General features: G+C 41.5%; 1 protein-coding gene across 6 annotated transcripts; it reads right to left on the bottom strand.

The window, feature by feature from the left end:
* Positions 1–75,739: 75,739 nt before the first annotated feature.
* ckap5 (cytoskeleton associated protein 5) lies at positions 75,740–141,076 on the bottom strand. Of its 6 annotated transcripts, none has more exons than XM_030730790.1 (44): positions 140,921–141,076; positions 133,795–133,891; positions 129,399–129,592; positions 126,674–126,880; positions 125,680–125,851; positions 125,464–125,596; positions 125,261–125,364; positions 123,138–123,251; positions 122,926–123,030; positions 122,386–122,475; positions 121,986–122,150; positions 118,696–118,824; positions 118,303–118,461; positions 115,428–115,529; positions 112,987–113,097; positions 112,409–112,501; positions 110,371–110,556; positions 110,150–110,244; positions 109,291–109,474; positions 109,011–109,162; positions 108,270–108,444; positions 107,792–107,905; positions 107,245–107,373; positions 106,396–106,590; positions 106,186–106,312; positions 102,324–102,409; positions 102,034–102,144; positions 101,385–101,507; positions 100,376–100,525; positions 100,103–100,306; positions 99,895–100,030; positions 96,659–96,852; positions 96,410–96,582; positions 87,695–87,868; positions 87,471–87,591; positions 86,757–86,936; positions 86,476–86,663; positions 80,933–81,008; positions 80,654–80,842; positions 78,595–78,732; positions 78,187–78,270; positions 77,885–78,044; positions 77,683–77,804; positions 75,740–77,186 (listed from the first exon to the last, which is right to left on the bottom strand). In XM_030730790.1, the coding sequence occupies exons 2-44, from the start codon at positions 133,849–133,851 to the stop codon at positions 76,926–76,928; spliced, it is 6,162 nt and encodes a 2,053-aa protein (XP_030586650.1). In that variant the 5' UTR covers positions 133,852–133,891; positions 140,921–141,076; the 3' UTR covers positions 75,740–76,925. The 6 variants fall into 6 exon arrangements, with proteins under 6 accessions (XP_030586650.1, XP_030586651.1, XP_030586648.1 ...); XM_030730791.1 differs by having other exon boundaries at positions 133,795–133,888; positions 140,921–141,067; XM_030730788.1 differs by lacking the exon at positions 140,921–141,076 and adding an exon at positions 140,716–140,813 and having other exon boundaries at positions 78,247–78,270.
* Positions 141,077–144,179: the final 3,103 nt, after the last annotated feature.

The raw sequence follows: 144,179 nt of genomic DNA, 5'->3' as shown, positions 1-144,179 counted from the left end.
GGTTGTGCAATATTTACAGTGGATAGGACATGATACCTGGGCATTTCATGGCTTTTATTCATGCATGGATGTTCAGCTATAATTGTGCATTTGTGAGGTGTGGTGCTTTAATCTGACTGGTTTGCTCACCATTCCTGTGGTGACAGCGTCTTGTTGTTTTCACACTGTGGTCAGTTCCAAGTTGCATTTTGAAGCCTTGAGTTTATGTTTTAGGTATTGCCTTCTTGGGTTTTAAAATTGGATGCACCAAGCAACAGGCAGCTGAGAAACTAGTGACATTATAGACTTATATGGGAGCAACTTGACCTAAAGTATACCTTATTTAATATTTTATTGTAAATGGGTCCAAAATGTATAAAATTAACATTGTAATGTTTTAAATGTTTTTGAGGCCCTAAAATATGTGAGAAATATGTTAATTTATTTAAAATTTTTTATATAGTTGCACTGGACTTGATTGGTAAATACCAACACTAATGTAAAACAAAAAAAGAATTAAAAACAGACACTTTTCATTCAAGCAGTAACCAATTTGTTCTGGAGCCTCTGATGAGAAAATATTCCCAGTGCAAACTTTTAATGGGATTCTCAGATTTTTGTACACTTGAACAGTAAATTAAGCCAAAATGTTTGGGAATGTTGAAATGTGACACTATGTTGACAGTAGTTCCTTAATTGATTGTGGGACTGCTGTGCAAATCTAAAAACAAATATAACACCTACAAAATATAACACCTATAAAAAACACCTAATAGCTGTGCTTTAAAAACATTAAACCCTGATTTATTAATTTTGATTTAGTTAACATCTAAATAAATAATGAACATTTTGGCAATTTCATGAAATTTCAATCATAAGAACTGCTTTAATAGTAGTCTGACCCAAATTTATGTATATTTAAATGCATTGGTATAATTTGGTGAAGTTTTCATTTTGAAGGCAGTATGATCAAATGATCCAGTCTTCAACAAAAGGAACTAATCATTAAATCTGCAGTAGATTTGCTGACCAGCAACCCTGCCAGGAAATTCGACACTTAGCTAAAAACCTCTCTCAAAGAGAATGAGAGAAACTGTTCCATTCAAAGAATTTTATTCCTTCAGAAAATCCCTCTATTGTGTTGAAGTGGAGCAGATGGTTCTCTGGGAGGGAATATGAGCATCAGCTGAGCTCATTTCTTCTCCTGGTCCAACAGACAGACTGGCCTGTTGCTTGATCTTAACCAGCACAACAGCTGTTGGTGAATTAAACATCAGTTAAGACTCATTTTAAAGCTATTAGTTTCCTGAAGCCTTACAACACGAACCCTCCCCACATAATTCCCTGAATTGAATACACATGCATAAGAGGGAAAACAATTCAGAATGTGTCTCTTGTGGAATAATAAATGGTGAATGGCCTCCTTCTCATATAGCACTTTTCTATTCTACTTGAGCACTCAAAGCTTTTTCTATAACATGCCTCAGTCACCCAGGCACTTTTTTCTAAGTGCTTTCTATCTAACATTCACACATATTCACACTCCAGTGAACACATTGGAGAGCAACTTGGAGATCAGTATTTTGCCCAAGGATACAATGGCACGCAGACTGAAGCAGCCAAGGATTAAACCACCAATTTTCTGGTAAACTGACGACCTACGCTACCTCCTGAGCTACAGCCATCCTGTAAATATTAATTAATTAAGACTCATGTCAAAGAAATAATTTGAACTGAAGGCACAGAACAGGTCTAAGTGGGACCCATTAAATAAATTTGATTTTACAAGGTCTCCTGTGTTCATTTGACATTTCTTGAATACAGTGAACCCTCTCTATATTGTGGTTCACTTATTGCGGCTTCACTGCATCGTGGATTTAAAAAATATTACTTATTCTGTTTCACAGAGTTTTCACTATATTGTGGGATTTTGCGCAATATAGGTATTTCTCTAACTCCCCATAACTCTATTCATCACTCTGACGAAGAGATAAGTTACACCTACGCCTTTAGTGGAAATAGGGCCGAGGGCGAAGATGCTGCACCACTTTCATCACCATTAGTACTGCATCATCTTCATCATTCAGGTTGTAGTAGGGGTGTGGGAAAGGTTTATAATGCCTTAAAATATATATAAATAATACAATTAATATATAATAAATATAACACTGCTACTTCACAGATTTTCACCTATCGTGGGGGTCTCTGGAACGTAACCACAGTGAGGGATCACTGTACATGCCTATATTTAGAATTTGGGTAACTGACATGAAAGTAGTCTGAAAACTGATATTTCGAATAATATTAGTGGACATAAACTTAATCATTTCCATATTTTTTTCCATATTTTCAAACTGTGGGTTTTATTGTACACCAACAAGCAGTGATGGTATAGTTACCTTGAAAAAGTAATCTGATTACTGATTACACCTTTAAAAAGTAACTTAGTTACTTTACTGATTACTTAATTTTAGAAGTAACTAAGTTAGATTACAAGTTACTTTATTAGTTACTTTTAACAGCTGCCAGTGTTGTCCCAAAAAAGTGATCGTCTACCATAAAGTGATTCCGATGTTTCTATGTCCTTTTATGTGTAATGTCTTTGCTTATATTGGTAAACTGAGTGCAGTCAACATGATTTATGAAGGGCTTATATATAAAATGAAGAAATAACTTGTTTTTCAACAATCTTTAGGAGTCTGTGTTATTGTACCAATATTATAATCAATCCAGTGCTTTTTGGTCACTTAAAATATCTTTATAGAACTGTGATGTTATATTTGTTGCAATTTCTGCAGCCTTCTGAGCCAGATTTCTGTTTAAAAAGACATTTTTAATGCCAATGACAGTTTTTACCTTGATTAAAAAAAAAAAAACATATATAAAGTCACATTGCCAAAAACTGTTTGCAACTTCTACCTTCTACAGAAATGTTGTTTCTGGGCATCTGGGTGGCTTAGTGGGTAAAGCTGGTGACCGTATACATATGCCGCGTTGCGGTGTGGGCAATACAGGTTCGAGTCCTGGCCTGTCGCCAGTTTGCCTGTGTCTTCCCCTGTAGCTTTTCCCTAATTTTCTGTCTCTCCTCTACTGCTAATAAAGCTGCTGTGGCCAAAAAAGAAATGCTGTTTCTCACTCAAAAGGACTTGATATCACTCATGAGAGATATGTTTGACACATGGTTCACAGATTATAGGTCAACAAGTCATTTACAACAGTTTTTGGCGCAACACCGGCAGCTGTTGAATGAAACTAATAATGTAACTTGTAATAAAGTAACTTGTAATCTAATGTAGTTAAATAATCAGTAAAGTAACTAAGTTACTTTTTAAAGGAGTAATCAGATTACTTTTTCAAGGTAACTATTCCATCACTGGAAATGGGCCACATGCAGGCCAGGCCAGGCCAACACACCTGAGTCAAATATAGAAGTCATCAGCAGGACTCTGGAGAACTTGACTGCAGAAGGACTTCTTTCAGGTGAGTTGGATCAGGGACTCTCGAGGCTCTCGAGGCCTGGATGTGAGGATCCCTGATTTAAGGGAACAAATCATTTATGTATAAGAGTCTGTGTGCTACCCAAGTCAATGAGTGCATTCAGTGTATTGCCATTAATTTCAACTGGAGTCATTTTTAATCCTCTGTCCAATTTTATCTAAGAGTCAAAACAGCTTTGAGGCACAAAGCACATTTGAGTTACCTTTGCTGAGTTTTCAGGACACATAGGTTTTGTATGGTCTTCCATATATGGAAGGTTTTGTGTGGCCTTTCATGGCAAACCCTTAGTGTTTTATCACACACTAAGGTTTTGCCAGAGGGCTTTGAAGACTCATTAGCTGGACGGCTGTGAGGAGTCTTACTCACACTCCCAGCTGGTCTTTGAGGTACTGGTCTTTGACTGTCCTTTGCTTTCCATGCCATGAAACTCCAAGGCTGTCCCTTTTTCTGTACTGCCACAAACACATCAGCCAGCTTTGCAGCCTCTGCAGCCAAAGGTGGATTGTGCTCTTTTAAATTACATTTAATATTTTGAAATTTAAAGCACATTTTTGGTTATTTCATGCATTTTATGCATGAAATGACAAATGATAATTATCATATTTAAAAAGACAGAATATGTGAAGTATTTAAACTTTGATTAAAAAATACTTTTTATGTTATCAATAACAGAAACCATGTGAAACATTTTTCAAGATGAAACAAAGCCATTTTTGCATATTTCTGACTGTTGCTTCACTAGTTTTGCATTTGGCTGGGGTCATTGTCAATACTGGTAGCATGAGGTGATGCCTGGAGCCTACAGATGTTGCACAGGTAGTCCACATCAGTATGTATCAAAAGTATGGAGGATATTCCAGGAGACAGGCAGTTACTCTGCGTGGGTGCTAAGGGACTGTGCAGACCAACTCTCTGGGGTGTTGACTGACATTTTCAACTCTTCCCTCATACAGGCAGCTGTCCCCACCTGCTTAAAGACTGCCACCATCATCCCAGTCCCCAAGAGCTCCACAGTGACAGGTCTGAATGACTATCGGCCAGTAGCTTTCACCCCAATAGTCATGAAGTTCTTTGAGAGACTGAGAGACCCACATCAAGAATACCATTGATGTCACTGTGGACCCACATCAATAATGCATACCAGAAGAACCGGTGCACGAAGGACGCCATCTCCTCTGTGGTTCACACCGCCCTCACCCACCTGCAGTGTAAGGACTCCTATGTCGGATGCTCTTTGTGGACTTCACATCAGCCTTCAACACCATCATTCCACAGAACCTGGTGCACAAACTGTTCACACTTGGACTGAGCTCCTCCCTCTGCAACTGGGTTCTGGACTTCCTGACAAACAGGCCGCAATCGGTGAAGATCCACGATGTTTCCTCCTCCCCCATCATCCTCAGCACTGGCTCCCCCCACGGCTGTGTGCTGAGCCCTCTTCTGTTCACCCTGCTCACATATGACTGCTCAGAAAAACATCCAGGCTGTCATATTGTGAAGTCTGCGGATGACACAGCAGTGGTTGGATGCGTCACTAACAACGATGAGTACAGGAGGTGGAACAGCTGGAGGGTTGGGGCAGAGAGAACAATCTCTGAATCAATGCAGTAAAAACAAAGGAGATGATGATGGATTTCGGAAGAGTCAGATACCCCAGCATCCCCCTGCACACTGGAGGATCTGCGGTGAAAGTGGTACCCAGGTGCAGGTACTTGGGCGTACATCTACAGTAAGTAATGGGGCAACAACACATCCATTCTGGTCAGGAAGGCTCACCAATGACTCTACTTGCACAGGAGGCTGAGGCATGCTGGACTCGGAAGCTCAGTCCTCTCCTCATTCTACAGATGTGTGGTGGAGAGCGTCCTGTGCTCTTGCATCACTGTGTGGCACAGATGCTGCACTGCAGCAGAGAAGAAAGCTCTGCAGAGGGTAGTAAAGACTGCACAGAGGACTGTTGGAGTCAGCTTCTCCACCACCATGGACATTTACACCTCCAGATGCAGGAAAAGGGACACCTGCATCATGAAGGACCCCACACACCCAGCACACACACTTTTTGTTCCACTCCCCCCAGGCAGGAGGATGCTGAGGAGCATCGAGAGCAGGAATACCAGACATATACCAGACACACACACACACACACACACACACACACACACACACACACACACACACACACACGTGTGTGTGTAGATATAATGGTATGCATACATGTATATGTATATGTGTATATATTTTTTATATCATTGTTACGTATATTTATATGTATTTTTTAAGTACTTGAATGTCATAACTACCACATGGGCAACACTGGGACGTGAGAACAGAATTTCGTTCCACTGCATGCAAACGCAATGTGAATGACAATAAAGAGTTCTTGAAGACAGCATGTTACTGATGTGTAGCACAGATCACTGTTTATCAAAAACAGTGAACAGTAATTTTACTAATAACCACATATCTAAGTACCTACCAGAAACTGTGCTTTAAAATTGTTCTTGCTAGTCTCGTTATAAACACTATTAAGATTTGTAAATAAACAAATATATAAACATAATAAACAAAAACAAAGTACAAAAAAATTAATTAAAAAAAATAAAAAATCAAAGTGAAATAATTATGGAGGGGGCTAGTTCATTTTGACAAAATTTCATTGCAGCATCTCAAAATGGTACACAGTAGATTAAATGGCCCCCACATGCTTGTATGCATGCCTGACAACACTGGGGCATGCTCATAATGAGACAATGGATGGTGTGCTGGGGGATCTCCTCCCAGATCTGGACCAGAGCTACACTGAGCTCCTGGACACTCTGAGGTACAACCTGACAGCATCATATGGACTGAAACATAATTTCCCAGAGATGTTCTATTGGATTTAGGTCAGACAAGCATGGGGAGTTAGTTACTGGTATCAATTCCTTCATCCTCCAAGAACTGCCTGCATACTATATTCACATGAGGCTGAGCATTGGAGGATCCTAGGACCCATTGCACCAGAATAGGGTCTGGCAGGGGGTCCAAGGATTTCATCCCAATACCCAGTGGGAGTCAGGGTTTGTGCATCACTGCATGGTTATGCCTCCCCAGTCCTACTCCTCTCACAGAGTAACTGCCTGTCTCCTGGAATATCCTCCATACTCTTGATACAGCAAACCTTCTGGTAATGGCACATATTTATGTGTGGACTAACTGTGCAACCTCTGTAGGCTCTAGGCATCACCTCTTGCTACCAGTATTGACACTGACCCCAGCCAAATGCAAAACTAGTGAAACAACCGTCAGAAAAGGTGAGGAGGTCAGTGGCCTCCACCTGTAAAACCATTCCTGTTTTGGGGGTTGACTCATTGTTGCCCCTTTAGTGCACTTCTTGTTAATTTCATTAACATCAATGTAGCTGGAACTGATTAACAGCTACCTGTGCTACTTAACTAACCAGATCAATATCACAGAAGTTTAACTGATATACTGTAATACTATACTCTAATTAAAAAGTGCTCCTTTAATTTTTTGAGCAGTATATAAATAAAAATAAACTTTCTTCATCTTCTCCCTGACTCCCTCCCTCCCCTCCATCTCTTTCCCCCCTCCCTCTGTTTCCAGGCACTGTGGAACAGAGTGGATTAGTGGGGCCTTTGGAGTCATAGTACAGCAACAAGCATTAAAGCCATATTAAGTTTCCATTAAACATCACCTCACTCTGTTGAAGGAGAGAGAGACCCAAGCCCCAGGGTGACACTCTCTTTTTAGAGAGAGTGTCACCCTGAATGCAGCAGTTCCCTCAAAGTGCCTTTGTATGTTTGAAAGGTAAACACTGAACATTATGTGCTGAATAACTTGCTGTAAAATTTACTTTTAGACTCACTGTAGCTCTGTCATGTTTCATATAGCATATATTTGTGAGGCATATGTACCAGATTTACAGACTAAATTGATCTTCCAGACACACTATCACAAAATTATTTTATGAATGACAAAATTCTGAGCGTACTTTTAATACAGCTAAATCAGCATCAGCTGCCAAAACCGATTCAGACTGCCCAAGCTCACCAGAAAAAAATGCTGATCATTTTCTAAGGGGTTTAAATCACAGCTACTTAAACTGGCCACTTTATAAAGACAGCATGTTGTCACTATGTCACAATGTGGAATCCAAGAGAAAGAAGAGAGCCATGTTGAATATGAAAGCAGTTTACTTTCTAACATTTGGTTATTACTGTGAAAAGGTCTGTAAACTTCTCCTAAACCTCTCCAAGAGCAAGTAATGAAGTCACCTTTACGTTAAGTCTTTACAAACCACTTCACCCTTCGCTTTCTCTGTGTCTGGATTTTGTCTGGGTTTACATTGCCTCAAGCATAAAATTTCTGGTTTGTCTGGCAATCGAGATAACCTTTAGTTTAGGTGTGAAATTGTGGTGAGAACTGACAATTAATCCCATGTACATAAGCCCACTGAAAAACAATGTATTTTAAAACTATGTCATGTCCATGACATTGAGGAGGGTGGGACAAGTATGAATGCATGCCAAATCCAGTCTGCTTTTGGAAATGTTGGGCATGCTCTTTTCATCCTAAAGATATATATTTTTGCAAAACTATACAAATGCACGTAAAATAAGCCACTAGTAAATAAGCCATTTGTAATATATAAATAATTATTATTTAGCATAAAGATTTGCTGAGCAATGTCGTTCTACAATTTATGACATTCATCTTAGTAAAAGGCAATACAATACAATCATCCATCTATCCATTTTCTTATGCTTATCCAAGGCCGGGTCGCAGCCTGAGTGAAACTCAGACCTCCCTCTCCCCCCAGCCACCTCCTCCAGCTTATTCTTGATTCAGACTGCAGCGCTGGGTCTTTGTAAAGTTACGACATAACCTACATAAGTGGCCAGTTTTGCCAGCATTTATACTTGTGCAAGGTGTATTGCATGTGTTAATTACCTTTTATTCGTGTCCCTGTGTTTTACATGCAGTGCTGGCCAACTGAAACATAAAATGTTGAAACTTTTTCCCTCCTGGGTGCTACTCTTTGCTGTGGTCATTTGTCCCTTTAGTCTTTTCTTTTCTTTGTACAAACTTGAGGGAAGTAGCCAGAAACGCACGGAAGGAAATGACGGAGTTTCTTGGGCGGTATGCTTCATGTTAATTTAGAAAATAACTAACAATATTAGACCTAGTAAAAATATCAGGCCAATATTAACAGAGTTATGGTATTTTTCTATAGTGTCAGGGCTGCTGCTCTATCTGGTGGCAGATGGATCCATAATGTCTCTAATGCAAAGAAAATGGGGAAGATTTTTCATTATTGGTACAGAAGATTTAGGAGAAGCATAAATTGCCAAAGCAATACTTCTCAAGTGTAGCAGTAATCTCCATTCAATTTGGTCAAAGGCCAGGCGCCTGGGTGGCTTGGTGGTGAAGCCGGCAACCACAGACATATGCTACGTTGTGGTGCGGGCAGTGTGGGTTTGAGTCCTGGCCTGTCGCCAATCTGACCGCATGTCTTCCCCTCTCTCTTTCCCCCATTTCCTGTCTCTCTCCACTGCTGAGAAAAGCCACTGTGGCCAAAAAATAATAATAAAGGTTGAGAAGGTGTCTCTGGGATAAAGATCAGGATGTATCAGTGAAGTGACATGCTTATGCAGCCAATTAGATAGAATTTTGGCTATTATCTTTTGGTTGCTAGGCTCAGAGGAAAATACAAAGCAGTTGGCTGGCAGGATGGCAACCCCTCCCAAAAAACAAAACAAAACAAAAATAAAAGTCTGCACCCATAAAGATAAACACATAGCCCCAAAATACCACAAATGCAACAAAGGAAGTGTCATGGTCCGGGGCCCGTTGGACCCTGTGTGTTTTTGGTTTGGTTTTAATTTGTCTGTTCTGGGGTTTTTCTTTTGTTGTGGGGTTTTGTTATATTTGATTTTCTAGTTCTGTGTGTTTCCCGGTGTTCAGTGTCAGGTCTGTTCCCTTGTGTCACTTCCTGTTGTATTTTGACAGTCTCGTGTTCTCTTTGCTTTGTGTTTAATTTTGCTTCCCCTTTGTCATTAGGTTCATTTGGTTCACCTGTCGTCCCCTGTTGTTTTTACTTGCCCTAATCCCCTTAGTTTTCCTCTGTTCTTTGTTGCGTCATTGTCCTTGCCCCCCCCTGTGTTTCCCTTTTTGCAGTGTGTTTTTCTAGTTTAGAGTTTTGGTTTTTCACTTATCTCTCTTTATTTATGCCCTGGTTGAGATTCCAAGTTTTTTGTGTTTTGTATTTTTCGAGTATCTGAAATAAAGCAGTTTTAGTTGAAGTCTGCGTACGTCCTGCATTTGGGTCCACCCCTTCCCGCACACAGCTCCCACCGTGGCAGGAAGAGGCTGCACACTCTAAACTCTAACTAGAAGGCTGCTGAGCAAATTGAAATGTACTGCTTGTAGAACAGAATAAACCTGAGCACAAGTGCCCCTCCAAATACAGGAAAACTATTTAACTGCACCCAAACTAGAGATAGTGGTACCATGGTAAAAATGAGAAAAAGCCGAGAACAGTGCAAAGGGCAGAGAAGGAACAAAATTAGTGAAAAGTGTGGGGTGATGCTAGATGAAAACTATTGAAACCAAGTGAGGATTACAAAACTAAAATTGAGTCCTTACATTAAAATTCGAGAACCATAAGGACGATAAAACTTGAGCAAGTAATAGGATACCCCACAATTGATTAACTGATGAATGAAGCGGACTAGCCACTCTGCAGCATTATGTATAATGTTAAGAAAAGTTTTGGTGAGGAAAAAAGTTGCTCATTTTGCACCACAAACCGTTCAATATTGGCAGGTGAGTTGAAGAGTTTGACAGAGTTGTTGTGGACAACCAGGAGAGCTGGGAGCCTGTTCCTAATGATGTTGAATGCCCGCTGTTGCGTTGAGACCTCGGAAGTATAACCTGGAAATATTGAGATCATGGTATTGCAAGGGTGCATGTTCTCGGCTGGGTCAGAGAATGTTGCCCACATCGCAGTTGTTGTGCAACGACTATGTAGTCCTGCGAATACTTGAAAATGTTTGCCAATTGCCAAGACTTCTTTCTAGAAGGACGGTGCCTTTAACACTGCTGAAGATATGACCGTCACTATACTCAGCAGTTTCATTATTTAATCCATGCCCAAGCTGTTGAAGACTCTGCAACTGACATGGCAACAGTTTTGATAACTGATTTATGAGTCTGGCAAAAACTGGGGAAAAATGAAAACACTTAATAAATTTGATTTCATTATTAAAATTAATTATTTTTAGATTACACACAAAGCCCATTGTAGTTAATAGTATAAACAAAATCATACACAGTTGTGATTAAGTAAATGATGTGTGTGTGTGTGTGTGTGTGTGTGTGTGTGTGTGTGGAGGTGTGCATATTTGTGTCTGTTTGTGGTGTGGGTGGTGAGTGCTGGCCTTGGGCAGGGCGGTGCCCTGGGGGTGTGGCCACTTCAGGCCCTGGACCTGCCTTCCCTGCCCTGTGGTTGGGTGTAGGAAACTTGGGTGTTTAGTGAGCCAGTAGTTAGCTGGCTCTCTTCCTCTGGGGGTAGTCTTCTACTTCCCGGTCATATGTATCCTGACCCTTCCCCTCCTCCTACTCAGTCAAACAACACAACACACACGTAGGGTCTTTGGGGGGGGCACAGGTGCCGCAGCGAGTGGGGCCACTTCCCTGACTCTGCTCGCTGCGCTGCATGATGTCCCACCCCTCCTTTTTAATTACACCATACAGCTCACAACACGTCATAGTACACATAGGGCCTTGGGGGGCAGGTGTGTCACACAGTGGCTAGTGGGTGGAGCGGCCGAGGTGGCTCCACTTATTTGTTCACTGCTGCCTGCTCCTCAATTTTATTTACATCTTAGATATTGAGGGCCTTGGGGGGGGTGGTGTGGATGGGCGATGCTGTTCAGTGCGCATGTTACATCTGTCCCTCCCAATTTTAATAGCACTATAGCTTTCATACAGTCATACACATTTCTCCCACTACATACACCCACATACACCTAACACATCACCCCAACCATTTTGAGTGGGAGGAGGGGGTTGGCGGGTCTTCCCACACCCGGGTTTTGTGCACCCTGCCGGGGGTAGGGACTGGCTAGTAGTTCGGGGCTGGGTTGGCTGCTTCTCTGGGGCGCCGCTGGCTCGGTGATGGTACCCGCTTGCCCACACTTAATGTCCATGTATGGTCCGTCTTCTTCTTTCCCTGCCTGTCAGATCTGGCAAGAATAAATAAAATAAAAATACAATTAACAAGAATAGCCTATAGAAAATTTATAGAGCACTTCTTGTAAAAGCAAATATGTTTGGTACAATAATGCCTTCGGATTATCATTCCAACTGCGAAAACTGCCAGACATGACAGGTCAAAAAAAAAAAAATTAAATGATGGGCTTTTAGGAGCCTCATCAGATTTGATGCCCCTTCCCAAAGCTTCCCACTTTAACCAGCTTCAGACAGTAGGTGTTGATGCTATTGACCATGGATCTTTTGCTCATGCTAAAAGTACATTAATTTTTTTTTTTGGGGGGGGGGGGGGGGGGGGGGGTAAAATAAAACAAGTTCTTCAGTTTATTTTAGACTTTTTATCTTAATTTATTTTATTTTATTATTTCATTTTTTATTTTTTAAAAATATGAGAAATCGCTTGTCACAAGTGTCCCCATCACAGCCTTGGGACACTTGTGACACAGAGCACACTCATTGAATGCTCATTAGTTGTAGATTCGTCATGGGAGCTCAGAGCAGCACATCGCTGTGCTAACAGTCTTTCACATTATAAGAGCTTTCATTCTTCTATTCAGAGTCCATTTTACACTAATCGTATTGGAGTCTCATAACATTCTGCAGCCCTTCAGCAGGAGGCTTAAAGCACCTGGTAGATTGTTTAGAGGGGTGCTTGTAAATGCCTGTGGTTAAAATGGCCCAAACACAAGCCAAGCACTGCTGGGGAAATGGGGAGGGGGATCGATTTGGTTGTCAAATCTAGTTTAGATTTTGGTTTTGTCAATGGAACGAGGAAACAGAAAGTGACCCAGTACCTACTGAACCTGTTTCTTCACTGCACTGGAAGGAGCATTGCCTCAGAACCAAAGGAAACCAGGCTGGATTAGGGCTGCTCAATTATGGAAAAAAAAAAATCATAATCATGATTTTGGTCAATATTAAAATCATGATTATTTAACACAATCATTCAGTGACTTTGTAAACACACTGCATTTATTGCACTTAAAGAACAGTGAATACTGAATATTATTAGGGACATCTCCCTACCATTCCTGCCTAATTCCTCACAGTCAGGCTGGTCCATTATAGCCCAGAGCAAACAGAAAACATGATCAGCTTCAGACTAAATCATAATTATTCACGCTGACACAGCAAATACTGGTTATACTGGTACCAATTACTGGTTATACTGGTTATATTGGCAGTGTTTGAACTTCAGCTGCTTTAACAGATTGGTCCGTATTGTGGATGGTGCAGATCCCAGGAAATCTGTGTTAATTACCGTGCGGTTGTGTCCCAGTCATAAACCCAGGACCATGGCAATAAGATCCAAGCAAAATGTCTGTAAATAGAAACACACTGAGGACAGTGACACAGACTGACAGGTTGCGCTTTTTGATAGAGATCTAGCAACATGATAAAGACCATAACTAGCCAGCAAGCTAACTACACAACCATTTGGGATTGGTTACTAAGTAAACGTATTGTAACTGGTCACGGAAACATACCTTTCTCATCTTCCTCTAATCTTCTCGTTTTCCTCTTCTCTGCCCCAGAGTGACAGGTCCTTTCTGTGACATTTCTATTTTGCAGCCTCATCAAACGACCGTAACTGAACTCAGCCAGGAAATATAGCCTCAAGCAGTGATAATGGGCCCTTGCAGGCTGCTGCCCCGGTGCTGGTGTCAAATTTAACCCATCTTTACCAAAGTTTCCAATTTTAGCCCTTTAAATAGCTGCCACATGTGAAATACTGCAATGGATGTATAGGCTACCCATAGCAAAAAAATGGAACATTTTTGTCATCACCATGGCAACAGTGTGCAAAATATGAAATCGGTGTAATTGAGTTTTTTGATCAGGTTGAAAGAGAATGTTTGTACCAAATTTCATGTACTTCAACTTGAGATGCAGACAGGCCAGACTGGTTCCCAAGAGTTTGTGCCTTGGGTCCACAATCAAAGGACATACAGCTGAAGAAATCCTATGGAGAGCATAGACCCACCTTTTGAGTGAAAGGATAAGACAGGTCCACCATAGATGCTCTCCAAAACAAAATCCACCAGACCTGGCAGAAACTCTCATCACTCTTACCTCCCATCATCGTAGAAAAGGTTTCTACAGTTTGTGGACAAAGCTCAGCTGGCACAACATATCAAAGGCAAGGAAAGGCAACTCGATAAATTTCAAAGACTGCAAACAAAACCTACTATTCAGTGTCAGTACACACACTATTTGGAAACAAACAGGAAGGCACCAGCTAAAGGGTTCAATTTTGCCATATCCCCACAACAGCTGCCCATAGTTGACCTCATCAAGGCCACAGAAACGCCAAGGTACACACCTGTTGGTGGTTATCAATCAAGGCCAGGAGTATTTAGCTGAGACGCAGACTCATCGCCAGATTGTTCAAACTCCATGCTGGTAACCAAGCTGACTAGTTTTTCGTATACTGATCTTGTTTGCCTGCCTGTAATCCTGTCCTCTCCTGCTTCACCAGTCTACTCTATTTTGCTGCATCATATTCTTGGATTTACAAACCAGTTCAGCCTCGCCTCTGAGTCAGCCTTCTCGGCGATCTATTTTCCCACCCCTATTCTCCTGCCAGCACCACGGATCACACCAGCCCGCACTCTCTCCTGCCTCCCGACCCTGGAAACTCTTCGCCAGCCACGACCCCACCAGTTTGACCCCCAAGCCTCTCTGCGTAAGTCCATTCATGTCCGTTTAACTCACCACCACCATACTGTTATTTTACTCCTGCCTGACGCTGTTTCTTCTTCTCCCCAGATCCTCTGTATTTGCCAGACAGACATTTCGCACTCCTCCAGTATCAGCATCCCACCTGTTTTCATTGAACCTCTTTCTTCAATAAACTCTGTTTATGAGAACTGTCACCTCTGCGTTTGGGTCCAATCCGCCTGGCCGACATGACAGAATACTTCGGAAGTTCCACCTATTCTGCCAGCAGAGGATAATGCTGTCTGTTTAGGATTGAAGTTGACTGACTAAAAAAGAAAAGAAAACAATGTGGATTGTTAAATGTTGCTAACAGCGACAAGGCTGCACCATGTTACAGTAAAATATCATGGTGTTAATGTAAATAGTTCCTGTAGGCCACCAGGAAGCTACTCTGGCCACTCTGGAGAGTGAATATCTGTTCCTGTGATCATTTTATGTTGTATTGTAGGTGTGAAACCTTTGATCTGTCACCAGGAAGCTCCCCATCTCCTGGAGAGTGACCTCTCATTCCCGTGACCATTCACTCTCTTTACCTCATCTTTATTGCTGTTGTTGTAGCCTGGTATCCCCATGACTCTTTGACGTCTTACCTTTTGTTCATTGTATGTAATCAGCAACCCTTCTACCAATTTATGTTACCCCAGTCTCCTTGTAGTCTCCTGTATAAATATAATTCTTGTAGATGGCTCACTTGGTTTACCTACTCAGACCCCACCCTCTGTGTCTGTAAACCCACTGCATACCAGTATATGCACCGAAAGGGACAGGAGCAGGATTGACAAACTGGTGCAGAGGTTGAGCTCTGTGCTGGGATGTCCTCTGGAGTCTGTGATGGTGGTGGGTGAGAGGAGGATGTTAGCAAAGCTGACATCCATTATGGACAACCCCCATCACCTCCTGCACGAGACCGTGGGTGCACTGAGCAGCTCCTTCAGTCAGGGACTGAAACATCTTCGCTGCAGGAAGGAGCTCTTTCATTCATCCCAACAGCAGTTAGACTGTACAACACATCATGATGTCATGAGTCACTCGGACACTTTACTCTATTTCCATCACTTATGCACGCAGTGTACCTTCACATATAGTGCATACACATTTTATTTATCTGCATATTTATCTATTGCAAATTTCAGCTGCAAATGTATATAGTGTTTTGATGTATATGTGTATAGGTGTATTGATATATTTTTATGTATATAGTGTTTATCTGTTTTATTTATTTTATTTTATTTCACCCTTCTCTGTACTTGAGCTGCTGTAAAATGCAAATTTCCCCATCGTGGGATCATTAAAGTTTATCTTATCTTATATTTTTCTATTAAATAGTTCGTGTGCATAATTGCTTTTGGTCTTATATGCAAAATATTGAGGAGCCTGGGCCAAAGAATTTCATGTGCCATTGCTACCTGTATATGACAATAAACTAAACTATGGTGCAGTACTAAATTATCAGCAGTTTTTAATCACCTCAGAGCCCAAACCAGATTCCCTGGTGAGCAAAATAGGCCCACTGATTCAACAGAAAGCCAGAATTTCTCCACATTTAAATTTACAGTTCCTGTCTTAGTGCTGTGTGCTTATTAATGTGTAGCTATTAACTTCTACAGCTGGCTTGGGGCCTTTGGGCAGTTCACAGCAGATTTTGTTTTAGCCTGGTAGATTTAAAGAGTCTAGGGAAGCACCTTGTCGAATGGCCTGTACTAAGCTGGGCTGATGGGTTGAGCATAGAGTTAAGGCCAAAGAGCTAGCTGAAGAGAAGAGACCAAGATTAGTGCTAGGCTTGACGATGAATACAGCTAGTCTTATTTCTGAGGCAGTCTGAATACAAAGACGCCAGTGCAGCACTGCTTGGCTAGCAGGTATTCAGCCAGGCCACGCCACATAATTGGATTGAATGCTGGCCATGGTATTTATGTCACTTCTTGTCTTGTCAATCCCATAACAGGCATGGCAACGGCGTGGGGATCTCCCATGGTGATGGGACTTTGCCTGATTCAGATAGAATGGACAGAAAAGAGCAAAGCCTCATTTAATTCACATTTAATTCTCACTCAAACCGTTTTAAAAGCTGATGTTATTTGCATAACAGGGGAAAATGGACTCTGCCTTTTCAGTGTGTGTGTGTGTGTGTGTGTGTGTGTGTGTGTGTGTGTGTGTGTGCGCGCCCATGAGAGAGAACAGGAACAGTGTTGTAATTGAAAGTGTATAGTAGGCTAATATATGCATATGCTGAGGGACAAGTATTCTCACACGGATAAGCACGTAGAGAGATTATGCTGCAGTATACTCCTGTGTACTGCTGTTTATCTACAGATTGAAATAATTTACATGATGGCCTTTTTTAAAAGTGTGACACAATTACATCGCCACATTGTTGTATTTCCACACTGAACGAACACAAAACTATTTTGCTGTCATGTCCTGGGCCGTTGGCCCAGCGTTTTGTGTTAGTTTATTTCCTAGTGTTGTGATATGTCTGCGTCTCTGTCCTGAGTCTGTGCCTGTTCCCCGTGTTTAGTCAGTATGTTCCTTGGTTTGTCACTTCCTGTTTATTTTGACAGTCTGGTTTTCCTGTGCTTTGTGTTCAGCTTTGCTTCCCCTGTGTAATTAGTTTCATTTGCCTCACCTGTTGTTCCCTGCTGTTTCCTCTTGCCCTGATTACCCAGTGTGTACTTAAGCCCTCAGTTTTGTTTTGTTCTCTGTTGCGTCGTTGATGTTGTGTGCCCGTGTGTTCCCTGTGTTTGCCCGTCGTCTCCCTTCCAAGATTTTTGTATTTGTTTTTCCCCTGCTTAAATAAATCCCTTTTAAGTTACGCTGACTTCTGGAGTCCTTCGTGTCAGCCATTCCTCGCCTGTTTCCTCCCCGGCCATGACAGAACGACGCAACCAGACTATGGACCCCGCGGATACCAGGAGCCCCTCCGAGCAAGAGGAAGTGATTTTGGAGCTCATAGATCTCTCCAGGAACATCATTCATGCCACTGATGAACCCCGTCAGATTATTCAGGCAATTTTCTGCTGCAGACTTTTTTCTTCCTCCACTTGGCTCCTCACCCATCCTGACACTGCCTCCCTTGCCCATTCCATAATCATGCTCCGGAAAAACTTACAAGCTAAACTGTATAATATTGGTCGCCCTGTCCAGGGCAAAGACACAACCTTTTTCCTCCAAGCCATCACTAATTCACCTCTCCTGCAGCCGGTCATCTCACCTCCGTCGTCTCCTCCGCACCACTGCAGCTCAGCACCACAGGCGCTGCCTCGCTTTCCGGATCCGCCGTCATCCCTTCAACTCACCTCTCCCACCTCGTCATTTTCATCCTTTCACCCACAGCCCACCGCCTCCCCAGACCTCTCTTGGCTGCCAGATGATGTGGAGATTATTGATTCACCTCTGCTGGTGGACATCCTGGATGCTGAGAATCGTGCTTCCCACTCCAACAGAACGCGAAGGAAGCAGCGCTCCCGGCGTCGCCGTGCTCCTCCCCAGCCACTCTCGCCTCAGTCAGCTGTAGCGCCCGCTCAGTCGCAGTCTTCCCAGTCAGCTGTAGCTCCAGCTCCCCCTCAGTCGCAGTCTTCCCAGTCAGCTGTAGCTCCAGCTCCCCCTCAGTCGCAGTCTTCCCAGTCAGCTGTAGCTCCAGCTCCCCCTCAGTCGCAGTGTTCCAAGTCAGCTGTAGCTCCAGCTCCCCCTCAGTCGCAGTGTTCCAAGTCAGCTGTAGCTCCAGCTCCCCCTCAGTCGCAGTGTTCCAAGTCAGCTGTAGCTCCAGCTCCCCCTCAGTCGCAGTGTTCCAAGTCAGCTGTAGCTCCAGCTCCCCCTCAGTCGCAGTGTTCCAAGTCAGCTGTAGCTCCAGCTCCCCCTCAGTCGCAGTGTTCCAAGTCAGCTGTAGCTCCAGCTCCCCCTCAGTCGCAGTGTTCCAAGTCAGCTGTAGCTCCAGCTCCCCCTCAGTCGCAGTGTTCCAAGTCAGCTGTAGCTCCAGCTCCCCCTCAGTCGCAGTGTTCCAAGTCAGCTGTAGCTCCAGCTCCTCCTCAGTCGCAGTCCCAGACCCCTCAGTTAGCTCCAGCTCCCTCTGTTCACCCTGCTCCAGCTCCCTTAGCTCCAGCTTCCCCTGCACTCGCACCTGTTCCGCGGGTGGGGGCGGCCACGGATGGGCTGACCTCGGCACTCGCACCTGTTCCGCGGGTGGGGGCGGCCACGGACGGGCTGACCTCGGCACTCGCACCTGTTCCGCGGGTGGGGGCGGCCACGGACGGGCTGACCTCGGCACTCGCACCTGTTCCGCGGGTGGGGGCGGCCACGGACGGGCTGACCTCGGCACTCGCACCTGTTCCGCGGGTGGGGGCGGCCACGGACGGGCTGACCTCGGCACTCGCACCTGTTCCGCGGGTGGGGGCGGCCACGGACGGGCTGACCTCGGCACTCGCACCTGTTCCGCGGGTGGGGGCGGCCACGGACGGGCTGACCTCGGCACTCGCACCTGTTCCGCGGGTGGGGGCAGCCAGGTCCAAGCCTTCGCATCGGTTTTCTGTGTTAGCTGCAGCAGCAGGGTCTCAGTCAGCTCTAGCTCCAGTCGCTCTCCCTCGCCTTCAGTCAGCTCCAGTAACTCTTCCTCGGTCCCCAGTGTCAGCTGTTTCAGTGCCCTCTCAGTCAGTTCCCTCAGCCCCTGTCTTAGTTCCTTCGGTTTTGGTCCCAGTTCCCTCAGCTCCTGCTCCTTCTGTAGCTCCAGTAGTGTCAGCTCCCTCTCAGGCCCCAGTGTCAGCTAGCTCTCGGTCTGTTTCCACGCAGCCAGATCTCCCTAGCTCTCGGTTTGTTTCCACGCAGCCAGATCTCCCTAGCTCTCGGTCTGTTTCCACGCAGCCAGATCTCCCTAGCTCTCGGTCTGTTTCCACGCAGCCAGATCTCCCTAGCTCTCGGTCTGTTTCCACGCAGCCAGATCTCCCTAGCTCTCGGTCTGTTTCCACGCAGCCAGATCTCCCTAGCTCTCGGTCTGTTTCCACGCAGCCAGATCTCCCTAGCTCTCGGTCTGTTTCCACGCAGCCAGATCTCCCTAGCTCTCGGTCTGTTTCCACGCAGCCAGATCTCCCTAGCTCTCGGTCTGTTTCCACGCAGCCAGATCTCCCTAGCTCTCGGTCTGTTTCCACGCAGCCAGATCTCCCTAGCTCTCGGTCTGTTTCCACGCAGCCAGATCTCCCTAGCTCCCGGCCTGCTTCCACGCAGCCAGTCGTCTCCCCGGCCTGCTTCCACGCAGCCAGTCGTCTCCCGGCCTGCTTCCACGCAGCCAGTCGTCTCCCGGCCTGCTTCCACGCAGCCAGTCGTCTCCCGGCCTGCTTCCACGCAGCCAGTCGTCTCCCGGCCTGCTTCCACGCAGCCAGTCGTCTCCCGGCCTGCTTCCACGCAGCCAGTCGTCTCCCGGCCTGCTTCCACGCAGTCCCCTGCACCTCGGCTATTCCCCGAGCAGCCCCTGCTGCTCAATAAAGCAGCAGTGTGCCCTGTTCCGCGGTCCCAGCCTACGCATCCGGTGCCTCACTATGTAGGCCCCGTTCAGCCCATGGGCTCAGCTCAGTCCGAGCCGATGGGGGTCTCCGCTCAGTCCGAGCCAGGGGGTCCCGCTCAGTCCGAGCGCTCCGCGCCAGAGGGTCCCGCTCAGTCCGAGCCGATGGGGGTCTCCGCTCAGTCCGCGCCAGGGGGTCCCGCTCAGTCCGAGCGCTCCGCGCCAGGGGGTCCCGCTCAGTCCGAGCGCTCCGCGCCAGAGGGTCCCGCTCAGTCCGAGCCGATGGGGGTCTCCGCTCAGTCCGAGCGCTCCGCGCCAGAGGGTCCCGCTCAGTCCGAGCCGATGGGGTCTCCGCTCAGTCCGAGCGCTCCGCGCCAGAGGGTCCCGCTCAGTCCGAGCCGATGGGGGTCTCCGCTCAGTCCGAGCGCTCCGCGCCAGAGGGTCCCGCTCAGTCCGAGCGCTCCGCGCACGAGGGTCCCGCTCAGTCCGAGCCGATGGGGGTCTCCGCTCAGTCCGAGCGCTCCGAGCCAGGGGGTCCCGCTCAGTCCGAGCCGGTGGGGGTCTCTGCTCAGTCCGAGCGCTCCACGTCACCCGAGGGTTCCCCACCAGAGCCCGGGGTCGCCCTTCTCCGCCGCCGCATGCCCCGCGGTCGGCCTCCAGTGTCTGCTCCCCGTCACCGCCGCCGCATGCCCCGCGGTCGGCCTCCAGTGACCCCTCCTCGTCGCCGCCGCCGCTGGGAGCGCGGTCGGCCTCCAGTGACCCCTCCTCGTCGCCGCCGCCGCTGGGAGCGCGGTCGGCCTCCAGTGACCCCTCCTCGTCGCCGCCGCCGCTGGGAGCGCGGTCGGCCTCCAGTGACTCCTCCTCGTCGTCGCCGCCGCCGCTGGGAGCGCGGTCGGCCTCCAGTGACTCCTCCTCGTCGTCGCCGCCGCCGCTGGGAGCGCGGTCGGCCTCCAGTGACTCCTCCTCGTCGTCGCCGCCGCCGCTGGGAGCGCGGTCGGCCTCCAGTGACTCCTCCTCGTCGTCGCCGCCGCCGCTGGGAGCGCGGTCGGCCTCCAGTGACTCCCCCCCGTCATCGTCGCCGCTGGGAGCGCGGTCGGCCTCCAGTGACTCCCCCTCGTCGTCGTCGCCGCCGCCGCTGGGAGCGCGGTCGGCCTCCAGTGACTCCCCCTCGTCCTCGTCGCCGCCGCCGCTGGGAGCGCGGTCGGCCTCCAGTGATTCCTTCTCGTCCTCGTCGCCGCCGCCGCTGGGAGCGCGGTCGGCCTCCAGTGATTCCTTCTCGTCCTCGTCGCCGCCGCCGCTGGGAGCGCGGTCGGCCTCCCTCGTTGGGATTTTGCTTTGTGGCCCCTTGGCCTCTGCGGCCTCCTGAACTGTGTGTTTTTTGTTTTTGGATTTCCCACTGACTCCCCTGAACTGTGGACTGTTTTTTCCCCTGCTGTTTTTTGTTTTGTCATAGCTCCTGGACTGTTCCTTGTTTCGACCCCCTGTTTTGGACTGTCTCCGGCCTTGTGCCGTCGCCTTTTGTTCTGGTCCTGTGTTTTTGTTTTCTTCCGGTACGGGTTTGATTTGTTTTGTTCACGCCCTGTGATTTCTGTTTTGCTCCCTGTCTTTGTTTTTGTTTCGGGCCCTCCCTCCTGGTCCCCCGCCTCCCGCCCTTGTCTGGTTTTGTTTTCTGGTTTTGGCCGTCGGGAGCCGGCCTTTGAGGGGGGGGTACTGTCATGTCCTGGGCCGTTGGCCCAGCGTTTTGTGTTAGTTTATTTCCTAGTGTTGTGATATGTCTGCGTCTCTGTCCTGAGTCTGTGCCTGTTCCCCGTGTTTAGTCAGTATGTTCCTTGGTTTGTCACTTCCTGTTTATTTTGACAGTCTGGTTTTCCTGTGCTTTGTGTTCAGCTTTGCTTCCCCTGTGTAATTAGTTTCATTTGCCTCACCTGTTGTTCCCTGCTGTTTCCTCTTGCCCTGATTACCCAGTGTGTACTTAAGCCCTCAGTTTTGTTTTGTTCTCTGTTGCGTCGTTGATGTTGTGTGCCCGTGTGTTCCCTGTGTTTGCCCGTCGTCTCCCTTCCAAGATTTTTGTATTTGTTTTTCCCCTGCTTAAATAAATCCCTTTTAAGTTACGCTGACTTCTGGAGTCCTTCGTGTCAGCCATTCCTCGCCTGTTTCCTCCCCGGCCATGACATTTTGCCACATAAACACTGTCTTAATGGGAAAAAAATGATCTTCATGTTCACTAATTGCACAACAACTAGGCAAGATTAAATCATGCGTAACATGAGACTTAAAGTGTTGTTTCAGAACTGGGATTTAATTTATTTTGAACCTTGAAAAATCAATGAACAAAACAATTACACATCTGCACTATGCATTATTACTAATTCAAGAATAGATATAAAACATCCATCTAAAAAACCTGCAGAAATAATTCAGTATGTAAAAAAGGAATACTCTTCAGAGGAAAATTGACCAAGACCCCACTGAGAGGTGGAGGGAGATTAAGATGGGGGGGGGGGGTAAATCCACAACAAAAACAAAATCAAAGGAAAAAAAAAAAAAGACACCTCAGCAATAGAAAATTCACAGTGCCAGCAAAACAATTCAGAAAAGAAAGGCAGGCACTCAGTTAGATTAGGACCAAAAGGCTTTGAGTGAAAAAGTAAAAAAACATTTAAGGAGAATGACCTATATATATATAAGGAGAATTACCTACTGTATATATATATATATATATATATATATATATATATATATATATATATATATATTGTACTTTATATTTAAGACTTCAGACACTTTATTTGGTTTAAGATACAAAAAGTGAACCCATAAAACACTATTTAGTAATCAACATATTAATATTTTCATATACAGAGCACCTGTAGGGTGATATCATTTTTTTTATCTTGCACAGATAAGCTGCTAAAAATAACAATTTGTTAGCAAAAGTAGTCATATGAAGAATCATAAATATTTTAACAAGCTTAATTTTTTTTTCCAATTTCTAGAGGTTTTTTTTGTTCCTTTGCGGTGATATTCAACATTAATGATTCAATTACAAATGTTTGTTTTAGTAAGATTGAACTAAAATCTTCCTACTTTCTAAAATAGTTTTTATTTAAAAGAAATGAAAAACATCTAACATTTCTTTTTTCCATGCATTTAGCTTATACTGTGAATGCTGATGAACAGGATGGAAACAGAGTATAAAATTCTGAAATGTGCATCATTTCCTCTCACACACACACTGTTGTCTTTGTCATTTATATCTGAAGTGTTTTGGGGGTCTGGTAAATATGTGCTTTTATAAGGTTAATCAGCCTCAAAAAAAGAAAAAAGAATAAAGCATTATATACAAAGGTTCAACTAATACCTCATTTCTAAGCATCACAGACAAATCAGACAAGACTTTTTGTTATTATGTCTTTTGGTTTTATAAGAAAACAACATATCATCAATCAGATTTTGGATGATACAGAACTGGAATCTTTTCGGACTTTAAATGTAGCATTTGTGCTTCCTGGGCCAAAAAAAAAATGGTTCACAACATTTTATTCGTATGTTTAATATTAGAATTACCAGTATTCTTTCAAGTATAAATACATGAGGTATACGTAGATGGCTTTTCTATTTTCCCACAGAAATCATACAGACAGGTTTTTTGATCATCAAAAACAAATCAAATAAGAAGTCATATTTGTAATGATGGCTCTACATCTTAGCAACACATTTTCATTTCTAATGTCATCAACTGCATTTTTTTATATCACATTTCTGAAATCATGTTGCTGAGGTGGGTTTACAACCTGACTGAATCAAGGCTTCCTTACCTTAGCAATATAATGTTTACATGCTGTGTTAATGTGTCTGTGTTAGAATATGTCACCCAGTCAGTTATTCCAACAAACAGAATTAACAATTTTCCCTCTAAATAGTAGGCTAGGACTTTCCTAAAAATAACCTGAGATTTATAACTAAATATCAGGTAATTTTTTAGGAAATTATATGAAATCTTTCCAGAAAACAAGCTGAAAAATCACATAAAATAAAGCATTACTTTGTCCTTGGCGCACAGACTACAAAGCAGACAGACAGTCTATTATGAGCACTGAAAATCATCTCCTCAAGCCTCCATGGCTCTCTTTGAAATGTCCCCTACCTACCCCCCACCTCTCTCACTCAGAACTAATCCCATGGTTCAGCCTTTGATTTTAACTTCATCTTTCTCTCTTAATCCAGCCGTCTGCCCAAACCTAGAGAGAGTGAGAGGGGGATAAAGTAACTAGTCAGCTTCATGCTGCTTCTCTCTCCTTGTTCTTTGTTGGCTTTCAGCCCTTTAGCCTGGCTCTTTGCTCCTTGCATGTGCACGTACAAATGCACACATGCACATGTTAGGATATGCACAATCTACACATGTATATCGGTGTGTGTGCCTTGGTCCAGTTTCCCGGTGTACATTATTGTGTCTGGGCAGGGAACAGCTAATCCAGTCAGATCCAGCCCAGTCAGGGATCTGCTCATATAATCTGAGTGGCAGGACCTCTGCTAAGGAAAATAAAAATAAAAAATCTATCACAGTATTAGTCGGTTGTGTATAGATGTGTTCTTTCTTCCCTTAAGCTGAGAAGAAAGAACAAATTGAAGCGTAGAGTAAGAAGACTGGAGCTCAAAATGTTTGTATTTTCCAAAAAAACATTAACAGACTAATGGGTAATCAGTAATCAATAGTTATGTTAAAAAAAATCTCAATTTGTTTTTATTTAAACTTTTGATCCCATTTGAAAAGTCTATTAAAAGTAACATATAACAACAAACAATGTGTCAGCACTTTGTCATCATTTTCATAATTCAAATTAAGAGAAATATATATGTCACACCTCTTTATATCAGCGTTTCAGTTCCATTCATCCATCCATACAAGGATGAACCGAAAGCTGTGCAGAGGCTACTGAGAAGGGAGATAAGGAGGGGAAGTCCAACTATGGGCAGAAAATGGAAAAACAACTCCAGCAGAATAATGTCAGTGGAGTCTGGAAAGGCCTCAAAACCATCACTGGCCACAGGAACTCTAACACCCAGGTGGTAAGAGATCAGAGGTGGGTGAATGAACTCAATCTATTTTGACCACACATCTGACCACTCATCTGCCTCTCCCCATACTCAGATATCTCTGCTAATTACCCTCAATGCAGCACTCTCTACTAGCTGTCCTACCCCCCCTCCCCCTTCAACTTTCAGCTCACAACTAACCCCCACCATTACAGCCACTGATACTCCCACACAAGCGGGCAATAAAATGGTGATGGTATCACTGCCTGACTCCTCAAGTCCTGCGCAGACCAGCTATGTGGGGTAGTTGGACACATGTTCAACTTGAGCTTGAAGCTAGGTAAAGTACCACAACTATGGAAAACATCTTGTGTGGTACCAGTGCCTAAAACTCAGCATCTGAAGGACCTAAACAATTACAGACCAGTGTCACTGACTTCACATCTGATGAAGACACCGGAGAGGTTAGTTCTCAAACATCTTCGCCCTCTGGTGAACTCATCAATGGACCCACTTCAGCTTGCCTATCAGCCTGGAACCGGGGTGGACGATGCTGTTATCCATCTGCTGAACAGAGCTCTATATCACCAGGAGAAGCACTGTAAGAATCACCTTTTTTGATTTCTCCATTCAGCCAAGTCTTCTGAGGGACAAGCTGGAATATGTTGCAGTTGGTTGTCATTTGTCAAACTGGATTCTGGACTACCTAACCAACCGACCACAGCATGTGAAGGCTCGGGACTGTGTGTCCGATACTGTGGTCAGCAGCACAGGAACCCCTCAAGGAACAGTCCTGGCTCCATTCCTTTTCAGCCTGTACACTGCTGACTTTAGATACTGCTCACAGTCATGTTGTCTCCAGAAGTTCTCAGATGACTCTGTGATCGTAGGCCTCATCACAAACGATGAGGACAGCGAGTACAGAGGACTGGTCTTGGACTCCGTGGATTGGTGTTTGAGCAATCACCTCCAGATTAATGCGGGGAAGACCAAAGGACTGGCGGTGGACTTCCGCAGGTGCAGGCATCCCCCTCCATCAGTGAACATCCAGGGAACACATATTGAGAGAGTGGACTTTTACAAATACCTGGGTGTTCACATAAATAACAAAATGGACTGGACTGACAATACTGTGGCACTGTACAAAAAAGGCCAGAGTAGACGTCACCTACTCAGGAAACTGAGGTCATTTGGAGTACAGGGGGAACTCCTAAGAACTTTCTTTGATTCAGTGGCGGCATCAGCCATATTTTTTGGAGTGGTCTGCTGGGGTACCAACATCACAACAGCAGACAGGAAAAGACTGAACAAAATCATAAAGAGGGCTGGTTCTGTCTTGGGATGTCACTTAGACCGTGTGCAGGTGGTGGGAGACAAGAGGATACAATCCAAACTGGCATACATACTGAAGAACGACTCCCACCCCATGCATGCGACTGTGGCAGCGCCGGGCAGTTCCTTCGGTGAGCAACTGCTTCATCCTGAATGTGTAAGAGAGAACTATCGTAGGACCTTCCTTCCTGCTGCTGTCAGACTCTACAACCAGCACTGACTCACAGCAGACTAGTTACCATTTTATTCATTCACCTAAATATAACAACTGCAATAATGTTCATGAGCAATTAACAACATATGCAATAAACATGCAATAATCATTCACTTTTACTAATGTATATAAATGTTTAGAGATTTTTGTTGTAGAGTATTTTAGTGTATTTTAGTGTTTCAGATTTTATATATTATTTATTCTTCTTTTTGTACTGAGTATTCAACTATCCCTTTGCTGTTTGCAACACTGCAAATGTCCTACAATTTGGGACAAATAAAGCATTATCTTATCTTCCATCCATTCATTCATCCTCTTCCACTTATCCTGTTCGGGTTGCGGGGGGGGGGGGGGGGGGGGGGGCTGGAGCCTATCCCAGCTGTCATAGGCAGGATACACCCTGTACAGGTCGCCAGCCTGTTGCAGGGCTAACACAGAGAGACAGACAACCATTCACATTCAATTTAGAATCCCCAATTAACCTGACCCCAGTAACTGCATGACTTTGGTCTGTGGGAGGAAACTGGAGGACCTGTAGCAAACCCACACAGACTTGTGGAGAATATGCAAACTCCACACAGAGAGGCCTGGGCCAAGGTGGATTTGAACCCAGACCTTCTTGCTGTGAGTCACGGGGGCAGCAGCCTAAGCAGATAAGCCCAGACCTCCCTCTCCCCAGCCACTTCCTCCAGCGTATCAGGGGCAGAGAATAATTTCTCCAGCCTGTCCTGGTTCTACCCCAGGGCCTCCTCCCGGTAGGACATGCTGTCAGAACATATCACCCAAGAGGTGACCAGGAGGCATCCTAGTCAGATGCCCAAACCAACTGGCTCCTTTTGATGTGGAGGAGTAACGGCTCTTATCTGAGCCCCTCTTGAATGACTGCACTCTTCACCCTATCACTAAAGATGATGCTAGGTACCATTCAGAGGAAGCTCATTTCTGCCATTTGTATCGACGATCTCATTTTCTGGTTACTGCACAAAGGTCATGATCATAGGTGAGGGTAGGGATGTAGATAGGATGCCAAATTGACAGCTTTGCTTTTACGCTCAGCTCTCTTTTCACCACAACGAATTGGTGCTCACACACAATCTCAAACATCCTTGGGGCAATAAAGAGCTGTTCCAGCATTCCACAACCAGGACGAAAACCTCATTGTTCCTCTTGAATCTGAGGATTGACAAATGGCCCTTTAGTTCCTTTGAATAAAATCAGATATGGGCCACTCTGAAGGTTGAACGGGCACCTATCTACTAAATGGAAGGTCAGGCATTCAATCCCTGGTTCCTCCAGTTGAAGTGTTCCAGGGGAAGACAATTAACCTGTCTTGATCCTGGGTTTTGAAACCAGGTTTTTATTTTGTGGACTCTGAATTCTTATTATTTAATGTTCCTTTTGGTTCTTAGTTTGATCATTATTGTTTATTCTTGATTGTCACATTTCTAAGTATCTTGAGATTTAGCTCTTTGTTTCAGTTTATGGTTAATTGCTTTAATTTCTTTATTTTCCCTGACAGAACCCTCCCTAAGGGATTAATGATGTTTATTTTAATCTAACATAACATAACATAACATAACATAACATAACATAACATAACATAACATAACATAACATAACATAACATAATCAAACATAATCTCAGGAGTATTCTGCTTTAGGTTTATATCATATAGACCAAATGTGTTTTATTTTTTGAAATAGTCTCCCCTGCAGTCCACACATTTCTTCCATCAGTGTTGCAGCCATTAGCTCGGAGACCTGATATAAACTTGCAGCATAAGATCCAAGCAAAATATATATTAACTAGAAACACACTGAGGACGGTGACACAGGCTGACAGGTTGTGGTTTTTTTGATAGAGATCTATCAACATGATAAAGACCATACCTAGCCAGCGAGCAGTAGCTAACTACACAACCATTTGTCATGGAAACATACCTTTGTCTTCTTGCCTTTTTTATTCCTCTGATCTTCTCTTTTTTCTCTTCTTTGCCCTGGAGTAACTGGTCCGTTCTGTGGCATTTCTATTTTGTACCCTCATCCACAAATGACATAACTGATAAGGTCACATGGAGCACTGCCGTTGAGCATGCCTGCCCGAACTACCCGAATGCACGTTGACACACAAACTCAGTCAGCAATTCTACTCATTAAATTAGTATTCCTACAATTGTATAATTCTGGAGTGTTGTAAGAGTTTCTGGGACACTGGCATGTTTAGAAAAATTTCATGTTTCATGAAAAATTTAGGTGAGCTTTGGTGCCCCTTGGTAGGCAGGGGCCTGGAGGAAGATTGTGGATGTGAGGGAATGAACCAAGAAGTGAAAAAAAAATAGAGGGACAAATATGTTTGCACTGGGGCGCTTGGGTGGCTTAGTGGTGAAGCCAGCGACCATGTACACATGCAACGCCACGCTGCGGTGCAGGCGGCACGGGTTTGCGTCCCGGCCTGTCGCCAATTTGCCTGCATGTCTTCCCCTGTATCTTTCCCCATTTCCTGTCTCTCCACTATCAGTAAAAGCTGCTGTGGCCAAAAGTGCAAAAGAAAAAAATTAAAAAATTAAAAATATGTTTGCACTGGAGAAAAAAAGAAAAAGTCCCAGCACTTTATGCCTTGGGCCGGCCCTGGTTGTGTGTTTCCTTACCCTGGTTTCTCTGAGCTTCCTGGTGGTTCTTATTATTTCCTGGGTGTTTGCAGTCCCAGAGTTTACTGTATTCCTAGTGGCTCTGCTTTCTGATTTTTGGACCATGTCTATCTTTCTACCACTCAGCATTAAATGCTTGCTTTATGTTAACGTCTGTGTTCTCCGTTCTGCATTTGGGTCAGCAAAGAAACTATCCTCATTTCACACAGTAAACTGTGATAAAAACCCAGCTCGCCCCTAGACTCTGTACAACATAGCAAGTATAACATATCCAGGATATTGTCTCACTTACCCTCACAGCAATAATCAGGCTGAGCAGTGACAGGCAGGAGGTTATCAATTCAAGAAATCAACCTAGGGTTTCCCAAACCAGCTATGAGGGCATTCACATGCAAAGCACATCTCACCAGTCACAAGCAGGTATAGGTCTACTGGCAGCAGTGACTTAATCTACAAAGGAAGATAAAACAGTAATTTTAGAAAGTTATGAGGAGTTGAAACACATAATACAGGCTGAAAAAAGCACTTCTGTTGCAGCAGTGTGTTAGGAAAAGCCCTGTAATGCAAGCACTCTATGTGTGTACACTTTAAGTGATTCACTTTAATATCACAAGTACAAATAGATGCCGTTTTAACTTCAGCCAACAGAAAAAAGAAAAAGCTAGCTGCCTGACTGCTTTCTGACATTCACGCACATTCATAATCTGATGATTGTATCAGAGGACAACTTGTGGTTCAGTATCTTGCCCAAGGATACTTTGGCACGCAGACTGGAGCAGCCAGGGATCGTATCACCAACCTTCCAATTTATCTCTTAACTAATTTACGCCATGCTTTTTTCTGTATATTGATTGTACTTTTGATTCATGTTTGGTGCAGGAAGAAAAAGTAAAAACTGGACATTCCCTAGCAGAAAAAAAAAAAAATTATGACATTCACTTTCCTATTTGCAAAATTACACAACATCAACCAATAAAAAACAAAAAAATTATATGGCAACGCATGGCGCATGATATGGTGAAAAACAGGTTAAGCTGTTTCCGTGATGTCTGTTCCATAGAGGTCATTGGAATCCCTCTTTGTCTGGTTCCTCACTCAGGACCAGTTTGCTTATATAATAATAATTTCTTAAGTTCAATTTAATTCAATTTTATTTATATAGCACCAAATCACAACAACAGTTGTCTTAAGACTCAAGTTTGAGCAAAGTCTCTATCTATAACTTCCCAGACTAATCCTTTTTTGTCTGTGTCTGCCTTTGTGCATTTGTATGTGCTCTGACTTGTGCATTCCCAATGAATTTTTGAGGTGTACTAATAGTCTTAACATGCCTCGACAACTTAGTTTCAACTCATCTGTAAATCCAGATTTTTGCATTTGTAATCTGGAAAACGTTCCACCCAAACACAGTTGACAAATATCAGTATTTGGGTTTTCACATACATAGAGGCAAGATAATATAGATATGTCAGAAGATAATTCTGAAGTTTAAAAATAAAAAAAAATCATCTAATGTCAGTGTTGTATTTGTTTATTATGGATACAGACTCTTTCCCCTCACTCCACTCTTATTTTGAATGAAATTAATTTACCAAACAGAGCCAAAACACACAGATTACTGATAGCACAACTGCTATTTTTTTCTTTTCATTTCATATCATTAAAGTGAAATTTTTGGCCACAAAAATCATGCAGCAAAAATCAGATATTGTGATAGCCCTAAAAATATGTAAGGTTAGCAGACTGGTTTCTCTGAACATGTTGGCCTTGGATGGAGTCGAATTCTAGCCTGAATGATTGTTTTAATCCACATCTGTGTAAGATGTAGACATAATGCAAAAACATAAAGACACTGATTTTTATTGTGGATATTTAAATATAACACTTTTATATGTAGTCACATATGTAGTTTCAAAGATGATCAAATAAATTTTTTCCAAAAATGCTGAAAAAGCCAATTATTTTTAAGTACCGTATTTTCCGGAGTATAAGTCGCACTTTTTTTCATAGTTTGGCTGGGGGTGCGACCTATACTCCGGAGCGACGTATATGTGACATTTATAACACATGAACCAAAATACTCCAGCCACTTGACATCTCCGTGAACTGCAGCTTTAAGGCAGTCTTGCGTAACCTGTGGGCGCAGTGGATGATGGATGGAGAGCACAGCTTAACGGCAACTGGGAGAATGCGCCACCCAACTTTCCTGGAAGTCATTGGATGGATCAAGAAAACATGGGCTTCAGTGACAAACCATCCTGTTGGGATTCAGAAAGGCTGGAATAATTGGAACTGCAGCTGACGACGAGTCTGACTAACGCGACACAGAAGAGGAAGCGGCGCTTCGTCTACGGAGTGTACGGAGTTGTTTAGAAGTGACACCGAGGATGAAGAATTCAATGGATTGATGGTTTGGTTAACTTGTTAGTATGTTCTTTATGCTATGGTTATCGGAATAACTTAATGTTACGTTAACATACCGAACACGTGTACGTTGTGCGTCATGTAGCTGAATGTGCTACGTTAGCATAACGTAGGCGTAACCGTGTTCGTCCTGTTCTTTAATCCATTATTATTTTAAATTGCCGTTCAAGATGGAATTTCTGCTCTGGGTCTCGGATTCTATCAACGCCCCCCCCTCCCCCAAAAAAAGTGCGACTTATAGTCCAGTGCGACCTATATATGTTTTTTTCTTCTTTATTATGCATTATTTGGCTGGTGCGACCTATACTCCGGAGCGACGTATAGTCCGAAAAATACGGTACTCATTTTTATACAGGGTTTACTTACCCTGTATGCTCATCATGTGTAAAAATTTAACACGAGTGTATGCTTGCAGTATACCTTCACATACTATAAACAATACTAGTCAAAAGTTTGCGCACACCTTCTGATTCAAAGTTTTTTTGTTTTTTTTCCTACATTGAAAATTAAAAGCGAAGTCATCCAGACTATGAAGATACACATATCATGAATCATATAGTAAAACAAAAAGTGTTAAACAAACCAAAATATGTTTTAGATTCTTCAAAGTAGGCACCTTTTTCTTTCATTACAACTTTGCACACTCTTGGCATTCTCTCAATCAGCTTCATGAGGTCATCGCCTGAAATGGTTTTCTAACAGTTGTGGGGTGGCTGTAGCTCAGTAGGTAGAGCAGGTCACCTACTGATTGGAAGGTCAGTGGTTCAATTCCTGGCTACTGCAGGCTGCGTGCTAATAATTAGTTAAGTATCTTGGGCAAGATACTTAACCCCAAGTTGCTCTCCGACCGTTCCGTCGGAGTATGAATGTGAGTGAATGTTAGACGATTAAAGCACTTAGCTTAATTAATTAATCATGGAAGTGCTTGTATGAATGCGTGTGCATGGGGTAAATGTGAACGTGTTGTGTAAGCGCTTTGAGTGCTCATATCTGAGTAGAAAAGCGTTATATAAGAACTAGTCTATTTAACAGTTGTAAAGAAGTTCCCAGAGGTGCTGAGGACTTGTTGGCTGCTTGGCCTTCACTCTGCAGTCCAACACATCCCAAACCACCTCAACTGGGTTTAAATCAGGTGGTTGGGGCCTGCTGAGGAGGGGGTTAAAGGTATTCTCAGATCTGGTGTGATCCATAAGGTGTCCCTTTACGCGGATGACTTGCTTTTATACATCTCTGATCCTCATATGTCGCTCCCAGTGCTTTTTGACATCTTAGAACGCTATGGCAGAATTTCTGGTTATAAGCTCAACTAACAGAAAAGCCAATTATTTCCTATAAACTCTCTGGCCAGAAATCTTCCTAGTTTAGTTTCACCCCTTAAACGGGCAGATGCAGGGTTTCGTTATTTGGGAATCTTTATCTGTCCATCTATGACTAATATGATGGACAAGAACTTTTTACCGTTAGTAGAAAGCATAGAGAAAGATTTTAACTGGTGGTCTTTATTACCATTGTCTTTGTTAGGGTGGGTGAATCCGGTCAAAATGGTTGTTTTTCCCAAATTTTTGTACCTTTTCCAACATATTCCTATACTGATCACAAAGACTTTTTTTGATAAACTGGACAAAAAGATATCTCAGTTCTTATGGCTCAAAAAACCTGCTAGACTTCTTAAATCTGTGCTACATTCCCCAAAATCTGAGGGTGGTCTTGCCCTTCCCAACTTTAGGCAATACTACTGGGCAGCTAATATACAGAAACTCTTATACTGGAGGTGTGATGGCAATGCTTCACCCACTTGGGTGCAAATTGAAAAAGCATCTAGCCGTTATTCGCTGTCCTCACTACTTTGTTCTCAGCTTTCTCTTCCTCTTTCCCTAGTAGAAGATAATCCCATAGTTAAGGGGACACTAGCTATTTGGAGCCAATTTAGGAAGCAGCTTGGCCTGCAAGGACCTTCGATACAAATACCCATAGCTAAAAATTGCAATTTTAAACCCTCGGTTACTGATTTAGTTTTCAGTTTGTGGCATAATAAGGGGATCAGGAGCGTAAAAGACCTCTATACCAACAATATCTTTTCACCCTTCACTGAACTTTCATTTAAATTCCAATTGCCCAATTCTCATCTGTTTCACTTTTTTCAGGCCAGAGATTATGTTAAGAAGGTGTTTCCATACTTCCCGAATCGACCCCCTGAAACACTTTTAGATACTCTCCTAGAAAGAGACCCACAATGGAAAAAATGTATTTCATTTTTACATAAGTCCTTTGATAAGAAGACTTCAAAGTTTGCTGACTTAGTTAAAATGGCATGGGAGGAGGAATTTGGTGCAAAGGTGTTAGAGGAACAATGCGATGCGGCCATGAGTTTAATTCACAAGTCCTCAATCTGTGCCCAACATGCTTTGATTCAGTGCAAAATATTCTATAAAGTGCATTACACAAACGCAAAGTTAGCTCAAATTTATTCAGCTGTTAGAGACGCTTGTAATTGGTGTGGACAGTCGCCGGCTAATCATACCCATATGTTTTGGGCTTGTCCTAAGTTAAGTGGGTTTTGGGGTAACATTTTTAAAACACTTAGTCAAGCATATGATCAGACAATCTGCCCCAATCCTCTGTCAGCTATATTTGGCATCCCTCCAGACCCGGACCTCTCACGTTCTTGAAACACGCTTTAGCTTTCACCACCCTTTTGGCCCGCAGACTTATTTTACTGAAGTGGAAATTATGCATTCCTCCCTCTTATGACCACTGGGTGAGAGAGGTTCTCTATAACCTCAAGCTGGAAAAACTAAGATTTTCTCTTAAGGGTTGTACCAGCAAATTTATGAAGACTTGAAGGTCATTCCAGTCTGTAGTAAGCACCATCATTCTGCTCCCTGATACAGAGGAAAACTAGGCTTTTTTCTTGTTTATCTATTTACTTATTTCTTCTTTCCTTTTTTTTTTTTGTGTAATCTGTGTGGATGTATGGATGTGCGAATTCATGTAGCGTTCCTATGTATAGTTAGAGAGACTGGATCTCTGCTACATGTCAATCTTGTGTTTGGACCTAGAGTGGGAGTGTTCAAGGTGGGGGGTGGGAGAGAGGGGGTTGGGGAGAAAGTAGTTTACATTCTCTTCTTGTTTTTCCTCTTTGTGACTATTGCTGTTTCAGTGTTCTACTGATTAAGATTGTATGTTAAGCTGTTAAAATTCAATAAAGAAAGTTGAAATAAATCAGGTGGTTGGGGAGGCCAGGTCATCTGACACAACACTCCATCACCGTCTTTCTTGGTCAAATAGTCCTTACATAGCCTGGAGGTGTGTTTGGGGTCATTCTCCTGTTGAAAAACAAATGATGGTCCCACTAAGTGCAAACCAGATGAGACTGAAGAATGTGTTATGAGTAAAAGATACAGGTAAAGAAAGCTAAACTGGTGAGATGGTTTGTAATGGTGGAGTCTGTTTACACTTTCAAACGAATGCTTTTTCTCTTCTGGTTTTGGTAGTGAAAGTTTCCTCGTAAAGAAAAAAAAAGCCAACTCCAGGTCTTGTGAGCAGTTAAAGTGTGTTTCACAGTAAAAATAACCAAATGGCTCCAAATGTCCATTCTGAGAAAAACAAATACTTTACATATTACAAGAAGATTGATAGTATGCTTGGCTTGTACCGTTGATGGTACAAGCTGACTGTCTGAGAAAAATCTGAAAATGGCAAAATTAAGAACTGCATAAAGAAGAGGATAAAAAGACATTTCCTGTTTGAAAACTGTGTTGAGTGAGCTTTCTAAGTGAGAGAACATGGAGATTATAGTCACTGTGACCAGCATGAGTGCTATTCATACTACTTCCTATTTCAGCACCAGCTGATAATTTCACATGGACTAAAGTCAGAAGCCCAGCACACACACTGACATGCACATTTTGCAGAATAAAGGAGCAGCCAGGAGAATATCCCCATTTCTTCCAAATCAGGGCTCCTTTTAAGGCTTCAGCTGAGCTGAATGAGAGGTTTCACAGAAGCCATTCTTCTCAATGATCTGTCCTGATCTACTCACAATCTACCCCATCTGTTATACATGGCTACATCTGAGACCCAGGAGAGGAGGGCTGTGGGTAGAAGGAGTAGGAGCAGAAAGGAAAAGAAAATGAGCGAGGCAGGTCTATTTGGAAGATAATAAAGACATGGAAAGCAAATGACAAGAGTCGAGATAAGAAGACCAGGATAAATTTTTAATACTGTAAAAAAAACCAAAAAAAAAAAAATATATATATATATATATATAGACATACACATGAATACACTGAAGTGCAAGACATCAATAAACTGACACAACTTAAAATAAGTCATATAACCCTCAAATAGTTCATAGACCAACAGGAATATTGAAAGGGAAAGAGTCTTGTGGAGGAGGAAGGTTATGGCTGGATCTGTCCAAACTGAGACTCTCAAAACATTTCATCACTACAGAGATGAGCACTATGGAATTTTTGAGAGGTGACAGTAGCTTATTGTAATTATCTTGATGTCATAGCCTGTAAGTAAAAGATGTACATAGCCAATATGATGTCACCCAGTGTTTAGCAAAGTCCTGTTGTGAAGCCTCCACTTGACCTTTTTTGCAAATGCCATCTTAGCTTTTTGAAACTAAACATTTTCACAGTCAGGTACACATAATGTTCTATTCATTAAGACTTGAAACAATTGACACAGACCCTAAACTCACCAGTAATGTGTTTACTGAGGCCACAGATCACAGTAGCTTAGAGTCTCTTTATCATAAACTTCTCTGCAAGCTGAAGCTGCAGACACAAGAGCTGCCTCCTCATGGCCTTTGAAAAGAATGCAGATTAAGGCAAAACTTCACTAGCTTTGCTTTTCAAAAGCTAAGGTCATCTTTAATATAAAGTGTATGGTTAATGTTAAAATTTAGAGTCCTGGACTACACCCCAATCTCTGACCTTGTGATTTGGAGCTATATAAAAATTCACACATGCCCAAGGATATTTTGGCACACAGACTGGAACAACCAGGACCACCAACCTTCCGTAAGTGGCCTGCTCTACCTTCTGAGTTACAGCCACCCTTAACTGTTATTTCTTTTTAATCTTCATTTAACTGTAGTACTTCAGGAAAAAACACAGTTTAAAAAACTGAGAAAAAAACCACAATAAAAACGAACGTTCCTAGGTACTGCTTTTGAGCATAATTTTAATTACTTGTACAAGAAAAAAGTAGTAAGCAAGTTATTACTATTACACTTTATCTACACAGTGAACTGCATTTATTTTACTCTTTCAAGATTTTTATATTTAGCCACTTCAATCACAATACAGGAATTTCATGTAAAAATGTTCATCTTCTGCCTACATAAATTTTTTTACGTAGGAGCAGTCAGAAAATGAACATTACAGTACAATATAGAACTATGGAACGTGACGTACAATTATGTACACAGTGACCGAAGGGGATAAACATTTCTAACAGATTCAAAAATAAGAAGCTTTGTTAAAAAAAAAAAAAAATCAAACATCAGATACAAGCAGATCTAAAACTATTTACATACTCCCTGGACAGAAAAGTTTATAATCTTTTCAGGGATTTTTAATTATTTATTTATTTATTTTGAAAATGTTCCAGTATTATGTTTCTAGCTTCTCAAATGTGAAAAGCTAGAATCAGTCACTCAGAAGATTGATCCAATCCAATCCAAACCTCATCTAACTAGATGTGAAATGATACTGACATGGATGTGTAATGTATAGCAGTAAAAGCAGGGATCTTTTACTGCTATAGTTTACATTCATTACTTTTGCATTTTACATTTTTTGTTCTTATTAAATGCACTCATCTCAAGAGCATGGGACGGCCACGCAATGTAGCCAGCAGAATTTTTCCACATCTCACCCTGGAGCCTGGAGCTCCTCCTTGGCTCGGAAGGGGGCATTTTTACCAGGAAATTTGACCACGGGAAGCAGCCAAATCACTCTCACTGCCCTGGCCTGCATGCATGACCTCCGGGGCAGGGGAGGAGTACTCGCCAGGGGCGGGGCTTCTGGGGGGGCTGGGAGGACGGCACACCCCTGGCCCGGGCCTAGAGGGGAGCCCGGATGGGAGAGAAGATAAGATTTCAGGTAGCCAGGCCTCTATCACGTCCGAGGAGAGTTGGAGAAGGCGGGCCCTCTCCTGATTGTATCCAGATGAGCACGGTGTATGGCCAAAGGCATAGCCTACTTTACATCATCCATCGTTCATGTTTTACATGGGGATTTTAAAGGTTGCCACAGTCAGGACTGAGTTATGGTTGCTAAAAATTTTACAAGACCGACTGACTTTAGTGATGTAGTAGGTGTAAAATATTGAATAAAATGTTGTGCTGCATGACTGGCTTTATTTTCACTCTTACATTTAACGTTATGACACGCAAATTTTCAAGTGGATCACCGATATTTTCTCCAAGTGTATTGTGGGTAAAACTCATCATCAACCGTCCACCAACATCATCATCAGTCACTTGGCAACAGATTGTAAACTAAGTGGAGCAAAAGGAAAAAGAGAGCAAGGAAAAGCCAAGTTACAAAAACTGGACACATATTTTATTCGTCGTCCTGGACTTTTTTGTTGGCAGCAATTCAGGCCTGCCAAAACTGCCAGCACAGTCAGAGAGCCACGTTAATTACAGGTAGCCATTCTAACAATCACTATTCACAATGTGTGAGTTAGTTGTAGACTGTTGGTGACTATAAATTGTAGTAGCCCAGCCGCCTAGCTTATATCCCCTTTTTTCTCTCTTGGCGGTATAGCGTTGATGTCAGGGACTCAGCAGTTGCTAGCTGCTCCAGTGTAGAGCCAGACCTGGTGCCTGGCCAGCAGCCCCCCTCCTCACTCACACTGGACACTGAAAATGAAAGCAGCAACAGGTCTCCTCCTGCTACAGGTGACACGCTGACCGCGGATGACGAAAACCCTCATCTGGAATGTTTTCCAACTGATCGGGCCAATTTTGCTGAAAACATCCAGGACGCCAACATTCAAAGCTATATCTTTAAGATGGGCCTATGCAGACCCAAAGGTCCATTTCCCACTGATTAAGACAACTGGTGTTTTTTTGGAAAGTTATTACACCTCTACCACTAAAGTTGGGATGAAACTTCCCCGCAGCTGGATGTGCTATGCCCCCAAACTAGACTGCTGTTACTGTGAGCCTTGCTGGCTTTTTGCCAACTGAAATGCCACGTATTACAACAATGCATGGGCAAACAGAATAAGAGACTGAAAACATCTTTCTGCCAAAGTTCAGAAGCATGAATCCACACAAATACACCTTGGTGCATGCATAGTCTATGAGCAGTGGAAACTCAATAGCACAATAGACGCTGAAATGGAGAGGAATGTGCGTAATGCAGCCTTGTTTTGGAGACAGGTCCTAGAGCGCATTGTAAATGTCACTCTTACTCTGGCTTCATGCAACCTGGCATTCAGGGGGCACAGGGATGTTCTAGGTCAGGGAAATGCTGGCAACTTTTTGTCAATAATCGAGTTATTAGCTCACTACGACCCTGTTTTGAAAGAGCTAATTAACCGACCAGAAGGGTCAGTGAAATACCTAAGTCACCAGATTCAAGATGAGATTATTTACATCCTGTCTCAACGTGTGAAAACTGCCATAATTAATGAAATAAACCAAGCCCCGTTTATTCCATTATCATGGACACAACGCAAGATGTGTCAAAGATAAAATGTGACTGTTGTTAAGAATGACATGGATATTGCAACAGATATACAGATCAATGAAGTGTTTTGGGGTTTTGAAGCGACTGTGGGCTCATCAGTGTCAGAGCTTGAAAACCAAATCCTGGGCTCTATAGAGAAAAATGGAATAGATCTGTCAAAATGCCGCGGACAGGGCTATGATGGGGCTGCGAATATGAGTGGTGCGTATTTAGGTGTAATACCTAAGGCAAGAATAACAGAGATGGAGCCCCTTGCCTGTTGTGTTCATTGCACTGTTAATAACCTAAAACTTGCTCTCAACGACTCTGTTAAAAATGTCCCTGGAGTGAAGCAGTTCTATGACGCTATAGAGAACCTGTACAACTTTTTTGGTCACAGTATCAAACGATGGGCGCTCCTCAGTGAATTAATGACACCAGAGAGCAGAACTGTCACATTAAAATGCCTCTGTCCCACTCACTGGTCATCTCTACATGATGCGCTTTTTGCGTTAAGGCACAGATATGGAGACATTATAAAAGCCCTCGTCAAAATATCCCTCACCAGTGACAAAAAAGAGGAGCGTAGTGGAGCAAGTGCACTCAAGAATGCCATAAGCAAATTTTCTTTCATATTTTTGGTCAACATGCAAACCAAGATTCTTGAGTGTATAAACGCTGCCTCACTGCAAGCTAGGATGCGGATATTCTGAAAGCATCTACTCTTCTACTAAATGCCATCAGCATTTTGATGGAGTTTAAGGAGCAATTTTCTGAGGCTAAGTCTGCCACTCTAGCTCTAGCTGCAAAATGGGGAAGTCAAACGCAGTTTGAAGCAACCAGGGCCAGAAAAGTTAAGTGTCACTTTGATGAACTTTCTGAAGATAGCCACCTCACTGATGCAGAGAACAACTTTCGGGTGCACATTTTCAATGCCTGTCTTGATATTATCATCCAGAAACTGTCCCAAAGATTCGCCAGCTTAAACAGAACTGTGAAAATGTTTAAGGTAATTCACCCCAACACACTGCTGCAAGCAGGAGATGAGGAGTTACACCAAGCTGCCCGGCAGCTTAGTGAGCACTACAGTCGGGACATCGTCCCCAGCTTCCCTGGCCAGCTGCTTTGTTTTAGAACCTCTTTTCGGGGCCAGGTGACAAAGCAAAAGTCTGTTGCGGATCTGGCAAAAATGCTCCTTGTCAACCACCCTGCAGTAACTTCTACATTCAGTGAGGTTTGCACCGCCCTCCTTTTATTTTTGACTCTTCCCGTCACCGTTGCAACCTCTGAACGCTCATTCTCAAAGTTAAAACTCATTAAAAACCACTTGAGGAGCACAGTGGGACAGTAGAGAATGAGTGGACTTGCCATGTTGTCCATTGCCAACAAAATATGACTGCCAGGTCTGACAGGCTGGAAGTAAAGTGTGAGAAGAAGGAGAGTGAGAGAACAAAGAAAATGGACATACAGAGCATCGTGGATGAGTTCGTGGAGCGCAAGGCTCATCATATGCCCTTCAAATAGTAGTGAGTAGGCCTAAAGTACTTCATATTGAAATTGTGTTTGTGCACATGTGGGCCCCTGCGCCACTTTTACCAAACTTAAAAGCTACTGATACAGGCTCTGAGTTGAAATAGATAAAGTGGGTGTCAAAATGATCCAATCGCTATCCATGGTGCTGAACTGCTTTGAATTTGTGTTGTTTTATTATTAGTTACCATGTAGCCTAATGTTTTTGTTGTTCTCTTGGTGTGCTTTATTTCATGTCCGTTTGATGGACTTCAAAATGACAGTTGTTTTCCGTGGTGCCGAAGCTTGTAAGCCCTGCTGTAGTGGGCATGTGTATGTTGTAAAATTATGCTATGATGAGCTTTATTATTAGGGTATAAAGGGCCCGGTCATTTGCCCCACCCCGACCCGGCTCTGATTTGTTCCATTAGTGGTGCTTGCCTCACAGTGTATCCAGGAATGTTGAGTTGTGTTCGGGCAGAATTTTTCCACATCCCGCCTTGGGAAGGAGGCATTTTTACTGGGAAATGGGGCCCTGGAAAGTGGCCCAGGAAGCAGCCAGGGTGAAAATCTTCACATCCCACCCCAGAGCCCAGAGCTCTTCCAGAGGAGGCAGGAAGGGCCACTCACCACACACTAACCCTGGAAAGATGCACTCTGGCCAGGAAAAAACTCCCAACATCCTGCCAAAGCTCCCAACACCAGCTACTGGTAGATAGAGCCGTCACTCGAAACTACAAGAGCAGCAACCTGTGCACCACGTGGATTGACTACAAGAAAGCCTATAACTTGATGCCACACACGGATCCTGGAATGCTTAGAACTATACAAGATCAACAGGAACCTAAGAGCCTTCATCAAGAACTCAATGGGGCTGTAGAGAACAACACTAGAGGCCAACTTCAAGGAGATGTTCTGTCTCCTCTGCTGTTCTGCACAGGCCTGAATCCCCTCAGTCAGATCATTGACAAGACTTGCTACAGATACCAACTACGAAATGGAGCAAACAGCCACCTACTGTACATGGATGACATCAAGCTGTATGCCAGGAGCGAACAAGATATCAATTCACTGATCCACACCACATGGATCTACAGCAATGACATTGGAATGTCATTCAGACTGGAGAAGTGTAGTCGAATGGTAACAAAGAGAGGGAAAGTGGTCAGAACTGAGGGGATTGCACTACCGGAAGGCAACACTGAATACATAGAAGATGGCTACAAGCACCTTGGGATCCCACAGGCAAATGGGAACCATGAAGAGCCCACTAGGAAAGCTGCAACCTCCAAGTGTCTACAGAGAGTAAGGCAAGCCCTAAAGAGTCAGCTGAATGGAAAGAACAAGATCCAGGCAATCAACACTTACGCCCTGCCAGTTGTCAGATACCCTGCTGGGATAATAAGCTGGCCAAAGGAGGAAATAGAAGCCACTGACATCAAGACAAGAAAGCTCCTCACCATGCATGGAGGGTTTCACCCCAAATCCAGCACCCTGAGACTGTACACTAAGCGGAAGGAAGGTGGCCAAGGACTAGTGAGTGCCAGAACCACTATCCTAGATGAAACGACGAAGATCCATAAATACATCAGGAAGATGGCTACAAAGGACCATGTGCTTAGTGAGTACCTCAGGCAGCAGAAACCCGAAAAAGAAGATGAAGAAGGAGAACAGGAACCATCATGGAAGGACGAACCTCTGCACGGCATGTACCACCGGCAGATAGAAGAAGTGGCTGACATAGAGAAATCCTACCAATGGCTGGACAAAGCTGCACTGACAGACAGCACAGAGGTGCTAATCATGGAAAGGATGTGGAAGATGTGGAGGATGTGGAAGATGAAGGTGCTAATCATGGCAGCACAAGAGCAAGATCGATAGAGGCTGAGGTGTACCACACCAGGCAAGACCCTGAGACAATCCAGCACATAACAGCAGGGTGCAAGATGCTAGCAGGCAGGGCATACATGGAACGCCATAACCAAGTGGCCATGTGTGTGTGTGTGTGTGTGTGTGTGTGTGTGTGTGTGTGTGTGTGTGTGTGTGTGTGTGTGTGTGTATGTATGTATACCTACCTTATTTCTTCTGTTTTCTTCCCTCCTTTTTCTTCTCTCTCTCTCTCTCCTTCTTCTCACACTTTACTTCCAGCCTGTCAGACCTGGCAGTCATATTTTGTTGGCAATAATCAAAATGAATGAATAAATAAAAGAAATGCCAAACATTAACAAGAGTAGCCTATAGAGAACTTAAAGAGCTCTTCCTGTAAAAACAAATATGTTTGGTACAATAATGCATTCGGATCATGATTCCATTTGCGAAAACTGCCAGCTATGAGAGGCTATTAAAAAAAAAAAACTACTGCTATTTAAGTGAGCAGTAGAACGTCGAATGTCGACTTAGCAGTGTGGCAGCATGCATAGATGCAGTAGCTCACAGCTCTCCACTGTGCTCTTTTTACTTTGTGCGTTTGTGGATGTGTGTGTTCCTGCTTGGAAACACAAGCATATGTTGGGCAATTGGATCTACAGTCACTAAAATATCCTTTCCATGGAATTATGCTGTGAAAGGATTTTTACATCCGACTACCACCAATTCCATGACATTCCAAAGGACATAGCTCGGACTCCAGTGTCTCTGTGGATGGTCGTCCCCGGTGGCAGGCTCAAGAGGTAAAGTAAACAAAGGAAGCAAAAGTGAGGCTTTGCATCTATACAAAATGCAAAACGTTAAGACTGTTGACAGCTATTGTTCCCTGTATTTGGATTATTTAAATAGTAAGCACTTAGGCATAGAAAGAAGTGCTTGTGTGTGAACGTGTGAATGAGGCATATTGTGTAAACACCATTGGGTGCTCAACACAGAGTAGAAAAGCACTAAATAAGAACCAGTCTGTTTACCACTTCAGAGATAACAACACTCAACAGATGTGCCAGGGAATCCTGCACCTCACTCACTGTGAGCCTAGCAACACCACGATGGTTGAGAGCAACACTGCTGAATGGACCCGAGGTAGCCAGAGCTCCACCACTGGACTGCAGTACTCAGGTTTCACAGTCTAGGAGCATGAGGTGAGATGCACACTGAGGGCAGTGAACCCCAGGAAGACCCATGGACCAGACAAAGTGACGAGAGAGTGACCACCTTTAATTTCCTGGGGCTGCAGATCGTTGCAGAACTTAAATTAACACCTCAGCAGTGTTGAAGAAAGCCCATCAGCTTCTCTATTTCCGGAGGGTCCTCAGGAGGATCAATGTGAGAAGGAAGCTACTGAGTGGATTCTACAGCTGTGTCATGGTAGTTCCTGTTCTTGCTCCTCTTCTCTATAAAGTTTCTGCTGCCTGGGGTATTCACTAAGTACGTGATCAGTCGTGGCCATCTTCCTGATGACTCTGAGGCTTTCCTGATGATTTCCTGAGGGTCCTCAGGAAAATCAATCTGAGGAAAGAGCTACTGACTGCATTCTACAGCTGCACTGTTGAGAGTGTGCTGACTGACTGCATTTCCATGTGGTTCGACAGTTGCACCACAGCACACAAGAAGGATACACAGAGGGTGATTAACAATGCCCAGAACATCATTGGCCACCCTTTCCCCTCTGTGAAGGACCTCCACAGCACCTGTTGTATCAGGAGGGCATGCAGCATCCTAAGAGACAGCATACACCCAAGATACTAGGTGTTTGAACTGCTGCCCTCCAGTAGGAGATTCAGGGCCCTGAGGGTGCAGCTAATTGACTAAGGGGCAGTTTTTGCAACAAGGCAGGTGTCCTGATCAATGCTAACATCTGACTTAACATGATCAGCTGCTTTTTAAATGAAGCTTAGGTGTAAGTTCAATAAGGAATAGATATGTTTTCATTCCTCTGTCTGCTTTTCTGGGGTTTTGGCTGCTAGTTTATTCTTCACAACACTTCTGCTTTTCCATTCTGTCAGACCCAAAGCCGACATCATTGCTCTTGTTCAATCATCTTTCTGCCTGTGTACTTCAAGCCAATTAGTCTCCACTTTACATACTTTAAATCTCATGGCATACCTGTTGTTCTTCCTTGCAGACTCATTCGTGCAACCCACCTCCTTCCCATCTCCACCTCATCCAAATCACTCAGTGCGCTATCCAAGCCTCCATGTTTATCTTCACCACCACCAACATCTAGGCTCCGGGGGATCCTGCCCTAATCCCCATCATTGCTGGGATTCCATTCTGCTTCACTGGAGTCTAACTACTAAATAGATTATTTGAATTCTGTATATGAATAAATGTACAATTTTGTACATCTTAGGTTCCATAGATGTGGACAGCTCTGCAATTTAATTTGTACTGTATAGTACAATGACAATAAAAGTTTATCTTATCTTATCCTCATTGTCCACAATGTTGCTTTCTGGTAGTGCAGTCCCCTCAGTTCTAACTGGCATTTTACACGTCCTCTACAATTCCTTTCTGGGCCCCACTCTTATTGTGCCTGTTCATCCTAGCTGCTGTGATACCTGACAGGAGCTTCCATGTTGTACTGAGTCTGGTTATTGTCGGTAATTGGATGGGACTGGTCCCTGCCACTGAGAGCACACCTTAGATGGTTCAGTGGAGAACATCTGGTTTAGACTCCTGGCTTCTTTGTTGCTGGTTAGCCAAGGCTATGAGTGCTTGGCAGTCTCTAAGTCCTCAGGTACGGAGAGCCTGTTGTACTTCTTAGGCACTTCTTAGACACTTCTTAGACACTTCTTGTGCTTTATGTTTTCTGTCACTCATTTTCCTCACCGTTCCCACATGTAGCCTCTATGTAAAGTGCAACTTCCTCTGGCTCTTTCCGGTCTCCGAGTGAGTTTTGCAAGAGCCTCTCCCTCTACTGTGTGGTGTGTCTTTGTCCTCCCTCCCGCCCTGTCGCTGCGGGGAAAAAAAAAAATGCTCACAAACAGGAGCCGGCTCCCACGCTGACCAGAAATGCAAACTTTTCTCAGACGTGTTAAACCTAAAGTAACGAGCTTGTTTTGAAAATGTAAGAAGTAGAAAGTACAGATATTTGTGTAAAAATGTAGGGAGTAAAAGTGAAAAGGAGTCAGAAAAATAAATACTCAAGTAACAAACAGATACCTGAAAAATCTACTTAAGTACAGTAATGAAGTATTTGTACTTCATTACTTCTCACCTCTGGTTGTGACCCACTATTGTTCATATGCATAATCACATGTGCCAAGGTGTGAAAGGAAGTGTGGGTCATTACAATTAGTGGTTTCAGGTGAAATTAATTTGGGACTTTGACCCATTCTATCAAGTGACCTATTGATGTCACCTGAACAAAGGTATGAATGGGAGTTGAGGCACCTGGGGATGGAGCTCAGGACATAAACGGGGGAAAGTTGGTGATGTTATCCACCTCCTCTGTTAGTGATGGTTGTTCACAGTGGACATAGATGGCTTCTTTTACTCCTCTTTCAAACTATCTGTCTTCCCGGTCCAAAATGTGAAAGTTGGGATCCTCAAATGAGTGTGCTTTCTCCTTTAGATGCAGATGTACAGCTGAGACTTGTGCTGTCGAGGTGGCTGTTCTATGTTGTTCTATGAGTCTGTTTGGTTTCTCCAATGTAGAGGTCCGAGCACTCGTCACTGCACTGGACAGCTTACACTACATTGCTTATCTTGTGTTGGGGTGGGGTGGGGGTGTCCTTGGGATGGACCAGTTTTTGCCCTAGAGTGTGACTAGGTTTGAAGCATACTGGAGAAAATTCTTCTGAGTTTCTCTGACAAGCCTTCCACATAAGGGATGACAATGTTGTTCTGCTTGTTATTTGTATTCTCCCTAGTTTTTGTTTGGCCTTCTTTCTGTTGCATCTTGGCTGATTTAATGAAAGCCCAGTTTGGGATATCCACATGTTTTAAGGGCTTTATTGAAAATGCATGTGTTCCTTTTGTTTCCCTTTTGCCTTAGATAGAACATTTTCCACCCGGTCTTGCGGGGTCCTAATCAGCCCAAGTTTGTGTTCCAGTGGGTGGTGGGAGTCAAAGAGTAGGTACTGGTCCGTGTGTGTGTGGGCTTCCGGTAAACTTCAATGTTGAGGCTTCCATCTTCCTTAATAAGCACAGCTCAGTCCAGGAATGGTAACCTATTATCCCTGGTATTCTCCCTGGTAAACCTTATGTATTCATCAACCTCATGTGGTGAGTGAAGGCTTCTACTTCTTGGGTTTTGATTTTGACCCAGGTGTCATCCACATATCTGTAGCAATGACTATGTGTAATCCCTTTGAAAGAACCAAGAGCTTTACTCTCCACTTCCTCCATGTAAAGGTTGGCTACAATGGGGGACACTGGGGAGCCCATGGTGCATCCATGCTTTTGTCTGTAGAAACCATTGTTGTGTTTGAAATATGTTATGGTAAGGCAGAGGTTTAAAAGTGCACAAATCTGATCTGGGGTAAAGCTGGTTATATTTTGTAAGGAGTTGTCTTCCTGTAGTCATGTTCTGATGGGCTCCACTGCCTCATTTGTGGGTATGCAAGTTAAAAGTAAAACCACATCAAAAGTCACAATGGTTTCATCTGGATTCAGTGCAAGATTACAGACCTTGTTGGCAAAGTCTGTGGAGCTTTCAATGCATTGGGGTATGTTGCCTACAAGCGGAGCTAAGATGGTGGCAAGATGCTTGGAAATGTTGTAGGTGAGTGAGTTTATACTGCTGATAATGGGACTGGGTGGGACTCCTTCTTTGTGGATCTTTGGAAGTCCATAAATGCACGGAGTAGTTACTCCAGGGTAAAGACGGTAGTAAATAGGACAATGAATGGCTTTTTTGCTTTTAGTTGTTGTAGGCAACAGATGACTTGGCACATGCGATTATGCACATGAACAATAGTGGGTCATAACCACCTCCAGGGGATTACGCCCACTGGGGTTTAAATACCTGGGTCTCTCCACCTTTTGGTTTGAGAACTGACGAAGCCTTTCGGATGAGAGGTGAAACGTCTTCATAAAACAAAAAGAAGTCCAGTCGACCATTTTAAAGCTTCAGAGACCTTTTCTAGTAGAGTGTGGGGATAAAGATATCTCCCGCTCGACCTGATGTTTTTGTTCCCCTTTGTTGCAATGTATCTTGTCAATCTCTATTGCTTTTTGCTGATTATGGAACATTGTGCTACTAATTGTTTTAGTGTTAGTCTAGATGTTGGGTGTCAAAGAACCCATAGGTTCCACATCCTCTTCATGGAGGCAGGGCACTGCTGGACAAGGGGGATGACTTGGCCCTCACTGGGGATGAGGTCACGGAGGTAGTTGAACAACTCCTTGGTGGCAGAGCCCCTGGGGTTGATGAGATTTGCCCTGAGTTCATGAAGGTTATAGGGCTGTCTTGGTTGACGCACCTCTGCAACATTACATGGAGATCTGGGCAGATCAGCTCTTTATTGTCTCAAGGATATTCAAGTGTGCGTGGGAGTTTACCCATTCAGTCTACATGTGTTTTGTAGAATTGTAGAAGGCATTCAACCATATACCTCGGGGTATCCTGTGGGGGGTGGTGCAGGAGTATGGGGTGTCTGGCCCATTGTTATGGGCCATTCAGTCCCAGTACAACTGCAGTGAGAGCTTGTTCTGCGTTGCCAGTAATAAGTCAGACACATTTCCAGTGGGTGTTGGACTCCGCCAGGGCTGCCCTTTGTCACCAATTCTGCTCATAATTTTTTATTTTGCAGCCAAGTGTGAAGTGCTGGGTATGAGAATTAGCACGAGACTAGAGATGAGATCACGGATACGAGGTGGTGGAAATAAGCTTCCTCTGAAGGGTGGCTGGACTCTTTCTTAGATACAAGGTGAAGAGTGCAGTCATTGAAGAGCGGTTCAGAGTACAGCCACTATTCCTCCACATCGAATGAAGCTGGCTGAGGTGGTTTGAACATCTGACTAGGATGCCTCCCGGGCCCCTCTTGGGTGAGGTGTGCCAGGCATGACCCCGGGGTAGGTCTTCTTGACAATAAATCTTTTATTGTTGAAAAGCCTGTTCATTTCCCCTTAAATGGTGCTACATTTGTAGAGAAAATACTTATGTGGGTTGAGCAGCAGAGTTGAGTATGTAGGTTACACCTACATGCTTTCCCTCCTGCTCTCTGACGGGGACGGTCGCATTCTATCTCTCTCCCTACCCTCCCTAGCTCTCCTGCTTGCTGCTTGCTGTAAGAGCCTCTCTTACACACTGTCCAAATAAGAAAAGATTAAGAAGCAACATGGATCTGGCAAACTGGGCCCTAAACACCACTGATCGAATTTTCTCCGCTATGAGATCGGGGAAAGGGGAGCCAGCATGTCCAAGTGGAACAGACCCAGTTGGATATGTCATCGATTCTTGGAGCTCGTGGAGACCTGTGTGCTTCTCAGCTTTGGAGGTCGAGGACGTGGAAGACGTGTACATATTCGGCTATTTGGTAGCAGTATCTCTTCTGTTTGGGCTCGGAGGATACCTGATCTACTGGGAAATTGAGAAAACCTGGGCAGCAGTTCAACATTTGCTGAGGCTGCAGACCCAGGTGGATGGGCTGTGCAGAGCCGTACAAACACAGACTCAAAGCCTGTTGGACCTGAACCGTAAAGCGGACAGGTAGCCAAGCTGAGAACGTGCTCGCAGGCGAGAGGGGTTAGTTCTGGAGATAAGGTTTGGTTCTGCACGGTGAGGACGGTAACAAATGAATTTGGAATATTGATTTACTGAATGGGTTCCCCAGTGAAACTGAAGGCTGTTGGAAAAACAAGCAGCCTGTTCCAAAACAACATCTGCATTATCAGGAATTCAGCTCCCTAGCCGGCCTTGGGCATCTCTCCGGTGATGGTGTGATGGTCGCTCTTCCCCTCAGCCCTCTCTGTGATTTGTGAAGCTGGATCTGGTATACCACGACTGCTGACGAACTTCCATCACTATCAGCGAGCTATTTTGGCTAGGAGCAGGCATCTGGCTCCACAATGCCCTGACCCTCTCGTCTCTGTCTGCATCTCTGTCTGCATCCCCTCCGGACCCCCCCCCCCCCCCCCCCCCCATTCCCCACCATACTGCTATCCCGGCTTTAAATGTGCAAATATGCTTTGCTAAGGTGGGTTTTTTTTGGACCCTGGTATGGTGCTAATCTTGAGCACCGTACCAGATGACTTTTTTTTTTAACCTAACTACCCCACGATGTGTGTTTGTTTCCTTTTCCGGGGACTGATTGTAGCGGCGGCACCAGTGTGGCTGCTCTTCAGTGCCAACACAGTACAGAGCAGCTACCTAAACTCTGCTCCCAGTGAGGTCGATTATCTCATCAATAGTTTTACATCCTCACTGAGTACGACTTTGGATACTGTGGCTCCTCTGAAAAGGAAAGCTTCAAATCAGAAGTGCCTGTCTCCGTGGTATAATTCACAAACGCACAGATAACCCGAAAGCTGGAGAGGGAATGGCGTCTCACTAAATTAGAAGATGCTCATTTAGCCTGGAAAAAGAGTTTGTTGCTCTATAAAAAAAGCCCTCCGTAAAGCTAGGACATCTTACTATTCATCATTAATTGAAGAAAATAAGAACAACCCCAGGTTTGTTTTCAGCACTGTAGCCAGGCTGACAAAGAGTCAGAGCTCTGTAGAGCCGAGTATTCCTTTCACGTTAACTAGTACTGACTTCATGGATTTCTTTACAAATAAAATTTTAGACATTAAAGAAAAAATTATTCATAACCATCTCAAAGATTTATCTTCAGGTTCGGCTGCTTTCAGCACTGCTGGTATTTGTTTAGACTCTTTTGCTCCAGTTGATCTTTCAGAGTTAACTTCAATAGTTACTTCCTCCAAACCAGCAACATTTTTTTTAGATCCCATTCCTACTAGACTGTTCAAAGAAGTCTTTCCAATTATTGATGCTTCAATCTTAAAAATGATCAATCTGTCTTTATTAGTTGGCTATGTACCACAGGCCTTCAAGGTGGCTGTAATTAAACCTCTGCTTAAAAAGCCATCACTGACCCAGCTGTCTTAGCTAATTATAGGCCAATCTCCAACCTTCCTTTTCTCTCAAAGACTCTTGAAAGAGTAGTTGTAAAACAGCTAACTGATCATCTGCAGAGGAACGGTTTATTTCAAGAGTTTCAGTCAGGTTTCAGAATTCATCACAGTACAGAAACAGCATTAGTGAAGGTTACAAATGATCTTCTTACAGCCTCTGACAGTGGACTCATCTCTGTGCTTGTCCTTTTGGACCTCAGTGCAGCTTTGATACTGTTGACCATAACATTTTATTACAGAGATTAGAGCATACTATAGGTATTAAAGGTACTGCACTACAGTGGTTTGAGTCATATTTATCTAATAGACTCCAATTTGTTCATGTAAATGGGGAGTCTTCTTCAGACAGTAAGGTTAATTATGGAGTTCCACAGGGTTCTGTGCTTGGACCAATTCTATTTACATTATACATGCTTCCCTTAGGCAGTATTATTAGAAAGCATTGCATCAATTTTCATTGTTATGCAGATGATACTCAGCTTTACCTATCAATGAAGCCAGATGACACACATCAATTAATTAAACTGCAGGAATGTCTTAAAGATATTAAGGCCTGGATGACCTCTAATTTCCTGCTTCTAAATTCAGATAAAACTGAAATTCTTGTACTCGGCCCCACAAATCTTAGAAACATGGTGTCTAACCAGATACTTACTCTGGATGGCATTACTTTGGCCTCCAGTAACACTGTGAGAAATCTTGGAAATTAGAAACATCCTTTCTCAGAGTGATGCTGAAAAGCTCATTCATGCATTTATTACTTCTAGGGTGGACTACTGTAATTCATTATTATCAGGCTGTCCTAAAAGCTCCCTGAAAAACCTTCAGCTGATCCAAAATGCTGCAGCTAGAGTACTGACAGGGACTAGAAAGAGAGAGCAGATTTCTTCCATATTGGCTTCTCTTCATTGGCTCCCTGTTAAATCTAGAATAGAATTTAAAATTCTTCTCCTCACCTACAAGGTGAGGAGAAGAATTTTCTCCTCACCTTGAGGAGAAAATTCTTCTGAAGGCTCTTCTGAAGGCGCCTCTTCTGAAGGCTTTCAGAAGAGGCGCCTGAAAGCCTTCAGCTTTCAGGCGCCTCTTCTGTGGAACCAGCTCCCAGCTTGGATTCGGGAGACAGACACCCTCTCTATTTTTAAGCTTAGGCTTAAACTTTCCTTTTTGATCAAGTTTACAGTTAGGGCTGGATCAGGTGACCCTGAACCCTCTTTTAGTTATGCTGCTATAGGCCTAGGCTGCTGGGGGGTTCCCATAATGCACTGTTTCTTTTCATTCACCTTATTTACTTTGTTTATACTCCACTCTGCATTTAATCATTAATTGTTATTAATCTCTGGCTCTCTTCCACAGCATGTCTTTTTTTCTCTCCCCTCAGCCCAACCGGTCACAGCAGATGACCCCCCCTCCCTGAGCCTGGTTCTGCTGGAGGTTTCTTCCTGTTAAAAGGGAGTTTTTCCTTCCCGCTGTTGCCAAGTGCTGCTCATAAGGGGTCATTTTGACTGTTGGGTTTTCTCTGTATTATTGTAGGTTCTTTACCCACAATACAAAGCGCCTTGAGGTGACTGTTTGTTGTGATTTGGCGCTGTATAAATAAAATTGAAAAGTTTCTTCACACTGTCACCAAGTGCTTGCTCATAGTGGGTCATCTGATTGTTGGGTATCTAATATGATAGGGTCCTTACTTTAAAATATAAAGCACCTTGAGATGACATTTGTTGTGATTTGGCACTATATAAATGAAATTGAATTTAATTGAAACCTGTATATACCTTTCAGTATTGATGGTTCCTTTGATGGTGCAAGCTGCTAGTTCTGTGGGCACTGATGCACCACTATACCATCAGAGATGCAGGCTTTCGAAATGTAGACTGATAACAAGTCAGATTATCTCACTCCTGTTTAGTCCAGAGGATGTAGTCCATGTTTTCCAAAAAGAATTTCAAGTTTCAGTTCACCTGACAGAATGATAGAGCTTTAATCTGCATTTGTGAATAACATGGCAAACTGTGTTCACAGACAGTGATTTCTGGAAGTGTTCCTGAGAGTATTTTAAGTGCTGTACAGTAGATACTTGAAATAATCATGTTTTGTTCATAAACATAAAATACTGAAGTAGTTACCCTACTTGTGAATTTTTAAACTTGTATGTCTTAGAAAAGCTAACAAGTGTTTCTGAGACTAAAGGAGCTGTCCACAAAAGCATAGGAACTTAATGATGGTGACGTTAAAGTCCTGAGACTGTGGTGATGTTTATAGACTAATTTTATTTATATAGCACCAAATAGCAACAACAGTTGCCTCAAGGTGCTTTATATTATAAGGCAAAGACCCCACAATAATACAGAGAAACTGTATTTCTCTGTTTTATTATATCACAAATGTTGTGCCAATTGCAAAATAATGCATTTTAGTCAACAGTATAAAACCCGCAGTGAAACCTGCGTGACATTTTCATTTTCCCTTCCTGTTCATTTTTCCTCTTTAGTTTGATGAAGTTTTTCATATAAAGTTGTAGAGGCCATGCTAAGCTGAGTTGAGCTGGCTGATAATTCCCCTCAAGTTCTGCCTATGCTGCTGCACTTTGAAGTGCCACATTCATCCTTCTCTTATTCTTCTGTCCTTTTATTGGTGTCTCTGTCATTCACTCATGACTAATACCATAATGATGTAAAGAGGCAGAGGAGGAGGGGATTTAAATTAGAGTGCTGTCTTTCTCTCTCATTGTATTTAATAGCTCTTATTCTGAGAGCAGTCAGGGAGCTCTGAAAGTGGGATAGGGCCACTTCTTCTGCTAGATGAAGGGAAAAGTGGCTCAAGAGAAGGAGTGTGGTCAATGAAAGACGGTTAATAACAAAGCAGAGATGCAGAAAGAGAAAGAAACCAATTCTTGGGTTTTAATTAAAATGGGTGAGAAATTCAAAACAAGCCTCTTCTTTCTTTCTTTCTTTGGCTTCAAGTTTAATGTGTTGGAAAACTTGGGGCAAGAGAAGAGCATACTGAAAGCAAATGAAAGGCTATTTACACATAAATCCATTGCCATTTATCGTTAATCAATTAACTCATTCACTGATGATGAAAAGACTAATTAACTCTTGGTTAAAAAGCCATAAAAGGTTTGTGTCAGAGAGCCAGCTGCAGAGTGGGAAAACTGTTGAGGGGAGAGAGCAAATCAACACCTTAAAATATGCATTTCTTCTGTTATGTTTTTGTTTTTTTTTTCTGTTTTTTTGTTGTTGTTGTTGTTTTTTTTTAGAATGAATGAGATGGTGGTCCAGTGGTTGCCTCGCAGCAACAAGGTCCTGGATTTAAATCCACTATCTGGCTGGGGCCTTTCTATGTGGCGTTTGCATGTTATCCCCATGCCTGTGTGTGTTCTCTCCAGATACTCCAGCTTCCTCCCACAGTCCAAAGACATGCAATTAGTGGGGTTAGGTTAATTGGTAATTCTAAATTGCCCATTGTTGTAACTGTGACTATAAATGATTGTCTGTCTTTCTGTGTTAGCTCTGTGAGAGACTGGCAACTTGTCCAACATGTAACCCGCCTCTCACCCTATGGTAGCTGGGATAGACTCCAGCCCCCCGCAACCCTGCATTGGATAAGCAGAAGAAAATAGATGGATGGATTTAGATTGTAGTGAAGGTTCATATAGATTTTGTATTTAAACATATGAAAAACATACACACTGATATACACAAAAAAGTGATGCAGAGGCAGCACCTTCAAATTATTACCCTACTCCATTCAATAAGAAAAAAAAATAGAATTTCAGTATGGCTACTACCTATGGTTTTGCACACTCTACTGAGGTGTCTGATAATTACTATTGAAACATGTGATTTTGCAAAAAAGTAAAGAAAAAACCCCAAAAAGAACAGCATTCAGTGTACAGCATGTCATGTAGCATCTCTGGCTGAATGATGGTCTCTTAAACTGATGGTTCACAGAAACTTTATTGAAGACTTGATTTGTTGAAACCTTTCAGTGAACACACGGTAAGAACTAGGGACAAAAAAACCCAAAGATTACCATCCTAAACAGAAAATATTAATTTAACATCCATTTTACTTGTGCACAAAATATTATATGCACATTAAGTTTGAGCTTTATCTCAAACTTGATGTGCACTTTGTTTCAGCATTTTTCTTACTTTTCCTACTTTTTAATAGCAAATATAGAGTATAATATAATATAGAGGGTAATATAAAGAGTACATAACACTCATTTTTTGGGTGATCACAAAATACTGAGGGGTCCCTCTTGTGGTACTCTGTGTGATTTGCTTCAGCCATGCCATTGCTGAGTAGTAGCTGTGACCTCTGGTCTGCAAAAATGATAAGGCTTATGTGTCTTTAGATGCAAAGATAGAGGAGAGAATCTAACACATAGTGCTGTTAACAATAGTTTAAGCCCTCATAGAAATGCCACACACATTGATGCAATTACCCTATTTGTGAATTTTGAAGGTTTTATGCTATGAGACTAAAGAAGCTCTCAGCGTTTTTGCTGAGAGCTAAGAACCTAATGATGGTGAAGTGACATTTTATACAGTGTCTCAACTTGTTTGGAAGTGGGATTGTTTACCCCCCACCCCCACCGCACACACCTGAATCGAAGTCATTAGCAGGACTCTGGAGAACTTGACTGCATACTGAGGAGGTAATTCAGCCATTTGATTCAGGTCTGTTGGATCAGGGACACATCTAAAACCTGCAGGACACCGGGCCACAAGGCCTGGATTTAAGAATCACTGCTTTAGACACAGAGCAAACCGTGTCCGAGTCCACCTGCGCAGCAGGAGGATCCAAATAGATCAGGATCAGGGATTCAGACCGGATAAGGTCCAGATCCGGTTCAGGCTCCAGTCATTTTGCAGCTCATCCAGTCTGAATCTATTCATAATGGATTCATTTTCCCGACGCCATCTGCATTCTTTATTTAAAATGTCTCATCCAAACTTTACTGAAATATTTAAAACCTATAAAGCTGAGACATTCATTTTAACATGTTTGCCTTTATTGGTAAAACTTTACATTCAGCACAGACTTGGAAAGCTGCTCTGAATGTTTTCAGCTAAATATGAAACTATGACTGAACTCTGACCTCAGTGAAACATCTCTGCTGTGGCTGTCAGAGAGCCGTCATCTATTATTGAAGCTAATCTTAGATCAGATTAAAACGGTTAAACTGGAAACATTAAAGCAGTTTTTCTGTAAATCTCATTACTCAGATTTATCCAGTGATGGTAGAAATAATGAAATCTCAATTAAAAACATGAATGAAGTGAGGTTACTATTCCATCACTAGATTTAATTTTTATTGTATAATTATTTAAATTATTAAAACAATTAAATGGTCATAAACCACGTTTTTATTTCCACTTTCTGTCTTCTGTATTTTGTCTGTCAGGCTGCAGCTATAAATCAAATGTAAAATTAGGATTCAGCTTCATCTGACGAAGATTCAAGTTGTGTAAATGATGACAGCAGACATTATGAAAGAAATTATATATTTTATAACAAACTTTTAATCTGTCTATGATGATGACTGAGTGGCTCAGAGTTTGTGTTTAAACTCGGAGTTTGTTAAACATACTTCCTGGAATAGGGCCCATGTCGTTGTCTGGCCACCTGTTGTTGACTTTTGATGAGATGGGTTGTGGCACACTTTCAAATAAGCAGTCTTTATCTCACTTTAAATTCCACCAGAAAAACCAGTGATTGTTTTAATGCATTCGTTTGTCTTATACTATCCATCCATCCATCCATCCATCCTCTTCTGAGGGACCCGTTTTCTGGAAACCCATGTTCATTTACCCAAAATTTCCTCACCATATTTGTTTTTCATAAAATGGACATTTGGACTATTTTGGTGACACTTAATTTGTACCAGCTTTTCAGATTTGCATTTTGTTGCACTTAGTTCCTGGTGGTATTCATTTTCATCTCAGTGAGCCAATCTCTAGATTCTCAATGACAACCAATGTCTATTTGTGAATTCAGCCCCAGCAAGTCATCATTTATGTAACCCACAATGCCGTTAACCTGCGATCAGCCCAAACTAACCATAGTTTGCAGTTTTGAGCTCAAATAAACTGTGACGATCTGCCCAAACTAATAGTTTGCTCCAAGTTAACGGTGTTGATCCCAAATCAACTGTTTACAGAAAATTTCTCTGAATTGTGGACCATCTTACCAAACACAGAACAATTCCAATTTTTAATCAAATTATTTATCCTTATAATTATAGTGCAATCAGAAAATCAACTTGGTCTCACCCGCTCTCCACTCTGAGTTCTTTATCAATTAAGATCTCAGCGGTGACACCCTCTGCTCCTGGCTGTCGGTGCACGTCCAATAATTGGCTCGGAGGTAAACACTTTTTCAGAGTGGTTGAGCCCACCTGCGCAGTTTTTCCTGGATCAACAGGAAAGCAGAGAAGAAATCACTCGAGAAATCCCATCTTTGTGACCAAGATTATGGTGGAAAAAATTAACTGAGTGCCAAAACCAAATTGATTTTCTGATGATTTATTGAAAGAGAGTAAAACTTTGCAAAGGGATCAATACAGCATGAACAGTCTTCACATCTGTCACGTACTGCTGCGGCAGGCAAGGCAGAAAGGACCCCGGTGCAGGACTCAGAGGCTTGAGCTAAACTTATACTTCACTTTATTATGCAGAACTCAGGATTTGCCAGGCTCGTCAGGAGCCAGCTACACAAAAACTCGAAACTCACAAGAAACTCGAAATACTTAAGGGCAGGAAAACCAACACTGACAGCAACACTAACAAGGACACAAGAAGCAACAAGGGAAAATGCAGACAATATAAACACGGAGGGATAACAAGGGAAGTCGAAACATCTGGGGTGAGCAGGTGAACAAAACACAATAAAGGGACTCAAAACTAAACACAAAGCACACAGGACAGGAACTGCCAAAATAAAACAAGAAGTGACTAAACATGACAAATTGTAGACTTAACAAATGAGGCTGACACACAGGGAATCTAAAAATATGATTTAAATGAAACCCAACACATAGCACAGGGAAGCGACTAAGCAACTAAGTGGGTAAGACGCAGACACCTGAGACAAACACCAAAGACTTGACACAGGAGGGATAACACAGACACGGGCACACAAGAATACAGGGAGACAGATACAGGAACACAGAGACACAGGAACACAGGAACACAAATAATACAAATAATTATAATAACAGAATACAAAAAATATAACAAACCGAGAAGCTAAGTTTCAGTTCCCGCCACCATATAAGCATCAGTATGATAATAACCTGTGTCATGACCTAAGACACGGCTTACATTTTAGTTGTTTCCTCATCTTCACACTAAGTCTTTGTACAAGAAAATTATATTTACATACCCACGATGTACACAGAGGTTGTTAGAGTGGAAACAAAAATTTTCTGTTATAAACTCAAGTAAGTTTGCACTCTGACAGCACTCTATTTCCCAATAGAAACTCTGCCTCTCTATATCTTTTTATATCCTGTCACGTTACTGGGCTGTTACCCATTAACCTTAAGTTGCAAAGTTTTCCTCCAGTTGTTTCTTTTTACTACTGTTGGAAAAAGTTGTGTTTATAGTCATTATGCTTTTGTCAGTAGAGATGCTTTGTGCTGTGTCAGGTTGTTTGTCTGAAAGAATGTGTAACTCTCGCCCCAGTCCTGACCTTGATGGAAGGAGCACAGTATTCTGCAAGAGAGCAACAGGCTGGAAAGGATAATCATTTAGAGGATGTTTCTTTCTGTCTTATTCTGCTTGCTTCTCTTAGAAGTTATACAGTTACTGTGTAACAGTTACACAGTTCTACAATAGGTCGCAGTGAAGGAGTGCACTTTATCCTTGAACACTGTGTTTGATGCTGGGAAGTGAAGTCAGATTGCAGTGTTATCACTGTGAGATGCTGCAGAGGTGTTCTAATCTTGTTTGCAAAGTATACCGTTTGAAATGCAGCTATGAAAGACGGCTGAAGACACTGCCCCAACGAGCCCTTTACATGTGAAAGCTCCCATTCAAGTAAGTAAATCTTTCATTATCCTTTGTTCTGAGTGCTGTGTGTGTTTCTGGACTTTGATCATTTTCATAACAAGTACCTTTTGTCGCCCCATCCCAATTTTTGTGTTTCTGGCAACAAATTCAAAATGACCTTATATTTTTCATGAAATAATAAAATGTCTCATTTTAAGCATTTGATATATTTTGCATGCTCTATTGTGGGTTTATGAGATTTTCAATTCCTTGCATTGTTTTATTCACACAGCATCCCAAGATTTTTGGAGAGAGACACTCACACATAGGCTACACAGTCTTTGAGACTAAAAGAAAAAAACAGACACACATTGTGCAAAGTAACTTATTAGATTATTTATGAAAGCTAGAAATTTCTTTCAGTTTATCACATCTCTTATTTTGTCCTTCTTTATTCCATCATCTTCCTTCTTTGAGGTCAGTTTAATAATCTACTTTCTAATTTGGACATACAGCTACCACTGGTAGCAAGCAAGAAAACAGTTCATCTGTTTGCTGTTATTTATTGAACATTGTTTGAAAAGTCAGTTTAAGCTAAGCATTGTGCAAGTTTATCTTTTGTACACAGGAATGTGTGAGGGATGAAGAACACTAAGGAACTAGGAACTTTTATAGAACAAGTGGCTCCATGTCATGAGAGGAAATAATGTGAACTTCCTTGATATTTTTATGTATAAAACTCCAAATCAGAGTCACCAGGATTCCATCCCATTTTTAACCTCTGTGGGTCCAAGGAACGACAACAGGTCCTTGATACACATGGGGAATGACTCTGGTTTATTTGGAATACAGATTGCCAGGATGCATTAGAGGAAGAAGGAAGGATGACAACGATGCTGTGGGAAGCATTCTACATAGATTTTCAGGTGTGAGTTTTCATGTGGATGTCATGAAGATGCCACTGGTCTTGTAACATGTTGCGGTCACTGCCATTTTGTGGGTTCTGACGTGCTAAATATGACAGACTTGTGCTGCTTTTTCATATTTCAGTGAAAGGGGAAAAATGATTAACATTCCACAGGTGAAAAGTTTACTGAAAAACAAAACTTGTCAAAACATTTAACTGTTTTAAAATGTATTAATCCTGTATTAATCCTTTACTAATGTTTTTCCATATCTTTTAACTACACATTGAATTACCATGTACCATTTAAAATTACTAGGACATTTTCAGATTTTTGTTAAGGATTTTTTTTTTGTTTTATTACTTTTTACTGTTAAAAACTTAATGTGATACAGCTCAATAAGTCATCCTTCTTGACAGTGATTCCTGTCAGTAGTTATATTATGTGCAGGTCACCCACATTTAATCCCTCAAAACCCACAATTAGTTTGACCTTACTACCAAGGTGTTTCTTAGTTTTGTACCGTAACACTGCTTAATGAGTCTACATTCGTTTATAAAAGCAGCCCAAGACTCACGTAACATCCGTACTGACAGTTACGATGTCATACTGCTGCGACCATGATGCTTTTTCTTTTGAAAACATAGCATATATTTAGCGCTGTTATGTACCCTATCAAAGATGGACAAAGTACATTGTATGTGTATTTTACTTCGTATCCTATTCATAACAATCGTGTAGGTCAGGCAGTCACTGGTCTTAACTGGAAAAACAAAAATTTCCCACACAGCTGTGTCATATAGCTGGTAACGCCTTACCCTGCTTTCATCAAAGACATATTATCTCCACAGTACTACAGTCTTTAGTGATGTTCTCAGCTAACCATCATGTGTATGTTATAAAAACACGTTGTGTTAAATTCTTTCATGGCAAGTGCCTTGAGGCAACTGTTGTGATTTGGCGCTATACAAATAAAATTGAATTGAATTGAATTGAATTGAATTGAATTGAATTGAATTGAATTGAATTGAATTGAATTGAATGCCAGAACTTGGTGCATCAAAAAGACACCTTTTGCATAGCTGAACTCTGCTATTGACAAGCTTTGACTAATTGGCCCTAACTGACACCCTGAAATGAGAACAGGCTGGCTTGTGTGAAAGCCCGTTGAGTACATCATGGTACTAGCACAACATACACTGCCTGGCCAAAAAAAAAGTCGCCACCAAAAAAAAAGTTCACACACTAATATTTCGTTGGACCTTTAGCTTTGATTACAGCATGCATTTGCTGTGGCATTGTTTCAATAAGCTTCTGCAATGTCACAAGATTTATTTCCATCCAGTGTTGCATTAATTTTTCACCACGATCGTGCAGTGATGATGGCAGATTCTGACCACTGCACAAAGCCTTCTCCAACACATCCCAAAGATTCTCAGTGGGGTTGAGGTCTGGACTCTGTGGTGGTCAATCCATGTGTGAAAATGATGTCTCATGCTCCCAGAACCACTCTTTCATGATTCGAGTCATCTTGGAAAATGCCCGTGCCATCAGGGAAGAAAAAATCCACTGATGGAATAACCTGGTCATTCAGTATATTCAGGTAGTCAGCTGACCTCATTTTTTGTGCACTTAATGTTGCTGAACCTACACCTGACCAACTGCAGCAACCCCAGATCATAGCACTGCACCCACAGGCTTGTACAGTAGGCACTAGGCATGATGGGTGCATCACTTCACTGCCTCTCTTCTTACCCTTTTCACCCATCACTCTGGAACAGGGTAAATCTGGACTCATCAGACCACATGACCTTCTTCCATTGCTCCAGAGTCCAATCTTTATGCTGCCTAGCAAATTGAAGCATTTTTTTGCGGTTAGCCTCACTGATTAGTGGTTTTCTTAAGGCTGCACAGCTGTTTAGTCTCAATCCCTTGAGTTCCCTTTGCATTGTGCATGTGGAAATGCTCTTACTTTCACTATTAAACATAGCCCTGAGTGCTACTGTTGTTTTTCTTCAATTTGATTTCACCAAACGTTTAAGTGATTGCTGATCACGATCATTACGGATTTTTTTCCGGCCACATTTCTTCCTCAAAGACGATGGGTCCCCATTATCCTTCCAGTTTTTAATAATGCGTTGGACAGTTCTTAACCCAATTTTAGTAGTTTCTGCAATCTCCTTAGATGTTTTTTCTGCTAGATGTGTGCTAGTGATTTGACCCTTCTCAAACAGACTGACATCTTTTCCACGACCACACGATGTGTCTTTCGACATGGTTGTTTAAGAAATGAGAAGCAACTCATTGCACCAGTTGGGGTTAAATAATCGCCCATGCAGTAATTATCCAATAGGAGGCTCGTACCTATTTGCTTAGTTAAGTCCAGGTGGCGACTTTTTTTTGGCCAGGCAGTGTATATTAACAGTCTAATACTTGCATTAAATCGAATTGCAGCTCTAAAAGCATGCAGAACTACAGAGTGTTGTTCAGATGGACCTGTTTTGTCAGTGGATTCCCATAAGGTGAAGTGAAAAGACATCTGTGGCTTAAAAGATATTATATGACTCATTGGCAACTCTTATTTCAAGACAAACTTTGATATGATAGACAGCAATCATGGTGGAATCCATCCACCTATGAAGTTAAAGCCGCTAAATTCAGGAATATTGCTTAACTGGACATTTCTGTGAGCTTCAGTCTGTGAGTTTTATGATGATGGTAAGTTTTGGGGAAAAAAATGGTTTGGAATGGAATGACTGGAAAAAATGAGTCTGTGTCTTGTGCACAATGAGGTGGGGCTGGAGTTATATGAGTACTATGAATTTCAGTCATGCCAGTGACACTGAAAACAGTATACCCTGAAGAAAATTGGTGTCCTCAGGGTTCAATGCACCTTGAGACAGATGTTCAAATAATTTTTTGTACTTACTAATAATATCAACAAAGACCTGCACTTTGAGCTAAGACACCAATGCAGGTTTTGTTATAAAAACATGACAGTAAAAATAGCTTGACGCCTCCGGCTGTAGTTATCTACCAAATCATCACACCTAAGTGGTGCCAGACTTTCCCAGCAGGGCTCAGGGTGTTGCCTCCCTTCGTTCCATCTTGAAGCACTGGCAATAATCTTTTGTAATAACACTTGAGCTCTCTCATTTGTCTATGAAAGCAAGAATTGTATTTGTCTTTTCAAATGCTTCAAGAAGTCATTCACCAATTCAAACAATGTAGCTCCACTACAAATCAAAGCTTCTTAAAAATGCTATTCTTTTGATGCTGAATTTCAGCCCCTGGGAGTATTTGGGACGCTTTTGGCACATTTGATTAGGAGATTAGAAAAAACCTGAAAATTGGTCTGAGAGTAATATAAGAAAAGCGGCTTTGTGGGGTGTTTACAGATTTCAATTGTGGTCACTGACAGAGGGCAGGGTGTGTGGTCGAGCTCTTCAAGTGCTACTTTACAGCCACACTCACATGTTTGGCAGGATTGGAGCTCTGCTCTGCTTACATCAGTCTACCAACAAAAAATCTTTTCCTTGGAGCCACATTTTAAGGCTTGAAATGAAGCGGCTTTGAGCTGTGAATCTGCATTATCTCATGTTAAAGGAACTCTGGCAGCTTGGACGGCTCAGATGATAATAACAGAGCTTCTGGGTTACAATAAAACACCGACAGGTTTTCCATAATGGTGTGGACATTCACAGCAGCAAAAGCCTTCCCATGACCCAGCTGCATTAGGTCCTGCCCTGCTGTGTGGTCTGATCAGTTGACCTCAATTTGCACTTCAGATTCAAAGCTTAACAAAAAAAAAGAAAAAGAAAAGTCTTCACAGTCAAACCTTTTGAATCTAAAGCCAGCATCATAACTTACTGTAGAGGTCGTGAGCATGATGCACTACCCATCACAGCCTGTCCTCATTATTGTTGTTTTCATGTTGTTTGGACTGCATGAAGTTTGTTATGTGTTCTAAAACACCTTTATCAAACTAAATGATGAAGAACAAAATGTTTTATAAATCAGGCTCTGAATGACTTGTCTCTAAAGTCTCTAAAGTTTAGGTTACGTTTGTTAGATGCAAGTGTTACTGAAATTGAGATATCTTGCTTGAAGAATGAGAAAAAGCTGAATCTGAGAGCAAAAAAAAAACACGTAAAATGGAAGCTACTTTAGACAGCTCCCATTCACAAGCAGTCGTCACAGTGGGTAGCTCTGCATGTTTACTTTGGCAGATTTTTATGCTGGATGCCCTCCCTGACGCAACCCCAGAGCATCGCAGACTCAACCCTTTCCGGGTGTTGCCTTTCACTTGTTAGGCAGATGTGTAAACCACACTATTTCACTAGTAGAAACAAAACTTCAAACCTGAAACTAAATTGATTGTTAAGATTTAATGTAGCTCAAGAAAAAGCCTAAGTGTGGGTGTTTCTTTTGACTTTGGATTTTTCAGTTACTGAGCATTATTGTTTGTAATTTGAACCGAAACAAACTTTTCTTTTTCAAAATTGCACATTACCATCATTACCATCATAATTTTGTGTATAATTTTTTTATTATTTTTTACTTATGTGGATTCATTCTCTTGACAATGCTTTCCTTAAGCTGGGGTCAACGTGGAAGAAAGGTGGGTGTGAAATGGAAACGTGAGATCTGAGGTCAAATGTCATATGATATTTGGATGCAAACTATATTTTCTTAAATATTGCCAATACAAAGGCAGTAGAATCTTAAGCATAATTTTAAAAATAAGATATTTTTTTAAAGTTTGACCCTATTTGACCTTGAAGAAGAGGTCAGAGGTGAAGTAATGTGATATGTAGAATCCCTGTATATCATTCCATACATCTTGGCAGTAGAAAAATAATTTTAAATAGCTCTATATAGCATTACTATCACTTTAACCTTCAGATCCATTTATTGACCTTTGGATAGGTCAGAGGTCAAATGTGACACATTTTAAATCTTTATCCGGAACTTTCTATATGTTGACAATACACACCACACAGAATCACAGTTATACGGCTTTTGTCGATTTTCAACCAATAGGTCATTAGGCTGACAATGAAGACCTTGGTGGATGCTCGGCAAATTTGAATGGATTGTTAACATGACCCGAGTCAAGCCTACAAAGTTTTATCAGAATTCATTCACAACGTTTCATGCTGTCATGTTTAAAGACAGAATGGCATGCTACCAAAAAGAATCTCCTTGGCAGAGGTAATGACACCTAATCCTGCCCCTCTGTGACACATCCTGAATGCAGGAACAGGCATGCTACTGCCTATATGCCTTTGAGCCAAGCAGTCAGAAGCTCCTGGAAGTGTTGTGTTTTATCTTGTATTACACAGCTGATGGGCACAGCTTGTTAAGTGTAATTACTTTATTTGATGGCTCCCTTACTCTTGAGTTACAGTAGCTGGGGGATTTTGGTTGATACTTTACAGTACATCAAAATGAAGTATTGGAAGGTATTGGAAAGACTGTACAAATGGTGCCTGTTACTTATGTTCAACAAATATGCCCAAAGGCTAAAAGGGAAATGGAGTTGGGTTTCACTTATCCTCCACACGCAAGAAGGAGGAAGATGGGGGGGTGGCAGCGTGATAGCATGTAGTTTGTTGAGTGCTCACCAAAAACTTTTAATATAAGCTTTTTCTGACATTGTAAGCAAAGTAAAACTAAGAAACACTCCTGACTGACCAAACTCTGACAAACTTTGAAGCCTTAAATAACTGGATATGCCCAAATCAGCTAGAAAAAGTGACTCCAGCAGTGAGAAAGAAAGTCAGGCTTGCATTGTGGCTAATGACCACAAGTATGGACTGCACGGTGCTTCCGCCAAATGAAGAATTCCCACTGCTGCTGTTCACTCCAAGTAAGCCGCCTCCTGCCAAGACACCTGCTCTATCTAAATCCCATGATAGAGACATCTTTATCTCAGACATTGCTGTCTGCACACTGGCTGACCTGATTAACTCCAGAAGTGACACGCCTGAAAGCATGGTGTACGCTATTCGCACCGAGTTAAAAGTGATGAATGAAAAAATGGCCCTAATTGAAAAGAATGAGGAGTCAGCTCTGAAATGCCTTGCCCGCGTCGCTGACCTGGAAATCTATGAAAGACAGTGGAATCTGCAGGGTCTACCTGAGGTTGGAAATAAAAATGTACGTGTAGAAGTCATCAGTATATATTAACAAGTGCTACCATCTGCAAAAGAGAAACGTCCCGACTCCATAGATGTAGATCATCGGATGGGGCCATGACAACGTGAGGCCTTGCAGTATCATCATCAGGGTCATGTCCCGGCGGTACAGGGAGGAGCTGTGAAAAGCAGCGAAGAACAGTACTTTTCTGCAGTCCAAGGGTCTGCCCTTCACGGAGGACCTGACCAAGGAAGAAAGAGAACACAGACAGAAACTGTGGCCAAGATTAAGAAAGCAGGAGAAGAGGGGAAGAGGGCCTACTTCGTGGGAGGGAGAGGATTTATCAACGGCTCAGAGTTACGTCTGTAGTGGTGAAGAATGACTGCTTATCCTGAAGAAGAGAGGCAGCAGTTTAATCAGTGTTCTCAGGCTCATTTTGTTCTCAGGTTCATTTGCCTGGAGTATAGTTGTCCCCCCTTTTCATTTAAAAAAAAAAGGGGGAGGGGGGCATTAACACTGTTTATTTATATCATTAATGTTTCAGAGTTGTGTTTCATAAAAAGAGAGAAAATGTTCCAAAAAAAGAAAAAACAGCTCTATGTACATGTTTATAACTTTTTGAGATATTATGTTAAAAAATTAAGGAACATGAAAAAGAAAGTTTTACTTTGAGTAACTGTTCAATCAATTTACCTGGTTAGTGTAATATAGAATATTGGTGCTGATTTTGTACTTTGAAACTACTTAAGGCCTACTTGAAGCATTGTCTTTGTTTACTACTGTTTAAATCTGTTAAATCTATCTCATCTATCTCTTAATGGTTTGCGAAGCAATGTTAAACACAAAGCTTTATTTCTTTTTGCCAGACAGTTCAGAACAGACCTCGTCTATTTAGAAGAATTGCACTCTGTGCCAAACTATACTGACCATTGTAAATCACAGTGGGGTAACTCCATTTGGCTCTCTCATGGCACAAAGCACTCAGATGGGGTCACTACACGTTTAATGGGGATGTTTTATGTACTAAGTGTAAGCGTGTTGGTCATTTCATTTGCCAAATAGTACAATATTACGACCAAGTTTACATAATATGCAACATGTATGGATACAATACAAGACAGGAAAATAACTTTTTAATCTATAGAATATACACTGCTAAGCTGGTTATCCAAATTCCTAAACGTTTAGATGACAATGATTTTATTCTTTTCCTAGAGTTATCCTACACTGATTACTGATTACTTTTTGATTGGTCATTCTATTTATATCTTCATCTTGTGCTATAATAATAATAATAACAATAGCTTAGATTTATATAGTGCCTTTCAAGAAACCCAAGGCTGAACAAAGAAGGGGGGAGAGGGGGGGGGGGGGGGGGGGGGGGGGGGGGGGTAGGAATTGAAGGAATTTGTTAATTCTTTAAGATATTTTTTGATAAACCGGCACAGAGGCCTTTGTACCCGAGTACAGAATCCTCTCCATTTGGATCTGATCCAACACACCAGAGGAGAGCAGTGGAGGCAAACGTCTCTGAATGACAAGAAGCAGTTGATGCTGAGGACAGAAGATCATGAGACAGTGTGTCTGGGACTGAAAAGCATAAAGGAAGAGACATAGAAGCACTGTGGGAAAATTAAAGGTGTGTACCTGCTCTAAGACTGGCTGATTTTGTAAAGACTATTTATCGTTTTATGCTTTTAAAATTTGTGACAACCTTTTTGCTTGTTTGTAAAAAGCAAACATGATTTTCAAAAAAACTTTTTTTGTCTTATGCTTCAGTTTTTGCATTTGTCAGTTTTTTCTTGTGCTGTGATTGTATGTAATTTTTATAAAAACTTATCACTGTATGTGGCATATGTTTGATTCTCTCCCCTTTGTGACATTGTAATCATGTATTTTTGATTAATAAAACATTAAAATTTGTGTTTGTGTCCCTTTCTTTGTCACTATTGAATATCAAAAAAGTTTTAGAGTTACACATGTAAATGATAAGCACAGATGGCTGAGGGATGATGATGAAAATAAAGTTGATTAGGATGCTAAAATTTGAGGCTCCAAGACACCAACATTTGAATAATAGGAGAGCAGCAGCCCTGACCGGTGTCAGCATGACAGATAATTCAGCTCTGTGGCATGCGGTCGTACTTGTTCTTCCATATTCTTTCATTATTCTTTCTTGTGTTATTTTGCTGTTCTAATGAAATGAGAAATGCTCATTTTGAAGTACATACATCCTTTGATCTAACTTTGCATATTCTCTTAATATCATAGAGCTGTTTTCTTGGGACAAGAATCTTTATATTAGATTCAGTTTGAAATCAGGTTGTTATGCTCTTACAAGCACCTTTGTAGCACTTAATTGAATGTACAACTGTTGCAGTGCCTCATTAAACTGTCTAAACAGACCTTCTCTAGTAGGGGTTGTGGTGAAATTTGAGTTGTTCTTGTTGTGTCGCTGCATGCTACCCATGACAGGATCCCATGAAACGTTGTACAGCATTTCAGTTTTGTTTGTGTAGCACCAAATCACAACAACAGTCGCCTCACTTGTATAACCTTAAAGTGAGAACGTTATTCACCAAAATGGTGGACAGAAAATCATTTTCCAGCTTAGTTAAGCTGTTTATTTTATTCTAACATTTCTGGATTTATTTTATAACATTTTGTTTTTCCAGTCTACATGGAGGACAAAGTGAGTACAGGGTGTGTATTCGTTAAGCCCATCTTTTTAACATATAATGCCTATTGGAGTGAAGTGCACAAATCAATTATATAATCTCAAAGAGTTTGTAATATATTTTTCTTTTCTGAACCAATAGACATAAAACTTCATGATATGTTGTTATAGCACAGTTTACCCAAATGTGTGCTCCTCTTTTTCAGTCACGTGGCTTTTACTAAATTCACAATGATTCAGGTCATAAAGATACAATCAGCAGGACAGAAAAGAAGAGTGCTTTTAGCATTTGAGTTCGGTTTAGACAGCGCCAAGCATCTCATGGACCCTTTTTATTAAATTATGCATCGAGCTTATAAAGGGGACAAATAAATAACAACAAGCAAAGGGGAAGTGGCTTAGTGTGATGTCAGTGTTGTCAAAGATACCATTTCTCCTGGTGCCATCTTGTATTTCTAATAACTTACAGTACATCAGCCTATGTAGACCCTGAGATAAAAATACTAATGAATCTAGTTGGACAAAAATGCAGGGATGGATAATTTAATCTTTAACATTTTAAGCTTGTGTTGTGCTTTTCAAATGAAATGTCTATATTTTATATTTTCAAATGAAAACACAGTCACATGGGGATGTGTATTTTTCTTTAATGATTTTGCTGCAGCAACCCCAAATTTGAATTCTTCTCTAATGATATATTTTATAGTCAAACTATATGATTTTCCAAATGTGTGTGCAGTAACAGATCCTTTATTGTGGGGATGTAAATGTCCTGGCCAAGAATAATTCAGGATTAACAACATGAAATTTTGATAGCACAAACTGTCTCATAGTTCTCAGAAGTTGACATTAGGTTTGTAAACACAATGTCTTTCACATTTGTTGTGCAGGTCTTTGTGGATAAAGAGATTTTTCTGTAGAACAAGCATTTACTAACTTTTCTTTTCTCTCTTGTATATGTGCAGGCGTTTGCATATGACTCCATGGGCAGTTAAACTGGCTCATGTGTGCTAACTGTGAGAGGACTCCTGTTACTCTGCACAGGAAAAAGGGTCAATATTTTTTTAAAAGCTTTGTTTTACCAGGTAAAATGTGTGAGAACCAGTTCTCATTTACAAAACATGCCCTGGCCAAGAGGCCCGATATTATTTCCCATCAACCATCAAACCCGGCAGGATTTTTTAATAAACATATAGCTTAGTTTAGCATGAATCCATTTAGTCATGAGATTCATTATATACCTTCTCTGAGTTTAGAAAATACTTGATACTGCACATCAACAAATCCAGTGACCCTTGGTTTTTTCACTATTAAAACTGTCACATCTCAGCACTCAATGCCAAAAGCAGAGTTGACCCATGTGTCAGTGAAGCCTGCTGCACACATCAACATTTCTAAAAGGCAGTAAAGAGGGGGTGGTTTATGGCTCTTTATCACCTGCAGCACCATGCAGCACTTGGATGGTGGAATTTTTACAAGATGAGGCTGTTACCCCCAACCCCCTAACCTGCAGGTCCCGGGTGTCCTCACAGCTGTCTGCCCCACCAAGGACCCTGTGCAGGAGCAATAGTCGTAGCCATCGTAGTACCAGTATTGTGTGTCCAAGAAAAAACACAGACAAGGACTAGTTCTTATATAGTGCTTTTCTACTCTAAGTGAGCACTCAAAGTGTTTGTACAACATCTTTGTATTCACCCATTCATATAAGCACTTGCAATGTGTATCTAAGCTATGTGCTTACTATCTAGCATTCACATACACATTCATACTCCAACGCTTGCGTCGTAGATCAACTTGGGGTTCAGTATCTTGCCCAAGGATACTTTGACATGCAGCCCTGACCAGCCAGGAATCAAACCACTAACCTTCCAGTTAGTATGTGACCTGCTCTACCTCCTGAGCCACAGCCACCCCTCTGGTGGTGCATTTATTCAAGTATATCAGTATACGGTGGGTTTACAGACACAGAGGGTGGGTGTGAGTAAGTTAACCAACCCAGAGCCATCTATAAGAATGCTGTTTATACAGGAGACTGAAAGGAAGAGTAGGGTAACAGAAATTATGATTACATACAGAGAACAGAGGCTTGGTCAATGGGGTACCAGGCTGCAGCAATAAAGACAAGATGTAAAGAAAGCATGCTAACAGGATTCATATCCACATGCAAATTACAATGCATGTGTATTTTTACACTGCTCAAAAAAATAAAGGGAACACTCAAATAACACATCCTAGATCTGAATGAATGAAATATTCTCACTGAATACTTTGTTCTGTACAAAGTTGAATGTGCAAAATCACAAAAATCATCAATGGAAATCAAATTTATTAACCAATGGAGGCCTGGATTTGGGATCACACACAAAATTAAAGTGGAAAAACACACTACACTTTGATGTAATGTCCTTAAAACAAGTCAAAATGAGGCTCAGTATTGTGTGTGGCCTCCACGTGCCTGTATGACCTCCCTACAACGCCTGGGCATGCTCCTGATGAGGTGGCAGATGGTCTCCTGAGGGATCTCCTCCCAGACCTGGACTAAAGCATCTGCCAACTCCTGGACAGTCTGTGGTGCAACGTGACGTTGGTGGATGGAGGGAGGCATGATGTCCCAGATGTGCTCAATCGGATTCAGGTCTGGGGAACGGGCGGGCCAGTCCATAGCTTCAATGCCTTCATCTTGCAGGAACTGCTGACACACTCCAGCCACATGAGGTCTAGCATTGTCCTGCATTAGGAGGAACCCAGGGCCAACCGCACCAGCATATGGTCTCACAAGGGGTCTGAGTATCTCATCTCGGTACCTAATGGCAGTCATGCTACCTCTGGCGAGCACATGGAGGGCTGTGCGGCCCTCCAAAGAAATGCCACCCCACACCATTACTGACCCACTGCCAAACCGGTCATGCTGAAGGATGTTGCAGGCAGCAGATCGCTCTCCACGGCGTCTCCAGACTGTCACATGTGTCACATGTGCTCAGTGTGAACCTGCTTTCATCTGTGAAGAGCACAGGGTGCCAGTGGCAAATTTGCCAATCCTGGTGTTCTCTGGCAAATGCCAAGCGTCCTGCATGGTGCTGGGCTGTGAGCACAACCCCCATCTGTGGACGTCGGGCCCTCATACCATCCTCATGGAGTCAGTTTCTAAACGTTTGTGCAGACACATGCAAATTTGTGGCCTGCTGGAGGTCATTTTGCAGGACTCTGGCAGTGCTCCTCCTGTTCCTCCTTGCACAAAGGCGGAGGTAGCGGTCCTGCTGCTGGGTTGTTGCCCTCCTACCGCGTCCTCCACGTCTCCTGGTGTACTGACCTGTCTCCTGGTAGCGCCGCCAGCCTCTGGACACTACGCTGACAGACACAGCAAACCTTCTTGCCACAGCTCGCATTGATGTGCCATCCTGGATGAGCTGCACTACCTGAGCCACTTGCGTGGGTTGTAGAGTCCGTCTCATGCTACCACGAGTGTGAAAGCACCACCAACATTCAAAAGTGACCAAAACATCAGCCAGAAAGCATAGGTACTGAGAAGTGGTCTGTGGTCCCCACCTGCAGAACCACTCCTTTATTGAGTGTGTCTTGCTAATTGCCAATAATTTCCACCTGTTGTCTATTCCATTTGCACAACAGCATGTGAAATTGACTGTCAATCAGTGTTGCTTCCTAAGTGGACAGTTTGATTTCACAGAAGTTTGATTTACTTGGAGTTATATTGTGTTGTTTAAGTGTTCCCTTTATTTTTTGAGCAGTGTATTTACGTTTCCTATGTAAAAGAATTTGTGTGGGACAGAGGACACATGGGGTTGTTAAAGTTCACAGTAATACACCCAAAACACGGTGTGTTAAGACATGTGGATGCTGCTACAAAAGACATAATGCATTCACTAGCGATATTCTTGGCTAACAGCTGTGTGTCATAAACCACATTGTTACATCCATTTTCCCTGCTTCATCGAAAATCTAATTGTCCATAAACAGATTAGTTGATGCCAAATGATATAAGAGATGATCATATTGTGTTAATGTATCTGTCTCATTAACCATTGTTTACAAAACAGCACACAAAGTGTGTTGCATGCTACAACAACACTTTTTAACTCACGTCTGTGCATGTTGTTTATATTGAATCATGCTAAAACATGTCTGGTTTGATTTCACTATAATGGTCTCATGTATTTTTTATAGTAGCATAACACTGTTTGTTGTTGTTGTTGTTCAAAGTCTGCAACAAAATGTTTTTAAATAAAAGTTGTAATGCAGTAGTGGAGAAACAGCTGCAGTTTAATTCCCCAAAACTGGACATAATATCGGACACATCATGTCTCAGAGTATTGATCAGACATTCAACGGTTCATTTAGTTATGATCCACGCCACAAAGACCAAAACATGATGTATTTATATATATATATATTTGTATTTCTGCCGTGTGGTACTGAGGGGGCATTGAGGTTAAAAGGAAAAAAGTCCACGCATACACACCGCTACTCATAAATCCTAAAGGTGTTAAAGCACCTTTGTACTCCAGCATTGCTGCAGCATCTCTGCTGTATAGCTGTTATCAACATTATTCTTAAAAGATAATTATCCATCTATTCATCTGATGGGGATCCACAAACTCTTTAGATGTTTTGTTTGCATAGATGTGTTCATAATATGTCTGTAATCTATCACTGCATCCATTTTACTGTTTCACAAATTCCAAGTTGGGCACACAGGGCTAGTGGTTGTGTAGACACAAAGTATTTAGCTTATCTCCACAGTTTGTATAACACTCCTATTTGGTTTTAGTTTAAAGCAGCTGTATAAGAGAGAGAGAGAGAGAAAAAACTATATTCTAACCATCACACCTGAAAGGATGCTCAGTTTGACTCAAACTAGCATCACATCTCTCACATCTACTATGAAATGGTGAATAACAGGATTAACTACCAGGTGATGTTTTTATGAGTAAAATCATTGTATTGAATTGCATTATTTAAAACTAGGAGATGAAATTAACAGTGTCACACAGATGCTTGTGATGTTTATGTGTGCAAAAATCAAAACATTCAGCGCTCTGAAAACATTATATACAGTTTAATCAAAATGCACTCTAAGCAAATTCAAAATCCCACAGACTGGAGAGGGAGATCACTAAGAAAACATGAACTCTGAAATTATCCTGAACACTAAACACATTTACCACTGTTTTTAACTGTTTTTATTCCTTTCATGGTAACCATCAAGAGCTATGATTGAGTAAATTATCCACGTATTTTCAGACCCTGCAGCAGTTGTAAGTGCATTCTGAAATTAAGTTAAATAAAATATTGCAGTTGCAAATGGGTTGCTGGGTTCATAGATCTGCTGAAGTATAGGAATACCAGCGAACAAATGAACAACAAATGAAACAGACCATTTCCTAAAAATTAGTGGAGGCTACACTCCGCTCCAGAGTGGTTCTCAAACTTTTTCCTTCACGCCCCACTTAGCCAGATGAAATCCTTTCACACCCCACGGGGAAGTGATGTCCAGGGTGGGGCTCCCTCTCTCTTTTTTATTTTTATTTTATTTTATTAATAGTGACGATACAATCTTAAACATAAACTCACATGTATTATACAACAGCTTGTGCTAACAAAGAGAAAAAAAGAAGGTAGAAGAAATAGAAAAAACAAAATAGATTAAAAAGGTGAACACGAGGATTTTCAGGTAAACACATTAAATGTATTACAGAGATGGTCTTAAGAGCCTTTTTGTTTTGTATTTGATAATGTTGCAATATATTTTTCAGTCAGATTTATATATAAAAATTCAGGTTTTTGGTTTGAAAACTGAAGGACTGTAATGTCAAATTTGGCAGCACAAAAAATAAAGTTTATGAGAAAAGGATTTTTGAGGTATTGGTTGATCCAGTTTATTTTGAAGGTGTTGAGAGAGCAAAAGTCTATAAAGTTTAAACCTCCTTTTTCATGTGAATTTAACACTACAGACTTCCGAACATGAGTTTCATTTCTCCATAAAAAAAATAAAATAAAAAATTGTAGGCATTTTGTCAACAGCTTTGCAGATGGAGTTGATGTGTAAGGATTGAGCAGCATAGGTGAGTCGGGAGACGCCTTCCGCTTTGGTGATCAGAACTCGACCTTTTAAGGACAGATCTCGTTGTAGCCACTGGTTAAAGACCGTCTGAGCTTTTTCAATGAGAGGAGGAAAGTTTAGGTCGGTTCTGGATTTTCTGTCTTTAGTAATTTGGATACCACAGTATCTCACAGAACTTCTTACAGGAATATTTAAAATAGAGGCTGAAGGGGGTGGGGCTCCCCTTGATGGCAAAGTGATTTCTGACCAAGCGTCGTCATAAAAGACTGACGTGGCGAATTTCCCTAGTACCTATTACACACCTAACATGTGCCAATTTCCTTGTTCAATTAATGGGATCAGGAACTGAACAAAAGTTATTGTTCTATGCACAAAGGGAAGAGAAAACATTGAGATGCTATATAAATAAAGCCTAGGGAAGGCTGACAGTGGAATGGTGTGACCGATCAAAATCAGAAATTGTTGAAGGAACCAGCTGATTGCCCTCAGCATGATGTAAAAACAAGCATCTGTGATGGAAGGTCGTAGACACCAATATGTATAATGCAGCATCTGAGTAAAAATGGCTTTTAACATACTCATTTCCACTTCCCAGTGTGTTCGTGCTCGGCACCATCACGATCCGAATACTAAAAGGAACTTTTTTTTTTTGGAAAGAATGACACTTAGAGGTTTTGCCTTGTCACACATTTGGATGTTGCATTTGAACCATGTTTGGCTTTTTGACCAAGTTTTTATTTTTTATTATTATTATTATTTCAAGGCCTCAATCCAGAGTCTGGAACATTATATAGGGCATTAATATTATTTTATAGACCAAATGATACTGAATGGGGGAAAACCGTGAAGGAATCACTGATAAATCTTTTGTTTCAGTCCTACAACCAAAGACGGCAGCTGTAAAATAATCAGCAAACTCAAGTTAGGGAGGAAAAGAAAAAACACCCAATATTTCCACTATGGATTATACAAGGAAGGCTGAGGAATTAAATACAAAAACAGTACATTTACTCAATAACCAACTACTAAACAGATGTGTGACACAGCCTGCACCTTCATTGGGAGAGAGGGGAGAGGAAAAAAAAGATTGAATTAAACAGCAGTTTTACTGATGCAAACTTTATTTACAGAATAAAATAAAAATCACAGGTTCATGCCATGCTCCTCAAGCCTACAAACACAATCGAGTGAGGTCAATGCGCTTTACAGTAGAGGCCATGTTGACTCTAGTCTGGCTCCATGGCTGTGGTTTAATAAGTGAAAAGATGTGTTAGGAGGACTTTACAGAGAGTATTTACAGCCCAATGTCAACCCAATGCAAAGACTGACATCTGCACACATGTAAGAAAAATTCTCAGTAGCCACTTTGTGTCTTCCACAATAGAAACAATTTTTTTCTCTGGGTCTGAAAGCTTCGGGACTTTTTAATATTGGAGCAGGATACAACAGAAAAAGCAGAGGTGGAATCACTAAAATTAAGTCTCCGTTCCATTCAGTGTAGAAAACCAGAGCAGCAGCAATTAATCGACTGGCTGGTTCTCACGTGTAGTGAATACTTTTGGGATTCAGAACAATTAGAGTGTATGATTGTGATTTTTAAGTTGTAAACTGTTTTTTCCAGTTAAATTGAGAAAACCTGCAGCTGAATAAACGCCTGGTAGTTTGAGCCCTATTCCAAAGTCTGGATCTGCTTTCTTTGTTAGATCTTTGCTTTTCCTGTCACAACAAAGGTCAAATCAAAAACCACTTGGTAACACATGGAAGGTCACAAAACACCAGAGAACAAACCAGATCCTTCTTCCTTCAGAAGTGCCTTTTAATTGTTGAATTGTTCAACAAGTACAAAGAAATGAGGAGGCAGGTGACTGAGGGAGTATCATAATACAGTGAAGAGTGTACAGAGAGGGCAAAGAGAAGGCTTTAACAGAAAAAATGCTGTGATCCTGATCTTCTAGCAACGAGAACAAGAATGACAATACCAATACCACCACTCTCATTTTGTTCAAGGACTCTTCAGCTTTTCACTGATGAACAATGACTCACTGTCTGATACTGTAACTAGCTAAAAACACCTGGATGGTTTCTGGTCCTACAGGGTGTGTTTGATTTCTAACAACATATAGGCACAGTGGGTGGAGTCAGGAGTGAGGTGGGCTCCAGTGTCCTTTTTCTTTCCCTCCACACAACATAAATATAAAAACAGCATGAGTTAAAAAGGTGGTTGCTGCATTTCTTACTACCAGCTGAACTCCATAGGATTAATGGATGAGATGAGGTGGTGCTCCCGCTTCACTGCCGTTTGCTCTTTATCCTCTCCAGGCGTTTCTTCAGGTCATCCAGGTTGGCTGCTGGTAAAGCTGAGCGGGTGTGTGCATGTGTCGGGGAGTGCATGTTGTGCTCTTGCTGGTACAGCTCCCGTGACTCTTTGAGCTGTGACAGCTTGCTTTGGAGCATGTCGGTGGACGATGCCACCGATGGCTTTGAGGACAGCAGGGAGGAGATGGTGGGTCGCTGCTGAGGCTCATCCTCGCTCCCCCCGACACCCTGCTGCTGGGGGAGAACACAGAGGGTGAAAAGGCATGTTTGGCTTCTGTTATACCCACTAAGAAGCAGCACTTATCCTGGAATTATACTGCTAAGGATTTGACAAACAGCTGTAGCTGACACTGTGTTACATTCCCATGATAATGTAATGTCTGGGGGTAATGTGGGGAGCAACAATAAACCAGGGGAGAGAGACCAAACAGGCAGTTAAGGTTAAATACTGATCTTAATTAAAAAAACAGAAATAAACTGAGGAAAAAAAAAAACACAAAGTCAACAAAGAGACAGCAATGGCTTTAATAATGTTTGGGGCTTAACTGCTGAGTAAACCCAGGTGCAAAATGAGGGACACCTGGGTCCTGGAGAGAGAGAATGGAAGAAGGGAAATGGGAGAGCGAGCAGGGAGGAGAAAGGAAAGAGAAAGCAGCACCACACACATATAGTCATGCAGCTCTACAGTATGTAACACACTGAAAGAGCTGATTGAATAATATCAACTAACCCTGGAAGTGTTTTCCAGGCCTTGTCTCTGTCTGAGAATCTTCAGTCTTTCATAGTAAACAGCTGGTTTCAGCTCTTCATTGTTGCTGCTCAGACTGGACTCCACACCATGCTGAGGGATCACTGCAGAGAAACACATGCACATTATTGCATACTGCTGACTGAGTATGACCAAAGAGCACCAAGACAGCTTACAGTTGTACCTGCTGAGGTCTGGATTCGAGTTTTGCCCTCTCGCTCAGACTCGATCATGCGAAGGCCTCGCTCCACATAGCTCTGGAAGAACTGTGATGTGTTTTTGAGGAAGGGCTCCAGGTCTGCATCCGAGTACTTCTGTTTATACTCATACAACTCTGTCAAACCCTGAGAAGAACAGTGCTCAAATTTCAATGTGTTGTCCAGGCCCTAAATTATAATAAAACTTGTTTCAAACTTAAAGTGGAATGAATTTTAAAAAGCAGCAAACAGATACAGGAATGGAATTTCAAGCAGGAGTGAAGTCGACCTCTTTAGTGTTCTCCTTGGAGCCAATCTTCTTGAAGATTTCAGACAGAATATCGCTGACCTTTGCCTTTGACATCCGATCATCCTGCAAACGAAGCATCAGGATTACACAACCCATTTAACTCTGATAAGTGACATGAATTTAGTAGCTCGACAGTTTTAAATTTTTTTATACCCTTATACCCATATACCCCACACACACACACACACACACACACACACACACACACACACACACACACACACACACACACACACACACACACACACACACACACACACACACACACACACACACAAAAAATTCATTTCAACTTACACATCAGCATTCCATCAAACACAAAACACACACCTCTGATGGAAATTCTCAGTTTATTAAATGGTTGTGTATTTAGTGTGTGTTGCTCACTGTGCGCGGTCCACTCTTCTCATTACTTCGGTCACTCTTAAGTCCCGCCAGGTTTCCAGAGTGTTTGACCACCCGCCTCAGATGGGCCTCCAACTCAGAGTCATTACGATTCTCAATCATCGACAGGTGGTCTAGGATCTGAGCATCATCAATACAAATCAATACAAGTCAATATAGAGTCACCAACAAATGTGATCACTTTAAAGACCTATTCTTTAACAGTACAATTGAAAAAGTTATCAGCATCTTTATGCACCAATAAATATCAACATAATTAACGTGACCTGGACCCGCTTATGGATTACTAAAAACAGATAATGGACACAAGACAAGGGATCACAGTAGAGATTTTACAATAACTAATACTGTGGTACTAAGTCAAGGTCAACTTCTGGAAACAGAACTAAAGGAGGAGAGGAGGTCTGGAGCATTTTTCCACACAGTTCAAAGGCCAACAGTGACAGGCCCTGATCATTACTGGTCAGTCAATATAAATATACAAAGTCTTGGTGGAAAAAGAAGAAATTAGATTCAAAGGAATGCTGGAACCCCCCCCCCCCCCCCCCCCCACTTTCTTTTTCATAAGGGCCTCAGGAAAATATTGACAGGTGCCCTGATCCTGTAGATGGAACAGGAAAAAGCTGAAATACTATAAGTGCCATCAGCTACAAGTTGAGATACCTGTCACCTGATATTCTTTTGATACATCGTTAGACCGTGTGTGCGCGTGTGTGTGTGCAGACATGTGAGGACATGCATGTGATCTTTCCCAAAGCCTTTCGACAACAGCAAAATGCATTTCACAGAAACCCAGTAACTAAACACTTAAGGATAAAGAAACTAGCAGAAACAAAACAAGGCAGTGTGGTGATTCTGAGGACACCCCCACTCTCAAAGTCACCAGAGTCCTAATCATCATAACACAGAATGGCGATGAGAACCGATATAAGAACCCCAAGGGGATGGAACCTTCAGCAGAGACCATGAAACAGTGGGCACTTGCATGCTGAGCCAGAAACATGCAGGAAGTGCCTGGGGCCCACTAATCACTAGTTATTGATCTCTGGCTCTCTTCCACAGCACGTCTTTTGTCCTGTCTCTCTCCCTCCTCAGCCATGGCAGATGACCGCCCCTCCCTGAGCCTGGTTCTGCTGGAGGTTTCTTCCTGATAAAAGGGAGTTTTTCCTTCCCATGGTCGCCAAGTGCTGCTCACAGGGGTCGTTTTGACTGTTGGGATTTCTGTGTAATTATTGTAGCATCTCTACTACCTTACAATATAAAGCGCCTTAAGGCAACTGTTGTGATTTGGTGCTATATAAATAAAACTAATTTAATTGATTAGTATCTGAGCATAGGATATTGGCAACCCTCTTAAATGAAATAATACCATTTAAAAGTTACAAAGCTCCTTTCACTAGTTTTGTTTTTTGGGGCCTGCTGTCTTGTAATGCATCCACACCATAACCAGATATGCAGCATAAAACTGAGGCTTTTGCTAAAAATCTAAATACCTATCCATTATAAACTGCAGTTTTTCTCCACCACAGGAGCTTTCCTCAGGGACAACAGGCTTATTATGTCTTATTGTGTGTCCCCGTGGGCTGGGGCTACATTGACCACCAACTGATCTATTAAAGTTCTTCAGAGAAAAAATTCTACATAGTCTGGTTGGACAAACGATTTCTGTTACCATCTATAGCAGAAAGGATAAAATAAAGACTTCTCATAATAAAATTTACAATCTACAAGATCTACAACACATTTCTATTCTCTATGCTCTTTGGACTACAAGCGTCTTTTAACCAGACATTCATACAACACTTTAAACACTTCAAGCACTTTATCTAAATCACACCCATGGCCAATTTAGAATCACCAATTTACCAAACATGCATGTGTCTTGACTGTGGGAGGAAACCCAAGTACTTAGAAGAACCCCACTGGGCAGAGAGAGAACATGGAAACTCCACAGGAAGACCGAGCCAACCAGGAAGTTCAAACCAGGATCTTTCTTGCTGTGAGGGATAAGTGCTAGCCACTGCACTACTGTGTGAGTTACCTTGGCCCCAGTGAGCTTGCACAGTGTGTGTAACAGTGTCTTGAGGGTTCTGTGTGGGACATCACTCTTAAGCTGCTTCAGTTTCTCTTTGGGGAAAACCTTCATGAAGTTGTGGACGTCCAGCAGGATCCGATCCAGGTTGATGTTGTTGATGGTCTCTGGGAGGAAGCGGATGACCCTCCACAAACACTGAATAAAAACAAACATAGATAAGTTAAAGGTCCAGCATAAGCCTCTTTAGTGGACAGCAGATTTTGCATCGATGTTAGGTTTCCTTACTTTCATGACCAGCTCGGAGACCATGGGGGAACCGGCTGTCGAGACCAGTGTATCCTGAAGCAACACCAGCAGAGCACTATGAAGAGGTAGGAATGAAAGAAATCCACTTAATAGGCTGTATACACAAGTCTGGACTGACCATAAGCCTTTATGTAGTTATACTTTGACACAGAGCAAGAGAAAAGAAAGAAAAAACAAAAAAAGAGAGAAAGATAAACCAACAGGTTGGTGAAAATAAAATATAGTATGCAGTGAGAAAACATTCAACAAACACAGACTCTTCACCCCAGGAGAAGGAAAAAAATAAACCAAATCCACACAGGAAGTGATGCATACCACGATTAAATTTACATTACAATCCACCCAGGTGCCTCAGGGGGCAGACTTCAAAGAAGCGTAACACAGATGACTACTCAGTAGGGCTGTGCAATTAATTGAATTTTGATTTCAATTGTGATCTGTGTTCTGGGCTTCGGGCAGGGACCAAAAGAACGAGATCACAAATACAAGCAGCAGAAATGAGCTTCCTCCGAAAGGTGGCTGGCCTCCTCACCCTTTCGGGAGGGCCTCAAAGTGGAACCGCTGCTCCTGCACATCAAAAGGAGCCAGTTGAGATGGTTTGGGTATCTAACTAGGATGCCTCCTGAGCGCCTCTTGGGTGAGGTGTTCCAGCCATGTCCTACCAGGGAGGAGGCCCCGGGGCAGACCCAGAAAATGCTGGAGAGATTATATCTCTCAGTTGGCTTGGGAATGCCTTGGGGTCCCCCTGGACAAGCTGGAGGAGGTGACTGGGGAGAGGGAGGTCTGGTCTTAATTATTATTAATGATTTTGTCACATTACACTCAGTATACTCTTAGTGCTACAGCATCACTCAGGGCTGAGTATTTGCACATGTAACCTACATAAATGTCCAGCACTTAGGTTGATGCAGGTGCATTACGGTCTATCTGTGCATTATGAACACAGTAGCAATAAAATTATTAGTTAAACCAGATAAAGACCCTCTTAAAATGGTATCCTAACAGTGGTCATCATTGAGGTTATGTTTGTTAAGCCCAACTTTCTGCTTCAAGGTTTGTGCGCAGTCACATTAAAAAGTCTCAGGAGCTTGAAGGGAAAAAAAAAAAAAAAAAAACAGCGACTGGACTTCTTTTTGTTTCTTGAAGACATTTCACCTCTCATTCGAAAGGCTTCTTCAGTTCTCAAACCAAAAGGTGGACAGACCCAGGTATTTAAACTCTACACCACCAAACTTTAAACTTGGCACAATGCAGACAGGCAAGTACTGTTCTGGCAACTGCCTTGAAGAGACTGTTGTGATTTGGCATAGAAACTGAAGACTTAACAGTATTCCCTGAAAGCCCCCTCCTGTCTGATCATTTCTTAGTAACATTTACATTTACTTTAATGGATTACACAGCAGTGGGGAATAAGTTTTATTACAGTAGAAGTCTTTCTGAAAGTGCTGTAACTAAGTTTAAGGATCTAATTCCTTCATTGTTATGCTCTTCAGTGCCAACACAGTGCAGAGCAGCTACCTAAACTCTGCTCCTAGTGAGGCCGATTATCTCGTCAATAGTTTTACATCCTCACTGCGTACGACTTTGGATACTGTGGCTCCTCTGAAAAGGAAAGCTTCAAATCAGAAGTGCCTGACTCCGTGGTATAATTCACAAACACACAGCTTAAAGCAGATAACCCGTAAGCTGGAGAGGGAATGGCGTCTCACTAAATTAGAAGATGCTCATTTAGCCTGGAAAAAGAGTTTGTTGATGTATAAAAAAGCCCTCCGTAAAGCTAGGACATCTTACTATTCATCATTAATTGAAGAGAATAAGAACAACCCCAGGTTTGTTCTTTCACTTTAACTAGTAGTGACTTCATGGATTTTTTTACAAATAAAATTTTAGACATTAGAGAAAAAATTATTCATAACCATCTCAAAGATTATTCTTCATGTTCGGCTGCTTTCAGCACTGCTGGTATTTGTTTAGACTCTTTTGCTCCAGTTGATCTTTCAGAGTTAACTTCAATAGTTACTTCCTCCAAACCAGCAACATGTTTATTAGATCCCATTCCTACTAGACTGTTCAAAGAAGTCTTTCCAATTATTGATGTTCCAACCTTAAAAATGATCAATCTGTCTTTATTAGTTGGCTATGTACCACAGACCTTCAAGGTGGCTGTAATCAAACCGCTACTTAAAAAGCCATCACTGACCCAGCTGTCTTAGCTAATTATAGGCCAATCTCCAACCTTCCTTTTCTCTCAAAGATTCTTGAAAGAGTAGTTGTAAAACAGCTAACTGATCATCTGCAGAGGAACGGTTTATTTGAAGAGTTTCAGTCAGGTTTCAGAATTCATCACAGTACAGAAACAGCATTAGTGAAGGTTACAAATGATCTTCTTAGAGCCTCTGACAGTGGACTCATCTCTGTGCTTGTCCTGTTGGACCTCAGTGCAGCTTTGATACTGTTGACCATAACATTTTATTACAGAGATTAGAGCTTGCTATAGGTATTAAAGGTACTGCACTACAGTGGTTTGAGTCATATTTATCTAATAGATTCCAATTTGTTCATGTACAGAACCACAAGGTTCTGTGCTAGGACCAATTTTATTTACATTATACATGCTTCCTTTAGGCAGTATTATTAGAAAGCATTGCATCAATTTTCATTGTTATGCAGATGATACTCAGCTTTACCTATCAATGTAGCCAGATGACACACATCAATTAATTAAACTGCAAGAATGTCTTAAAGACATTAAGGCCTGGATGACCTGTAATTTCCTGCTTCTAAATTCAGATTAACCCTTTAACGCCGGGCGATCGCTGTTGAAGTGCCCGTTTCTTGCCCTCAATAGCGGCGAACAGCTGATTGAGACGTGGCGTATCAGCTCGGAGTCGGCTGATCAAAGGAACGTTGATCAGCTGGCGTATTACCGTAACTCCGCAACCGTTTGTCCTATCGAAAAAATGCAAACGGTTCCTGAAAGCCCAGAAATTGCGCGTCACAGCCATATAGGGGTATTACGGAATTTGTTGCCAGACGTCCGCGAACGGCGGCACTTTTGAAGTATGTCGTGTCACATGGGACACATTCGGTGTTAAAGTTAATTAAACTGAAATTCTTGTACTCGGCCCCACAAATCTTAGAAACTTGGTGTCTAACCAGATACTTACTCTGGATGGCATTACTTTGGCCTCCAGTAACACTGTGAGAAATCTTGTCATTTTTGACCAGGATATGTCCTTCAATGCACATATTAAACAAATATGTAGGACCGCTTTTTTGCATTTGCGCAATATTTCTAAAATTAGAAACATCTTTCTCAGAGTGATGCTGAAAAGCTAATTCATGCATTACTTCAAGGCTGGACTGTTGTAATTCATTATTATCAGGCTGTCCTAAAAGCTCCCTGAAAAGCCTTCAGCTGATCCAAAATGCTGCAGCTAGAGTACTGACAGGGACTAGAAAGAGAGAGCAGATTTCTCCCATATTGGCTTCTCTTCATTGGCTCCCTGTTAAATCTAGAATAGAATTTAAAATCCTTCTCCTCACATACAAGGTCTTGAATAATCAGGCCCCATCTTATCTCAAAGACCTCATAGTACCATATCACCCCAACTGAGCACGTCGTTCTCAGACTGCTGGCTTACTTGTGGTTCCTAGGATACTTAAGAGTAGAATGGGAGGCAGAGCCTTCAGCTTTCAGGCCCCTCTTCTGTGGAACCAGCTTCCAGCTTGGATTCGGGAGACAGACACCCTCTCTATTTTTAAGATTAGGCTTAAAACTTTCCTTTATGATAAAGCTTATAGTTAGGGCTGGATCAGGTGACCCTGAACCATCCCTTAGTTATGCTGCTATAGGCCTAGTCTGCTGGGGGGTTCACATAATGCACTGTTTCTTTTCATTCACCTTATTTACTTTGTTTATACTCCACTCTGCATTTAATCATTAATTGATATTAATCTCTGGCTCTCTTCCACAGCATGTCTTTCTCTCCCCTCAGCCCAACCAGTCACAGCAGATGACTGCCCCTCCCTGAGCCTGGTTCTGCTGGAGGTTTCTTCCTGTTAAAAGGGAGTTTTTCCTTCCCACTGTCGCCAAGTGCTGCTCATAGGGGGTCATTTTGACTGTTGGGTTTTCTCTGTATTATTGTAGGGTCTTTACCCACAATACAAAGCGCCTTGCGGCGACTGTTTGTTGTGATTTGGCGCTGTATAAATAAAAGTGAATTGAATTGGGCGCTATATACATAAAGCTGAATTGAATTGAACTGCCAAACCCAGACTCGTCCATCAGATTGCCAGATGGAGAAGCATGATTGGTCACTCCAGAGAACACATCTCTACTACTCCTGAGTCCCGTGGTGGGGTGCTTAACACCACTTGCATCTGACGCTTTGCAGATGCAGTGGTGACCTCTGCACACTATGCGCCTCAACACCCGCTGACCTGCTCTGTGATTTTAAGTGGCCTACAACTTTGTGGCTGAGTTGCTGTCATTCCCAATCACTTCCACTCTGTTATAATATCACCAACAGGTGACTGTGGAAAATTTAGTTGCGAGGAAAATTCACAACTGGACATTGATACACAGATGGCTTCCTATGTGGAATTAACTGAGCTCCTGAGAGCAGCCAATTCTTTCACAAATGTTTGCAGAGGTAGTCTGCACGCCTAGGTACTTGGTTTAAAACCAGGGTTCTAGCTAGCAGTTGAACACCGGGCTGAGAATTTCAGCTGTTAGCTAATGGAACAGATCACCATCATCATAGTTAGCAAGTGGGAGCAGCCAATAGCACCAGCAAGCAGTCATTTGCGCTGGTCTATGAAATTTTTCTGGCTAGAACCCTGTTATACACCCATGGCCATGGAAGTGTTTGGAACGTATGAATTCAATATTTGGATGGGTGAGTGAATACTTTTGGCAATACAGCACGTCAAATGTATTTCTACAGCAGAGCCTCTATAACACACTTAAAACTTGATGTAAATAAAATAAAATCAGTGAGATTGTGGGCTTCCAGCAGATTGTAAACCAAAATACTGAACATAACCTGCTCCTGGCCAGGTTGTGTGTTTTCATGGTAATTCAGTCAACTTATTAAAGCAAAACTCAACATTAAGCCATATAGCTCTAACCTATTAATCTTGCTTCACAGTATACCCCTCTCAGTTTAAAAGCTGACGTGCATTTTCCCACCATACATTAGTGTAAAATCCAGAATTAAAGGATAATATTCACAGGGGTGGTGGTTCAATTCCTGGCCACTCCAGTCTGCATGCCAAAATATTCTTAGGCAAGATATTGAACCCCAAGTTAATCCCAATGTATTCATGCAAGATAGAAAGCACTTAGATGTAGAAAAAAGTGCTTGTATGAATGTGTGTGTGATTAGGTGAATGCAAAATGTGTTGTATAAAGCGCTTTGAGCGCTCAAGCGCTATATATAAGAACTAGTCCATTTACCATACACACCCGAACACAAAAAGAGAGATGTTACCACAGTGCACAGTTTCTTCTTACTGACCTGATCATGTTGGTCTGGTCAGACTTCTCCAGGACTCTGATTACGAGCAGGTTGACGGACCTGATGACCTGCGTTCCATCTTCTATATCCTCCACTCTGCTGTCCAGCATCAGTGTTATCAGACCATGCATCAGGTCCTTCAGCACACCCATAGATGCCTCTCTGGCCAGGGACTCCATAGAGAACAGCTGACAAAAAAAAGGGACAACAGGTGGTCCATCAAAACATTAGTGTCCTCTTCTCAAATCAACCTAACGTGTGACTGTGTCAGCATAACTCACAGACAGCATGTTTCCTATGATGCAGCTGTACAGCTTGATGATGTCCTTTTTATCCACCCGGTCGTCAGCCATGTGTGTGCTGTTGATAAGCCTCAGCTGCATGATGGTAGCAATGAGAAACTGATCGATGTGTCCCGACATGACTTCTGCTTTGTCCTCCTGCCGTAGCACCTCATCAATCTACAGAGGAAAATAATACACTTTGGATATGTTTACATATAAATGTATGAAAACGGTCCCAGGCATGGATACAAGTTTCATTTAAGCATTTATGGACACAATGTACATCAGTTCAGGGGTACTGTCTTGCATTCTGGTGAATTTTTATGCACCAGTGTGTAATTTTTATACAAATTCATGATTGTGTCTTTTTTTTTAAACAAAAATCAGGAACCAAGTGATGCCTTAACATTTAATAGTAAATGAGGCTCTCAGTTTTCAAATAATTATTCTCAGTTTTGTTTTTATCACCACCACAACACACCCCTTGGCCAGGACTCCCTTGTAAAAAGAGATTTTAAATCTCAATGGGTTTTCCCTGGTAAAATAAAATTTAAATAAAAACACTGAGCACCTGTGTCAGGCTTTCCTAGCTGTGTAATGTTTTTCGAAGCCACTCTTCTATTCAATTAATGATTTTAATGGGAGGCGTACTGGTTGCCACTTTACTAAATCACGTGAAAATTCCTTCTGTCTAAATCAGTGTGTTTGTACCTGTGCCAGTGCCTGGATGCTGGTGTTTATGTCACCACTCGCCACCTGAGAGATGACAAAGTTGATGGTGGAAGCGGTGCTATTATGCAGTTCATCAAAGTGCGGTGAGACCGATCGTATCCTTTGAACAGAAAATTGCAAAGCAGTATTAAATTCCAACAAATGTTCCCTTCTATTTCTGTGCTGCTTGTGTGGGTTTGATTGTTAGGACTAAGGTTGTTTACTTGGGTTCAGGTATCATGATGGGCTCCAGCAGCTCATCCAGCTTGTGTTGGACAAGGTCCGGCAACTCACACACTCTACCCTGGTCCATCTCAATCATGTCCAGGTCTAATTGGAACTCCTTGGGGATGGACGGATGCAAGGACTCGCTGTGCTGTGGATTCTGACGTGCTTGGCTGGATGGAGGGAGTGATTGGAAAATAGGCAGTGGAGGAAAAAAGATAAGATACTACATTTCATCCAGTATATGACACACGCTTTAAAGCCAACATTATCCAATTTTAATGAGTTTGAGATTTATTAAAATTAGAATAATCAAACATTAAATCTACATTCTAATAAAAATCATGGGGTGTTATTGCTCATTACATTAATGACATAACAGTCTGACGAAAGCAATACAACTACATGTCAAATTATGTCTGCAGCATAGCCTGAGCAATTTGCACAAATGACACCATGTTAAGTAAATTTTTTTTTTTTTTTTTTTAACTTTTCATACCATTGTAGTCACACGACTTTAAATCAGCTTTAAAAAGACAACAAATACCACTCATAGAAGATAGAGAAAGCATTTGTATTGTGGTCAGAATGAGGAACAAAGTGGCACCGTGTTGGGTATTAGTGGAACTTCTGATCATGCATGAACTTTTCAGTAAATGACAGGGTTCCTTCAACCAATTTTCTGTTTTCACGGCAGACCAAAGATCCTGTAAATCTAGAAAAGTTAGCCTTTCATGGCATATTGTGCATTAAAATAAACTGATGCTCTGAGGCCTGTACTACGAAGCAGGATTTTGTCTTATCGAGGTAACTTTGGGGTAAACCCTGGGTTTTCTGTACTACAAAGACTGGTCACTTCTTACTGGAGTATATCACCATGGTAACCTATATGGTGAACCTAATCTGCTCCAGAGCAGGTTAGTTTCCAGATTAAAGAACAGGTATGAATTCATCGCCTATTGACCAATCAATTCGCTGAGAAATAGGGTCACTATTCTTGGAAGATCCCTTGGACCTCTGCCTGCACACAGAAGAAGGGACTAAATTTTAATAGCATGTTTCCCTTATGAGCATCAGTAAGAAATACAGACTTTTAAGATGCAACTTTCCTCGTTTTTATTTTGTTTTTCCTGTTGGCACAAACAACTTCACAACAATTTTATTGTTCTATAAGCATTAATATGTACACGCCTCAAAAAAAAAAAAAAAAAAAATTCAAAAGGAACACAGAGTATAGCATCAAGCCAATTAAACTTCTGGGATATTGATCTGGTCAGTTAAGTAGCAGAGGAGGTTGTTAAACTGTCCATCCATCCATCCTCTTCCGCTTATCCTTTTCAGGGTTGCGGGGGGGCTGGAGCCTATCCCAGCTGACATAGGGCGAGAGGCAGGGTACACCCTGCACAGGTCGCTAGCCTGTTGCAGAGCCATTGAGAGATGGACAACCATTTACACATTCGCACAGAGGGTGCTGAGGGGGTAGAGCAGGTCACCTACTAATTGGAAGGTTGGACTTAAAGACCGGATACAAACTACAGAGTACCATTTTGAGTTGCTTTTTGGGAATTTTGGGAACTGGACTAGCCTGAAGCATAATTTTTTACTTAAATTTTCAGTGTCTCTTTGAATTCAGCTCTCTAGGTTGATAATTTTAATTTCCATTAAATAGGATTCTAGCCAGTGGTTGATTGTCCAGCGCAGCACTGGGCTGAGAATTTCACTGATTTGATATTGAAAGTGTTTACCATTACCATAATTAGCAACCAGGTGTGGTTATTAGCACTAGCAAGCACTCGTCCGATAAACAGGGGACTCCCCCCGTGTCTTGTGATGCTCCGATACCTCCGGGTTGTGAATTTCTTCTGCCTAGATCCCCGAACAATGTGGCATTCTTTTGTTCCTAACACATTACCCAGTCCATATTAGTATAGACATGTTCCCCATTGAGATCTGATGTGTTTTCAAAGTGTCCCTTTAATATTTTTAAGCAGTAGAAATTGGGACACCTATTTGTACTTGTCGGCACAGACTAAGCTTACATTTGAATTCTGTTTTTGTATTTATTCTTTACTTGTTCACACCATCAGAGGTGCAGCTGGAAGAATAAAAACTAAAACAGTCTTTGAACATTGCTGCGTATAGGGTTTTTTTTTTTTTTTTGTAAAGTTTTGATTGTTTATTTGATTGTTTTCACTCCCTTAAAGTACAAGTATTTATGTTTTTATCTTCTGTGTTAAGCACACTGTAAAATGTGAAGTGTGCTAGATAAATAAAACTGCCATTCCCACTTAATGGAATATTCAATTATAACTCATCAGATTCTCCTGTATTTTAATGGCAGTCATTATATTGATAAGCCTGTTAACTCATACAATTGGCATTTTTACTGGCTTTTCCTCCTGCTAATTTCTATTAATGTGTTCTTTTCTAGTTTTACTGACCAAAGAAAATGTAGAAGTGCACACATTCTTATGGCACTTTTTACACTAAACTACTATACAGTGCTTCTCTCACCACTGATTTATCTGCAGCAGTTGTGTTGCTTTCATTCTGCATTGTGCGTGTAAATGCTTCATATATTACTAATATAGTTTCCTGTTACTGATTAGATGTTGCAAACAACCCTTTCGTGTGAGTCTGCTCATGCCTAGATCTAGGAAACGCTGGTTTAACTTAGCAAGTTGATAACCAGCTTCATGTGACCACTATCCTGACTGCCAGGGTAGGTGAATCCAGCTTTGTAGTACAGGCCTTGCTGCATGGTAAACGAGAGTAACAGAAAACTATACAACAATGATACCATAACAAGTGAGCTACATGCATCATGGAGGAATCAATTTGTTCTGCTGTCTGTGATTTACTTAGCAAATGTGGACAGCTAAATGAGACAGCTGTAGAAAAAGACAAGCAGTAGCAGCAAAGCAGACTTAAAGGTTAAAAGTAATTTTTCAGTCTTATCATGATATTTGTAAGAACTGTTTGCTGACTACTCCATCATGAAGGAATGCTTACTATTGCAAGCCCAACCCTCAACAATCCAGACCTCTAGGAAAATACTTCCCCTAAGTAGGGTATTTTGAGATGTAAACTATACCAATAAATGGGGCCAGAAGAAGCTACTTCAGAAGAAGAGCCACTGTCTGACACCATAATCTCCTAAAAGTTGCCCAAATATCTCTAGGTGACAGGAATGCATGGGTTCATCCCATTCTTATACAACACTGCGATGACAGAGGAAGACACAGTTGGGCATTTTCAACATGAGTCTGGTGCTTTAGCTACCATCATGGGACAGTTGGAAAAAAAAAAACAATCCTTTCCCCGCCATGAAAAGAAACACGACTAAAACCAAATACCTCATGCACCTTTTCTGTTCATTAATCACAAACGACAATCATAACAAAGAAAAATTGAGGAGTTCTTACAATGGCCACACACAGAAAAGAGGGGGGAAGAGGAGGAGTTGATACTCACATCCTATACGTGCGATACATTATTCTGCTCCATAAAAGGAAGGCAGGCAAAGTAGAGGAGGAAATCACACAGGAAGAAAGATGAAGGGTTAAGAGAGACAGGCAGTCGACAAAAGACAGGTGGTTTTAGGCAATTTTTTAAGACAAGATAAGTACCTGTGAGAGGAACCCAACATGCAATGACTCAGAAAATCAGGGCAAGAGGAGGACAGATTAGTTGTGAGCAAACATTCAAACTGATGTATGATTGTATTTAGATTCATCTCAATCCAAACACAATGGATCTGACAGAGAAAAGGAAATGGCAGAATGTTCAACAAGCTCATGGACATGGAAAAGATTGTGATTAATAGGGCATTTCAAGACAATTTGCACTGCAAACCATTTAAAGGCAGATTATCCAACAATTTAAATCTCTAATGTTTTTAGACACAAGTCACAATGATTAACTTCACTAATTAGCCCACTGTAGGAGCCAATTCAATTTCAGGAGCTGAATATTATTTTTTATTAGTCATTTTATATGTATTCATATTGCTGTTGTGTTAAATTTAAAATGTTTACTGTGTATCATCAGAATTATTTACTTAATTTTCTACTTATGGCTGTGATGCTACTGTGAAGTTGAAGCTGCTCCCTAGTGCAATGCTCCACATAACTACATGCTACAATAATTCACTGTGCAAGATAAAGGGCCAACAACGTTGAGCCAGTAACATTTAAACCACTTTAAAGAACTGATTTATACAAATGAGAAAATAAAACTGGTCAGCATAGTGGTGCAGTGGCCACACTGTCTCCTAACAGCAAGATGGATCCTGGTTCTTATACGCCAACCAATCTGCTGAGTCCTGTGAGTGTGGATCTTATATGTTCTCCCTGTGCCTGTATGGGCTTTCTCCAGGTACTAAAGCTTACTCCCACAATCGAAAGCCATGCATGTGGGTTAAATGAAGAATGTAAACTGGCAGACATGTATAAATGTGAGTGAATGGTTCTGTCTCTGTGTGAGCCCTGTGAGAGACTAATGACCTGCCCACAGTGTATCCCACCTTTTGCCCAGTGACACCTGGGATGGCCTCAAGCCCACCAGTAACTATGAAGTGGATCAGCAGTTAAGAAAATGGATGGATCGACTTTCCACTGGCCACTGAGAACCCTGATATAAAAGTGTAAAGGGGCTGTACACCCATTTGAACTGAATTTGAGACCACTGTATACTTTGTGTCTGTTATTTCAAAAATCTGTACACAGATTTAGTTTATTCCAGGATGTCATTCTTGGAATCTGCTGGTGCAGTTTGGGGGTCACTGCCAAGTGTTCAGATTACCAAGAGGATTACTGTTGCCTTGACCTTCCACATCCTTTCCAGCTCTTTTCTCAGCCCTCTGCATTTATCAAGATTCTCACGTTCCTCCTTCCTGATGTTGCTGTCACTTGGTATTCCTACATCGTTCCTACATCACTACAGCCTTTTTCCTCTGCTTGTCCACCACTACTCAAAGGAGGGCACGGCCCTCTTAGGTCACGTACAAAGCTCCATGGGAAAACAGCCAGTGTAAGAGAAAGGCTGAGGCATAGAGCACACCATATTTGGTGTGCTGCAGAGGATCCTGCTGGGTAACTGTCCAGTCACTGGATAACAAGCTGGACAAACTCGGGGCCAGGATACAGTTCCAGAGGGACATACGGCACTGTGACATCATCTGTTTCACTGAGACATGGCTGACCCCCATTGTACCGGACCAGGCCGTACAGCCAGCAGAGTTCTTCAGAGTTCATTGCATGAACAGAACAAGCGAGTGGGGGAAATCAACAGGGACTTTAACAGTGAAAACATGAGAAAGGTGATACTGGAGCTTACTCAGCACATCAACTGACCCACCACAGGAGAAAGAACTTCTCGGGCTAATGAACTGAACAACTTCTTTGTGCGCTTCGAGTTGGAAAGCTAACACGCTGCGCTCCCAGCCAAAGGGGAGGAGACACTCACTGTGATGGAGCATGGGGACGGGAAGGTGTTTATAAGCGTAAACACCAGAAAAGCAGCTGGACCAGATGATATTAGCGGACTTGTCCTTAAGACCTGTGCTGAGATAGTCAACCTCTCACTGAAACAGTGTGTGATTCCCATCTGCTTTAAAAAGTCCAATATAGTCCCTGTCCCAAAGAAACCATACTCCAGAAGTCCCAATGACTTCAGGCCCATAGTGCTCACCTCTGTAGTGAAGAAATGTTTTGAGAGACTCATCAAGACATTCATCACCTCCCACTGCCCACCACCCTCAACCCACTACAGTTTGCATACCAGCCAGATAGATCCACAGATGATGCCATAACCTTCCTCCTTCGCAAGACACCTTCCTACATCAACACTGATAAGGGGAAATATGTGAGAGTGCCGTTTGTAGATTACAGTTCGGCATTTAACACTGTAGTCCCCTCCAGACTGCTCTCTAAGCTGTTGGACCTAAGCCTGGACCCATCCCTCTGCAGGTGGATTTACAGCTTCCTGGCCGGCAGACCACAGGTGATATGAGTGGGACACCTCACCTCATCTGCCACTCAACACCAGATACAAACTACAGAGTACCCTAGATATTTATATTTGTCTTGTGTACTGTGATGTGGGAATTACATATTTTATTCTTATTTATATATTTCTACTACTTACTATCGGCTGCAGGTACAAAATACATTTCACTGTGCATTGTACCGTGTATAACTGTGCATGTGATAAATAAACCTCATCTTATCAAATAGTATCATTGTTTTGACCTCAGGACCAGGCCATACTTGGCACAGATGTTCCTATATACAATGCCAGCCACTTGGTTAAGGTGTTCCATGTATGCCCTGCATGCTAGCATCTTGTACCCTGCTGTTGTGTGCTGGATTGTCTCAGGGGCATCTCCGCACCTGGGGTCTTGCCTGATGTGGTAGATCCCAGCCTTCTGCTTAGCGTACAATTTCAGGGTGCTGGATTTGGGGTGAAACCCTCAATGTATGGCAAGGAGCTTTCTTGTCTTGATGTCAGTAGCTTCCATCTCCTCTTTTGTTTAGCTCATTTCCCTTCAGGGTATCTGATGACAGCAGGGCATAAATGTTGATCACCTGGATCTTCTTGTTCCCATTCAGTTGACTCCTCAGGGCTTGCCTTACTCTCTGGAGGTACTTGGCAGTTGCAGCTTTTCTATGGGCCTCTTCATGGTTCCCATTTGCCTGTGGGATTCCAAGGTACTTGTAGCTGTCCTCAATGTCTGCAATGTTTCCTTCTGGTAGTGCAATCCCCTCGGTTCAGACTATCTTCCCTCTCTTTGTTACCATCCAACTTCACTTCTCCAGTCTGATTGCTATTCCGATGTTGTTGCTATAGATCTTAGTGGTGTGGATCAATGAATCAATGAGTCTCATTCTCTCCTGGGGATCACTTGCTGTGATATAAAATCAGCTAGTTGGTTTCAGTGATGGTTGCAGAACGCATTGTCCATAATGCTGCACATCTTCTAGCTTAGCCACAATCTTCTTTCAGGTCAGCTGCTCTAGCAATTCAACATACCAGTTGTTCTTGGTTGGGCTTGGTATCCAATCTTGGGGTGTAGAAATGAAGTCTCCCCCCTGACCTGAGGTCCCACATCCTCTCCACATAAGCCCTTTCACTGGTGTAACGTGTAGTAGCATTCCAGCAGTTCCCTTATTCTAATTCTTTGTCCACTTAAGCCGCGTTTCCATACGGGACGACTCGGCACGGGTCGCCTCGCCGCGGTTTGACGGCATTTCCATTAGTAACTGGTACAAGTTTGCAGGTACTTTTTCGTACCCACTCACCCAAGGTTCTGAGCGATACGAGGCGATACAAAAATGTGACGTGGAGGACAGCATGCCACTGATTGGCCAGGGAGTGTCATCACTATCGGAGGCATGAGAGCGACTCCTTCACCAGAATCAAGCCTGCCATTTTTAAAACCCAACAGCAAGAAACTGGAGGCACGCAAAGCAGCGGTTGAATCCCCAGACCGACAGTTTGCAGGAGTAGTTTTGCAACGTGAGAGCCATCTGAAATGCTCACACAGCATACATATTATAACACTATACTACTGGGCGATCGCCGCTGAAGCACCGTTACCTGCCCCTACTAGCCGAACAGCTGGTTAGCACAGAGCCGGCCGGAGGGCTGATCAAAGGAACTTTGAATTACTGTAACAATGCGACCGTTTGTCCTATTGGAAAAATTCAAATGGTTTCGGAAAGCTGAGAAACTGCACTTCACAACCAACATAGGGTATTACTGTGGTGTTATTACAGTAATTGTTGCCATAGTCCGCGAACGGCGGCTCTTTTGAAGTACACTGAGCTGATTATGTTCGGTGTATCGGGTTATACTTAACAATGATAACCTTCATCCATTAAAACATTGTATGGGGGACTTTATGCATGATGATGATGATATTAAACTGGCAGTAGCTGTTAGCTTGCCTCTATCTCATGTATTGTTGTGTTTAGAGCTGCACACGAGTCACGTCTTGAGACTACTGCCCCCGCTGCCATATCGACTCCACCCACACTGTGATCCAGTAGCCCACTTTGTCAGTATGTTCCTTAACACCTGATGCAGACCTTGTTAATCCAGGCGACATCCGACCTGGTATGGTTTCAATTATATGTCCTCTGCTCATATTTCATGATAGGCTTGTTTAGCATGAGGGCCTGGAAACCCTTACTGGATGCACGCCCTGGCCAGGAACAGAATCCTGACATGTTGTTCCAAAGACAATGATGTTGCTACCTCACCATCCAGCTGACTTATATTGGTTGAACCCTAATACTGACATGAGGCTTACTTTTCCACTGCCAAGTCAGTAAATGTTTAGCATTAAGTTGTTAAGATATGTTGGGATTCACACAAGAAACTGCCAACCCTGTTAAAATGTGACAAAAAAAAAAAAAAACCTTCATTTGTCATTTCTGCACTAACGAGCTTGAAAATGGCTGTTTCGAAGGCCTACTGTGCAGTGTCACTAGCTAAATGTTTGAATTCAATTAAACCATAATAACTTCTAACTTCTTTAATCATCAGTTTTGATTTAACTGCTGCGTTTTCCCAAGCGTTCTTCCGAGATGAATATGGTGCTCATAGTGACTTTTTTTTTCCCTCTTCAATATTAAAATCTTGTGGTGAGGGGTGCTACTGGCCTCTTTTTTGGTTTTGAGTGAGGTAAGACTAAGTCAGAGGGGACCTACTTGAGCTTGTTGGGGTCTTCCTGTGCAGGCTTGCGGAGAAAGGTGGCATTGGGGTTTGTTGGGTGCTCCCTCTGAGACCTCTCTGTTGTCGTCTGTTTGGCCAGAGTTATGGGTGCCTTCTTTGCTGATCGCTTTATTCTCTCCTCTAGCATGCTCATGTCCTTTTCTGACAACTGGAAAGTACATGGATAGAAGAATGTCAAAGTGTGCAGTGTACATTTTTATGTGGAGTCTTAGTAGTCATCTTACATTTCCTATGAGCTTGTAGACCTGGTCCCCGCAGACATTGTAGACAGCTACCACAGTGTTGAGGGCAGCATTGCGTACAGATGTGTCTCTGTCACCAATGTGCACAGCAATCTCTTTCAGAGACTTAGCTGGAGTGGGTTGGCATACGTTCATTCCATAGCCCTCTATCAAACAACCTAACTCCTCCAGACATTCTGAGGAAACAAGAAAACACAGAAACAATGCTGTTACAACACTTCCCCTGAGCAGATCTTAGACTGATGTTTATGTACAGTGCTCAAAAAAATTAAAGGAACGCTCTAATCAAATTATAGCATCTTTCTAGCTGCCCCCTGCTCCACGTTGTGCTGTGTGCGCTCCATGTGCAATGTGTTTAATGCAGAGACTGAATTGCATGTATGTGACAAATATACTACTACTTTTCTTCTGTGACAATGATCTTGTCAGTTAAGTAGCAGAAGGGGTTATTAATCAGCTTCAGCTCCTTTGGTGTTAATTAAATAAGAGGTGTACGAGAGGGACAACGAGACAACCCCCAGGCTACGTAACGGCATCTTGATAGATCCATATAGGGGTGAAGTTCTTAAACCCACTGTCAGGCCCTACACTGGTGCAGTGGACCCTGGCTTCCTCCTGGTGCACAACAATGCCAGACCTCATGTGGCAGTTCCTGGAGGATGAAGAAATTAATGCCATTGACTGGCTCCCATGCTTGCCTGACCTAAATCCAATAGAACATCTTTGAGAAATTGTTTCAGTCCATCTGACTGCTTGCTAGTGCTACTAGCCGTGCCCACTTGCTAATTGTGGTGATAGCGATTACTTCTGATAGCAAAACAGAGGATTGGATGACCGGGGTGGGGGTGGGGGGTTGATTAGATCCGATAGCGAACAGGTGAAATTCTTCGCCTGGCACAGCACTTGGCAATCAAGTGCTGGTTAATTAGTCTAACAGTCTAACAGACTAATTAACCAGTCAAAAAATATCAAAACCCTCGAAATATCACCAACCTTAATGGTGCTAGCACCAGCATCCTTATTTTGTAGGTCATTGTCCAAATGGGGACACAGAAATTGCACTATAGGAATTATAGCCATTTTATACATATAACCCACAGATATCACAAAATGCTGTTTCCCCTCTGTTGCAGTCAACAGTATCGAATGCTGCACTGAGGTCGAGCAGAACAAGTACAGATATGAGCCCACTGTCAAAGGACAGAAGATCATTTGTAACCTTCACTAATGCTATTTCTGTATGGTGATGAATTCTGAAACCTTAGTGAGACGAGAATAAAGGTGTCTCGTGATTGTAGACTTTGCCAATGCTATGCCTACCTCCTGGAAAGTAACTGACTTGCCTAAATGTTTTGAAGGTGTTTTTGCTTAACCCAGGAAAGAATTCTGCAATCATTCAGGGTTCATACAAATCTTCCAGGGTCAAATTTAAGCACTTTCAAGGTCCATTTTCAAGATTTTCCCACACATTAACACTGGGATACATATTTATACAAATATATACATACCGTATTTTCCGGAGTATAAGTCGCACTTTTTTTCATAGTTTGGCTGGGGGTGCGACCTATACTCCGGAGCGATGTATATGTGACATTTATAACACATGAACCAAAATACTCCAGCCACTTGACATCTCCGTGAACTGCAGCTTTAAGGCAGTCTTGCGTAACCTGTGGGCGCAGTGGATGATGGACGGAGAGCAGAGCTTAACGGCAACTGGGAGAATGCGCCACCCAACTTTCCTGGAAGTCATTGGATGGATCAAGAAAACATGGGCTTCAGTGACAAACCATCCTGTTGGGATTCAGAAAGGCTGGAATAATTGGAACTGCAGCTGACGACGAGTCTGACTAACGCGACACAGAAGAGGAAGCGGCGCTTCGTCTACGGAGTGTACGGAATTGTTTAGAAGTGGCACCGAGGATGAAGAATTCAATGGATTGATGGTTTGGTTAACTTGTTAGTATGTTCTTTATGCTATGGTTATCTGAATAACTTAATGTTACGTTAACATACCGAACACGTGTTCGTTGTGCGTCATGTAGCTGAATGTGCTACATTAGCATAACGTAGGCGTAACCGTGTTCGTCCTGTTCTTTAATCCATTATTATTTTAAATTGCCGTTCAAGATGGAATTTCTGCTCTGGGTCTCGGATTCTATCAACCCCCCCCCCCCAAAAAAAGTGGGACTTATAGTCCAGTGCGACCTATATATGTTTTTTTCTTCTTTATTATGCATTTTTTGGCTGGTGCGACCTATACTCCGGAGCGACGTATAGTCCGAAAAATACGGTACTCAAAATTATCACTTGACAGAAAATAACTGATAGTTATTTCTAGAAATTTTATTCTCAGCTCCTGTGTTGCTGTAGTGTAGCTCGGTCTAATGCAGTAACCTGAACTATCCATCAAAGTGACCAATCACATTAGGCTCCACAGGTTCCGCCCAAATGTTGAAAAGTCAGTTTCGTCACGGGCGTAGAATTCAGCTCCTCACAAGAGCACACTCATGTGGGCCATGTTTTGAGCGCGCAACTGCTGAGTTCTATGCACACAGGTTCTTGAATTTACTCGCAAGGAAGGAACACCTGCACTCGTGGAATGATATTATTTGTGCAGATTTTTTTTTTTTTTCCTCGTGCGTAACTCTTGACCTAAATATAATTCCATACTCATCTTATCCATAATTCAAATTTGCAGTTTTCCAGCCAACACTCATTAAAACAGCGACTCTCTGTCTTCAGGGGAGGGGAGGTCATATGCAGGCCAGGCCCAGGCAGAGAAATGAATATTATTATAATTATTATTATTATTATTTTTTTTTTTTTTTTTTTTTTTTTTTAAATCAGCTACCTTCATTTGTCATAAAATAATGAACAGACTTCGTCTAGCCGTGAAACAGCTTGTCCGCCAGTTAATTACTTTTCAGCCTCTGTAAATGGGGTACTATGTAAAAAAATGGCTGTAATTCATAAACAGCTAATGCAATACTTTTCTTAAACCTTGTGTCATTCTCCAAATACTTAAAAACCCAACTGTACATGTCAGTTTATTCTGGCAGAGCTTTAAAAGAACATTTCCTTCTCTAAACTGAAATACTGCCTACAGCTATCATTTTAATGAAATTTCTGTGCCACATCTATTATAGACATTAGCACAAAGAGAAGAAAGCTATCAGGCCTGCAGTGCAGCAAAAACTAAACCAATAGAAACCTACCAGCTCTCTGTTTGGAGTTTTTGGACTTTGTTCCATCCATGAGGAAAGGGAAGACCTTGGAGGCTGGATAAACCTTACACAGCATGGTCAGGATAGCCCGAACATCTTTGCGAACCACATCCTTTGATTCTCCAACCTAAAAAGGGGGGAAATAATTCAGCAGGTGGTTGGGTGGGGGTGGTCCCATTTGAGTGTGATGTGTGCTCACCTTGAGTACAAGGTAGGGGACAAAGGAGTTTGCCTCATACTCCGTCAGGTGGTAGTTCTCTCTATTCAGCATGCCAAACAGCAACTTAAGATACTCCAGCACCTTCATCAGGACTGTAGTGTTGGTGTCAAAGAACCGCAGGGTAAACCACTTCAGAATCAGGTCCAGACAGCTAATGGTGGCTTCACTCTCACTCTCCAACCTCTGTCAAACAGACTTTATTAGTGAAACACAAATACACTGCTCTCCAGTAGAAACAGGACCAGCCACTACCTCAATCATGACTCCTATGGCCTTGACATGTCTTTGGAAGTCAAAGTGGAACAGCTCTTCTTGCAGCCACTTTGCAAAACAGGTGGACATTTGGGTTTTCAGCTGCTCCAAATATTCATCTCGAGGGGTGATGAAGTTCCACTTCAAAATCTACAACACAAACATTTTCTCTTTACTTGCAGTAACAACTTAAGCAGACATGTCATGTTTCCAAAAACAACTCATTTTGCACATTCGTTATTCACAATCCAACATCAAGAAATTTTAGAGCCGCTTTTGATGAACTCTTGATTAATAAACAATTGATGAATCCCAAGTTGCTTTTTGCCCCAGTACTGTCACCTCAAAGCAACAAAAGTCTGAGTAAAAAACTGATGTTGTGCTGGTGCTTGTTCTCTGTGTGGGTTTTCTCCCACATTCCTACTGTAAGATGTACACGTTAACTTGAATTGGCTACATGGGGACAGGACAGTTTGTGTTTGTTTTTTCTTTGTGGACTGGTGACCCGTTCAGGATGCATGTTCCTTATAGCAATATGACAGTTCATACGGAGGTCACATTTGTGCTAAAATTATTTTCACATGCACATCAACTATAGTGACAATACACTGGTCTGTGTCTGTTCAACTTTAGACTGTACTTAAGCTGTAAAACCAACATATTTTGATTATAAGAGCGTGGATGTTCATTTCTCATTCAAAGCATTTGTCTGTGCTGATAAAACTTGTGTCGTCTTCTAGCGTTTCCACCCTTTTGGCTGTGTTGTTCAGCATGTTATCCTTGTGTCACTTAATTTTGTTGTTCTGTGTGATGAACACCACAAACAAAACATCAAAAGAAGGAAAACAAACAAACAAAACAATAAATTTAAAAAAAAAAAAAATCTTTTTTTTTTTTTTTTTTTAATTCAATGTTTCTAGACTTCAGGACCAACAGAATAAAATATACTCCTAAAATTAAAATCACCACACAGAAATGCTCTGTTGCCATTTTTTTCCTTCATTGGTACCTTAAGTTGCTTCTCCTCTTTGATCCTCTGCTCCTTAGCATTGGGGATAAGGATGAAGATTGGCCCAGACTTATCTTCATCATCCTTCAGACCTTTGGACATAGGTTTCTTACCAGCAGCACCCTGAGAGAAGGACCGTCAACACAGTGAAACCAGGTGAGTGAAACACTGTGTTGTCTGTGGACATGCAAGAAAGGTAATCATGTTTTCTAATTAATTTGGACAGAAGAGGAGCTTGTAAGCAACAGACTGTAGAAAGCGGAGAAAGGAAATGTTATTCTGCTGCCATTTGAAACACTGAAGTCTGACACAGAGATTCATGCCATCAAGTGGCCTGAAACCTGCGTGAATGGTCAGTTTTTTTTTTCTGTAAGTAAACTAGTGCTGCATTTTGATTTAGTTAATTTCAGTATGTTATGCTTCACCCATCTGCTGTAAGCATTCAATTAGAAGGCTGTATTAGTGATTAGAGACAGACAGGATTAGACTGAGTCAGGCTGGAACAAACTGAACCAAGACAGACAGAGGAACCAAAAAAAGAGCCGGCAAATGCCCAAAGAGAAACTTTGCTGCTCATGTTCCCGTGTAGGCAGAGTGTAAACGACATTCTGAGCAGAGTTTCATCACCAGATACAAGTTGAACATCTACCTGTTGACTGCCAGAAGCAGCCTTCCCTTTGCTGGGAGGCTTTTTACTACCATTATTGTCCTTGTCCTTGGAAGAGGGGGGAGGAAGAGGTTCCTCATTAGGGGAGGGAGGCTGGGTGAGTAGAAAAACCACATTTTGTTTACACTTGATGGTCATGAATTAACCAATAAAAAAAGAAAGTGTGCATGAACAAACAGAACAATGGCACTTGTCTGTGCACACACATCACACTGAAACACACATTATGTTACACACCCAACCACCCACCCGCGCAGAAGAAGCATACGTACCTTCTTAGCAGCCATTCCCCCTTTGACTTTTTTAACTTCAGGTTTACCATTGATGAGGTCCTCACTAGGTAGGAGAGACCTGGAGGCTGCGAAGGACAGACTCCAGTCAAAACTATGTCCTGAATGCAGATCAACCTAGTTAACCAATTACCCGATTTTCATTCATGGAAGGGGCTGGCTGTTGTTGCAGATGTCTGCAAATATTGCACAGTAAAAGCACGCCAAGAAATGACAAGATTCTGTCCAATGAAATGTTGGGGCTTTTAATTTTAAACTAGTTTAAGAGTGTTTTTTGGAAAGGAAATCAGAAAGAGGCATCATACTTAAGCATGAACAAATTAAACTCAAAATGGGGATTCAAAAGCTTTGATCCAAAACCTACCTCTTTCAGCAGGTGTGGTAAATCTAAACATTTCAATTGGTATTTGAGAAAAATGGTACTTTAAAAACAAATGAGCCATTGTTATCATTCACACATGAAATAACTGGATCTGATTATGTTGCAAAAACAATGGCACATGCAGAGACTGCATAATATATTTAGACCCAATTAAACAGTTGGCTTTCATAGTTTAGATATAGGAGATAAGGACATTTGGACCTAAGCAATTTTGACAAGTTATTTTTGGAAGCCCACAACAGCCAACAAGAGTAAGAGTACAAGCGATACCTGGAAGTTACAGTAACATTTTCATAAATTTGCTCACTTGCATCTAAGCACAGTCCTTTTTTCCTGTTTCTACATGCAAGAGGAGTTGAATCATACAGCTCAGCTAAGATTGTCCTCCATTTGTTTGTTGACGGTATCAAAAAAAAAAAAAAAAATCGCACACAACTATGGGAGAATTTCAACTGATCTGCTTTTTGTTGTGAGAATTCCCGCACGCCCCCTCACAAATACCAGACTTAGATTTTTTTTTCTCTCACTAAACCACTGCACTATAGTATTATTTCACTGCAATTATTATTTCTATTAAACATAAAATCCCAGGAGCTGTGAGCAGCCTTGTCATATTGCAGGGCTTTCAAATTATGCCGATGGCAGGCGCATTTTCCGCCTACTCCACCACTCTGCGCCGTCTACTTTTTAATTTTCCTTAAAAAAAATAAATAAATAAAAATTTTTGCGCTGTCCGCCGTCTCCATTTCCAGCGCCATGTGGCAATATTTACATTCTTTCAATCTGAGCCATTTGATTGGTTCACGACTGCCATGTGACTATTCATATTGTCTGCTGCCATCATGGCTTCTCATGCATGTAAGAGAAATAAGAGCAAACAGCAGCCGTCACAAGTGGCCGCCAGGCATGGGGACTAGATGATTGGGCTTAAGAAATGGTTCAAGCCCACGTCCGAGGTTGAAAGTAAGTAATCTAGGTATACATGAACAATGTAAACAATAGAATTCTAATGATCAGATGAGAGAAAGGTCGCCGGCCTCGTGGAATGCGATCGTCTGCATGATTTGATGATGAATTTCATAGCCGGCCGTGCTGTTTATTCAGGGGCAAGTTTGACGATAAAATAATATGCATTAGCATAGCTTCTGTACTTTTGAAGATTAACTTTCAAAATTATTTAAAATCAGAGGTGGGAAGTAACGAAGTACAAATACTTCGTTACTGTACATTTTTCAGGTATCTGTACTTTACTTGAGTATTTATTTTTCTGACTACTTGTTACTTTTACTCCCTACATTTTTACACAAGTATCTGTACTTTCTACTTCTTACATTTTCAAAACAGACTCGTTACTTTAGGTTTAACATGTCTGAGAAAAGTTTGCATTTCCGTCAAACATAAAGCGATCTGAGCCTAAACGGAGGAATAATAACGTAAGAGACAATCGTACTGGCGTATCCTCCATCACCGGGGCTTATCGGGTACAAAGGGATTAAATACACAAACACATATAATTAATGTCTCATTTATAGCACTATAATCAGGGGTTACAGCGGGCCGGACCGAGTCTGCAAGTTGTGCTCACGGGACATAAACAGCTTAGCTAGCGCTACTGAAGAGGCGCGAGCATAAAGGGAGTAATGTGTGGCAGGTAAATGCAGCATTTGTAAATGCTCAACAAATAGCAAACACACAAAGTGTGTGCAGTTTGTCACACAGTGTGTATGCTAGCTAAAAGAAGAGCTGCTGTATTTCAGGGAGGGCAAGAGAGAGAAGTTCACTCAGAGATGGAGAAAGAGGACAGGAGAGGAAGAAGAGAGGTTAGAATTAAAAATAAGGACTGCAAAACAAACTGAAGTATGCTGACTTTTTGTTATTCAAAGACTGTATGAAAATACTGCAGTTTAGTGTGTAATAAACAGGTCAGTTTGCTGTACTGTATTTACAGTAAAGCTCTGTGTTGGTGCACAGAGGCTGTGTTCATGGTCAGAGTTACAGGTTACATCAGTGCAGCAGAGATGAGTTTGAATCAAAGCTGCTGATGCTGAGATTCATTCACTGAATCCAACATTTCTACAGCCTGTATGCTGTCAGTGTAGGGGATGGAGATCAGCTCAGAGAGCTGTGAAATACTGGGTTACATCTTAGTGAGTTCAGTTCATCCACACAGAGCAGTAAACCTCAGAGCAGCAGCAGCAGGTAGCCAGCTGATCACAGCCTGCACACCAACATCATTTACTGCAGCTCACAATAGAAAACTGATTCATCTCCCCATGCAGAGCCACTACAGCTGATCTACAGTGGGATTCAGAAGGTTCCTCCACCTTCTGAATGCCTCTGTAACCCCTGAGTATCCTCATGTTGGTGTTTAGGTGGAGGCACAGTCACCCTCTACTATGGAGGACACAGAGACTAGAGCTATGTTTAAATTCCCTTTCACAGTTTGTGTCCTACATAACAGATTCAAGCTGAGTGCATTTATTAGACTTAAAATTTAGATTGGAATAATGTTTCTATTCTCATGTATTATTTTATATTATTACAATAATATATAATGAGGTTCAGTTAGCTTTACACAAAAATAGCAGGTAGAAACCTGTACTTTTTTACTTTTACTTAAGTAAAGATGTTGAACCAGTACTTTGATTTTTTTCACACAAGTACTTCTACTGAAGTACAGAATGTCAGTACTTTTGCCACCTCTGTTTAAAATGAAACCATAACATTGTTGAGATGCATTGCATATGAGTAATGGTTTGTGAACACATTGGCCGTTGCATTTCTTCCTTTCATAGTAGAAGTTGTTCATTTGTAGTAACTTTGATATATTTATGGGAGTACTGATTGAAAGTCTTTAAAAAGTAGTAAAATGTAGGGGATAGTACTCATAAAAGCAAAACAGATGGGGAAAAGACGCCCATGGAGGACAGCAAAGGTCTCGGTCATAAGGTGCCTGCTACTTTGGCACGCCCCCCTGCTACTCCAAAACAATTTGAAAGCCCTGATATTGACAACATGATGATGGATAGTCGAACAGAGGGAGTGCTTTTAGTAACTGATTTTATGGGATAAAACATCTGGATTAAAATGTTTTTGTTGTGTACGCTTTTTACATGATTTTTGCAAACTCATTAATTGAAGGAAAGCGTGCTCTGGGATACGTTGAATGCATGATATGTAAGTGTAACTCTTCTGGTGTACATGCAAAAAGAATTATCACTCTAATAAGGCCTGAATTGGAGTTCTGCGTACGTAATCGGAAATCCCCTCTGAACCCTACGCTTTTATCTCTGACTTCTGAGTAGATTTGTAGTCGGTAGTAGATTGAATTGTACTCAGATTAACTTAATTGCATTTATGTCCATCTGTCACATATCATTTAAAAAGTTAAATAACCATCAGTGTAATTCATCCTGCTGAATGAGGCTGTAATTTGAGACTGATCGGGATCACGTAAAATACCTGAAACAGCTCTGCTTGGCTCTGCAGATCCTTTCCCTCCCCCTGTTTTGGCTGGAGCCGCAGGTTTAGCTGGCATCAGTCCTCTGGCCTTTTCCAACATGGATACCACTTGATCTTTAGAGGCAGGCTGAGGAAAGATGAGAACAAGACAACATTAATTACTGCTCACTGTCTGCGGTCAGGCACTGAAAATGTCTGGTAGTTCAGTACTTTGAGTTTCCCGGTGGCTTTGTTCATCTTGTCATAGCCAAGATGCATCATAAAGGTAGGCAGGGCATCTTGAGCCTTCTTCCTCACATCTCCGTTTCGGTCCTCCAGGCAGGCATAAAGTTGAGGGACACATAGCATTAGATCACCTGGAACTGTCCTCAGGGTGGGCAACTTTTCTGCTAACCAGCTCAGCACCTGGGGAACGAACAGAGGTTCACAGCAAACATGAGTCTCTAAACTGCATGGTGTGTGCTACAATTTAGGCCAGGAACATCAAGAACTGAAATTTCAAACTGTCTCCAGAAAATACAACATTTTTCTCCTGAGACTAAACACAGAGATATACAAGTGTGGACGTATCAGTTATTAGTTTTCTAAATAGTTATTTTGTTTCATTTTGACTTTTAAATTCAGTTTAGTTTCAGTTAGTCTCCAGACTGAGTTTGCTCATTTCACTTTAATTTTTATTGCTTGAAAATGTTTAGTTTCAGTTTAGTTTTTATTAGTTTGAGTGTTAGTTGTAATCTTGTTAAGGATTACTGTATGAAGGGCAGACATCAGAGGCAAGATTTAAGTATTACAATAAAAACATATCTTTTTAAAAGCAGTTGACTAAGTCTTGTAAATATCCTAGGTCTCAAAGCCTCATCAGGCAAACTAATACTAAAACTGAGGCTATTTCCTCTGTTTTTTAAATTTTTATTCATTTTCCAGATTCATAAAATTGTTAGTTTAAATTAAAGATTTTACGTTTAAATTAGTTAACTTTAACCAAAATCATTTTTTTTCTCATCTAGTTGTTTTTAAGCTTACCTTTAGTCAACTGTAATAGCCTTGGTGTGTACATACCTCCTGTCGCAGGAAGGGATTCTCCCTCTTTAGTTCCTCAGAGAGATCTTCTCCCTCCAGCCAGTCCTTCATCCCAGTCTGCTCCACCCAGGCCTGAAGCGTGGTCATAGCAGCTGCCCTCACATTAGGCTGCAGACAGACAAGGTCATCATTGCTAGCACAATTCAATGTAAGGCTACTCAATTATAGTAAAAATCTAATCAATATTGAAATCTCTCTCATTTAAACACAAATAAATTATACATCAGATATTTACTGAACTTGTTATTACAGAGTGACATTCAAACTTAAAAGTTTCACTTATTCTAATTGTTCATTTTTACTAATATGCACAAATAAAATCTGTTAAAGAAAAACAATAGAAATATTCACTAGATTCTCAAAATTAATTTACCAGTTTAATGTGACTGTCCTGTTATTTAAAGAAATCTCCATATGCAATCCATATCCATCTCCTCAAATAAAAGCTGGAAAGTTTTAGAGGTGAGGGAAGAGGGTGCGTTTATAATGAGATGAACAAGAATACTAGTGCTGGGGGTGTGAGTACCTTGCTGTCTCCCAGAACAGTTATAATGGGGATTCCCAGCGCTTTGACGTGCTGTTTAAGTCCAGGTCCCATGGCTGTAGCCAGCTGCTGCAGAATAGTCAGAGTCTGCTGCACCTAAAAATATAAAACGACATTTGTAGTACCCGGACTTTGATCTAATTTTGGTTAGAGCACTGCTATTTTTTTGTATTACTATATAATAAAGTCACATAATATCACTCCACGCTGAACTGGTACTTCATTTTATCCAAGTAAATTTCAATTTACTTGGATAAAATGATGAGTAGAAGCACGCGCCTCCAAAGCTTTGAAATTAAAAAAAAAGAAGAAAGAAAGAAAAAAAAAAATGTGTCAACTTCACCACCCCAGTCAAACACAAAATAGATGATTATTTTTTTGTTGGTTCTCTTTTTTGTTTGTTTTTAAAGAAAGAAAAAAATAATAATTCAGGTCAGGCCAGGACACCTCTCTTACTCACCAGGATCTTGTTGGAGTCACTGAGTCGTCCTTTCAGGGCCAGAGGCAGCTCTCCGATGTTAGCCATGATGAACTTGGCCTCTGAAATGATGGCTGCAACCTCATCCAGACCCTCCTTTCTGATCTTCCAGTTCTTATCTCCAATTTTAGACACCAGGTCTGATGTAATCTTGTCACTTAGAGACAAAAGAAAGGACATATACATGAAGTGAGGAAGGAGCGCAGACGGACATGACAGATTACACATACAACATACAAAATGTCATTAACCAATATCCTACCGATGGTTTAACTAGCCAGACAAATGCCCAAAAAGAAACAATCTGGAAGCTCACCACAAAGGCTCATCGCACGTCACTTTTGGACATTCCTGGCTCCAGTTGCCCTGAGAGGGTAGTAAAACCCTCTATTCTTCAAGTTATTGAAAAGTTCGGAAAACTTTACCTTTACTATTAGTTAAGTAGTAACTCTCGATTCAAACTCGAGAGATTTTTAGTAGATGCGGTTATCTTGTGAATTTGAACATTTTAGGTCACATTGAGTTATGGCCAGAATTAAAGTTTTTGAAGAACAGACTCCACCTCCAACATCACCAATACTATGACAATATGTAGCATGATCTAGATTTAATAGAAGAGTTATTCATTGAATTCCTACCAACTCAGGATATCTGACCATTGAAGTAGAACATTGAGGCAAGATTAAATACATTTAAAAAGGTTTTTCAGGAAACAGTGATTACATGATATCAGTTCGAGGCAGTAGGTCCATGATGTCCTGTCCTCCACCTCCAGCTCCAGCATCTTCATCCTGCTCATCACCATCATCACCCTCTTCCTCTGCTGCTGCCTTTTTGGTGAACCTGATCGGTGCTGGTGGTGACTGACCCTGCATCTAAGAGGGAGATGGGACAGAGACACGCCGGTTTACAGTATTTTTTTTTAACAAGATGAGCAAGTTGTGAGAAAGAAGATCATGTTAAAGGTGAATTTTAGAAAATAAATCTCTTGAAAAGGCCCCACCTTCTCAAATTCAGCATCTATCTGTGTGAGGAGAGCAGGCTTCTCATCTTCAAAGAACATGCGTAGTGGCGCTCCCATGTACAGGTACATAACTCCCAGCAGAGTGATGGCCGCTGTCCTAACACCGGGGTTGGTTGCTCTGAGAGCCGTCTTCACATTGTTGATGAAACCTTTCACATTAATACTGGAGAGTGGGGAGGTCAAAGTAGTGGAAAATTTACCTGAGTCTTGAAAATGTGGTGCTCAAAAACCAATTATTAGTGTGAAGTAGTATTTGCCCCTTCTTGATTTTTTTTAAGTTTTTTTTTTTAAAGTTTTTTGCATATTGAAGAATTGTTTTAATTCAGCCACACTGGAGGGTTTTCAAGCATGAGTGGCCTGTTTAAAGTCACAGCAAAGCATCTCAATCAGACTTAAGTCTGGACACCCTCTTACTAAGCTTTTTCAAAACCTTCATTTTGTGGTTGTTTTCAAATCATTTTCCTGCTTCATAACCCACGTGCACTTGAACTTCAAGGTATGAACTGATGACTGGATATTCTTGTGCAGAATTTTCTGGTAGAGAGCAGAATTCATGATTCCACCAATTATAGCAAGTTGCCCAGGTCCTTAAAGCAGCCCCAGACTATCACACTACAACCACCATGTTTGACTCTTGGTATGAAGTTCATTTTATGAAATGCTGTTAGTTTTACACTAGATGTAACAGGATGCAATCCTTCCAAAAAAGTTCAACCTTTGTCTCATCAGTCCCCAGCATATGATGTTTTTAGCTTGTCTCCTGTTAAACTCTATTAAAATTACAGTGACATAATGCTTTGGTGTATTATTGAGTGTTAAAATATGGACAGGAATTTACCCTGCAAAGCCAAACTCCTTCATAGCATTAGCCAGCCAGTTGAGAGTCTCTGCCTGGTTTTTGGGATTTTTCTGGGCAAATGCCATAGATACAACCTAAAAAAAAAAGAAAAAAAAGAAATGACAAGTCATGTTAATACAGTACATCCTCTTGTACCTGTTGCTGTATCAACATGGATAGTTTAAGCCTTGCCCCCCCTCCCCCCAAAAAAAGATCTGCACCTGTTCTGCAGTCCACGGCAGTGAGCAGGCCACTCCGATAGCAGTCAATCCTTCTTTGGCATTTCCGCCACACTTGATGTCGCCAACCTTATCCACCAAGCCATCCAAAACTACAGAGGCTGATGTCTTGGAAAACTGTCCCCTCTGAGCGATGAGAGCCACAATATGCAGTTTCATCTGCATTACCTGCACAAGGAAAAGAGCAGTTGCATCGTTAGTACAGACATTTGCTTTACTGACTAGCTACTCTTCACTTTAACCAGAAAACCTCCCATTTTGCCATCAGAAAACCTCCCGTGTTCTAGTGCTTGTATTTCTGCTCCGAGGAAAGAGGAACCATGCAGCGATGACTAATCTATAAGCTGGGATATGTACACACTGTAGAGCAGGGCTATTCAATTAGCGGCCCGGGGGCCACATCTGGCCCGCGGACCCCCTTTGACTGGCCCACCCCCCGACTGACCCAACGTAAGCTGCAAAAACGCAATTAAATCATATTTGCTGTGAGAGTTTTAAAAATTCCCGCCCTTCCTCTTGTACTTGAACGCACCGCTTCCGGTATCGTAGCAACGCCAGCCCAGAATACTCTCTCCAAGTACGACAACCGCGAAAATATGTCACCGACAGGTCAAAAACGTAAAATTGACAATGAAAATCGCCATTTTAACCCTGCTTGGACTGATAAATGTGTTTATTTTACCCCAAAGGCTGAACGCATTAAGTCACCATTACTTTGAATATGCAAAAGAAGCTTTAGTTTTACAGTTATTAAGTGTTCACTTGGTGCAGTTTCTTTTGTTGAAATATTTAATGCACTGCCTCAGTTGGCCATTCTAGTTCAACAAATGCACTTTTGCAAATACATAAAATGTTATAGAAGACTTTACTGTTGCAAAAGGTTGTTATTATTACATTGTTTTGTTTTTTTAATTAAACATATGTGTGGTGAAGTTTACCTTGTTAAAAATATTCTAGTCAAGGTTTGGGCCAAATGTTAAAATTTGCAATGCACTTGAATTATTTTGCTCATCAATAAATGATGCAGTATAAAGCCTTTATTGTGAATTCTTTTATTTATTTTTATGATTTAGTTCAATTGGTAGCATATTTAGAGTTAAGTCTCAAGAAATAATGTAAGTAGGGGTATTCGGCCCAGTGGCATCTCAAAATTTTTAAATCTGGCCCAGAAGACAAAGTAATTGAATAGGCCTGCTGTAGAGTGTGCAGCACACATTACTTTACAACATCACTTTAGTTTGAAAGTTGGTAGTAACACCTGCATGCTTGCTTAATATCAGAGTTTCACGCTTGACTTAAAAATCACGATTGTGTTCCAACCACAATCAAAAGGAAAATAAAACAATTGATTCATAAGGTGCTGGGCCACCACACATAGCCAGAATAGCATCACATTTCTTGGCTTTGATTTGCCAAGTCTGTAGAACTGGAAGCATGGTGCTGTCTAATCTCCCATAGGTGTTGAATTGGGTTGAGATGTTGTGACTGACGGCCACAGCACTCACAGGCATGAGTTTTTTTGTGGTTGTTTTGTAATCCTCATTAAATCAATCAGTAAAGATTGGTGAGAGCACTGTCATCTGGAAGAAACACTCCAATCAGAGAAATTGGTTCAAAGGATGAAAGTAACCCCTCAGAACAATTGTGCACTGATTTGCAGTGGATGCCAACAAGTGGATGCAAACCATGGCAGAAAAATGTCCAACAGCATAACAGAGACACCAGATCCCCTTCCTGTATGGGTCAATGGTTGAGATTTTCCTCTTAGATTTGTTACCCACAGCTGGCAGTTCCTAAACATTCTAATTATAAACTGAATTATTAAAAATTGTTAAACATTTAAATATTGTTTCTACTTTGGTGGGAGTGAACAAACACAGGCAACTCTAATTGTACACAATATGATTAGTATGAAGCAATATTCTCCTGGATGCTCCACCATGTGTTGAAACAGATCATCATATATGCTAAGAGGATGATATTAAACACATTTCATTAACATCATCTGTTCAACAGTTACCTGGAAGTTGGTCTCCTTCCAGCCTGGTTTCTTGGCCAACATCCTGACTAAGGCCTGGCAGGGCATTGCAGCCTTATCCATTGTCTCAACAGCCTAGAAGCACACACAAAGCCAAAGATCAATTTTTCTGCACACCACTGTTTAACAATTAGTGACACACCAAATTCTACCATGACTTTATTGTAGACCTTCCAGTATTCAACACTGAAGACTGACAAGTGGCGCCTGGGTGGCTTAGTGGTGAAGCCGGCGACCACATACATATGCTGCTGCGTTGCGGGTTCCCGGCCCATCGCCAATTTGCCCTTGTGTCTTCCCTTGTATCTTTCCCCCATTTCCTGTCTCTCTCTACTGTCAATAAAAGCTGCTGTGGCCAAAAAAAAAAAAAGACTGACAAGTATTTCAACATTTTCTGTAGTACCGTGAAGGGGAAAAACTAATTTGATTATTTTTCCCATTTTAATGAAAAATGTTCATTATAATATCCCAAAATGTAAAGTGACTGCCAATAAGTCAATCAGCTTTTGTTGCTGAAGTTGTTTATGATGCAACTGATAAGTAAAACAGGAAGCCTTTACCCTTTGGAAATCCTCCATACTGGCCAGTCTCTCCTTCCAGTTGGCAGAATCCAGCTGTTCTAGACAGGAAGCAGGAAGTACCCCTGCAGCCAAGTCCTCACACACCTCAGGCTAATAACACACAAACATAATTTATATAAGAAGAAATTCCAAAAGCAACAACCTGATAACACTGTATCCCACAGGGACTTCACAGTTGGGGACTGGACACTGAAACAATTCACTGACAAATAGCAGTCAGCATGTAGACAGCATCATTAGTTAATTTTCATGTGATCAAAGTTAAAAATACTGTTAGGCAATATTTATAAAATACCAAGAGAAATACAGACAGAGCCAAAGAGGTGAACAGATGGATCCACTTCAGGAGAATCAAACTTACCGTATTTTTCGGACTATAAGGCGCACTTAAAAAATCCTTTTCTCAAAAATCGGCAGTGCACCTTATGTATGAAAATAGACCTGTTCATTGATAGTGCTCATTCAGGATTGTTTGCTTTTTATCTTCGCATTAGGTCTTACTGCAGTCAATCTGAAATTAAGCAAAGGCTGAAGGGCTGCCCTCACTATTTTTAGAGGCTTGGGACTCTCAGCCACTCCCAAAGCACGACTAATAGTTGTCCTGTGGACAGATTCCCCCACCTGAGCTGTGGATGTCTGCATTTGGTCCAGAGTCACCATGGGCCTCTTGGCTGCATCTCTGATCAGTGCGCTCCTTGTTCAGCCTGTAAGTTTAGGTGGACGGCCTTGTCTTGGTAGGTTTACAGTTGTGCCATACTCTTTCCATTTCTGGATAATGGATTGAACAGTGCTCCGTGAGATGTTCAAAGCTTGGGAAATCTTTTTATAGCCTAAGTCTGCTTTAAACGTCTCCACAACCTTATTCCTGACCTGTCTGGTGTGTTCTTTGGACTTCATGATGCTGTTTACTCCCCAATATTCTCTTAACCAACCTCTGAGGTCGTCACGGAGCAGCTGTATTTGTACTGAGATTAGATTACACAGAGGTGGACTCTTTTTAGTCATTTGCAGTCATCAGGCAACTTCTGAATGCAATTGGTTGCACTCAGAGAAAAGGGGGCTGAATACTTTTGCACACCGTACTTTTCAGTTTTTTTTTAATCAGGTTACAGCATTGAGTATGCCACACAAGGTAAATGTGTGGCTGGAAGTCTATCTGTTGGCTGCCTTCCAGGATCGCTCCTGGATGTGACTTCCATTGGCAGTATATTGCTTGCAGTTCGTGACCTAACGCGCTCAGTGGGACCTTGCCATGGTGCTGACTGGTGTCAGCCTGGTGAGTGCAAGTTCCTCTCCAGCCTGTGAAGAAAGCCCAGTGTATGGCTTGTGGTGTCCCAAATTTACTCCCTTGCCAGGATTCCTTACTGGTATATTGCTTGCAGGTGTTGTAAGCTGGCACACTCAGTAGGACCGTGCTGTAGTGCTGACATGGGGTGGCCTGGCGAGTGAGTTTCTTTCCAGCCTGTGATGAAAGTCCAGTGTCTGCAGTGTCCAAAGTCCACTGTAAGCTGGCTGTGATTTCTTACTCGCTCGAGATTTATGGGCGATTCGTGCTTATCGCATCACTTGTCTCCAAGAAATTTGATCGGTTATGAAATTGAAGGGATTTTGACATTTTCAAAGCTGTCCGTGTCAGACAAGGCAATAAAGATGAAGAGTCAGAAGATTTTTCTGGAACTGACAGAAATCTTGCTGTTAAGTCTCCTCTACAAAAGAAAAAGACAACCTTGGGTTCATCCTATATTATCACAGAAGTCCTCTCTATCCTTCTATTTAAGGTCACCCTGGTGCCAACAAGTTTCCATACGGCTGCCTTTTTATGTGTATCTCGATAATCACTGCATGAAGTGTCACATAATAGGAAAGTCTAACAGCTAAAAATGATGCTTTCCTCCATGTTGAAAGTGGTTGCAGACTGCAGCATGTAGCATACTCTCCGCTCATTGGTCAGTCAATGAAACCCTCACTGATTGGTTTTAGTGCCAGGTGACAGCGACAAAAGTTAAACATTTTTCAACTTTGTTGTGTCGTGTTACCTGCCCGTGTGTGCACGTCTACGTGTATAAGCTTAAAATTTCACATGTACGAGTTTTGCCAGTTGTTTGCCTGGAAGAGGGTAAGCGATTGTCGCCTCATCGCACAAGTTCCAGAGGAGATGAATGGAGAGGGAGCGATGTCATTCCCCATGTGTCGAGCCCCTTACACTGAGTTAGTAACTTCTGTAAGCGAAACTGACTATTTAACCATAACCCTTCAACCATGTCTCAAAGACCTTTACTAAATCAAGACAATGAACTTTGTGTCTGCATTGTGCCCTAAGGTTAGGGAAAAAGTTGACAAGTCATACTTGGCCCCAATAGGGTATCCATTTTATTTCAGTTTGTCTCAAAGGATGAGCACGCAGGCAAGTAAAAACTTACCGAAAGTTCAGACTCAGTGAATTCTTTACTGTCAGAGGACTTCTTGGTTTTGGTACCAGCTGCATGCGCTGGCTTGCCTTTCTTAGATGGCCCTGCTGATGGCTGGAGAAAAGAGACAATTAAAAAAACAAACAAAAAAAAAAAAAAACAACACACAATACTGTCAGCGCCCAGTACTACCCCTCAGTCTCCTGGTATAATCTTTAGGTGGCACAAATCTCCTGGAAACAAGTTCTAGAACACATAACTACCAGGTCTCAGTAGGTATTAATGTGGTGCATATGAGCCTTAGTGACTTGCAAATAACTAAGAACCAGGAATAAAAAATGCTAAAAATTATAAATATAAGCCTTTGAGAATACGGTCGCTTTCTGTGATGAGCATTATTATGCCAGGAACTTGTCTGAGATTTGTAGTAGCTGCACCCGTGGTAAATGGTAAATGGACTAGCTCTTATATAGCGCTTTTCTACTCAGTTAGAGCACTCAAAGCACTTACACAACACGTTTTTTACATTTACCCATGCACTCCCATTCATACAAGCACTTCCATGTTTCTACTAAGCTAAGTGCTTTTAATTAACTAACATTCACACACATTCATACTCCGACGGGACGGTCTGAGAGCAACTTGGGGTTAAGTATCTTGCCCAAGGATACATTGGCATGTAGCCTGGAGTAGCCAGGAATCGAACCGCTGACCTTCCGATCAGTAGGTGACCTGCTCTACCTACTGAGCTACAGCCACCCCATGGTATGAAATTGACCATCCTAGGTGATATTGTTCAACTTATAGTATTCACAAGATTTTCAGAAAACACCACCGACCTTGACCTTTAGGTCAAGATAGCAGAGATTCAAACTCGTCTGAGATTTGTGCATCTATGGTATAAATTTGAACATCCTACATTACGTCGCTCGAGTTATTGAGTTTACAAGATTTTGCAGAAAAACTTGACCTGTGACCTTGAAGTCAAGGTCTCTGAGTTTCAGACTCATCCAAGAGTTTTAGTAGATGCACATATGCTATTAATTTGAAAATCCTAGATCACACAGTTATTGTGTTCATAAGATTGATCACTGACAACTAATGAAAACCCCAAATTCAGTATCTCAGAAAATTAGAATATTGTGAGAAGGTTCAACATTAAAGACACCTGGTGCCACACTCTAATCAGCTAATTAACTCAAAACACCTGCAAAGGCCTTTAAATGGTCTCTCAGTCTAGTTCTGTAGGCTACACAATCATGGGGAAGACTGCTGACTTGACAGTTGTCCAAAAGGCAAAGATTGACACCTTGCACAAGGAGGGCAAGACACAAAAGGTCATTGCTAAAGAGGATGGCTGTTCACAGAGCTCTGTTTCCAAGCAGAGGCGAAGGGAAGGAAAAGATATGGTAGAAAAAAGTGTACAACAACAGGGATAACCGCACCCTGGAGAGGATTGTGGAACAAAACCCATTCAAAAATGTGGGGGAGATTCACAGAGAGTGGACTGCAGCTGGAGTCAGTGCTTCAAGAACCACCACACACAGACGTATGCAGACATGGGTTTCAGCTGTCACAGTTCTCGTGTCAAGACACTCTAGGTTCAAGGTTTCTTTATTGTCATATATATGTAAACATATAATGAAAACATAATGAAATTTTGCGTTCCAGAACACTCATCCAAGAAATACAAAAGCTGACTTGCAGTGCTACCTTTAGCAGAAGAACAGAAAGAGATACACTGGGATAGTTAGGTTAAAAAAAAAAATCATCTCGTACTGTATTCATTATAAACACTGTACGAGGTTCCAAAAAACACCTCAGCAAAAGCATATTTGCACATTTAAAGCCAGGATAGCAATATGGTGGGTAAGGTCAGGTCAGGAGGGGATGCAGACAGAGACGAGAGGGTGGGGGCATTGTGGAGCCCAGATGCCAGCTCCTAGCCAAAACAGTTCGCCGATAGTGATGGAAATTCATCAGCGGCCGTGGTACACCAGATCCAGCTTCACAAATCACAGAGAAGGCTGAGGGGGAAAGCGACCATCACGCATAGCCCTGGAGAAATCTTATTCTTATTCGGACAGTGTGTAAGAGACGCTCTCACAGCAAGCAGCAAGCGGAGAGATGGGGAGGGCAGGGAGAGAGGTAGAATGCGACCGTCTCCGTCAAGAGCAGGAAGAGAAGACTAGAACAAGAGACTGCGTCAGAGGCGTCTCGCCTGGGCTAAAGACAAAAAGGACTGGACTGCTGCTGAGTGCTCCAAAGTTATGTTCTCTGATGAAAGTAAATTTTGCATTTCCTTTGGAAATCAAGGTCCCAGAGGAAGATGCGATTCGCCAGACCCAACAATTCAGAAGAGCTGAAGGCCACTATCAGAGCAACCTGGGCTCTCATAACACCTGAGCAGTGCCACAGACTGGTGGACTCCATGTCACGCTGCATTGCTGCAGTAATCCAGGCAAAAGGAGCCCCAACTAAGTATTGAGTGCTGTACATACTCATACTTGTCATGTTCATATGTTTCAGTTGGCCAACATTTCTAAAAATCCTTTTTTTGTATTGGTCTTCAGTAATATTCTATTTTTCTGAGATACTGAATTTGGGGTTTTCATTAGTTGTCAGTTATAATCATCAAAATTAAGAGAAATAAACATTTGAAATATATCAGTCTGTGTGTAATGAATATAATAAATGTTTCACTTTTTGAATGGAATTACTGAAATAAATCAACTTTTTCATGATATTCTAATTTTATTACCAGCACCTGTAGACTGGTAATGAGACCACCCTGTTCATCCCCAATAATGCTTATTTACAACAAGGCAAAAATAATTCTCCTTTGATTAATCTGAATTTTTTTGTAGATGCAGTGCTCTCAGCACACCTTGTTGGCAGAACTCTGGGTCTTAGACGGAACAGAGGATTTGGGTACAGCTTCAGCAGGGAGAGTGGCTTTAGCTGCAGCCTTCTTCTCCACCTTGCCACCTCCTCCTGCACCCTTCCTCCCTCCAGAAAGCTCCACTTTATCAGCACACTCCTTAATCTGTTAAGAAACAGAGAAAAATAAAAAAAATGGGAACTTTATTACCTCGCTCACCAATAGATGAGGGAGGCTGTTTTTAGTCACGTTGGTCTGTCTGTTAGCAGGATACCTCAGAAAATTGAAATGAAATTTTGATAGTATAGTATCAGCACATAGAAAACTTTGGGTGGGCAAAGTATGCACCCTGAGTGCCCTTCTAGTTCAGGTCTTAAGTCACCTTTTCCTGATCCTTACCTTATCCAGTTTGAGTTTATCCAAGTCAGTCAGGAAAGGGTTAACAGCTTTCTCTCCCACAACTTTCATGGCAGTCCCCAGAGCTTCAAAGGCAGCATCACGTACCTCTGGGGCAGAGTCATTCACTTGCTGTAAGGAAAACTTAGTTATATTTAAAATAATGTCCTGACAAACTTGCAAAAACATAAATAATAGGACCTCCACTGGCTGCCCAATAAAGAATTTAATGCACAGGGAATCAAGTAAAAGTAAGCATTTTATGCTTATTCTCCCACTAGAGTAACTTGTTTTAAACTGCAGTTACTAGAACACAAAACACATACCAAGAACACTTATTTAATCAAAAGTCATTTCACTTTAATCTGCTGACAAATTAGTGGTCTCCTTCATTAGGCAGTAAGACTATAACATTTAACGCTTAAATGTATGCACTTTAAAGTTTCAGAGCTTTAATGTGTGGCAGTCGTGGTTGAAATGAACATCAGCACCGAGACCACACTCAGCATTAAAATAATTAACAATTTAAAATGTTTGTTTTTCTGCTCTGTGCAATACAGCCCAAAATTACTGATTTTCTGCAGCACTGTCTTATTTGCAACAGTGTTGCATTTTACTGCTATATTTTCTATGCTGCTTATAGATTATTTTAATCCCAATTTTATCATCATCATCAGATAAAGTGTCTGAAGTAGGCCGCGATGACAGATCATTTTGTGCAGAAGAGTCACATGTAGGGATGTGCGCGACTAGTTATACTAGATGACTAATTGTTGCCATTGTCACAAGTTGGCACCAGACGTACTAGTCGGCTGGCCTAATTATTAAGATTTTAATTGATGCCTAGTGCCGTCAATAGTTGTCCTAATTGTTATGCAGCTATCTGCCACTAGATAGAGCTGCAGGCCTGAGATAGTTATAGAAAGATACCTTAACTCTGTTAATCTTGACCTGATATTTTTAAGCAGGTCTACTATTGTTAGTTATTTTTGAAGTTTTACAACATAACATGAAGGGCACCTCCTAAGAAACAGTCATTTCCTTGCACACATTTCCTGCTACCTCCCCCAAGAAGCGAAAAAAAAAAAAAAAAAAAAAAAAAAAAACTATAGAGACAAATGTGTTTGCACAGGGACACGACCGAAAGGTAATTAACACGCAACGCACCTGCACAAGCATAATGCCAGCAACAACATCGGCCACTTACGTACAGTAGGTTACGTCGTAGCTCTACAAAGACCCAGCACTGAAGTCTGAATCAGGTGTAAGCTGGAGGAGGTGGCTGGGAGAGAGCGAGGTCTGGGCTTCACTGACCGGCCACAGGTAAGCAAAAGAAAATGGGTAGCTGGATGTTTGTATTGTATTGTATTATTATCATTTTAGATTTTAACTTTTAGATGTGTGTCATGAATTGTACAACGAGCATCGTTCATAATGCAAGGCACAATGCGCCACACTTTTCATTTACAATTTATTTGGTTTTCAAATGTTATTTCAATGATAGGTAAACATTGTTTGCAGTAAAGTGTTTTCATACATTTAGCAATTTATTTTAAGTTTTTTTCTTTGCTGTCTGTTCGGAGTGTAACGTGTAGTGTTCATAATGCACGATGCGGGGTGCCACTGCCACTATGCTGCAGCCTGGAGTCTTTACAGCCAGCACGCTGCCAGCAGTTATACTTGTGCAGGTGCATTAACTGTTAGGAAGATGTCCCTACCCATAATTGCTGTAGGGGTGCCATTAGCAGCGCACCGGACCCCAATTCACCACTAAAAACTCCGGAAACCGATTTGACTCACATCCCTACAAATGTTAATAACAAACCTTTTGAATCCATGTAGAGGATCTGTCAGTATGTCGTGGCACTAAAATGTGAGAATTAGTCAGTCTAAACAACTACTTCTTCCTTGTATTATTAGTCATGATAACTGGTATTACCTTTCTATTTATTTATTTTTTGTGTTTAATTTATAGTGTATTTATTTATATGGCGATGTATTTTTTTATATTTTATTTATATATTCTGTTTTGTATTTTCAAATTAGGATTTATTTGAGAGATTGTAGAATTGCACTAGATTAAGGTATTTACTGTTCTTTAAGTGCAATGAATGCAGTGTGTTTACAAAGTCAATGAGTAATAGTATTAAAAAAATCGAAATTTCAATATTGAACAAAATAATCGTGATGACCCCCCCAATATCGAGCATCTCCAAGTGCCACACAGTTAAACAGCATTTAAAGTGCGATTCATTATTAAAGACTGCGATTAATGGTTTCAAATGCCTTTGTTTAGACAGTTTTTGACACTATCCATTAAACAGTCCTAAAATTTAACTTGACATCCAAGTCTTAGTTTTAGACTAGTTGATTAGTCTAATTTTTTTTTTTTCTTCATTTAGTAGACTAATAAATTAGTTGCCAGGAACATCCTTTGTCACATGACTTATGAAACATCCCTTTTTACATGAGTGTGCACAGATCCTTAAAACAACAAGCCTGGCTTTAAAGGGAAAGTCGACAACCAGTGTCCTAATACCTCCAACTGAGGTTTTAGGTTATGTCAAGCCAGCTAATACAAAGAAATGTTGGCTGTGTTTGGATCAAATCTAACCTCAAGCTGTCTTTCTTCTGGTTAACCTTAGTTAATCTGCCTGCAAGCCAATACTGCCTTACTGGCCGCTTTTGAATTGATATTGCAAACTGATCATCACCAGAATCATGCAGCTTAGCCAAGTTACAGCCATCTGGCTAACTGTCTTGCTTGCTAAAAATCATGTCTGACTGGAAATGTTGGAGGAAAAAAATAAATAAAATGAATAAATAAATGAATAAAATCACGAGATGGCATGGTCCATGATACCATTGATTTTAGCCATCAGTAAATGAAGACCTGGCAAACATTTGATTTTTACAGTGACAGCCAATATGTGTGCAGTTAGCCAGCTAGCTGTAACTTAGCAATACAGCATGAAACTGGAACTGGTAGCTTTGTCAAATCTAAGTCAACTCTTTTATCATTATACCAGTACTCAAGTATGCAGTATACACTGGTCTGCCAGTTGTGCAAAATACATGGCATAGCACATATAATCGTGCAGGACTTTTGCTTGTATGTCTCATCACCATTTTGGTTAATGCCAACTCGGAATAAAGAATGTAGTTCACTTATAACAGCTGGAGTGCCATTAATAACGATAGTTTTCTGGAGGTCCTTTAATTTAAGCTTCATCCTGAAAGACATTACACATCATGTGCTATAATTGTAAATTGTACTGTTAAGTCACATGTACCTTGATGAGAGCAGCACAGAAAGGCTTGAGTATGCTCTTGGGCAGCGTGGCCTGTGTGCAGTGTCTAAAGGAGCGGGCCAGAAACAGAGAGGCCTGCTGCTTAATAGAAGGGTTCTTATTGTCCATCACAGCCAGGATGTCCTCCGACAGGTTCTGGAAAGTTGTCTGGAGCAGAGAAAATGTCTGCACAGTCAGTGAAATTCTCCATAATTAGCAGGAGTTAAAGTTTACCTTGATAGCTGCTGGGAAGTGCATGTGACATCAAAAACTTAAAATGACTGAAAATAACATTCTGATCTATGTTGTCAAGTGAAAATACAAATAACAAGGAGTACAGATCTTCCAATCAGATTTACATGCTAAAAGCCTACTGTCACTGAAGTATGAAGACTTTACTCACAGTGAGAAAGATGGCATCAACGGCCTCTTGCAGGGCCTGGACAACCTGTGGCTTCTTTTCCTTAAACTTATCCAGAATGGTTGGAACCACCTTAAAAGACACAGATCTTGCATTAGGAATATTTTGGACACCTAGTTCAGTTTTGCATCTGTTTCAAAATTGATGTTCTATTGACCTAGCCTGTTGGACAACATATACAAATGGGTGATAATTGTAGTAAAGAAATGGTTTAAATGGTCAAGTCAGTAAGTGCAAAACCAGGGTTTCCTAACCACTATGAGTGTTTCAGTGCAGCATCCAAGCTAAATGAAGTTGGGTGGGTGGGTGGGGGCTCCAGAGAGAACTATGATGGCTCAATCTCTTCTACATAGTTTTGCATCATGGGCTTTTTTTTTTAAAAAAAAAAAAAAAAAAAAAAAACCTTAATGTTGCTATGCTAGCAAATTTTCAGGCCTACATATTTATTGTTTCAACATTTGATGCCCCCCCTGCCCCAACAATTCCCTGTTATCTACAAGAAAATAGACTCCTTCAACTTACTTGTCCTGCATATGTTCCAAACTTCTTCCTGAGACCAGCAGCCAGTCCAGCCAGGCATTTGGCTGCCATTGAAACCAGCATCACATTAGCATCTTTCCCCACAACCTGGGACACAGTATAGCAATATAGTCAGTAGATAACCCTCAAATCCAGACATGTTATATCCAAAAAAGAAAAACCTTGTTCCAAGCTACTCAGTACTTTGAGTCTACCTTTTTCAGGGCTCTGACAAGGTCGCCATAGTCTCCGTTCTCTAGTTTAGGGTTCTTGGTCAAAGCCTCAACAGCTTCCAGTGCCTCTTTTCGTTCCTGCCACTTCTTAGCTTCCTACAACAGACAGAACAAATGCACATTACACTGTTAGAGTTGTCACAATACTAGCATTTCAAATTCAATGCCAATGCCCAGGAAAATTGTGACCCCATCCTGCAACACCAGCACTAATGGAGAAGCCATTTCTTGAAAAAATTAACTTGCAAATTTTCCAAATAATTTTCCCAATTATAAGTTTGATTTAACTAAATACCTATTTAAGATCAAGTTTAGAGCATTTTTGTTTTACAATTTACATCCTATATACTTTATATATACTTTGAACCTATTAATAAACAAAGAGTACAACAACACAATACTTAACCTCTAAATAATGTAATTATTGTAGAAGAAGTGCATTATGATAAAGTTAAGATTTAAAAGAACTTTTGATAAAGTATGGTATTAGCAGTGGCAGATCTAGGATTTTTCTGAGTAAGGGGCAATCAAGGGGCCACAGTATTCATAGAGGGGCCAAGTATTTGTGGTAGATGTGGTGATATACGGACCAATAAAAATTAAAACCATTACATTAAATATGGTAAATTTAATGTATGGTATGTTATGGTAAATCTTATCACCATGAGGTGTAAGAATTCAGTGAACTTGTACCATTTCACTAAATAACAATATCAGACGTTTCATACATTACAGCATTAACTGTTCTTGCTCTCCCTAAATGATTTCTGACCTGAAGAAAAGGGACTAGTGGTGCCCTGCTCTTGACCAGCCTCTGGTCTACTGTGTTCTGCTGCTCTCTCCCTCCTCTCTGTTGCAAATTAGTATCTTCAATATAAACTTTTAGTATTGATTAGTAACAGTATCTTTTTTTTTTTTGACAACCCTATACACTGTATGCCACATTTAAACTATCATCCAGTTCAGGTGATGGTACAATCACTGCTAGATACTGCTTTGAATGCAATAATAATTACAACTGACAGAAAATTTAGGTTTGTTGGAAAACAAAAAACAGAAAAGTTAAGGCAGTCAGGAAAGCTACACCCCATACACTCAATGTGCAGTTATAATGTCAGAGGCAGATACTGCTGTTCTAAAGCCAGGTTTTAAGCCAGGATTAATTTACATTTGGTTAAGATTTAACATTAGAACTAACTAAATCTGCTAGAAGCACCCATTTCTAATGGGCCATGTAAACTAGCTATGGAAAGTTTATGGTTATGTTTGTATAGCCCAAATCACATCACTGATCTTAATTTCATTCTCATTCTGGTTTGTGTAACTGAGAATCATGCATTAGTGCCACTTCCGCAGGATTTTTACCTGCAAATTCATTACAAGAACGACACCGAATGCACTCAAATGCCTTATGCAGACAGGCCTAATTGTTACTTGAAGTAACAATTATAGGGGGATGTTTAATCATGGTAATAACTCCTATTAATTGGAGGGGAAAGCGAAATTTCAAAAAAGTAACTTAAAGGGCCAAATTGTCATGTTTTTGACATCAAATCGCGGACCATAAGTAGGGGGGCATGGCCGGATGCGGCCCGCGGATCGCGAGTTTGAGACCCCTGATGTAGGGTATATTGTCTTAGTACACTTTGGACCCTTTCGTACAAACTGAAAATGATTTAAATGCCACAGGCTACCTGAGTATTATTGCTGACCATGTCCATCACTTTATGACTACGGTGTACCCATCTTCTGATGAGTGCTTCCAGCAGGATGATATGCCATGTCATCAAGCTCAAACCATCACAAACTCATTTCTTGAACATGACTCAAGCAGACTCCACAGTCACCGGATCTCAATCCAAATTGTACCTCTGGGAGATTTGCATGATAATGTGCAGCCAACAAATCTTCAACAACTGTGTGATACTATCAAAATGTCCAAAATCTGAGGAATGTTTCCAGCACTTTCCATCCAATCCAGTACTAGAAGTGTACCTAATTAAGTGTAGAGGGTCTTAATTTAGATATCCGAGTAAATGACAAGTTAACATGGACTTAATATTGGGGCAGGTTTTTAAGTCATCTGCTAAGTTGCATAAACTTACAATTTTCTCATAGAAGTCTTTGGGCATCTTGGACAGAATCTCTACAGGCTCCAGCAGCTCATAAGGATCCACTGCCACTGCCATTTCCTCCTCATCATCATCTCCTGATGAGGAAAAGGGAAAAAGACAATACCACACCATGACTCTTTATCTCATCTACATCAATTAATGCATTAAAAAAGCAGCTCTCTACTCAAACTTACCATCTGACTGTTCTCCTCCTTGAGCCTGTTGTTGCTCAAACTTTGCTTTCATGTCCTGCTGGGAGCGTAGGAAGCGGGTCTGCTTGGGAGGAGATGACGATAGCTTCACCCACTCCTCCTCTAGCTCCTTGAGCTGCAGAGAACAAAAGAGCCTGATTGAGTTCATCATGACTTTGAAAGGTGTGGGAAATGTGCCTAATGATAAATGTGTCCCACCTGTACAGAATTAATGTTCTGCAGCGAAGGTCTCAGAGCATCTCTGATCCACTTGTAGATCTCAACTGCAAGCATCTTGGCTTCATCTCTCACCGCTTTCTCTCTGGACTCAAATTGTTTGGGTAAAACCTTCACTACTGGCTTCAATGTTACTATCTTTGATCCAAACACACTGCGGGAAGATAATGAAGGGTGACTATTGGTTAATGTCATTTACAGGACAAAAAGATAAGATAAGATAAGATAAGAAAACTTTAATGATCCCACGACGGGGAAATTTGCGCATTACAGCAGCTCAGTACAGAAAACTAAAAATAGAATAGAATAAAATAAAATAAAATAGAAAAACACTATACACATATACATAAGCACTATATACAGAAAATATATAGTCAATACACACATGTACATATACACACATATACACACACATCAAAACACTATATACAGATATCAAAATATTATATACATCACTATATACAGGTATACACTAAAACTGGTATACAGTGAACCCTCGTTATAACGCGCCTCGCTGTTTCACTGATTTTTTTAGTGCAGTTTTTTATGTTTGTTTTTTTTTTTGACAGTGTATGAACGCGCATCGTGTTCTGCATCCTGATTGGCTGTCAGTCAATCTCCTCCGTCCCTTGTCTCTGTCCAGCACAGAATGTGTTTGGCTTGAAAACAGGTTTTGATCTTTGGTTTCGTTCTATAGTACTGTATAATAATTGTAAAAAATAAAGCTGACTACTTCGCGGATTTCGCCTATCGCAGGTTATTTTTGGAACGTAACCCCCGCGATAAACGAAGGTTCACTGTACAGTACCAGCTTGATTCCACTATTCAGAAATCAGCAAACTGATTGCACTCAATTATTTTTGTTTGACTGCAGTCTTGGGCGAAAGCAGCTACAAAGCTTTTTCCCCCTGCCAGTCCTCATTAGCATGACATACTATACATGTATAGACACATTTCGCAGTATAGTTACTCCAACCTGAGAGCCTTTCTGAGCGTCTCAATGCAGGCCACAATTATCTTGGGGTTCTTGTTGTCCAGTCCTTTAAGCAGCTCATCCTGAACCACGTCGGCCTTCTCGATCTCAATGTACATAAGGCAGATGTCCATGCCGAGCTCTTTGGCCCGTGCTTTCGGCTGGTTGAACACTTTGGTCACCACACCAGACACTACTTCACCTGTTGTTCTACAGCAAAGGGGTGACACATATAAAAAAAAAATTAGTTTATGACTGTATGCTAACAGAATGAAAAATGCAGAAGGTAAACTGTGTGCACACTTAACCAGCTGAATGGTGGCAATGACCACACAAATCCATGAATAATGTGTGGCCCAAACACACAACAGCACTCTTTAATCAGTACTTCTACTGCTAATACAGCTTTTAGCTGGTTTATAATTAAGACAATGTCTAAAAAAATAAAATAAAATAAAAATAAACTATATCCATTGTGAAACATTTGTGTGCTGAGGGTTAAGATTTTGGCAGCATCTGATTTTTCAGTTCTCTAAGGTATATGTATGCCATTAATTGCAGTTAAAAATAAAGCAGATCACTAGAACTGTGCCTTATATCATCTACAATAATACTGTTATGAATTGTTGTGATACGGGATAGGGCTGTGCAATTAATCAAAATTTGTTTTCAATTTTGGCTCCAAATGATCACAAAAACAGTAATTGACAAAAAATAACTTAATAAAATTATTTTGTCACATTACACTCTGTATACTCTTAGCCCTGATTTATTCTGCCCTACAACGTAACCTACACAAGTGGCCAGCAATGTTGCAGGCACTTACACTTGTTCATGTGCATTATGTGTTAATTACCATTAATTATCATGCAGGCAATTGATGTTGTAACCTGACCTGCACCTCCCAAGAAATATCAAATAATGTCCATTATGTCCCTATCAATCACAGTGCACGATTAGCAAGGAGCAGTAGTGAGATACCCTACCAATATTCGCTCTGCAGGGGTAATTAGCACCCTGATTGTCCCCCTGAAACTGATTGGACTTACGTCCCTACCAATCTTTTGATTGTATTTACAGGGATTTGTCAGCATGTTGTGGCACTAAAATGTGAGCAGATTTATTTGGTCTAAATAACTTGGCACAAATTGTTCCTAGTATTATTAGTTGTGATAACTGGCATTACCCTTTTACTTATTTATTTTTTATTATTTCTGTTTCATTTATAATGCATTTATTTATACTGCATTTATATTTTTTATTTATACATTTGGTATTTTATTTTCAATTTAATATTTATTTCAAGAGATTAAAATCTAGTGCATTTCTACAAAGTATTCACTGTTCTTTAAGTGCAATAACTGCAGTGTTTACAAAGTCAAAGAGTAATCATGTTAATAATAGTGATTTCAATATTGATCAAAATCATCACAGTTATGATTTTTTTCCAGAATCAAGCAGCCCTAAAACAGGATTCTAGCCAGAAAAGGACACCAATGCTAATTAGCTTGCTAATTTAGTGATGCTGAACAGTTGGGCCTGAATTAGACTTCTGCCTCTGGTCTTTGTGGGGCCTATGTACTTTAACCAGAAATCACCTTTGAAGTCTATGAGCTAATCACAATCCTTGCAGGTTGCATTGACATGACCTTTAGTTACATTTGTTGAGAGGTGCACCTCAGGTTATGTTCTATGTTACAGCATACAGTTCAGAGGGGATTTCTGGTTATGTATGTGGGATGAATGCAGAACTCTAATTCAGGCCTTACTAGATCGATTGCGATAATTCTCTCCCCATATAAGCCAGAAAAGTTACACTTACATATGCATTCAACGTGTCCCAGAGTGCAGTTTCCTTCAATGGAAACAGGTCCCAGTTTGGATTTGGTAGACAGACACCTGCTCTACTTTTAAGATTAACCTTAAAACTTTCCTTTTCCTTCTCCCCTCAGCCCAACCGGTCGCGGCAGATGACTTCCCCTTCCCAAGCCTGATTCTGCTGGAGGTTTGTTCCTGTTAAAAGGGAGTTTTTGCTTCCCACTGTCACCCATAAGGGGTCAGTGCTTGCACAGGGGGGTTGTTCTGACTGTTGGGGTTTCTCTAATAATTGTAGAGTCTTTACAATGTAACGCACCTTGAGACAACTGTTTGTTGTGATATGGGTCCTCAAACAGAGAGAAGGCCTAGGCCACTACTGAGTGTTTGGAAATGCTAGGGACTTATGTCTAATTTAGACTTCAGCTGGGAGTGCTGGGAAAGGAAATGATTCTACATTAATTTAGCTTGGGATTTTTTTAATACGGAGGGCATACAAAACATGTACAAACCTTGATTTCATGGAAGTTTTCATGCATCCAGAATGGTATGGATGTTTTGTGGTTTAGAAAGGTTAAAAAAATGTGTCTGTGGCACATTCATTTACAATTTATTGGACATTTTCTGGGGTGAACTGCATTCAGGGACACATCTTAGCGCTACCCCTGCACTGTCTCCACATGAAAAACATGAGGAGTGACACACCCTAGAAGTGTCAGGCTTCTCAGGTAGAGGGGAACTGTTTTTGTTTTGAGTGGCATCTCGTGACACCTCATTTATATTACTATTTTAAGTTGTAAAAATTGTTAATTATGTTTGTGGTTTCATAGTTACTTTTGTAACTTCTTTTGTAACCTCTAATTCCAGACTTTGAAATATACTTGCACATAAAACTCTTGTTACTATTACTTACTTTCCGGCAACATGGGCATTCTCAATGAAGGCAAGGGCTGCCTCCAGACCTTTGAGCTGAGCCACAGCATTAGAGTCTGTGACAAATTTCTTAATCAGTCCCAAGTACTTCCCCCACTCTGGACTCTTTTCATCTTCTATTCTCTGAAACAATTTCAAGGCTTCTTCATAACCATTCAGACGGGCTTTCCACACCTGTAGGAGACAATGAGCATTAATATTGTCAACATATTGTGCTTCCAAATTTCATACATTACCCTAACCATTATGGCTATACAACGCAAAAGGGTAAGAGGTACTGATATTTACAGACTAACTGATAATACAGTTTTGCAAACCTAAGATCAAATACTCTTAGGAACTAATCACACATACTGCTCTTATAACAAAAAAGTTGAATTAAATGCACGATGCATTGCCCATCAGCCTAAAAATAAAGATATGACAGAAGAACGCCAGAAGTTCACATCTTATCAATTTAAATAACTGAGGGACTCCGTTATAAATTAACGGGGCAGTAAAGATTCTCCAAAATATTCTAATTAGGTAACAACTTGATATTTGGAAGCCATTGCAAGTGTAAGGTTTGCTTTTACTTTTTAAGGAACGCATGACTAAGTGGACATACACATATATAGTCTTAAGCTTCTGTGGGAAGGCAAAGGCCTGCCTACTGTTCAGGTGATGTGTCCTGCATTAAGAAAAATCCCAGGCATCTGTTATATATGTTCTTATATCCTCAATTTGCCTTCTATATGTACTGTAGGCAAACTGATTGCTGGCTTTTCCTTCAAGCTCATTTGTGAGCTAAAAAGGAATAAAAGGGAACAGAGTGCATCAGTATCTTGAAGCTTTAGAAAGCCGGACTGTTCACTTCTGTACAGTGAAAAGTACAATGACAACATTTCCACCCATGTTAAACACACATAGTCAGTACTAACATTTAGTACTGACTATGTGTGTTTATGTGTGTTTAGAATTTGTTTAATCAAAAGCCTTTTGTTTGGGATACAAAGAAAAAAGTCTGAGGTGAAGCAGGAAACAGAGTTCAGCCTGTGGTCGGAGAACTTGATAGTCTTGCTCTGGTTCCAATTCAACAATGGTCTGGATCAGGGGTCACCAACCTTTTTGAAACTGAGAGCTACTTCATGGGTACTGAGTCATACAAAGGGCACCAGTTTGACACGCTCTTCTGAAATAACAAATTTACTCAGTTTGCCTTTAGTTATACATTATCAATAATGATTAATGATACTCATCTATGAGAAGACACTGATCATGTTAATGGTTTCTCCCAATAATTAGCAATGAAAACAAGGTGGGAAACATATCAATATTCAGCACTTTATCTCTTTTAATCTCAGTAATTGTCACATTTTTAGATAATCACTTACATCACTACATTTCATAGGAAAAATGTCCAATTTTCACTAGCCATTCACAAACATTTTTTTAGCAAATCATGAACTATGTTGCACCATGTTTCAAAAAGTTATTATGTAATGTTAAAGAAAAATCAACTTACATATTTTTAAATAAATCTTGTCACATTTTGAACTCATGACCAAATCTGCTGCATTTTTAACAAAATTATAACTTATATGTCATGAACACACTTTTAAATTGAACACAATTCCTCAATATTTTAATTAAACTTTGCCATGACACTGCCATGTTGCCACTAACATCTGGCATTGGTTTCTTTATTAGTGAGAAGACTGGCATTGCATGCTGTTCACCAGTGCACTGTAATCTGGTGTGTAACTTGAAACTGCAACTGTGAGTGCATCTTTCAGATGTGCATCAGTGAGGCATGTTCTGTGTTTGTTCTTGATGAAGTTCATGTCAGAAAACGCTGATTCACAGAGATAGGTTGAACCAAACAGGCTGGCAACCTTCATAGCTGCTGTGCATACACCACTGTTGTTGTTGCTTACCCAAAGCTGCCTTTAGCTCACTGGCTTTTTCTGCACGTAGTGCGCTTCCCGGTGGGTAGTTAGCATGGTAATTTTTGTGACACGTAGTGAAATGTCTCTCAATATTGTGCCGCTTTGCCGTCGCTACGGTCGCCCCACAAATGAGACACACGCAGGTTTCTTTCACAACCGTAAAAAAGAACTCCTTCTCCCATTCCTCGTTAAAGTGATAAGTTTTCTTTCTTTTTTCAGCCATATTTTTGGGGAAAGAAACTGCACTCAGCGCCCATCTTCGCTGTGTCCGCTAGCCTACGTTCCATTAGCACTGGTTTTGTCATGCGCACAATACTGACCATTGAATTAGAACTAGAGTAAGTCAGAGTTCACCCTAACTTTTCTAAACGTCATGTATAATGAGGATATTTTTAAGATACTGTCATTTTTAAAGCTATATAAATGCAAGTGTGATTATAAAAAAGAATAGCAACAGAATAAAAATTTTTTTAGACACAGCTCACTAGTGAGTTGTGCTATTTTTAGAACGGGCCTGCGGGCGACTCATGTGGTCCTTGCGGGCGACCAGGTGCCCGCGGGCACCGTGTTGGTGAGCCCTGGTCTGGATGAAGAGGTTAAAATTAACTCTGTGGTTCTGTCAGCCGTAATGACTTCTATAAGATTAAAATGCAATATCTCAACTACTTATGCTGGCACAATGTCCACTAAGTTAAAGCTTATTCTGCTTGACAGGATCCATCATCTTTCAGGAGAATGAGTTGGATGTGAAGGAATTTAAGAGTCCAACAACATTTTTTTTTAAGAGAACAAATTTTGTTGTTTTGTCTTGTTGTCTTCATCAAGGCTGCAAATATTTGTACAAAGACTATTTGGTATGGTGTATATAGTTTATGTGAAGCTACAGTGTGTACGGAGACATGAACTTTACAAAAGTGGGTGTAAAACCAAGCACACACTAACCAGTAGAACCTCTGATATTAAATGACACTGATACAGTGTGTAGATGCTTACAATACAGTATTAAGACTGATGTTATGCTTGATTGGATTACTGTGCTCTTTGTTTAAGATGTTAGCCAGGAAGACTGTCAGAACTGCCAGCTTGTATGGGTTAGCCGTTAGCCTAACACGCACTCCTCCACGCTTGCCACACTTCTGCGTCCTTTTGCACCGTCTCCCATTTGGTGTTGCCTCAGGCATCGCGGACATCTCAGGGCCTGGTGGGTGTAGTAAGCCAAGCTCATTTAGCTCACAGAGCATGGTTGGCTGGTTGGTGAACACCCCGCACTGGTACCAGACTGATTTTTTTTTTTTCCTCTCACTAGCTCGCTCTACTCAGTTTATAGTGCACGTGGGATGCTGCTGACTTCAACTGAGGCTATAGTCAGGTGGTGGAAGGAATACTTCGAGGACCTCCTTAATCCCACTCACATGCCTTTCTCTAGTGGATGCAGAGTCTGGGGACAATTGGGATGACTCGCCCATCACTGGAGGTGAGGTCATTGACCTGGTAAAACAACTCCTTGGTGGCAGGGCCCCTGGGGTGGATGAGATTCGCCCTGAGTTCCTGAAGGCTCTGGATGTTGTAAAATCCCGTGGATATCTGGGGCCGTGCCACTGGATTGGCAGGCCACAGTGGTGGTCCCCATCTTTAAGAAGGGAGACCAGAGGATATGCTCCAACTATCAGGGGAAATCACACTCCTCAGCCTCCCCGGTAAGGTCTATGCCAGGCGGTGGAAAGGAGGGTCCATCCGTTAGTCGAACCTTGGATTCAAGAGGAACAATGCGGTTTTCATCCTGGTCGCAGAATGCTGGCCCAGGTCTTCATCCTCCCAAGGATATTTGAGTGTGCATGAGAGTTTGCCCATCCAGTCTACATGTGTTTTGTGGACTTGGAGAAGTCCTCATCTTTTGAGCCTTGAGATGGGTTCGTTGGGGTGTAATGTTCAGTAATGCTGTTGTGCAAGTTTGTGTTAACATTTTCTGTTGTCTAGTTATTGTGTCTTTTATCTCACACATGCTCCTAAAGTACTGGTGCGTACAGCTACAGTACATTAGTTCCTCCTACGCCTCCAACCACATGATTAGTTCAGCATGGTGCCAGTGTGGTGTGTCACTTGCACGGAATGAGTTCCATCAACTTTACATTTTCATGTCTCATTCTTACATTGTGGAAAACTTATTTTGCAATAATTATCACTTTATCACTAAGCCTTGGGTAGAACACCTGTTGTCCCTCAGAGAAAAAAAAATGTAATAAAACAGGTTATGTACTGTTATTTGCAAGATTTTATGTAAAACTGGAAAGTTAAAATTTAGCCCACAGGTAAGGGAAATTATTTTGAAAGGATTTATTAAAAATCATTAAAATGCACAGTTAAAAAAATAAAAATGTGTAGGCACATTAAAAGAATGTTTTTAAGTTAAAACAATTTAAAAAGGACAAGCATTAGTAAGAGGCTCACCTTGTGTTCACATTTCTGATCGATCGGGAGCTTCATCCACTCACTATCGTCCCCCATGGTGGCTGGCCAGGGGCTGAGCTTCCCCAAAGGTACACTGCTGGGGGAGGCGGAGAGGAGAGAAGCACATCATTCACATAGCATATACTGCTGCAGCACGTAAAAGTGCCAAACTCCATTTCATAGTATTTGCATGCTGGGACCATCCTGTCTCACAGTGATGCTTAAGCTGACAAATTGGAATTCCTTAACAGGATGTCCTAATTACATTGGTAAGCCTCTAACTTTGTAGCCTAACCAGCAGCTACAACAACAACAACAACAACAACAACAACAACAACAGCAGCAAGTATTACTTTCCACACAGGGTCAACCCAACACCAAAGTGCACCAGCTGTAAGAACTGCACACAAGAAGCAAGCATAAAGTAGTTTACTTGTGCTGCTTTGTATTCAAGAGGACCTCACACGGTGCACCTCTGCTCTCTTTTCCCAAAATGTTTGAAGAACACAAGTAGAGAAAAGCAGGTATGTTAGCTGATAAGAAACAAGGAATTATGAGTAGAGAAAATCAACAGCATGATAAAGACACAAGTAAGGGGGTTTTCAGTATAAAACGCCCAAGTTGGTTGGAAACTTCAAGGTTTTTCCATTTGTTAAAATATGCTTTATTGGCCTTTAATATTTTACAGTGGAACTATATACCCAGTCCCAGCTCCATATTTTTATTCTTTGAATACTAGAGCAGCATTGTTAGTTTCTAGAGGTGTAACGGTACACCGCGGTTATCGTATAGAAGCCACGGTTTGGTGAACTGAACCACAAATGGTCACTTGGTTCTTGTACCAAGGGGGGGGAAAAAAAAAAAAAAAAAAAAAAAAAGGATCTAAATAAATTTGAGTTCTGTTTGTGTTTTAACCCTCTGCACCCCATAGCAGCAGACACTGGCAACCTTGTGTTTCCCCAGCCGTGAGTAGGTAGTGTGTTTCTACTACTGTTTGTGTATAAAAAAGTTTGAGGGTTGTTTTTTGTCCACTCTATATTTTAAAAATGTCAAAAACACTTAGCAATAAATCAGAAATTAAAAAAAAAAAAAAAAAAAAAAGATGTGAGTTCAATATTTTACATTTTCATTCGAAAGTCAACTCAAAGACATTTATCCAGAGAGTGCAGACTAAGATCTCAGTCGCTTTATGTGGCGACTAAGATCGCCACATAAAGCGTCCATGTCTGTTTACTCTGGAGGAGGCTGTAAAACTTTATGAAAAGGGTCCTAAATGGGTTGATGAGTCAGAGAAGCTCACTTCTGTCAGGTGAACAGTGTTGCCAACTTGTAAGAAAACTCGCCGAATTTTGATTTTGGCTCTGTGTAAATCAAAAAATTATTAAAATTATTGTGTCACATTATGCTCTGCAAGTATATGCTTAGCTCTGATTTATGCTGCTTTGGGTTGCTGTGGGGCCTACAACGTAACATACGTAAGTGGCCAGTGACGTTGCTGGCACTTATGCTTGTGCAGGTACATTTTGTGTTAATTACCGTTAATTATTGCGCTGGAACTCTACATCGTAACCTACGTCATACCTCCCACAACATGTAACTACATGTCGGAGTGACACAACGATTGTGGTCAGCCTGTTCAGCACCATTGGGTCCTCTGTGCATTTTCAGCTACTTTTACGATGCAGTTTTGTTTTTTTAGTTCATCAGTGAAAGAATAGCAGCCATCATCTCAATATAAGGAATAATAATCATAGCATCAATATAAGGACTCAAATGTCAAATTCTTGTAGGGAGTGCTGTCCCGGCACTTCATGGGTTCCTGTTGCCTGCACTGCATGTGAAACACCAGGACACAACCGCAAGATCATTACCACAGATTTGCTACACGATGGGATCAACTGTCTTTAAACAAGAGGGTGGCATTTCTAATCTGCTGAAAATCAATAACGAACAATATTGGGAACAAGCCTGCATGAGGTGATAAGGTGATATGTAGATATACCTCTCAGGGGGTATATAAATCTCTCATTGGGGGGTGGGGGGGTCCTTCTGGGCCGAACAATCGCTAGTACTAATGGTGACGCTCGCTAGCAAACTGTGCTTATAGCAATCTGTTCTGGTAGCTACAGCTGACGTAAGAAAAAAACAGCAGAAACAGCGTTTTTTCTCCTGATCCACACTATAGTCCAGTAGGTGGCAGTAATGCAGCTCTAAGCTGCAAATTAGAGGAAACAAAAAAGGAGTGTGAAAATAAAGTAACTGGTACCAAGGATGACAGAAATGCTTAGAGTTCTGGTTTTCCCAATACCAGGTGCTGGTTGAAGGCATTGATATGTTAAGTCAGTACTAAAAGGGCTTATAAACGCTACTCTGGAAAGTACCCCAGACAACACAACTTTCAACCAAATGGCATATGAAATGGGGGTATCAGACATTCAGGTAACAAAGGCACTCATCAGAAGAAATAAAACACCCTTAGCTGGGAAGCAACCAGTCTGGATGGGGACCACATAAATGAGGGTCATGTGAACCTGCCATCTAATCCGCCACAAGGGTTGGTACTGCAAAATGTAGTGTTGGCAGGAGGAGCTATAGAAAAATCACACTGAACAAATTGAAGAGAGCATCAGTGATATTATGTTGATCTATGCAATGTGTAATAAATTGGACAAGCTAAGAGTGCAGAACACGGTGATTAGCCACCTGAAAAACTACTACAGACCGATGTGCTGTTAATCAATGTGTCATTGCCCGCCTAATGGCAGACCTTGATATTGTGATAATGGAACTAAACTAATCTCCACCCCCCTTGACGGGCTAGCCAGCAAAGCGAGGACAGTCTTGAAAGAATGTGAAACAGAGTTCAGCATTCAGAGCAAGATATTTGGCAAAGCTTGCAAGTAGGGCTGGGCGATATATCAAGTTTTTAAAAAATAGATATATTTTCATACACGATATAAGATGAGACAATATCGTCTATGTCACATGTTACAGTCTATGTTACAATCATACTTGTAGATCCATCAGTTCACCTTTCTCTTCTCCCAGTTTGTCTCTGCACAACTTCACACTGCCCCGCCTCTCTCCCTCACCGGTTCACCCGTAAATCATGCAGGAAGCGGCAGCATGGCAGTGTTACCAACTTAGCGAGTTTGTCGCTAGTTTTAGCAGCTGCCCACTGGCAACTTTTTTCCCCAAAAAGTGGCTAGTGACAAATTTAGTGACTTCTGATGATGTCAACAACTTTTGGAAACCTGAAATCGTCCACTGTTGCCGTGTTTTGTGCACCATAACGGATCCTATATCCAGTTTGCTAGGGGGGCTGCCATTAGCAACCCCCCCCCACCCCCCCACCCCCCAAGTACAGAGGGGCTCCATCAAAATGTTTTTTATGCTTTAATCCCTGATAAGCAACTAAAAATAGACCTGCAGTATTTAGGAGAATGCTTGTGAATAAAAGGCATTACAGCATTAAGTTCATGCAGCAGCAGCTGTTTCACATGCAGTCTGTCTGCAGTAAAAAGAGGCGGAGCCGTTACTGAGACAGTGAGGTCAGGTGGAGCAACCGGGAAACAACTGGAGATCCTTCATCAACCACCTGATCAGCAACATGAAGAGCAGTACGGAAGTTAAAATATGTACCGTATTTTTCGGACTATACGTCGCTCCGGAGTATAGGTCGCACCAGCCAAAAAATGCATAATAAAGAAGAAAAAAACATATATAGGTCGCACTGGACTATAAGTCCCACTTTTTTTGGGGGGGGTTGATAGAATCCGAGACTCAGAGCAGAAATTCCATCTTGAACGGCAATTTAAAATAATAATGGATTAAAGAACAGGACGAACATGGTTACGCCTACGTTATGCTAACGTAGCACATTCAGCTACATGATGCACAACGAACACGTGTTCGGTATGTTAACGTAACATTAAGTTATTCAGATAACCATATCATAAAGAACATACTAACAAGTTAACCAAACCATCAATCCATTGAATACTTCATCCTCGGTGTCACTTCTAAACAATTCCGTACACTCCGTAGACGAAGCGCCGCTTCCTCTTCTGTGTCGCGTTAGTCAGACTCGTCGTCAGCTGCAGTTCCAATTATTCCAGCCTTTCTGAATCCCAACAGGATGGTTTGTCACTGAAGCCCATGTTTTCTTGATCCATCCAATGACTTCCAGGAAAGTTGGGTGGCGCATTCTCCCAGTTGCCATTAAGCTGTGCTCTCCATCCATCATTCACTGCGCCCACAGGTTACGCAAGACTGCCTTAAAGCTGCAGTTCACGGAGATGTCAAGTGGCTGGAGTACTTTGGTTCATGTGTTATAAATGTCACATATACGTCGCTCCGGAGTATAGGTCGCACCCCCAGCCAAACTATGAAAAAAAGTGCGACTTATACTCCGGAAAATACGGTAGATGAATTGTTAATACGAAAAATTATTTCTTATCCGATTACTCGATTAATGAATGGAATAATCAATAGAATATTCGATTACTGAAATAATCGATAGTTGCAACTATAGGTGGCTGATATTCAAATGTAGGAAATGCTTTTAGCAGCTGATCGATAAAACATCTGGATGATTTTGTTTTTGTGTATGCTTTTTACATGATTTATGCAAACCCATTAGTGGAAGGAAATGGCACTCTGGAACACATTCAATGCATGATATAAGTGTAACTGCTGGATTATATGCAAAATTTATTACTCAATCTAATAAGGCCTGGTTTAGAGTTCTGCATCTGTCCTATGTACATAACCAACATCCACCTCAAGAAATGTAATTACAGTTCCACAAAGACTGTGATTACTGCCTAGGCTTCAGAGGTGCTTTCTGGTTACATATGCAGGTCCCGTCACTCAATTAACAAGCAGGAGCAGCATTTAGCGGTTAGCATTAGCTTGCTAATTAGCTTTACAAGTGCCTTTTGTGAAGGAAAAAAAAAAAAATAGAGATATATATCGTATATCGCCATTCAACTAAAAAATACTGAGATGTTACTTTTGGTCCATATCGTTCAGCCCTAGTACCTAGTAGGGATGTTCCTGATGACTAATGTGTTAGTCGACTAAACGAGGAAAAAAATTAGACTAAATCGACTAGTCTAGTCAAGTTAGATTGATAATGAACAATGAACGGTGCCGCACAGTTAAGTAGCATTTAAAGTGTGATTCATTATTGAAGAATGCTATTTAAATACCTTTGTTTAGACAGTTTATGACATTGTCCATTAAACAGTCCTAAAATTTAACTTGATATCCGAGTAGGGCTGCAATGATTCGGTGGCATAATCAATGACGTCGACTACCAAAATTAGTTGACGTGGAATTTTAATTATCGACGTGTCATATTCTAAAACCACATATGATTTTGTAACTGTAATACACTACAGGAAACAAAATAAAGTTGAATGCAGACTGTGCAAAGCAGAGCTTTCCTTCCACGGCAGTGTCACTGCAATGCTGAGCATTTAAAACACCGGCACCCTGGAGGTGTGACATCAGGTAAGGAGTGAAGGAGCAACTACGTTGTCAACTTTATTTCACAAAACAACAATAACAATAGAAATATTATGTACAACCATTAATAAGCATTTAGACATTGCCTATTCTGGAGGATTGAGCTACCGCAAAAATCTGAAATCTGTGTGTAACAGCTGACCAGTGTTCTAGCCAGCAGTTGATTACCCTGTGCTATGTCAAGCTGACGTTCTCTCGCACCGGGAATTTTACGTGCTCATTTTTGGAACTGTAGTGTTATTTCACCACAGCTTGCAATGTACCATGGGCATGGACATTTTGGTTCATAAAGTGCTTGTGCAATCTCGTGATTCTGGCCCGTAGAAAACCACAGACCACTAATGTAGTTTGTTTACCTTCTGTACTATACAACACTAAAGTGACTGTCCAAATACTATAATTAGCAGGACTCAGAAAGATCATTAGTGTCTGATTAATGTCTGAATTCTACTATATATAATGCTGACTTACATACCAAGAATTACATGAATACAGGAAAAAACAACGATGTACGCATTTACACGTGACACTGTTATTGTCTGACTTTGATACACACTGTACATGTTAGCCGTAACACATTACAGGTTTATAAGGTGGAATAGTTTGATATAAATCAGCTCCCCTCTGGATGCCTCTACCTAATCAGATTTAACTCTGTGAAAAGCAGTACCTTTAAAATTCAGAGAATAACTCTGGGAGAGAGATAGCATCAAAGTTACAGAGCCAGCGCTGGCAATTTTCACACAGGAAAGGGAAGACTCATCCAGGGAGGAAAAAGCTGTAAGCAGCATGTAAGACCTGATGAAGATGGGCACACACACAAGACTTTATGTGTTCTTAAATTCAGTTTGACATTTGATCACTTTGCTCAGTTACAGCTGACTAATGTAAACTTGCCACCGGTGAAATAGTCTCAGAAACAAATTACAACTCCAAAGCGCGCTTGCACGGGTACGTCAACAAAATAAAACCAAAAACTACACGTTATGTATTACAGAATTTAAACTAAATAAATCCAAATGTGCGCAGCTAGCCTCTATACTGACCAACTAGAGTGCAACCTCAAATACAGTCAGCCAGTCTTTATCACTTAGGTTAGAAACCGTGCTATCAATTACCCGTTTCACTGTCACCCACTGTAGACATTCCCTGTTAGACTGGGAGTGGCCAGTATCTTAACTAGCAGCTCTTAGTTACAAGTCAAATGAGGGCTACTAACTAGCTAACTTAGCAACAACCCTGACAGTTACTACGTTACCACGTTAACCCGCTCATTCTGGTTCAAGACGTTTCAACAAAAACACAAACAGTTATCGCCACTGATAAATAAACGTTGTTAAACATGTGGGGTAAAACTGCATTATGTGGAACAAATTTTCAAAGCCATACCTTGCCGTTATTTTATTGACGGTCGATAATGCTATTAGCTGGATGGAAACAAGGCTACAAGCTAACCATCCATCCCCGCCAACACAGCCAGGCCTAACAACGCAGTTCAAAAACGACAGTTGCACACATAGCATTACAAGCTGCTACCTCCGAGTCAAACATGACGTGCAGCTGCATTAGCAAAATAATATTTTCAACACGATACCTGTTTGCGTCTCTAAGAGAAAATAAGATGCTCGTTCGCCAGTCTGATGAGGTTGATAATGAGATCACTACAGCGGGGTCCAGCCGAGTTTTATACAAGTGCTGCTTCTGCCACAGAGAAGATTCAACACAACTTCCGGTTCAAAATAAAACAGACACCTATACCGTTTCCGATCTAATTCGAAATATCAATATGATTTACAAAGAGTATATATTAGTACAAAACATCTTCAACGAATCAATATTTCTTCATACAGTTGAAGATATTTATTTTTCTGTCCGTGCAGTGTGCGCGTGTTGAGTTCTTATTTTACATCCAAATTAACGCCCACTTCCGATTTCGTCGTTGCTAAATATGTCCAACTTGTTGCCGCTTTTTGAAATGACTCCAAGGGCGGACAAGACAGAGGCGGAGCGGAAACCGGGAACACCACCCCGACGACATCACTCTTATGTTGAATCACAGACTTTATATTCAGTATAACTGCGTGAACAATCTGTCGCAGACACATAAGAAGCAGCACGCAAACCAAAATACTAGATTCATATGGTACACATTCATATTTTACTCAGTCAAATGGGCTTCCTTGTTTCTCACAGGACGGAGACAGATACAGAGAGAGAGATTGGTTCAATTGAACTATGCCCTGCCCTCAATGTATGAAACTCCTTAGCTGATTGGAGCAACACACTGATTTTCTGATTTCATTGGCTGCTCTGAAATGAAGCCCATCCCGAAAGTATGATAATCTATTCCCTATTGGTTCGTTTTATGCATGCCCTTTAGACAACCGCCTTTTCACTGACTGCTGGTTATGTTTTTTGCAGGAACGCGTCAGAAGTTTACATTTACATATATTGAATCACAATAACAATTTCGTCCTTCCTATGACATTTTTGTATTTCATAGTGAGTAAAAATGTTGTTATTCATACAGTCTGAGATATTATAAGATTTAAAAAATAAACACATTTCCACATACTGTATACTACACTGTCTGTACATGAAAACGGAGTACAAATTTTTTAATATCCTTAAAAAATATTATATTAGTGGCTGATTAATTAATTTTTCAAGTTTAAATACAATATTGTCCTTTCTCAGCTTTCTTTTTTTTTCATTTAAAATCTGAGTATTTTTTTCATTTGTTCTTGATTCAATCTCATTAAATTTCTATCCATGGCACCTTTTCCCAATCCTTCAGCATGTACGTCTTTGTTCTTTTCTCCATTTTGAATCTTTTCTTTTTTCTGTTAAAGTCTTTTTCTGCGCAGCTCTTCCTAGAAGGACAGCATCTAGTTGCCTCTTCACTGCTGACTGTGAGAATGGTGTTTGTGGATACCACTGAATGAAGCTACCAAACCCAGCACGGGTACTACCATTGGCTGAAGAGGAAAGGGGGAAGATATTTAAGGAAACTGTGAGAGAGAAGGAAAGGTGGGAATGTGGAAGTGAGTGTAGAGCTTTTAAATGTAGGGACTAAGACTGTTAAAGCGAGAAAGGATGCTGAATACAGATTTGCCATGTAGGAGGAAAAGATGAAGACCACAGAGATTTGAGGAAGGAGGACATGCAAAGGGGTGGTGTGACAGATAAGGATGCCAGGAACAGATTGAGGCAGATGATCTGCTGTAGTGTTGCTTGAAGGAGGCAGCCAAAAGACTGAATGGAGCTACCACTTGCAGATGGGTAATGGGTAATCTTTGTAATGGGCCTTATCTTTCTTAAACTACAAAGTCTGATGTACTTTTTCTCTTGCTCACGTGTACCAGAGTCTGCCACATCTCTTGGTTAATTAGTTTGTGCTGTTCTCTGAAGTGAGTACACACTGTCATATTAAATCTTCCACATGGAATATCCTTAATTTCTGAAAAGAACAGTGCAACATATTGTAGTAAAAACACCAATTTTGGCCATTTCCAGACTAAAACGTTGAACCTACAAATGCTGACAGTTCAGACACTTGACTATCCAGATTTGTTATTTCTTTAATCAGCAAAAAAGTTTTTCACTGTGCTGACATAATTGAAAATGTTTTCTTATGATTTAATGTAAATTTAACTTGATAAATATACAGTACCAGTCAAAAGTTTGGACACACTGATTCATATGAATGGGTAAGTGTGTACATACCTTTGTAATACAATGTGGAGTGGCTGTGGCCCAGGAAGTAGAGCAGCTGATCTACTAATTGGAAGGTTGATTTTTTGATCCCTGGCTGCTCCAGCCTGCATGCCAAAGTATCCTTGGGAAAGATACTGAACCCTGAGTTGCTCCCAATGTGTGTGTGTGTGTGTGTGTGTGTGTGTGTGTGTGTGTGTGTGTGTGTGTGTGTGTGTGTGTGTGTGTGTGTGTGTGTGTGTGTGTGTGTGTGTGTGTGTATGCACTTAGATGTAGAAGTGCCTGCATGAATGTGCTTGTGAATGGTGAATGAAGACATATTGTATAAAGTGCTTTGAGTGCTCAAGTAGAGTGGAAAAGTGCTATATAAAGACCAGTCCATTTACAATGTAGAGTTGTGGGCCCTGTGTATAGATTTTCACAGAAACAGGTTGTCTTCATGATATTTTAATTTGCCTTTGCAAAGGGGTGAAACAGCAATTCAAAATGCAACAGCAGTCTGCATGGCATTTGACAACTAAGAACAACAACCACAGAATCATTTATACAGGCAAGCCATCTACCTGCCATGGTAATTGACTCATCTGCCTTCACACACATATGAACTTGAGTGACATCCCATTCTTAATCCATAGGGTTTAATATGTCGGCCCACCCTTTGCAGCTATAACAGCTTCAGCTCTTCTGGGAAGGCTTTCCACAAGGTTTAGGAGTGTGTTTATGGGATTATTCACCATTCTTCCAGAAGTGCATTTGTGAGGTCAGACACTGATATTGGGCAAAAGGCCTGGCTCAAAGTATTCACTCTAATTCATCCCAAATGTGTTCTGTTGGGTTGAGGTCAGGACTCTGTGCAGGCCACTCAGGTTCTTCCACACCATATTCACTCATCCATGTCTTTCTTCCTTTGTGCACTGGTGTGCAGTCATGTTGGAATAAGAAGGGGCCGTCCCCAAACTGTTCCCACAAAGTTGGGAGCATTTTCTATTTTATTGTTTAGTATTTATGATGTTTCTTGAACAGGTCTCTCATCAGCCTGTGGCGCCTGGCCAAGCGAAGCTCAAGGAGACGACATAGGCCCACCCTCCTATAGGCCCACCACCAGCAGGAATCCTGAATATTGTTTGTGCGGTGAATGA

Source organism: Archocentrus centrarchus, chromosome 6, assembly GCF_007364275.1.
Source record: "Archocentrus centrarchus isolate MPI-CPG fArcCen1 chromosome 6, fArcCen1, whole genome shotgun sequence".
Classification (NCBI taxonomy): domain Eukaryota; kingdom Metazoa; phylum Chordata; class Actinopteri; order Cichliformes; family Cichlidae; genus Archocentrus; species Archocentrus centrarchus.
The sequence above is the reverse complement of the archived record's forward strand: the minus strand, read 5'-3'. Positions and strand labels throughout refer to the sequence as shown.

Coding starts and splice junctions, on each gene's coding strand:
- ckap5 (XM_030730790.1), bottom strand. CDS start 133,851: ATGGGGGACGATAGTGAGTGGATGAAGCTCCCGATCGATCAGAAATGT. Junction 123,252..125,260: donor AAGACTTCTATGAGAAAATT/GTAAGTTTATGC, acceptor TGTCTGTTGTAG/GAAGCTAAGAAGTGGCAGGA. Junction 101,508..102,033: donor CTGCTTCTGGCAGTCAACAG/GTAGATGTTCAA, acceptor TCCTTCTCTCAG/GGTGCTGCTGGTAAGAAACC.